At 38.7% G+C, this 144,179-nt stretch overlaps 1 protein-coding gene across 3 annotated transcripts; it reads left to right on the top strand.

The window, feature by feature from the left end:
* The first annotated feature begins 52,381 nt into the window (after positions 1-52,381).
* On the top strand, positions 52,382-142,142 carry GLRA3 (glycine receptor alpha 3). Of its 3 annotated transcripts, none has more exons than XM_033060542.1 (10): positions 52,382-52,572; positions 73,697-73,824; positions 81,008-81,018; positions 99,369-99,592; positions 102,675-102,757; positions 115,896-116,033; positions 129,157-129,371; positions 130,771-130,917; positions 135,302-135,421; positions 139,111-142,142. In XM_033060542.1, the coding sequence occupies exons 1-10, from the start codon at positions 52,454-52,456 to the stop codon at positions 139,378-139,380; spliced, it is 1,455 nt and encodes a 484-aa protein (XP_032916433.1). In that variant the 5' UTR covers positions 52,382-52,453; the 3' UTR covers positions 139,381-142,142. The 3 variants fall into 3 exon arrangements, with proteins under 3 accessions (XP_032916433.1, XP_032916432.1, XP_032916434.1); XM_033060541.1 differs by having other exon boundaries at positions 80,951-81,018; XM_033060543.1 differs by lacking the exon at positions 135,302-135,421 and having other exon boundaries at positions 80,951-81,018.
* The last annotated feature ends 2,037 nt before the right edge of the window (positions 142,143-144,179 follow it).

The raw sequence follows: 144,179 nt of genomic DNA, 5'->3' as shown, positions 1-144,179 counted from the left end.
TTGCTGGAATGCTCTTCCTAATGCACCCCAGGTCACCACTGGCCTCTTGGCCACAAGGTCAAACTGCTGGCTCATGGACAGCTTGGTGTCCACCAGGATCTCCATGTCCTTCTCCACAAGCTGCTTCCCAACCTCTGGGGTAGCATGGGATTACTACTCCCAGGTGCAGAGTGCTGCATTTGCCTTTGTTGAGCTTGTGCTATAGATTTATTTGAAGAAGCCCTTTTACTTGTCCTCGACATCTTTGGCCAGTTTTATTTCTGGGCCTTAGCCCTCGTCTCATTTCTATTTTGAAAACCTCCCTATATTTACTCCAGCTGGCCTGAGCCTTCTTCCATCTCCTGTGTATTTCCTGTTTACATGTATATTACATGTGCTTCCAAATAGAGATTAAGCAAAAAATACAGTTTTGGGTTCCGATCAGTTTATTTTTATTTACACAGTAGACAAAGGAAGAAGGTGGATTAGAAAACACAAAATACATAATATGTATTAGTAGTACTCAACAAAGTAACTTCAACCATATTAAGCTCCAATCATATATTCCAATCTACCCCTTTGAAACTTGAACAAAATTAGCAAGGAGACAGGGTTTTACAAATTTAGTGGATACTGCAGCATGCAGCAATATACATTTTAAATATTTTTGTAACAGGTATTTAACTTATGTGAGTTATTTTAGACAAGGATAACAAACAGAAATTATTCCACAGAATAGCATTTAGAATAGAATTTTCTTATTTTGTGCAATTGATGACAATTTAAAATTATAAAATAGTTATAAAGTAATTAGCTTATTATAATGATAAGAAATTGTTACAGGATTTCAATTTACTGATTTAGCAATTTTCCCCCTCATATTGGGAATTAGTATAACTTAAGATTAAAATTATTCTACTTGAAATAGCATTTCAAGAATCTGGAGCTGATTCTGCTTTTCTGTAGAGGTTATTTTGTTACTACTACTGCTTAGGAGATTTAAGAAGGTGAGAATAGAGGGCTCATACTTTTACAAATAGCTACTCTTTAAAAAACTAAACACGAATTTATTTATTTCTGTCCAAATGTAATTCTTTGTCACTTACGAGTCTTAGCACTGTTAGTTTATCATCTCCAGCTGGGGAGAAAAAATGAAAAGACATCTCCATGGCATTCCGAATTTTTGTAAACAGTGGGCATGGTATTTGACCTTGCTTCCAATGTCTTTGATATTCAGATATGGAGTAAATGGGTATTTTTACAGAAAAGCAATGAAGAAAAGAACCTACTTGTAAAAAAAAATGGCTAATAGGCACACTTTAGTTTCTGGAACCTGAAATTTAAACTTTTGCCCCAAAAACATTGCAGTTTGCTTTCTGAGAAAAACATTTTAAAAAGAAGTATAATTTTCAATTTAGGTGTACACACCCACCCACTCCTCTCCACACCACTTTTTTTATTTAAAATATGGCATTGAGGAACAAGATGACTTCTTCCTTCAAATGAGACCTCCAGAGGCCTTTTATGAGATTCACATTTTTCATGGTAGTCAGACTTTCAAACACTAGACAGTAAAGTTGTCACTTTAAAGCCTGGAACAAAAAGTCCCAGTGATGCCTTGAGAGGCCACCTGGAACACAGGCTGGGCAGTGTTAAAGGAATAAAGTAGGTATTTATTAAAAGGCCTTCAAAGGATACACCTTGGGCAGTACAAGAGCCCAGCCATGGCTGTACCCAAGATGGACCCAAGGTGGACCCTAGAGGGATGACAAGTCACGGGTTTTCACCCTTTTATAAATTGTGGTCCATTTACATATTGGTGCTAATTGTCCAATTACAGCTTCAGGTTATGAAGTCCCATCCTCCCAGATTGCTTTCCTCAATTTGCTGTTGTTTAAACATTTTGGGCCCAAAGCTACAATGGTGTCCTTGGTTCTCAGGCGGAAAAAGCATTGTTTTGTGTGACTAAACTGTGAAAAGAACGTTCTAACACTTTAAACTAAGCTCAGATTTATATAATAATGCAGTACAGAATCTGGAAAATATGAAAGCTAAAACATAAGGCATCACCAGAACCTCATTTGTTGGAGTCACAAGGTCCAGAAGGAACTATCAGGTTGTTTCCCAGACTTTGTTTCAGAGACATCAGCACTGGGAGTGATGACAGAGGACAAGAGTGAACTAGCTGAAATGAATAAAAGAGAAAGTGCTTGTGAATTGGGAGAAACATTTGTTAAATTAAAAATTGGTTTGAAGGGTCACTGACATCTACAATATCACAATGGAATTTTTGAGAAAAGTAAAAGTGCTAGGTTATAGTCATTTTAAAGCTGCAAGAAAAATTTGACTTTACATTTGTGATGTGTTACCAAGTTTATATTAATGCTATTTAATTAATAAACTTCAGATTTATACTTGCACTCAATAAAATGAGTCCTATAGATTACAATACTTTTAAATTATTAAGTACAGTAAGATCAAGGTCTTTGAGAGTAAACAGTGAGATATTTTCATCTGATAGCAATATAGAAGGCATTAAATTGTCCTAATTGTCTGACTATTATGCATATTTTTAACTTGTAGAACTATATTTTCTCCCCTTTAACACTTTTTATCTCTTGGGGCCATTATAATTTGGAGTTCAAATCTACGTAATTGGATGCTACAAACATCTTCAGTGGTGCAACTTCATCAGCAGGAGTTGCTATAGGAACACAGCCTGATCTCAAAAACCACTTGTTAAATGATGGGTTGAAAAGCATCTTATCCATATTTGAGAGTGCTCTTTTGGTTCATTCATACACCATGAAAAAGCCACTTAAGCTGCACTGACATGTATGATTCCTACTTTATATGGATTTTGAAACATTAATAGACTGACAAGGTATTTTACCACAGACTCTGTTTTTGACTCTTCAAACTTCTTGTTTTCACAAAATGTTTCCACTAGCACTACACATTGGGCAGAATGTCCATATTGTACATTACTCCTGCTGAGGCCAGAAATATTCTGTGTTGTGTTTAAAAGAGAGAGGGCTGCCAACAGGCTTTGTTGAATCAAGGCAGTAAATGAAGGCTCAAGAGAGCAGCAACAAGCTCTTCACTAAAAACAACAACAATATTTTTAAACTGAACACCTCCATTTAGTTAAATGGAAATATGGAAAGAACTTTGGGTGTCCTAGCTCCTGGAAGAAGTTATTGCAATCAGGGACTAAATGTAGATATTTTATTATAGGAAAATGCTTTCGCTGTTTCCTTAGTAACAATAAAAATATTTTAACTCAAAGTTTCATGTCACCTTTCTGGCTGCACAGACAATTTTACTGCTTTATTAATTATGAAGAAAAAATCATAGAGAATTAGGTGAAGTAATTTTTTCATATAAAAGGCAACAAGACCTCCCACAAAAAAATCAATATTTGGCCACAGCTGTAGTTCAGTCAACCAGTGTATGTTTTGAAATAATCACTGAACTGTGAAATTAACAATTGAAGCAATAAATTGGACTTTTTATCTTCTTAGTTTCAAGAATTTTTTATAAAGCTCTATCAATAGGACAATCCAAAAAGCAAAGTGTAAAAGGAAACCGAGATTCCTATGACAACATTCAAAAGCAATATTTACCAAGGAAAATAAATTATGTTAGATTTCATTTAACCTATCAGCAATTGGATTCTGCAGAATTGCTGAGCAAATTTTTCTTTGTTAAAAAAAAGCCTTTCTAGTGATATTAGCTCTTCTGCTAAGACCCCTTTAAAATAAATACTGTGAATTTATGGGCTACATAAAGGAGAGACACAAGAGTGAAAAAAATCATTAACACTGTTCTTTTGCAGGTTTTTAAGAAAGAGTAAACTGACTAGTGCTGCTAGGTGCATTGTACACCTATTTTGATTAGGGGATCAATCTTTTTAGCATGATAGTAAGCATGTTCAGAGATGGTAAACTTCCATTAAAAAAAACAAACAAAACACTACTTCCCACCAAACTCAATGCCACAGCTCTTATCTGTCAAAGCTATTCTCCTCTCCTAAGGATAAATTGCAAACCTCTTAACTACCACAAACCTCTTCAACTGAAGATTCCAATATAACTAAAGCTATGATTTTAATCTTTGCCCAAATATAGAGACTGCTTTTGTACTTGATTAAAAAAACAAAAGTCAAAATCTAATCCGCCCAGATAGGAGGTGGCAACTATCTGAAAATTGACCAGTAAGGCATCAGCATCACCAGTTAAAAATCTCCACTTCTTTGTAAACTGCAGCCTTACCAATTTTGCAACATACAAAAACCCACTGCATAACCCCATTCCCACCTGAGTCACATGCCTTTCTGGGAATGGGGACCTATGCACCAGGAATTGAAGGGGATAAAAAAGTGATTATCTCCTTCAAACACTGCAATATTTATTAGACTCTTGTGCCTGTAAGCTATTGTTCATCCAGCCACATTAGGAATTGCAAACACATGATTCAAAACACAGCAGGCCTTGCCTTGACTATCTGTTAGACTGTGATTGCTCTGTTTGTATCTACGACCCATCATTATCCTTCTCATTTAACCCCTTGCCAGTGGTCCTGATGCAAAAAAAAAGGTCCTCTTTTTAATTTCATTTCCAGATTATCAAAACAGAAGCCAAGTTGAATTCCTTCTAACTGATATTGTAATAGAGCTCTCTTTGGTAACACTTAAGATTTTAATCTTTTCCTTGTAGTAGGCAGTAAAAATTAGCAGTTCCTACTTTGTAAAGAGCAACCGGGACGAGGCAGGGCTTTTAATCTGACCTCTTCTGAATACAAGTGAGAGATCTCATTATCAGACATCAAGTCAGGACTATTAATGTCACGGTCACCTCACCTTAACCAAGATCTTTGTGGGATTGTCAGAGCAATATCTTGTTGGTGCTTGACTGGCCTACTTCATTAAAAGACTCAGTGGCATATGTGTTAGGCAACAACATGTTCTTTTAATAGCTGCTGTCACACAACAGAAAATGCTCTTTTTATCGCATCCACCTATTTTAAGGCATTATTTCCACTTGAAATGCTCTTGAGAAAGACTATTCTAGCCTAAGGTAATACAAACGTATTATCTCCCAGTAATAGGAAGATAAATGTATGACACTACAGAGCAATACTTCTTTGCAACTAGATCACATGAACAAGAGCTGTGAGCTAATTTCTTTCAAAAGCCTAGGAGCTGTTGTGGTCTAGGAGAAATAGTGTGTGGAAAATCCTAGCAGAGAGCTAAATATATTTGGTTTGAGGTGGAAGAAGACAGGAAGGCAGAGGGAAGAAAGGTGTATACAAATAATAAGTTCTTTACAGAGGGTAAAGCTCAGTAAATCCTGAGTAAAGACAAGTGTTCATGAATTAATACTGTATAGAAAATCTGTTTATATTTTCTTATATAAAATATAAGACTGCTACCAAATTGAAGACCACAAGCAGAGATTATTTCTCTCAGGACCCTCTCAATTTCTCACAGGTGTGTTGACTTTAGGAAGACAGCTACTTGCACTGTAAAAGCAAAAGTAACATTTTGCCATCAGACCTGAATGCAATAAACACAGGGGGAATGAAATCGTGACCTGTGTATGCAGTAAGTACCACTGGTAGTGAATTACTTGAGCTCTGAAATTGCCTAGAGAGCCCAGGCTCCTCTCTCAAACCTTTGCAGTGTTCATGACTTTCCTGGTCAGCAGAGCAGGAGTCCTTTTACCGCTGCACTGAGGCTCTGAGTGCTCATGCAAATTCTAGAGATCTTTGCCTTTTTGCCAGGTCATGTTACGCCACCAGCTTGTCAGGATCACACTGCTCTGCATTCACACCGGTTCTGACCAGCTGCAGACCTAAATAATTTTCTCACAAATATTCTTCTGAAACTTCCCCTACATTCTGAAGCTCCCCATAGCATTTTGGCCAGCAACATTTTCCTTCTTTTTGTCCTTTATGAAAGCAACTAATTTATTTCTCAGAGCTTTCTGTGATATTAAAGAATAAAATATCAATTTGTCTCATCCTTGATAGCAAAAACCCATTTGTTCTGGATCATGGATGAGAGTACTCCTTCAATACGGCTGGAAAAATATTTTATTTAAATGTTCTTTAGTTTTATTTAAAGAGAACACAATTATAAATTTATTTTTCCTTTTTTGAACAAATATAAGAAGGAAAGACTGTCTTCTGAGCTACTGAATAAGGGGTAGAGGTCCCAGGTCAAAACTCGAAAGTCCAGAGTCTAAGGGTACTCTTTCCTGCAAGCAACTCAAAATGTCAAAGCCTAGAACTTCATCCTCTCTTCACAGTTTTCCAATTTTAAAGAATTCACTGAAAGGCTAGAATGTACTGAAAGCTAGCGCAGAATCCCAGACAAAACAAACAAACAAACAAACAAACAAACAAACAATATTGGAAGAGATTAATCTTGGAAGGCCTGACAGCCTGATAATTATGACAATTCCTTATAAAACTGGACAAAGTTTTAAACCTATAGGCTGTTTCAACATACATCCAAGAGTAAAGTGTTTGAATGCATGCTGAAAGCATAATAGCTGCAATCGAGTTTAACAAAAAAATCTGGTCAACATTTAAATGTCTTATTTTTGATCTTCACATGATACAGTTCTAGGGGAAAGAAAGAATTGTTTTACTTCCCAAAAAAATCTGGTACGGGGCTAGAGTTTTTATTTGGTTTAGATTCAATATCTACTTGTAGATTCATAGGACAATTTTTCTTGGAAAGGACCTTGAGGATCATGTAGTTCCAACACTCCTGCCAGGAACAGAGACATCTTCTAGGCTCAAAGTCCTGTCAAAACTGACCTCCAACACTTCCAGAGATGGAACACAGTCTTTTTGTCACACTAAATTCCTTAACCGTGATTTTATTTAAAAGAGATATGTCATGGATAAGGACTATCCAATCTACAACTCTTATTGCTTTCCAAAACTTAAAACATTCAGTGAAAGATGCTAAAACACGTGCACTTATCTTGAAAAAAAATAAAATTTAAAAAATCAAGACATAGAAAACAGAAGAATATTTATATCAATGTCTCATTTACCCTCTAGCCCCTAAGAAATACATTATCAGTGAAAATAATGCAAGTAGCTATCTTGACTCTAATATGTGCTTGAGGCATTTTGTACTGCTGTAAGAGATCCTCCATTCCAGACTTTTAAATCCATGTACAGCTCTGAAATGGGACTTTCAACATACATCAAATAAATTAAAATTCCTCAGAAAATATGGAATTATATCATTCCTAATAGAAATATCAGCAATTTTCACTCCAAACCAACAATGCTGGTAATACAACCAAATCATTGCTGGATATAAAAAATTTCTTTTTTTTTTTTTTAAGATGATCCATAAAGTTTTCTAGTTTTAATTTGGTTTGCAGATCAGATCAATGACTAGAATTCCTGTTCTGGGAGAACCAATTTTTGCATGTATTTGGGTGCAGTCTCGTAATTTGTGGCTGTAATCAAACCACAGCTTTAATAAATCATATGTCTGTAACAGAAGAAATAAAACTTATATTGTGTCTGGTAGCATTTTATCTTGTTATTTATATAAACTGAAATTTTGTTTTGGCCATGTCCATTAATTAAAATATCAGAGTAGTAGTCAATTGGAAAGTTCTTGCCCAAGAATTTTCTAAAATATTAGCTTACTGAAATAAGAAAATTTGATTTTAACAAACTTTTGATTAAATTGACAGGTTTCCATTATAAGTAGCCTAATTGTTTCCTGTCCAAGAGCCTGGGAAAGAACCAGAAAATCAAAGCAACAGAAGTTCACCACTGCCCACTGGTGGAAAGCAGGAATCTCTTCCAGCTCATGTACTTAATTTTAAAATAACAGCTAACAGATATGAGGACATGCAAGTATAGGACTTCCACAGAGGATATATGCTATCACTTGCAGAAATCTTCAATTAGCCAAAGCAGAGACAAAAATTCATTAAACACTGCACTGTTTACACTGAAAATTCAAATATGTTAATTTAGCACTTCAAATGGTCACCTCACCACTGCAGGAAGGAAGACAATTCTTTCTTGGGCAGAAATATCAAGATGTTGAAAATGAAGGCTGGGGAACAGCTATGATCCTGCTCAAGTCATCTTTATTTGCATACACCATGGATCCAGTTTAAGACTGTATTTGAATGCAGGTCAGACAAAACCTACAGGAATTCTGAGGTACAAATAAATAGATTATCAGAGGTCATAATAAAATATTTAAATTGACCTAGCAATATAAATTCACTTCTAAAGTACTTACAAAAGGGGACTAAAACCATTTGAAGTGCATTAAAGCAGCTTTTGAACACTAACTTATTTTAAAAAGTAGAAAAACCACCAAAAAATTCACAGCAAAATATGCAGTGTCAGCTGCAGATTTTTCTTTTATATTCAATAGCAGAGATTTAAAATCTATGTTTCATATAATCTTGGCAAGGTCTCTGTTCTTACATTTAAATGTCACACAAAACAACAGGAAAAAAGAACATTTCCATTTGCCAAAAGAAAATCCTCTAAGCACTTAAAATACAAGGCTGGTTCGTGATCTTCTAATGGGTTAGCCCTGGATGGACACCAGGTGCCCAGCAAAACCATTCTGTCACTCCCCTCCTTTCATGAACATAAGAAAATAAAACGAACCCTTGAGTTAAGGGTAGGAACATACCACTCAAACAAAACAGGCTCAACTTTGGAAAAAATTACAGTAATTTCACGACTATAAGGTGCACCGGATTATAAGGCGCACTTCTGAGTGTCAGCAAACTTCCGAACTTTGTCCATATATAAGGTGCACCGGACTATAAGGCGCCCTTTTTTTTTGCAGCGAGGATCCGGGTGCAACAAAGCAATGAATTAGTAATGGAATCCCATGATCACGGGGTTTACTGGTAGGTGCTCAATTTGCAAACATTTTTCACAGATTGGCGTAGCCTTTAAATGCAGCCCCAGGCGCCCTCCCCGTATGTTGGCCCTGGCACTCTCGCCTGCACTGGTGCTGGCTCTTGCAGCTGGCACGGCTGCCACAGCTCGCACTTCCGGGTTGGCAAATTTCCGAACTTTGTCCATATATAATGCCCATCGGATTATAAGGCTCACTTCCGGGTTTTGATCAAAATTTTAGTCAAAAGGGTGCACCTCATAGTTGTAAAATTACTGTAATTTATTACCAATCAAATCAAAGTAGGATCATGAGAAATAAAAACCAAGTCTTAAGAGCACCTTCCCTCTCCTTCTCCCTCCTTCCCAGGCTCTACTTCACTCCCAATTTTCTGTACCATCGTCCCAGGAGTACATGGGGGCATGGAGTGAGGGTTACCATCAGTTCATCATATGTTGTTTCTGCCAGTTCTTTCTCCTCAGCAGAAAGACTCTTCACACTCCTCCTCTGCTGCAGTGTGGAGTCCCTCTCATGTGAGTCTTTCACTAACTTCTCTAAAGTGACTCCTTCCCTCTGGCTGGTGTTCTTCACAAACTGCTGCTCCGGCGTGGGTCCCCACAAGTCCTGCCAGCAAAGCTGCTGCAGCATAGGTTTTTCTCTCTTCATGTGCCCACTGGTCCTGCCAAGAGCCTTCTCCACTACCAGCTTCCCGCAGGGTCACACACCTCCTCTGAGTATCCACCTGCTGCAGCATGGAGTATTTAGGGGCTGCAGGTGGATCTCTGCTCCACTGTGCACCTCCATGGGCTGCAGGGGGAGAGCTGCCTCGCCATCATCTTCAGGTGAAGGGGAATCTCTGCTCCAGTGCCTGGGACATTTGGCACCTCCTCCCTCTCCTTCATTGACCCTGGTGTCTAAGAAGTAGTTGCTCTCACATTCTCAGTCCCCTCTCCGGTTGCAATTGCACAGATTAGTTTGGTTGGTTTTTTTTTTTCCTCCTCTTATATTTGTTATCCCAGAGATGTCACCACCACTGATAATGGATTTGACCTTAGCCAGCAGCAGGTCTTCAATATTGATTTCCTATCTGACCTACCTGCCCCAGAACATATTTGCCACCACAAGAGAGACTTGAGAGCAAAACTACATTCTTTGTTACTTTACAAGAGTCTATACAATGCTCTATTACCTTAAACTATGGCAACAGAAAAAGTTCACACATGTGCTATGCCCCTCCTTTCCTTCATGACTAAGAACTTGCATTGCTTGCATCTGTATTGCAGTACAGGGCCCAAGACTGACATGTAGAATCGTTTCTAGGCTCATGAAATGCGACTGTACAAGAGAAAAACTGTGTAGAAAAAAGTATAGGACATTTCTAAGGATAACAGATTCCCTGTTTGTGAAAGTCAGTAAGTTAACGTGCAAAATTTATCTCCTCAGTAAAATATCAGATGTTACCTACACTACATTATTTGATTGCTGTACAATTGGAGTAATGTAATAACTATTACTTGACATTTTTTAGCTGAGTTTTGTGGGTTTTGCCATTAGGAAGCATTCCAGAATTAGAGATAGTTGATTTCCACTGAATCAAGACAATGTTTTGATTTCTGAAATATGTTCATCACCCACTGATTTTGTTTTGTTTAAAAATATTTTAAAATTTAAAAATCAAGTTGCAGCTATTCAGGTTTGAATTTTCAGATCTAGATAACTAAATGACTTGGACGTAAATTAGTTCTCTTTCCCTTGAGAACATAATTTTTCGACACTAATTGGTTAAGGCAGAATTGTGAACTAGCAGTGAAGTGTGGCACTTCTACTAAAGTAATGTGCAAAAAGGGCAAAATCAGTCTTGTATTTCACTATGACAATATTTGCACTATAACAATATTTATCTCCCATTTGGAGGCACGAAAATTCATGTCTGAATAATCCAGCAATTAAGAATAAATGCACATTTACTTTGCAGAATATAAGAATACACTAGGCAATAAAGTTTATGAAGTATTTATTCTGTTACTGACAATTGAAGAGAAACACCTTAAGCAAACTCTCATTTTATGCAAGTGTGGTGTCAATAGGAATTTTTATATTCAAACATTCTCTTCCAGATTTTTCAATTAAAACACTGACATTGAAAAAAATAGTTATGAAATAAAGATAAATCAAAATAATTTAGGAGAAAAGGAGGAAGTGATATGTCTGCATGTGTCTTGGATGTTGCAACTAAATGAAGACAGCATTCAATTCTGGTAAAATCTGCATATTTGAGTAAGCTTGGATTGAAACTCATCTTTAAGAGTACAAGAGCCAGAAGTTTGGCTTTATGAGATGGATGTATAATGGGGGTATAATCCCCTTTATATCTAATAATTCTGAGCATACTTTACATTTATGATGATATGTCAGTGTCTTATTATCAAAATGCTGCAGAAAACAAAGAGCCATTGTTTAATTTCACATCCTTGTAAATAGTCATACATTTATTTCTCTTAGAAAATAATGTGACAGAATTCTTGTCCATTTTACAGAATACATATTTTATGTTCAAAATTTCTGAAAGTATACTGAAGAAAATCTATTTACAAATCCGTAATAGGCTTTGAGGACCTGTTACAAAAACGTCAATAATATCTCTGCCAACAAAATTCAGCAGAATTTAGGTTCTCAAATATTTCAGAGACACAAGGGAAAAAAGACTTTGGTTTTAGTTTTGCACTGTAGGACCCAGTCTCACAACCAGAGCAGCTGACAGCAAGGCAAGGAATGCTGGGCTGCCTTTGCTCCAGGCATGTTCCAGATAGGGCAAGGCAGTGTTGCTTGCAAAAATTCTACAGCTCTTTCACCTTCAAAACCACAAAAATAAATTAGGCTAGGAAGGGAGAGAATCAAATCCTTACCCTTAAATGATGCTTTAATTTTTATTTAGGATTTGTGTAGGCAGGATTTATGAAATAAACAGTCGGTTAAGAAGTAAAACCAAAAGGTCATCCATCCAAAAGTCAAAGAGTACTGATCATCTGTTTTTTTAATACAGACCATGGATATTCATTGTATCACATGCATAACTGAAGCCTTTTAAACTTTTACTTTGCTTTCACTTATACCTCAGATTATTTTGTCTCATGTTTTACTGAGAGAGAGTATGACAACTGAAGCCTCAAACCAGTGGGAAAGGAAAACAAGTGAAAGAATACTATAGCTGAAGTCAGGCAACTGAAAACCTAGAGTGAGCAAGATAAAAGCCCAAGATGGGGCAGGAAGCAAATTTTTTTTTTTGAGCAGTCAAAAAATATATATAGTTGCAAAGTTCAGAATCTCTTTCTAGAGTCTATGGTATCACATTCAGTACAGGTAAGTAAAGTTAAAGATGGAAGGCTAATAAAAAAAAAAATTAAGACATTCTTCTATTTACAAATAGGTAGACCTGAAGATCATTGTCCAAGAAGATCTAGAGGGAAAAAAATTAATTTTTTACAGAAATAGGAGAATGGAAACATTAATCTTAAGATGTCAGATCATTCAAAGCCTTCTAGAAGAATCTTAGCTAGTGCACACTGCCATGACACTAATCTTTTGATCTCACCATCAGTTCAAAAGACTCTGAGCTCAAGTTATTTCACAATTACAGTAATTTTATGAATACAAGCCGCACCATTTTGACTAAGATTTTTCTCCCAAACTGGAAATGTGGTTAATACTCAGGAGCGGCTAATATGTGAATAATTTTCTGATATTTACAACCTCAGAAGTGCCAGCCAGGGTGCCGAGCCGAGCACCTGCAAAGCCGGCATTTCACGATTGTTACAAATTGTTACTCTGTTGCGCCGCGGGTGGAGCCTGGCTCCCTGCAGGCAGCAAGGGGGGCAGAGAGAGGAGGGAGAGCTCTCTCCTTCCCTCCTCTGCCGCAGGCCGGGGGAGAGATGGGGGGGCCCCGTGCCGCCATTGCCGTGGCTCAGGGAGGAGGCGGGGACCCTGCGCTGCCATTGCTGCAACTCGGGGAGGAGGCGGGGGCCCCACGCCGCCACTGACGTGGTTCGAGGAGGCAGCGGGGTGCTCCGTCCCCGCCCACCGCCGGGGGAGCGAGGGGGGCTCCGTCCCTGCCTGCCACCACAGGGCAGCGCCGGGCCATGGTGACCGAGACCAGTGGCAGCGGCGGCTGGCCCCCAGCGGCCCTGCCAAGCGGCAGCGCCGGGCTGGGCCACCTGGCCCCCTCGGCAGCCCCGAGCGGGCCGAGCCTGCACAGCCCGAGCCGAGCCAGTAAACCCCGCCCTGCCGCGGTTCTGTTACTAATCGGTAACTTTGTTGCACACAGGTCCTTGCTGCGAACGACAGAGTGGCTTATACTCGGGTGCGGCTTATTTATGGACAAAAAACAAAATATTTGCCAACACCCAGAGATGCGGTTTATACTCAGCGCGGCTTGCATTAGTGAATTTACTGTATAAGCTGCACCATTTTGACTAAAATTTTACTCCCACCCCGGAAATCCGGCTTACACTCGGGAGCGGCTAACGTGTGAAAAAATTTCTGAAATTTCCAACCCCGGAAGTGCAGCCGAGGTGCTGAGCTGAGCACCTGCCAGTAAAACCCAGGATTGCACAATTATTACAAATTGGTTACTCTGTTGCGCAGCGGGTGGAGGTGGGCTCTGTGCTGGCAGCGTGGCAGGATGGAGGGAGGCGGGAGGCTCCCTCCTTCAGGCAGCACAGCCTGGGGGAGAGGCGGGGGGCTCCATGCTGTCATACCCGCAGCTCGAGGGGGAAGCAAGGGCTCCCTCCTGCCGACCCCGTGGCTCAGGGTGGAGGCTGGGGGCTCCCGCCCCCGCCTGCCGCAGCAGGAGCAGGAGTGAGGGGGCTCCTTCCCCTCCTGCCGCCACCGCTGGGGGTGCCGGTGGGCTCCGTGCCCGCCTGCCACCACAGGGCAGCGCTGGGCCGGGGTGAATGAGCCCGGCGGCAGCGTGGCCGGCTCTCAGTGGCCCCACCAAGCAGCAGCGCCGAGTGGGGTCACCTGGTCCCGTTGGCAGCCCCGAGCGGGCCAAGCCTGCACGGCTCGAGCTGAGCCAGTAAACCCCGCCATCCCGCAATTCTGTTACTAATTGGCAACTTTGTTGCACGCGAGTCCTCGCTGCGAATGACAGAGTGGCTTATACTCAGGTGCGGCTTATGTATGGACAAAGAACAAAATGTTGCTGACACCTGGAGATGCAGCTTATAGTCAGTGCGGCTTGTAATCGTGATATTACTGTAACTGGAAATCAGATCAAGTTTCCAAGTAAACACATAGAGGTACTTAAAAATAGCAACAACAACAAAAATCTAGGGAATTCAGTTAAGCTAGAGCGAAATTTTGGGGTTTAGTATTACCTGTGAGGAAAGGTTCAAGTTCTAACTCTGTAGCACTGTCTGCAAGCATTGGAGCATGCAGCCCTTAATACTGCATCAGCCTTCACATGCTGCCAGGATGCAGAACCTCTCATAAGTGTTATTTCAGGTTCTTCATATTGCTGTCACATACAGTCATTTCATCCTAAAATAATCCCTCTCACAGCGTGTAAGCACAAAAGGGTACACTCCATAGTAGAAAAGGTGTATAGAGAAAAGACATAGTAAAAATAAACACCATAAACCTGTACCTGAGACAATGCATAACACCCTGCCATGCAAGTCCCAAACTGTCAGAGAGAAGAAATTTCAGAAAAGCTTACAAGGAATTCTTGCCAGGTAAAAATATTGGCAAGAGCAAAAATACACCCCCTATTTACCCATACAGATTCCTTTTCCTCTGCTGTTTCACATATATATAGATTTTTAGATATGATACACACATGCATCCTTTTCATCAGATATTAAATACACATTTGTTCTGCATTGTAAGATTTTTCTTGGAGATATCTTTTTTGTTAATTTTATATTAGGAAATTAGGCCTAATTTCTTTCAAACACCACTCCCAAGAACAAGATTAAAAATAAGTCATATTGAAATCTCAAAGTGCTCATGCTGAAACCTACTCCACAAGTCAAAACTGAAACAATATATTTTATTTTGGTTGCAGAGTAGTTTTCATTAACTAAGAACCAAATTACATGGAGTTATCTGCTTCTAGCCGTCTTGAAAAATGGAATGAAAAAACAAGAGTAGACTTCATTGCATGAAAAAGATGTAGTAAGCCTTCACACAAATTTTAAGCTCTTTAGTTACTGTAATAGACTATGCATTTTCCAAATTACTACATTTTCAGCCTTAAAACTAGTATAAAGTCAATCAAATTTTATCTGCTTCTCTTTCCTCTTAGTAACTAATAAAATAACAGAATAAAACTTAGGTAGTATCAATAAGCTTTGTATTTCCTTCTGGTTTCACTTCAACACTATTACTCAATGCATACATAGTTACACTTAACAGAAAACACATCAGTTTTGAATTTTTTTTTTTGACACATGATGTCAAACTTCTGCATTATTCCATAACAAATAACACATTACATTGTTACATACCAGTTTTGCCTTGAAAGACTCTTACAACTAACACAATCACCCATAATGCAAGTCTCTACTACATGCAAATGCTTTAGATAAATTGATGCTAGGAATATGAAGTTTACTTAATACTTATATCTTCCCTTTTGAAAAACATGTTTTTACAAGACTATGTTGGTAGCTTTGTATTGTAAAATATTTTTCTGTACTTAAAAGTAACACAGATTTTTTTTTAAACCTAGAAACACATCCATACATGTCACATACAAATTCTTGTGTTCTGGTGGTTTTTGTTTTCCATTGCCAATGCAAGCCACTCAAAAAATTCCTTTTGTATCCTCCCTTCATCACCCAACATCTAAAACATCATTTTCTGAGTAACTTTATTTCATGCAATAAATAGTAAGTCAAGAGCTTGGGAGAGAGAGAAGCATCAGAAGATTCCTCCACATTCCACAGTAGTAATATTCCAGTTTCTAGTTGTCACCTGTGTCTGCAACCAGAAAGTCAACCAGGCAGAAATTATTAAGAAATCCTGGCTTCCTCATGTGCATCTGAAAATCTAATGTTTCCCTTACTGCTGTCATACTAGTTTCCAGTAGTCTCATTCAAAATGAAGTAAATGTTGACACAAACAAATATAATAAGGTAGAATTAAAGTCAATTTCCTGTATAGCAAGTGGTGTTTGTAATCTCTGGACAAAGACTTAGGTGGAGGAAACTCCTATCACTAAAATCCAAAGAAACCTCAAACAAACAAACAGAAATTCCAAAAAATCCACAACATGCTGCTTATCCCAGCAGAGATTAAGCATTTCTGGGTATTTTTAGAAAACCATAGGATAATTTTATTGATCGATGCAACATCACCAGGTGAATTTTTCAAGTCAAAACTTGACCTGAAGGAACTTCAGACCCTAAATCCTTTCTGGATCTCATCTGTTATACTCTCAACATACTGAAAGTAGACATCATCCCACAATCCCAACAGAGTATTGGAAAGTTTAACATTAAACTCTTTAAGTTTATTGTGTTTGGTGAAAAACAGCAAAAATTTTATAAAGAGTTTCAACTTCTTAGGTTAGAAACACAGAGATAAATTCACAAACAATACAGAGTATCATATTCATTTCAATTACATTTAATACCACTCAGGAGAACAGTGAATAAACCTGAATCACACTGAATTATTGTAGCACAAGTAGCAATAAAATATGACAGACTCTACAACTGCATTGTAAAAGGCAGTAATACTGCAAGACAAAGCTCTGAAGTGATTGCATTAAAATCTTTCAAGCACAGTTAAATTCAAGATTTTTATATCTCAATAGAAACTAGACACAATTTGCATATACCTATAAGTGCAAATTTCAGTGTGTGAATTCTAGTAACATAAAAGAGTGGCTAATGATTTATCAGTGTTTACAATTCTAGGTGAGATTAACTGGAAAACAGTGAAAGATTTTATAATCAACTGCATACTAAGAAAAAAGGCAGAGTATAACAAATCAAAGAAATCTTTATACATCTGAACTTATGAATTTTTATAACAAGTTACCTGGGTCTTGAAAGGAATCTGAGAAAATATTTCCAGAAATGTGTTTTCCCCCTTTCTCATCAGTTCCTTAAGGTTTAGGCTCAGAATCTTGTAGTGGGAAGAAAGAAATCTCACTTAAGGAAGGAGAGAGAGAACCAGGTATATAAGTCAAAGTATGTGATTGATTGCTCATATAAATTCCAGTCTTCAACACCAAAGAATGCCAAATCTATCATCTATCTTCATCTATCCATGTTATCACAAATTCTTATCATTGTACTCAGCATTAAGTAATAACAATATAAGTAATTTTTCTTTGACTACTTCGAGAAAAGGAGGCTTTTCTTGTTTGTTTCCAGGCTTAATTTGAGCTATTTTTAATGAACCATAATTTCTAGATAATAACATTGTTAGAAATATTAGCCTGGAAACTATTTCTTCCCTGTTCATAAAGTCTATACACAGAAATTGTTTGTCTTGTCTATTTTTAAGCCACTCATGAGTCATCTGCCTTAAAAGGCTCACACTTCCAACTGATAGCTCAATGCTGATTGAGAACGCTGGTTTGAGAATCAAAACTGATTCTGAAATCCTTCACTAGTCACTGAACATTGAGAAGACTGAGCAAGGATGGATTGTGCAAACATAAAAGTGCATTAAAACTTCATTCTACTAGAGATTTTTTATTATTTTTCACAATAAAGTTTTGAAATTTGAGAGCACTAAGTGCCAATGAATAGAAAATCAGTCATTAATATGTGGGTAAATCGTGACTGCTTATAACAATAAATGTGTCTTATCCATGCACACATTTATTGTTGAGTCTAACTTTTAGAATAGTGGACTCTACTGGAAGCAGAAAACTGAAAAGCAGTCAATTGTTTTGTGCATGTTTTACACTTCTGCACTGCAACATCCAGGACAGGGCCACAACTAGGTAAATAAAAATTAACATAATCCAGCATTTATTTCAAAATGTACTAGATGATAACCAAAATTCAATAAAAGCAAATATAGGCCAAACTATTAGCTAGAATGTTTAATTCTCCCTTGCATACAAAACACTTCAAAAATTCTGCACAATAATGCCTTTCGAAAACAGAAGTTTAAAATCCTAATTACTTGCAGGACAGTGTTGCTCAGCACAAAGCTTTACAGTGCTGTAGAACTGCCTACATAATATTGATATTCAGGCCTTAAACCCAGAAATACCATGGTGCAACCCATCTATCTGAAAATTGTCAGGAGCAAGATCAAGCTTGCGAACTCCTCTTCAACAAGTGTAGTTTAGAGGCCACATGTAGTTTCCCGAAGTGCAACAGAGTAGGAAAAAGGAATCTTCTGGTGTTTTTCATGGAAAATGTGAATAATTTAGTAAAAGTTTATCTCTTAGTAAGAGATTTGGCCTAACCTTGTAACAAATCAAGTCAGAGACAACACAGAACATGAAAATCTCAGACTGGCATGCATATTACCCACACCACAGAAGTTCTTTGGGCTGTTGTCAGTCATTCTAGGTTATTTTGACAAATATGGATAAAATTAATACAAATAAAGTCATAGCTCTCCCCCTTTCTGTAATGCATAATTTTCTTGTTTTATAAATAGATCCAGGGCCAGTAATTGGCAAAATGGGTGATGACGTTTCTAGCCAGAAACTTGTTCCCACAAGGAGTTACTGTTACCCTGAAACCATAACCTGTAACAGTGAGGAAAAAACCTCCCAGTTGTTTTTATAGTATTTGCAGTTCTTAAATAGTATACCTGAAGGTTCTATTGAGATAAACAGTTATTAATAAGTACTTTGAAGGTACTTTGAAGGCTCTATTTATATTTAATAGGAGAAAATATGTGATTAACTGTATTTCTGTATTTTATTTTTCTGATGTAGTTCAATATCTACTACTGCATTGCAATAAATAACATTTACTTGGGAGAAGAAACTCAAACAAAACACACAGGACAACGAAAAAGCACTCATCAAAAGGTCAGACTGCAGTTGGCAAGACAATGCTCTCTCAGCCTTACTAATATTGAATATGGTAGCCACAAGAGTTAGTCTTGCATGATCACTGTTGCAGGCAATGACAGCCTGAGGGGTTTCAGCATGAATAAAGTTGCCTGTATATGTTCACTGGTTTCAAGAACAAATATCCCTGAACATTCCCATTAATTTGTTTAGAAATATATTCTGTTTAATCAAAGTAATAGATCTTCTATCCCAGTTACAAAATAGGTATTATTCTCTTTTCAACACTTTTTGGTTCCATTCATTATGTTAAAGCACCTTGAAAGTTTAAATGTTCTATAAACTTTTCTGTCTACAGGCTCATTTTATGATTCACTTCCTGGCTACTTCCACAGTACCTTCATCTTTGACTCTCTTTGGGACATCTCATTGACTCAGCTGTAAGGCTACCCTTGACAAGCTCTTGATCCCATGGGGACAGCACACATCATCACCTCACAAACCCATGAAATCACAAGTAAAATCTCCATTTAAGTTTAGCAGAATTCAAAAAAGTGTCTAAATTATCTTTTATATATATATTTTTTTAATAAAAGGCATTTTATTCTAAGGTGAAGTCCGGGTGTCGGTAACTGTCTTGGGTTACAATACAGAGTGTGACAAAAGGTATCTATTCTATCACCATCTGTTGAGGATGAGGGCAGTGATCCTTATCTCCGTGGTAGATGTTCTGCTAATGGGCCATCCATTGAAACCAGGCAGGGCATTGTTCTTTATCTTTTCACAACCCATCCTTCCTCCAGCGAGTCATTTTCTGCTAATGGCCCATTGAGTCCCACTGTGCGACTGATAAAATTACTTCATCCCATTGGAAGTTGCTCCAGCCAGGGGGAAGAGCCCAACATTTCTTCCCAAGATAAAAACAGAGGTTTTGGGACACTAAGGTAGCCCCTTCTCCACTGGACTCCAGAGGAAAACCAGATTTCTCCACATCACCACTGGACCTCCAGAGGGAAACTGCACCTTCTGCAGGAGCACTGCTCCAACTGAATCACATCTGTCACTGGAACAGGACTGCAACCACCATTTAATGGGACTGCTACCAACATCCTGCCTGACGGGGTGTCAGGCTGTACTCCGACTTTGTCAGGATTTGGAGTTTGTTTCTTTGTAGTACTGTAGTTCTATTTTCATTTCCCTAGAAAAGAACTGTTATTCCTAATTCCCTTATCTTTGCCTGAGAGCCGCTTGATTTCAAAATTATAATAATTTGGAGGGAGGGGCTTTACATTCTCCATTTCAAAGAGAAGCTCCTGCCTTTCTTAGTAGACACCTGTCTTCCAAACTAAAACAGCAACTTTTTGTTCTGCCACACCTGATTATAAGCCGCACTTCCTGGTTTGGACCAAAATTTTAGTCAAAATTTTGCAGCTTATGATTGTGAAATTACTGTAAATTACTGGAGTCTTGGCAACAAGCATACAAGAATTTCATTGTACAGCTGACAGAATTCTGTACCGAATTAATGGTACAAACAAACAAACATCTAATTTACACTAAGATATTGATTTCATATATTCAGTTGTAGTGGAGGTGTTTTGTCTAAAAAAAAAGTGTCTGATTGCATATATCCATGTATGCTCCCTTCTGCATAAGCACCAATCCCATCAGTACCTTATCCAAACTACTTGGTCACAATAAACCTCCTCTGATGGACAAAAAAATTCACTGTTTCCCAAAGCATGTATTCAAATTACTCTGACAGTGGAAATATTTCTATTTCATTCAGCAATACTGATACATTTACTTTGTAATGTCTGGATTCAGTTTTGGAAATTTGTCTTGGCAAATCACTCTCTGGCAGAGCTACATTTCACCAGGATTATCTTGGGAAAAGAAGATAACATAGAGAAGTACTCTAAGTATACTAAGTTCACATTTATATAACAGCACAAATAGAATAGAATCTATGTGGAAGTCTGCCAGGAGGAGCAACTTAAGGAAATCAGTACATGCAGCTTTCTCCTATTTCAAAGTGTCCCCTAAAGAAAATATTTCTATTTTAGCAAGACAACTCAAGGCCATAAAAAGACAGTGAAAATGAAGTTGTCTTTCCTCTAGCAAAATAAAGGGGGGAGAAGAAAAGGAAGATTTTCCCCTTGTCATTGTATTCCTTCCAATTATTTCTAGCACTTTTGTTTGAGACAAGAATTGTCATCAATATAGGAACAAACTTTAGAAATTTATTCATTATGACACAACCACTTAGCTATTCACAAATCCAAAGACACTTGTATCATTTATAACAGCCAGGATGGTTATTTGTAGAAACAAGTTTGATGATTCAAAAAATCAGTGTTTCAAATAAGTTCAAGAATGTTCCATGTTGTGCTCCTTGTAGGTCCACTTGCTGTTCTAACTCTGTTGAATACCAACATAACTAAATATCCCAAAACAGTAATAGGTTTGTAAGATCTTATCTCTGTCTAGACCTGTTATCGAATTATATAAATTACAGTAATTTCACAACTATAAGGCGCACCGGACTATAAGGCGCACCCCCCCGGATTCGGCAAAATTTGCAACTTTGTAGATCAGATAAGGCGCACCGGTCTATAAGGCGCACTTTTTTTTTGCAGTGAGGCCCCGCCCCCAGCTCACCCCGTGGGGTTGCTGGCCGAGGCCCCGCCTCAACCCGGCAGCCATTGGCCCCCGGGCCCGCCTCCACCCGGTAGGGGCGGTGCCGCGAGCCACCGAGCCACCCTGGACCCGGCAGCCATGGGCCCCCGGGACTGCTTCCACCTGGGAAGGGGGGTGCCGCGGCCCCCCTAGCCCACATTCACACGGCAGCCATGGCTCCCCGGGACTGCCTGGACCCAGGAGCAGGGGTGCCGTGGCCCTCCTAGCCCACATTCACGCGGCAGCCATGGCTCCCCGGGACTGCCTGGACCCAGGAGCGGGGTTGCTGCCGGCCCCCTAGCCTGCCTTCATCCGGCAGCCATGGCTCCCCGGGACTGCCTGGAGCCAGGAGTGGGGTTGCCATGGCCCTCCTAGCCCACATTCACGCGGCAGCCATGGGCTCCCGCGGCTGCCTGGAGCCAGGAGCGGGGTTGCCGTGGCCCTCCTAGCCCACATTCACGCGGCAGCCATGGCTCCCCGGGACTGCCTGGACCCAGGAGCAGGGGTGCCGTGGCCCTCCTAGCCCACATTCACGCGGCAGCCATGGCTCCCCGGGACTGCCTGGACCCAGGAGCAGGGGTGCCGCGGCCCCCCTAGCCCGCATTCACGCAGCAGCCATGGCTCCCCGGGACTGCCTGGACCCAGGAGCAGGGGTTGCTGCCGGCCCCCTAGCCTGCCTTCATCCGGCAGCCATGGCCCCCCGGGACTGCCTGGACCCAGGAGCAGGGGTGCCGTGGCCCTTCTAGCCCACATTCACGCAGCAGCCATGGCTCCCCGGGACTGCCTGGACCCAGGAGCGGGGTTGCTGCCAGCCCCCCTAGCCCACATTCACGCGGCAGCCATGGCTCCCCGGGAATGCCTGGACCCAGGAGCGGGAGTACCGCGGACCCCCTAGCCCACATTCACGCGGCAGCCATGGCTCCCCGGGACTGCCTGGACCCAGGAGCAGGGGTGCCGCGGGGCCCCTAGCCCACCTTCATCTGGCAGCCGTGGGCTCCCGGGACTACTTCCACCCGGGAAGGGGGGTGCCGCGGCCCCCCTTGCCCACATTCACCCGGCAGCCATGGGCTCCCGGGACTGCCTGGACCCGGGAAGGCGGGTGCCGCGGCCCCCCTTGCCCACATTCACCCGGCAGCCATGGGCTCCTGGGACTGCTTCCACCCGGGAAGGGGGGTGCCGCGGTCCCCCTAGCCCACATTCACCTGGCAGCCATGGGCTCCCGGGACTGCCTGGACCCGGGAAGGCGGGTGCCGCGGCCCCCCTTGCCCACATTCACCTGGCAGCCATGGGCTCCCGGGACTGCCTGGACCTGGGAAGGCGGGTGCCGCGGCCTCCCTAGCCCACATTCACCCGGCAGCCATGAGGCCCCAGGACTGCCTGGACCGGAGAGGGGCGGTGCCTCGGGCCCCCTGGCCCGCCTCCACCCGGCAGGGGCAGTGCTGCGGGCCTCCGGGCCCGCCCCCAGCCGGCTGCTGTGGCACTTCCGGCTCCCCCCCTTGGCTCTCAGCTCACACTTCCGGTTTGGCAAATTTCGCCGCTTTGTACATCAGATAAGGCGCACCGGACTATAAGGTGCACTTCCGGGTTCGAGGGAAAATTTTAGTCAAAAGGGTGCGCCTTATAGTCGTGAAATTACTGTAAGTAAATTGACCACTGTCTAATTTTTAGTGTGTGAACTCCTGAAGACAAGTTAGATATTAAAATCCTTAGCTGGATTTTTTTTTGTTATCCAGTTGTTGATTTTGTAACCTTTCTTACCAAAACCAAATGTTCACACCTACCAGCAGTAGAAATACCCACAAATATTGACAAATAAGGCTATCAATGACTACCTATAAGTGTGCAGATTAACATGCAAATGAGAAATTACTCCAATGTGAAACATGCAGAATAAGGTGAATATTTGCTGAGGAACATTAACCGAGTACCAAATTCAGTATAAAAGGATTCTCCAGAGACCTCTTACAGAGTAATAAAAACATAATTCATACAAACATCTGCACAAAAACTTAACAACTCAGTAAGTTCTTATATACAGTAGTTTCACGAATACAAGCCGCACGGATTATAAGCCACACCCCCGGTGCCTCGACAATGTTGCTGTCTTTGTCAATAGATAAGCCGCACCCCGAATATTAGCCGCACTTTCGTTCGTCGCGAGAATCCGTGCGCAGCTTTCACAAATTGGCCAATTAGTAACAGGATCGCGGCATAGCGGGCTTTACTGGCTCGGGGCGGGGCCAGGCAGGCTCGGCCCGCTCATGGTTGCTGACGGGGCCGGGTGGCCCAGCTCAGCGCCACGGCTCGGCGGGGCTGGCTGGGTGGTGCTGCCGCCGCCGCCGGGCTCGCTGGCCCCCCTCTCCCGTCAGCACCGCCCTGCTGCCGCGTTCGCTCGCCCGGCCGGCAGGGCTGCCGCCGCCGCTGGGCTCGCCGCTCGCCCCGCGCTGCGTTCGCCCTGCGCCGCGCCGCGTTCGCCCCGCGCCGCTTTCGCTCGCGCCGCTTTCGCTCGCGCCACGTTCGCTCGTGCCGCTTTCGCTTGCCCCGCGCCGCTTTCGCTCGCGCTGCTTTCGCGAGCGCCGCTTTCGCTCGCGCTGCGCCTCGCTCGCCCCGCGCCTCGCTCGCCCCGCGCCGCGTTCGCTCGCGCCGCTTTCGCTCGCGCCGCTTTCGCTCGCCCCGCGCCGCTTTCGCTCGCGCCACTTTCGCTCACGCCGCGTTCGCTCGCGCCGCGTTCGCTCGCCCCGCCGGCGGGCTGCCGCCGCCGCCGCCGGGCTCGCCGGCCGCCCCCTCCCGTCTGCACCGCCGCCGCGTTTCCTCGCCCTGGCCGGCACTGCAGGCCCCCACACCGCCGGGCTCCCCCACGCTGCTGGCCCCGATTCTGCTGGGCTTCCCCCGCTGCCAGGCAGCCCCACCCGCCGGCCTTCCTGCTTCTGCCATGCTCCCCTGCACTGCTAGCCCCAGTTCTCCCAGGCTCCCCCGCCCTGCTGGCCCGGGCTCTGCCGCCCCCCCCTGCCCCGCCCTGCTGGCTCAGGCTCAGCCGCCCGCCCCCGACACTGCTGGCCCCGCCTCTGCCAGGCTTTCCCACCTCTGCCGGGGCTGGCCGGGCTCCAGCTTGGCTTGGGGCTGCCGCGGGCTCTCACTTCCGTGTTGGCAGCTTTTAGAATTTTGTTAATGTATTAGCCGCCCCGGAATATTGGCCGCACTTCCGGGTTTCCACCAAAATTTTGGTCAAATTGGTGCGGCTTGTATTCGTGAAATTACTGTACTTGAATAGGTAAGTCATTTTTCACGTACTGACAATTCTCAAGAGCCTGGAAAAGAAATACAGAAGTAATACAAACAATTTCAGCTACCTGGAAATAAGTGTTGCAAAGCTGAACCACTAATGACATGTAATACTTTGCTGCTGCCACCACAGAAGGGGTCCAACTTTCAAACAAGGAGCATAAATTGCATTATATTTAAGCTCCACCAGACGGAACACAGATTGTATTGAACAAATGGATTTCTGAAACTCTGCGTGTTTTGGAATCATATTACTTTTACAAGTATATTTTCCATCACTGAATTTTTCTTAAAAGTGCATTCCTAGCTCTCTCACCTCCCCTCCTCCCCAGTCATTCCTTATACAAAGGGCACTTGAGCCATAATCTTGTAACTGGTACTAGGATTCACTCACAAATATACTACATCAGAGCTTTATGCCTGAATTAAACCAGGAAAATATTAATAGCCCCTGACAAAGTGAGTCTATTGGACTATTTCCCCCTGCTAAACCAGCACAAATTCCACTGACATTGGAAGCCTAGAATGTTAGTTCACTTAATATGAGCCTCTTATGTTTGATATGCCAGCAAGAAAAAAGGGGGTTTTGCATCTTTCTCTTTGTATGCACGGGTAACTACAGTCACAATAAAAATATTTGTACTTTTTGACAAATGAGTCAATTCAGATGCCTAAAAGAACAGAGGAGAATCACCTTCCTTGAACATGACTGTTGTGTCACGGGATGTGACACCCAGGATGTGGTTGGCTTTCTGGACTGCGAGTGCACATTGCCTAATCATACTGAATTTTTCATAAAAAAAACCATGCCCCAAGTCTTTCTCCCCAAGGCTAGTCTTGATTCATTCTCTGCCCAGCCTGTACTTGTGCTTGGGATTGCCCTGACCCAAATGCAGCATCTTGTACTTGGCCTTGTTGAACTTCATGAGGTTCACACAGACCCTCACCTCTTGAACCCCTCTGGGTCCCTCTGCGTGCTATCCCTTTCCTCCAACATTCTGATGGCACCATGTGGCTGAGTGTCATCAGCAAATGTGCTAAGAGCACAACTGAGAAAATAACTCTATCCCACTGTCCATGTCACCAATAAAGATGTTAAACAACACCCATCTGTTGTGAGGAAAGGGTTAAAACTGGAAGAGTGGAGAGGAGGACAGTAAATTCGCTCAAGCAACCTTGTAGCTGGGAATGTTGAGGCCTGGAGAATAATAGTGTGGGAAACCTCATGCATAAGCCAAATGCCTACTACTTGTTATGCTCTGTGTTTTGAGAAACGGAATCTCTGTCTAGAGATAACATAGGTGCTTACAGAGACCTGGAGGCGCTGTCAGACATGCTTGAGTTCTCTGCCTTTGGAGAGAGACCAAAGTTCATAGCTCATAAAAAGGACAGGGAGATCACAGCATGGGGATGTGTGTGGACCCTCAATAAACGGGTGCAGAGAGCAGCCCTGTCATGTGCTGGGATGGGCTGAGCCTCACAGGGCCTCTGCTTGTGTGTCTCCATTTGGGTGTTACTCCAGGATCCTATGGGTAGTGAGGTAATGAAATACATTTACTCTTGGCATTTTGGCTGTGGTTTGGGGGTTGTTTTTGTTGCCTGCCTGTGTTGGCTCACACAATATCTCTGAGCAATGCCACTTGTCATTGCTTTTCACTTGGACATTGAGCTGTTGACTGCAAGTCTGAGCACAACCCTCCAGCAGATTCCTTATCCACTGAGGGGTCTGTTCATCAAATCCACGTCTTCCCAGTTTAGACAAGGATGGCATGTGAGACAGTGTCAAATACTTTGCACAAGTCCAGATATAGGACATCTGCTGCCCTTCCCTTGTCCACCACTGCTATAATTCCATGATAGAATGCTACCAGATTTGTCAGGCAAGATTTTCCCTTAGAGAAACCATCCTGGCTCTCACCAATCACCTCCTTATTTCTCCTAAGCCTTAGCATACTTTCTAGGAGAATCCACTTCCTGATCTTGACAGACACTGAGATGAGACCTGAATTTTCCTGGGTCTTCCCTATTTCTCTTTCTAAAAATGAGATTTCTGCTTTCCCTTTTCCAGTCAGTAAGAACTTTACCAGACTGCCATGACTTCACAAATATGATGGATAATGGTTAAGCTACTTCTGCTGCCAGCCCTCTCAGGACCTACGGATGTATGTATCCCATCTGGTCCCATGGACATGTGTAACTTCACATTTTTCAGATAGTCTCAAACTACATCTTCTACAGTGAGCAGTACTTCATCCTCTCAATCCCTTCTTTCATCTTCTGCAACTTGGATGCTATGGCTTGAACACTTGCTGGTGGAGACCAAGGCAAAAGAACTAATTCACTTCCTTGACCTCCTCCATATCCTGGTGACCAGTACTTCTGCATCCCTCCTGAGAGAACTTTTATTTTTCCCTAGTATTTCTTTTATAGTTGGTGTAGCTGAAGAAGCTTTTTTTTTGTACCTTGGATGCCCTTGGCCAGATTTATTTCTGTCAGTACTTTAGCCTTGCTAACAAGATCCCTGGCTGTTTGGACAATTTCTCTGTATTCCTGCCAGGCTACCTTCCACTGGTTCCACTCTCTAAGATACCTGTTTGTGTTTAAATGTATGCAGGATCTCCTTGTTCATTGATGCAGGCCTCCTGATGTTCTTCACTGATTTACCCTTTGTAGGGATGCATTTTTCTTGAGTCTGGAGGACACAATCCTGGAGTATTATCCAGGAGTATCATCCAGTTCTCTTGGGCCCTCCTTTGCTTGTCCTTCCTAAAGATCCTGTATCCTTTCATTCCAGCACTCCAGTCATAGGAGCCATTCCACAGAGTTTCAATGATGCCAATAAGCTTTCAGTCCTGCAGGCATGGGCACATCTCATTTCTCCTCTTTACTTCCCATGCAGTATGTGATAGCATAGAGGTATTTCAGCTGGAACACCAGTGAAGTTGGCTTTCTGACTGAAGTGACTGGCACTCCTTGGTGCAGTCCTACTGACCTGTGTAGCCTCAAAGAGCTCTGGGCATCTCTTGCTGGCTCTGTCATCTAAAACATGAAATTAATTGTATGCCCTACTACTTGATTACTCTTATCTGAAGTACATGGTCCCTGACTACATATAATCCTCAGTGTTAGTGTTAAGATTACATCGCTCATCTTGCTTCAGGAAAATTGTGCTACCGCTGCTCCAGTCTGCTGCATTTTACTATTTACCTCCTTGATACAATATCAAATGAGATAAAAGGAGGCCATGAGGTGAGACAGCTTATCCAGGTTTATGGGTTGCTGTTATTCTTTGTTCCTGAAATTTGTTGTTGCTTTGGGATATTTTTTTTTCTTATTTATATTTTTATTTTTATTTTTATTTTTTTATTTTTGTTTCTAAATAGTTAGGTCAGTATTCAAGAGAAAGGTGTCTCCATAAAGAAGAGTAAGTTTTTCCAAAGTTTGAACTAATGCAGATAGTGTAGGTACTATTGTCTCCCTGTTCCCCTTTCCAAACCAAAGGGACACATCAGCACCACTTAGCCTTGGAGCAGTCCAAGCTGAGGAGAAGGACATCTCATGTTCCTCTTCCAATACTGCAGCTACAACAGAGAAAAGCATCGATAAAATTCTGACGGCATATCAAATTCCCCTTCATGGCAAGGAAGCACAGGAAGCAGCATTACTGCACTGAACCGCACAGGGAAAAAAATAATACATCCTATACTTAAAACTTGTACATATTGAACTACTTTCCTTAATACAGATCAGACCTTCCTGAGGCACATTTTCCACAATCCTGATCCACCTCTTCAATATCACCTATTTTTCAGCCTTTTTGAAAATGTAGTTTCAGCTCCTTAGTGCCCTGTCTTTTTGTCACAAGTAACAAATAGCAGGGAAAAACTGAGAAAAGAAGTCTGACACAAGACAGAATTCAGTTCAGTATGTTTGGTATTACAAACCTCTCCCTTTACATGGATTGTAAAACAGAGAAATTTAAACATCTCACAACATCCTTCTGAGAAATTACTATTGTTTCATGACTTCTCATAATTATTTACAAAGGCCAGGTCCAGCAAGCAAGACACCATAGTTGTGATCCAGTACCATTTAAAATATTTGCATGTTAAGCAAGTGTGTGAGGAGGATAAAAAAAATTAGTACAGTAATTTCACGATTATAAGCCGCACCTGATTATAAGGTGAAGTCCGGGTGTCGGCGACTGTCTTGGGTTACAATACATAGTGTGATAAATGGTATCTATTCTATCACCATCTGTTGAGGATGGGGGCAGTGATCCTTATCTCCGTGGTAGATGTTCTGCTAATGGGCCATCCATTGAAACCAGGCAGGGCATTGTTCTTTATCTTTTCACAACCCATCCTTCCTCCAGCGAGTCATTTTCTGCTAATGGCCCATTGAGTCCCACTGTGTGACTGATAAAATTACTTCATCCCAATGGAAGTTGCTGCAGCCAGGGGGAAGGGCCCAACCTTTCCTACCAAGATAAAAACAGAGGTTTTGGGACACTAAGGTAGCCCCTTCTCCACTGGACTCCAGAGGAAAACCAGATTTCTCCACATCACCACTGGACCTCTGGAGGGAAACTGCACCTTCTACAGAACCACTGCTTCAAATGAATCACATCTGTCACTGCAAGAGGACTGCAGCCAACACCCTGCCTGACAGGGTGTCAGGTTGTACTCTGACTTTGTCAGGGTTTGGAGTTTGTTTCTTTGTATTACTGTAGTTCTATTTTAATTTCCCTAGGAAAGATCTGTTCTTCCTAATTCCTGTATTTTTGCCTGAAAGCCCCTTGATTTCAAAATCATAATAATTTGGAGGGAGGGGCTTTACATTCTCCATTTCAAAGAGAAGCTCCTGCCTTTCTCAGCAGACACCTGTCCTCCAAACTAAAATAGCAACTTGTTGTTCTTTGTCCATATGTAAGCCTCACCTGATTATAAGCCGCACTTCTGGGTTTGGACCAAAATTTTAGTCAAAATGGTGCGGCTTATAATCGTGAAATTACAATGTTCAACTAAGACGAAAAATCTGTTTTCCATTGTGCTGTTCACATAATTTTGTGCGTGGCCAAGAGGGAGTGATAGTCATTACAGTCTAAAATCAGCAATAGATTGAATACTAGTAGGCAATATCATCTGTGAACCTGTCTGTGACTGAATTGCCTCACTTCAGCAATGGGCAACCTCAGTTTAAGGTCTCTTGCAAAGAATGGTAGAGAGTTTTGTGCATAAAGGCTGTCTGTGTCTTAAAAAGCCCAAACAAACCAATCCTTAAACCATACATAGTATCATAAGTTCTGCATAGTAGATGTACTAAAATTAAATACAGTAACTTCACGACCATAAGGTGCACCGAACTATAAGGCGCACCCCCCAGGAGTCGGCCATTGGCCCCCGGGCCCGCCTCCACTCGGCAGGGGTGGTGCCTCGAGCCACCCGGGCCGCCTTCACCCGGCAGCCATGGGCCCCTGGGACAGCCTGGACCCGGCTGGGGCGGTGCCGCGGGCCTCCGGGCCTGCCTCCAGCAGGCTGCCATGGCACTTCCGGCTTCCCCCACGGCTCACAGCTCACACTTCCGGTTTGGCAAATTTCACAACTTTGTACATCAGATAAGGCACACTGGACTATAAGGCGCACTTCCGGGTTTGGGAAAAAATTTTAGTCAAAAGGGTGAGCCTTATAGTCGTGAAATTACTGTAATTTCCCTTTATCCATCCCCACAGTCCTTGTTTTGGGTAAGAACTGGTTGCATTTATTGCTCCAAAAATGCCATCGGTTGCAAGGAAGTCAATATTAGGCAAAGAGGTAGCAGGTTCTGTTGTCAAAGCAAATGGAAAGAAAAAATCCAACATCAACCCTCTCTTGCGTACACACTTCTTCCCTTATTTACTATGGACTCAAACTAACTCTTCTTTCTTCTGAGTCTTTTTTAAATATCTGTGATTGTTAGCCAATGTTAAGATGACTCAAATGTGTGTGGGAGTTTGTCTTTTTTAATTAAATAAGCCTTGCAGTTAACAAGCAGCAAAACTCCTGCGGAAAAAGAAAAGAACGTTGCAGCAAAACCTTTTTCAGTCCTAGTACCAGAAAGAACAAAATAATAATAATAAAAAATAATCCATGCATCTTTCAGTAAGATTCTAAAATGCTCTTCCATTAATCTCATTACTATCCTTGCAAGTAAAATACTCAGCTAATTTGCTAGAGCAGTATCACTCAGGGATAAAAAAAGCTTTAAAGAAGCATGAAAACAAAAGGAAAACAAAAACATAGTCACAAGATGCATTTTCACTGGCTGTGAAAGACACTCCAAAATGATCTGTCTGGTCACGGAATGAAATTTCCTTTTTGAAATTCATTAAGTCAGACACTATCAGCCCAGTCCTGCAATTCTGATTCAGGCAAAACTGTCATTGACATCCGTGAAAGCTTTGCCTCTATGAAAAAGCAAGAACGGATTTCAGGACTGGAACCCAGTTGTGTTTCATTTTATTACCATCTTATTTCACAAACAAAAACCCCATTAAAATCAGAACGATATTCTAATTTAAAGGAAAAACTGCATATCCACAGAAAACAAACCAAGCATGGTATGAATTGCAGTGAAATTTTATTGTGGTCTGTATTTTAACTTTCCGTTAGATGTCAGGACTCTGCAAAAATCAACATATATTTTCTTTATGAGTGTTGGCTTCTCTCAAAGTGATTTATGAAAACAGATCTGCTGCTAGAAGTGCTGTAGGGTAGACAGAAGGTTGTAGGGAAAATGCCAGCACACTAAAGAGACTAAAGAAAAACAGGCAAGAACAAAGCATAAAACAAAGCAGTATAGGAATATTCAAGTATTTAGTATTTTCTTAAGATATTACAAACACTGAAGAAGCTATCCCATTTACGCTTAAATAAAAAATAAAATTAGAAAAACAAACATCTATTGCATTAGAGGGACTTTCAGAACTCTGCAAAATTTGGGAATACAGACCTTTTTTTTTCTTGCTTTTTATTTATCTTGCATATGCAATCAAACTAGCAGCTCAGCCTGATTATTGTAAAATTAGCATAGATGATAAACAGAGATGTGAAAGCATACTCTGTGATACTCTAAAAGAGTTTTGCTTAAAAGATTTTTTTAAACAAACTGGTCAAAGACAAATATCAATAACTTAATTTTTAAACCTAAGAGTTCAAATATTGAACTATATGAAATATATTTATCTTCAAGAAACTTTTGGACACTTGAATTGCTGTCTTACAACTGTTAAATCCTCTCTCAATTTTAATTTACCAGAGCACCTCTCTTGTTAAGAACAAATAGGAAAATTTTAATATTACAGTTCTAAAGTAGACCACATACAAGACTAGAATTATAAATCCCCAAATTTGCCCGATAATTGCCTGATCAGGAACAGCCACATCTTCCATTCATAAATTTATAGATTACCTCAAGTTGGGAGGGACTCATAAACATAATCAAGTCCAACTCCCTCCTCCTCACATTTGGTGACACTTAGGTAATATTATAACAAATCATGGTCCAAAACCTAAAAAAATAGTGGCATAATCGACACTAATTTAAGGATTCACAAATTCTTGCAAATAAAAGGATCAAGCACATTTACATTTCCTACAACTCTGTGATTGTATCAACCCTAGGGAAGCAACCTACCTCAGAGTTGAATACATGGGTGCACACAAGGGGGCTGACATGCTCCTATAGTGCAAATTCAATGTTGTGCTTACTAAGTCAGTTGAACCCATACAGTGAATTATATCCAGAATCTGCAGAGCTAGGCAGATGTCACTTTATTGCCATCTAGAGAACCTGATCGTTTACTGGAAAAGTAGTCAATTCATTCTTCCTCCTTGCATGTTCCTCAGACAGAAGCTTTCACAGATATTGTCATGCTGCATTTAAGTGTTTGTTTTACTATTAAAAGAATATAAGCAATTACTTGAAGACAGAAAATTCACATTCACTTTTCCTAATTGAATTGTTCCCAAATCAGTACAACGTGCAATACCGTTGGGATACTTAATAACACTTGCAGAGTAAGCTTTAAAATGGTTGTGGTTGTATTTCAGACCTCCCATGTCTGAAAGCAATCAGTATATATCCCTCATTTTTTGTTTAAGCTTTGCTTCCAATAACATTCTCCTAGCCATAAAGCTGTAAATGTCAGAAAAGCCACCAGTACTGCAAATGAACTTCAATCAGAATGGGGAGTCATAAGAAAATCCTACAAATGTATCTGCCCCAACAATCTTACCACACAGAATCTTAGAGTTGTTTAGACTGGAAAAGATCTCTAAGGTCAGCAAGCACAATCATAGTAGTTGACAGTCTGTCTACTTCCACAGGATGTCAAGCATTCACAGCTGAGGTTGTTATTTTATAACCCAGAGTCACACACTAACACACAAGTATGGTCATCAACTCAATAATTTTGCTCTAAAATTAAACTTACTATGCCTAGATCTGCAAGATCTAGTCAAGCATTGGGAAAACTATATAGGCATTGGAATGACGCCTGAAAAAAACATGTATTTTTCATTCTATTAAAAGTCAAGGTAACACAAGAAGACAGAGACTGTTGCTTGCAACTACAAGAGTCATTAGAGCTCATTATTATGGAATATCTCAGTAGCATATATTTAAGGTTCATGTCACTTTACTGAATGCGCAAGACAGTTTAAAAAACGAATTCAACAAAATATACAATGCATATTAAAAATATATAAATCTAAAGAAAATCTCTGCACGTGTGTCTTAGTTATTTTATATGAAAAAAAAAGAAACAGTTTTCCAAGATGAATCTGAAAAGAAACTATAAAACAGAAAAAAGTCTGAGGGGATACAATAAACTTTAAAAGTTAGCAAGTAACTTTGTGTTAAATATGTCTATTTGGAAATCTGCTCACTACAACAGAAAACTTCATTAATTTAAAGAAACATTCACTTGGTAACTTCAGGAAAAAAGAATATATTTGAATTATCCCTTGGATACTTGGGAGTTCTCTTTGGACAATCTTCTAAGTAAACATTTCAGTCCTTAGTATTGTTTGATATTAAATTTTAATTTCTTTTAATTTTTCTATTTTTAATTTTTTTATTTTTAGTATATCTGTTTTCACCATGTATTTTTATTTGCTTTAGGAGGGGGAAGAAAAAGGGTAAGAGCAATCTGATATTTTCGGCAGCTATCCCATCATGTATATGTGGATTACATTAAGATTCAGTACATGAAAACCAAATAATGATTTTTAATTTTTTTTTTATTGAAAGGTAAATTGAGGCAGTTTGCATTTTGGAGGTACAGTTTTCTCTCTTTTGTTTCATTTCTCAGATATGCTATGCAGACAATTCTTCTAAAATACACTGTAAAGCAGACTCATGTTAAGGAAATAGCATTGGAGAAATGAAAAATCCTGACTTCTCTCAATTCTAAGCAAAATTGTTACTGGGCAAATAGAACCTCCAATAAAATGTTTTTCTATGCAACCCACAGAAGTCATCTCCATGTGGAGCGGTGTGCCTTTCAGCCCGTTCTTTCAAGGAGTACAGTAATTTCACGATTACAAGCCGCACCATTTTGACCAAAGTTTTGGTGGAAACCCGGAAGTGCGGCCAGTACTCTGGGGTAGCTAATATATTAACAAAAATGTGATATCTGCCCTTACCTGGTACCGTGCCGGTCTTGTCCTGAGCAAAACTGGTTTGAAATCCATGGTTTCCTGTTGTTCCGACAACGAACCAATCAGAGAACAGCTTATTGCCTGCCTGTGGATGATAGTTTTACTGAGGGGCGGGGGGTGTTATCAGGGTGAGTTACCTCGGCGAGTTACCTTGGCAGTTTGATAAAAGTGTGGGATATTTCTCTGTACTTTTTAAAGTGTTTTCAGTCTTGTGGGGCTGTGTGGCTGGCTGTCCTTGTGTGGCTGCACAGCTGGCCGTGCTCGTGCGGATGGGGGGGTGGTTGGGCAGGCGCGGATCAGGGGAGGGGCTGGGCCGGGCCATGCTCGCACGGATGGGAGGGGGTGGCTGTGCCGGCACGGAGATGCAGCTCCGCTCGGAGTTCAGCTACCTGCCTGCGTGGCTGAGTGGCTATTTAAAGGCAATGCAGATCCGTTGGGAACGCTTGCAAAATGACCACACTATTGTTCGTGTCTTTTTTGGCTTGTAAATAAAACTTGCAGGGTACGCTGCCGCAGCCATTGTCTGTGTCTTTTTTCACTTGGAAATAATGTTTCCAAGGTCAGCACCTGCCAGTAAGCCCCGGTGATCCCGTGATTCTGTTACTAAATGATGATTTTGTGAAAGTTCGCTGAGAACGAAAGTGCAGCTAATAATTGTGTGTGGCTTGTTTATTGAGAAAGACATGAACTTTGCCGACACACCAGAAAGGCGGCTTATACTCCGTGCGGTTTGTAATCGTGAAATTACTGTACCTAAAAGGTATTTGTTTGCTACACGTGTAGCTGTGCTTCTGCCTATGGGCAAGTCAGCTGGACCCAGATGATCTGGCCAGTCCAAATCATTCTATGACTGCCTGAACTGTGTGACCAACATGATAGTATTAATTCTTGAAGTAGTGGTCAGCCAGTTTCTGTCTGGCCTCTTCAGCCAAATTAAAACCTATCTTTGTGTATAATACTAAAAAGTGCAAAGAAATTTCTTCTTATGAGAAGCATAAACACAGGAAATCAAAGGACATTGTTACAAATCAATCCAATATTTCACTGTACAGTTTACTGTTACAATTAGATCAAATAATGCTGAATCCCACTAACTTATTTTCAATAAACTTCACAGCCCTGGGAATAAGCTGTGTTTTGCCAAGGCTGCAGTGCAGTACTCTTATATTCTGGAAGCAAGAAGGCAGAGATTCCTGCCACCCAGATAAGAACTTGCTTTGTCACTTTTCAGTCTCAGAATCGGGAACTGCAGTACAACCTGCAGCAGGTGAAAATCTGCCACTCTTGGTCATTTTGTGAATCTGACACCATTTGTCTGTCAGTGATAAACAATTACTTCATCCAGATGTAGTGCTACAAAGCTTCTGTTTCTACTCAGACAGCTTAGATGCTGCTCAACCAACGCCCTTGACCAGGTATCCTAATCAACACATCGGAGAAGTCACTTAACACCCTATCTTTTTAAAAGGATTTTACAAATTCATAGCACATTAACAGTTTTCCCTTTTACATCCTACTTGGAAATTGGCAGTTAGGCAAGACAGCGTCAGTAATCTCAAGTGCAACACCATATGTCAGATCTGCTAGGATTAGCAGTAACAACAGATAAACATTTACAATCTCCAACATGCACACGCTCCTGAGCACACAGGGAGTCAGTACACATTATTTTTTACAAGCTGTGAAGAAGACTCTACAAGACCTTGGTGAAATAATACATTAAAACTCCTTTATAGTATCCATGAAAACAAAGTAAAGAGCATTTAGCATTGCTTGCATTTACCTCCTTCTATCCCTCCACTGAAAATCCAATGTAACTGGGAACTCTCTTCATAAGATCTTACGAGCCATGAAAAATTGCAGCTTTGTTTCCTCCTTGGGTAAAAAATTCTGTGAAACTGGTAGATGTTTTTTTGTTACATTGACAAATTTCAGTAGTAAGAGAGCATCAACAAAGAAGAGAACTTAGTCCATTAAAGAACAGTTTTCCCAGATCAAAAAAAAAAAGAACTTCCAGCAGCTTTCAGTTGCTGTTCAGCTTTTCCATTAAATTTTTTCTGTTATTTAACTTGAGCCTAGGTTGAGCCAAGAAGTGACCTGGCCTACATTTATGCAAAGCCCAGTCGCATCTCTTCTTTGTGAACATTTAATTAGAAACATATACAAATAGTAATGTTTCTTCAACAGACTAGGTGGTACTATGTTCATGTTTAACAGAAACATAAAAATAATATATATATATATATTATAAAAAAAAATATATATATAAAATATATATATACCCCCTGTAAAACAGGAAGTTGAAAAGAAGTCATTATGCATTCAGCTTCTGGTTTCCACTAGAGAAAATCATCTTAGATGAGAAAAAACTACAGAAAAAGCAAGATATTTCCTGGTCTGTTCACAGTGCCAATGCAGTGACAATTGTTATGTGTCTATTTAGTTTCCTTCAGAGTTTGGTGAAAGGTATCTGGAAAAATATCTGGAAAATTATCTGGTACTGAAGGTTAAACTGAGTCCATGCTTAAATATTTTCTTAATTTCACAAGCTGTTTTTGTATGCCACTTTCAGGCTTTTTTCTTTATGCATTTCAAATCAAGACAAGTTTATTAAAATCTCAGTTATTTTTATGATCTGGCAAGGTTTAGACAACATTATCTTGACAGGATAGCCCTGTCTTGGAGCTAATCAGTTAAGGGTAACAGTAAAAGCTTTTCCATAAACAAATAGCTCCAACTCATAATGGGTAGTTTGTTGTTTGTTTCACTATCTAGAAAGCAAATGATCTCAGATAAGGCATATCAATCACTACTGGTCATAAATTACAGTTGACTCTGACAACTTGTCAGTGAAAAAAGAAAAAGTCATATTTCAAAATTGTTATCTTAGACAAAGAAAAACTCCTTCCCCCAGCAGTAAATACAAACTCTTCAGAAGTCTCTGACAAGCCCTGACACCTGAAAATGGTCAGCATGAGACCCAGTCCAATACAAATCTTGTAAAAGCTATCTATTCCATAGGAATAAGAACAACTCGGGTTGGAAGGGAACTTGACAGATCATCTGGTCCAGCATTCCATGGAAAAGGGAACCTAGATGAGATTATTTAGCAATGTCCAATTACATCCTGAAAATTTTCAGTTATGAGGACAGATGAGGACCACAGCATTGAGGAGGCTGCTCCCAGTACCCCAGCATTTTATGAGATATTTACAGCATTCTGAAACTCCTCCCATTTGCCTTCATTCAATAAATAAGAGATTTTAAAAAGACATTCACAGTTTGTAACCCATTTGCACAAAATAATTGTATCTTGAAAATTTTTTTAAATGCTATGCTGAAAGAGGAAACCTGGGGTACACTAAGCCATCTTCCTTACTGCATTCTAGTATCTATTGAGATAAGCTCCTTGCACGTATCTCGTTTCCAGGGAAAATGTTTCAAAGAACTGAATTTTGCCTTCCTTGTAGCTGGAAAGAGATTCTGGTTCACTGTAATGCCAGGCTCCAAATGTCTCATGGTTGCCCAGGGAAATTTGTTTCCGGCCCACTGGCTTTCCAAGATGCCTGCACTGTATTTAACTTCAGAAATTCATTTATATGTGCAACCTTACTATAAAACGATATTATGCCTCTCTACTGCCAATAGGCATGAAGTAGCTTTGTTATTAACTCTGGTAGCTCAACAATTTTTCCATTTTACATTTGTTTCACCTAATGGCCTTCACTTATACAGAGTGAGTCCCACAGGTATGCAGGTACGCATAATAACGAAAAAACATCCTTCTGAAGCAATAGACCATAATATACTACCTTTAAGAAAGAGCACTGTGTAAGAAGGGTCATGCTGGTTATATTGAAGTTTTTTTCAAAGCATACTCCTTAATCTCAGTTTTAAATACAACCATTTAAATCAAACATAATTGCAAAACATAACTGCCAAGTCTAAATACATTTCTAAACCCTTCCTCCTCATGCTGTATGGACTAAAATATCATATTAAAAATATTGTGTCTCATTTTAATATTGAAAGAAAAATAAACACCATAGTTGAAGTCTGGATTGTTGATAAACACTGCTCAGATAATTGAAACACAATGTTTTATCTTCTTTTTCACTGACATCAGAGTTCACTCCATTCACTGCTAATCTTTGTGAGATACTGAAACAGATTGTGAAACAAGTAAACAATTACTATTGCCTGAGGAAGAAAAGAATTGAGATGCATTCAAGAATCAATATGAATTAGCTTGGATTTGCTTTATACACATTTTGTATTACCACTTTTTTAAGAATTCAGGAAATAGCTTGGTTTTTTAGTACAAACAGAGTCTCTGAACTATGTCAATTTTTTTCTGCTACTACTGCTTCTGAATCTCATCAAAATAAGTGGAGTTAGCAGTCATCTTTTTCCTAGATGTCTTTTGTTTTGTTGCTTTATCTGCTGACAAGGATGTCATAAAAGCTTCAACCCTTCCATATTTATTAAAACCTTTTGATGAATGAGATATTTTTGTGAAGAGGTTTTTATACAGCAAAAATATTTTGGACCTCTAACATTTCCAACATACCAGGTCTGCTTGAAAATCCTATATATTAGTAATATCTCAGACATGGGATTTCTTCTTTGCCTCCACCCTCAGGGTGGTACTCAACAAGTTGGATGAATCTCACAATTACATTCAGCTATGCCAGAAAGCAGATTAAGAAATAATTTTTACTCTCATTTTAGAGTTTGGAAAGAAAAAAGAAATAGCAATACTATAGAACAGATTTTGAAAATAACTATACACATTCTCAAGGTCAGACAATGTTACAATCTCCAAATCATCTGGAGACTCTTCAGTTTGTCAGAGAACTAAAAACACAGTTTTGTTTTTCCTAAAAATGGTATGAAGCAGTGCCATAGAGACAAGAACAGAACTGTTGACAGCATCAGTTTCTCTCTGTATTCCTGCAGACTGCATCCTAACCCCACTGAGGCCCTGAAAATGCATGGCAGCTCAATTTTCTTTTTGCCATCACTGCATTCCTGCTCCCTTGGTAATAGGCCACATATCGTTAGATATCCTAATTGCTGAACTGGAATGCTACATTTTTAATGTAAGGTTATTTACATTTGTAATGCAGTTTTTCATCCAACTTCCTTTATTCCAAGGAAGAGGTCACAAAAATCCACTGTAGGATTACTCATCAGCCAGACTATTTGAGTTCTGCACATTTATGTCTCCAGATTGAAAGAATGAATCACTCTTTAACATCATTTCTGCACATAGACCACAGCTCCTTATCAGGAAAAATGAATGAATTTGAATTAGATCCACCAGGGCCTCATCTGTTCTAGAATCTCACACTCAATACAACTGCCATATTTTTCATCTGTGTCTCTCATCTCCTTAGCTGACATACAGAACCATTTCTTTTAAAAAAAGCCCAAAACATAGTTTGATGATAATTTCAGCAAGAAGCACCCTTGTTGAGAATTAAGAATGAAAAATAACATTTATATACAATTGAGACAGTGATGATAAATTGACCTTGTTAATTCTTCCAGTATCTCTGAAGTTGTTCATGGTTCAAACTGAAACTTCAGTATTAAATATATACTAAAAGTACATACCCCTTCCACCACAGTTTTATGATCTCAGTTGAATCTGAATATTCTTGTCTACATCTGTGACTGAAATAGGCTTACTTCAAGTTCTGGTTCCCCTCAGGAAAAAAATTAGGGTGCAAAATCTACAAGAAACATCATTCAGAAGGAAGAAACTTGATAGTCCAGGTGTGATTGCAATTAACATACAAGCAGAGCCAAGATATTTTCCAATGAAAGAAGTTTTGTAATTCAGCAAAACCCCTTCTTCATTAATGGACAGAGGACTCAAAGGAACACTAAGCAAGTTTACTGATAATACAAAACTGGGAGGGAGGAATTGTCAATTTCCCCAAAGGCAGGGACGCCCTGCAAAGAGACCTCAAAAGATTAGAGGGCTGGATAATCTCCAACCATATGAAATTTAACAAGGAAAATTGCCGGATTCTGCACCTGGGATGGGGCAGTCCTGGATATACAGACAGACTGGGGAATGAGAGGCTGGAGAGCAGCACCAGGGAAAGGGACCTGGGGATCCTGGTTGATGGAAAGTTGAACCTGAGCCAGCAGTGCCTTGGCAGCCAGGAGGGACACCGGTGGGCTGGGGTACATCAGGTACAGCATGGCCAGCCAGCCAAGGGAGGGGATTGTCCTGTTCTGCTCTGAGCTGGGGCAGCCTCACCTCTAATACTGTGTGCAGTTTTGAGCACCACAATTATAAGAAAGATATGAAGCTTTTAGAGAGCATCCAGAGTAGGGCAGCAAGGATGGTGAAGGGTCTTGAAGGGAAACTTTCTGAGGAGCAGCTGAGGTCACTTAGTCTGTTCAGTCTGGAGGAGTCTGAGGGGACACCTCATTGCAGTCTTTTAACAGGGAAAATAGAGGGGCAGGCACTGGTCTCTTCACTCTCATGACCAGTGACAGGATGAGCAACCTGAAGTTGTGTCAGGAGAGGTTTAGGTTGGGTATTAGAAAAAGATTCTTCACACAGAGAGTGGTTAGGCACTGGAACAGGCTCCCAGGGAAGTGCTCCAGCCTGACAGAGTTTAAGAAGGGTTTGGTTAAGGCTCTCAAGCACATAGTGTGACATCTCCTGTGCAGGTGCAGGAGCTGGACTGGATGACCCTGACGGGTCCTTTCCAACACAGAATATTCTATGATTCTGTGATTTCCAGTCTTTAATAAGGCCAAAACTATGAAATGCATGGGAACTTGCCATCCCACCAACACAGGTAGAACTCCCCTTCCCTTGTTCCGTTTTGTGGATGTAGAAAGGCTTTTCCCTCTGAAGTAACTAGGCTTTTCGACACTACAATTACTGCAATATGAGCATGTGAATCTATAAATTTCCGTTTCCTTTGATCTCCTTTTCTTCATGTCTCAAAGAATCCTCAAGGATATTGTCATTCAGAAATTTACAAAAATTAGAAACTTTTGGAAACTAGTTTCCAATCCATTAGCTAAAATCACTAAAGCTACAGTAAAATGTTGCCTGTGGAGTCTCACTGATGTACCTGTGACATGTAAAAACATGCTCTTAAGGATGTTCAGAAAGAACACATGTTTGCTTATAGAGCAGGACACATTTTCCTCTCCATGGGCCAGGACCACAGGGTCCTTCATGTGCCTGTGCTTTACAAGCACCCACTTAAGGGCAAAGCGGATGATTTCTGAATGCATGGTAGCATGCTTGTTAGCACACATGCATGATCTAAGTGAATGGGAGTCTCTGACTACAGCACCTCCTCCATTTCCCAGCTGCTATCCTCTCCAAGTGCTTACATTAAGTCCCAAAAATAGTTTTATCTACTAATGCAAAATCGGTATGAGGGCAATGTCCTTCTTTACATTAAGAAAACATTTGTTTAAGTAAAGCCTTGAAATAAAAATCACATTTCTGCTGTGATTTTATACTGCTTAATAAATTTACTACAAGTGAAGAAAGAAATGCAGTTCTATAAATTTTGCATGCAGTTCCTGCTCTTTTCTGAAATTATTTATCTTATTTTATATTTCAATTTTCTTTATTGATCAATGAAATAAAGCCTTAAGTTCTATATCAACTTTATATCTACACCTGAAGTAAAATTCATGGTGTATTGAACTAAAAATGCAGTCACATTTAATATGTGAAACATACATATCACTCAAATACAATGTTCTTATGATTCATTATTACTTAATACTTACCAAGAGTCTTTCAATTTATGTTGTAGTTATGTCAAAAAAGGGACTCAAACTTTTGTACAAAAACTTTGTATCCACTCAATGATAACATAACAGAGATAATACAAAATAAGTATTTGAAATTAAGGTACAATTAATGTATAAACATTTTCAATCATTAATTCAAGATGAGGCTTTAATATTTATTTTGAACCATATTTAAGACAAAACTTAATGCTATAACATATTTAAGCATATGCTGTAGTGTATTTGCTCATGTGCACGCAAGTCACAAATACACATCTGATTCAGGCCATGTAATAGTTAATAAAACAGCAAAGAAACAGAACACTATCTACAGCTAAGTAGTACAAGCCATCTGTCCCATTTGTCCCCAACTCGACAATAACCAGAGCAGGACAGTCACTTCAGCCTCCTTTAAGTGTCTGGCCATCACTCTAACCTCCCACTGTTGAAGCATCTAGGAGGGCAGAGTTCAGAATTTCTGTAATTGGATCATCCAGGAACAAAACAATTGCCATGTTGGACCAGAAAGCTGACAAAAATAATCCAAAATAAAAACCAGCTTGCTGTTTGGGGCTTTTATTGTTCACCTAAATAATGCTACAAGTCAGTTCAAGGAGATTGATTGTTATAGATGCTTTAAAGGCAAGATGCATCATGTGAATGATCAGCACATACATGTATGAAATACCGACTGTTGAACAGGGATTTTAGAACAAAATTTACTAGATATAGATTTGCATTTACTTCATAAAAATGAAGAATACACTGGAAACTCAGTGAGTAGCTTTGAGGCAAAACCGTTTGATTACAGCACATTTGGAGGTGAGAAACTGTTTCTCCGACATTTTATATTCCACCATGTACAAGTTACAGAAGCAGCAGTTAACATTTAAATCTGAGATTTTTTGAGATAAATAAAAACCAAAAAATTATCTTTAATAGTGTTGTTTGTTAACAGCCTAACCTGTAAGAGCTAAAACTCCTACCAGAAAGAATATGTATGAACTCACATCTTAAGGGATGAAACAACAAAGCACTACTTTGCAGTCAATATCTGATAGAGAGCTATTAATTAAATAACTTCTTCACCATGACACTAACATATTCTACCTTAAAAAAATCCACCTTCAGAAATATGTATGCTGTTCTCTACAACACTCAACAGTAATGTGCTGAATGCACTAGTCCAATAGTTTTCCTTTGGCCTTCCCCTTAATTATAACGCAGTGTATATCTGATGAAACCAAAGATGAGTTATGGGATATGGGTACTTGAAGGCAGCATTGCACAGATACCGAATTCACAGACCAGGTCAGGATAGTCCTCTTCACAGCTCTATGTAGACAGTTGTTGATGTTGAATCTATCCTGCTATACAGTTTCTCGTCAGTAGACAAGAGGATTTTGAATGTGTTTCCACCACTTCCCTGAGCATCCTGTTCCAATGCTTGACAGCCCTTTCAGAGATGTAATTTTTCCCAATATCCAAGCTAAAACTCCCCTAACACAATTTGAAGCCATTTCCTCTTGTCCTATCACTTGTAGCTTGGGTGAAGAAACTGACCTCCACCTTGCCACTGGTGGGATAGTTAGAGACAGAGAAGGTTCCCCTGAATCTCCTTTTCCCCAGACTAAACACCTTCATCTCTTTCAGTTAGTCCTCATTAGACCTGTGCTCTGGACCTTCACCATCTTTGCTGCCCTTTTGTGGACAGCACCTCCATGTCTTTATGGTAGTGAGGGGCCCAGAACTGAACACAGGATTGGAGCTGAACACAGGTGATGCAACACCAGTGCTGCATGCAGGGGGACAATCACTGCCCTGCCATGCTATCTAGTGCAATCTAGTGTATAATGTTCTCAAAATTATGCATATACACATATATGGACACCTATATGCATTTCTCTCCAAAGCACACATGCCGAAGAACTGCCCTGCAGGCTGCACATGCCATTCCTAGAGAAGTGAGCCTAAAAAGGCAGAAAAACTTGTCCTAAAACATAAGTTAAACAGGGAACCTTGAAAAGTCGATGAATTTAATTTGTTCCCATTTTCTAATATTGAAGATCTCTCTGGCCGCAAAGTGCCTGGTCCAGCTTTATCATTACTGAAAGTTTATGCTTTTCAAGACAAGACTTACATGATATTTTCAAACTATATCCCTTTAAGTTATGCATACATGATTGATTCACCCCTTCCTCTGTTCCAGAAGAATGAGGCTAAGAAAAAAACTCATTAAAAGGATGGCCAAATAGTTGCATTAAGTGAATCAACAAAGCAGGAGTAACTGCTTAGAATTACATCTTTCAAAGCTTTCCTAGAGCCTCTCCTCATATAAAGCTATTTGCCACACAGATAAAAGCTGGACAGTCGAGAGTAGCATACCTTCAAAAAATCCCCAGTGGTGAATTATTGAAACCATCTTCTCCCACTGTCAAGCTACTGTTGGCAAAAAATTACAGCACATCTCTACACAGTCCACAGCTTTAGATGTACAGTTGAATTTCAGAGGACACTACGAGTGCTCATGGAAAAGTTTTTGCGCTTGGCTTAGAGCTAGAGTTATCTAAATAGTTTTCATTTAGACTAAAATCAGAAAGAAAGACAATGCCAAACAGCTCCTTGAAATAATTTCAAAATATGGCACAAACTCAAACCCAATACTTACTTAGGAAATGCTATACTAACACTAACTAATAGTCATGTTACATGTTACATCTTTCTCATACGTGCTTCCTCTCACATCTGTGTTTCAGTGATGAACAGCACCAGTTAGAGATGTAAAAGTAGGAAACCAGATAAGAGCAAAACCAAAGACAACCAGTTTATTTCAGGAGAAAAACATCAAATAATTAAACACAATCTTTTCCAAAGGTGTGACAGATACTGCAAACATGAAATAAGGAACAAGACAGTAAAAGTTTATGTTAGGAGGCAGATTGATTTGAGAATTAATAGAATGCAATGAAACAAATAGCAAAGTAATAATGACACGGGAAGTCCAATAAAACAAAATGCCTTTTTCCTAATTCCACCTCAATGCAAATGATCCAATCATCCAAGCTCTTATAAACAAGTCAAAATATGTTATCAAGCACTCATTCCATATAAAATTAATGAATATAAACCCAATTTAATGTAATTGATTATCACAAAAATATTGATTAATTGATTATCACAAAAATAATACATTTTACATTTTACTATCATTCAGTAAAAAATGAGCAGAAATAGGTAAATAGATGGAAAAATGTGTTTAGGAAAAGATACTGACGAAAAAGTGGGAAAAAACAATTTGGCTTTCATTCACAACTCCGAGAATCAGTTTTGAGTAACAATGTTTATAAAGAAACAACCAGCTACCAAACTAAGCTTGCCCACGTCTTACATTTTGGAATCACTTTCCAGATCATTATAAAGGATCCCCTGCAACCTATTGAAGTCATACAAGAAAATTCAAAGGGTTATTGAACATTTATACAGCACATGATGTCCTTGCTAGATTTATGTCCTTTCTCTTTCCTTATGTACATATATTGTGTACAGTCAGTAGAAGCAGAGTTGAACACAAACCACAGCAAGAGAGAGAAAAATCAGTGGAGATTTTCCACTACTCTGTCTTTAGCATTTACTCTCTCCCTCAATTCATACTTGTGTTTCTTAGCTCCCAGGATATACTGCAAAATCTTTATATTCTCAAGATGAACAAGAAAAATGCTGTAAAGAAAGGCAGGATAAGAAAACCTAGGTGTCCAGTTTTATTCTCTTTTTTTACGTATACCTACTGTCACTATGACTTTGCTGAATCTGCTCATGGTCACTGAGAAGTGCTTTTAGAAAGTATTTTGGTTTGGGGATTTGGTAGGTTTTTTTACATTTTAATGTAAATAGAAATGTTAATAGAAACAGAGATAGTCCAGCCCCATCAGATTTCAGAAATGTCTATCTAAACCCCTTCTTTAAGCACAAAAAACAACACAGCCTAAAATATAAAGCATTGATATGTCCTCATAATAAGTCTGCTCACCACAAGACCACAGATTTTCAACTATATTAAAAAATGGTCTCAACTCACAGTATGTTTTACACATGCAAGCAGTCATATTTCTACCATTAAAATCCATAGGATTTGCACAAGTACAATAAGCTTATCTGTTACTTTTTCTGCATGCAAAACTATCCCATGGGTGAATTAAAAAAATAACACTCAAGCAAACAGAAGAAATGAAAGTTTCACACTGGGAAAATGGTAGGCTGCTCTGGATATCTAATTGTTCTGATATGATGACATGGAGTAATTAAATAAAAACAAGGAACACTCACTAACTAGCAGGAATGGAGTCCCTTGAGGTTTGAGCCAGCAGAACAGTCACAGGGCCGCTGACTCCAGCAGAACAGCTGACTTGCTTTGAGCTAGGCAGAGTTAAATGGATCAAACCCTCAATTAATTAATGGAGCTAACAACAAAGTATGAAATTAGCTTAGAAATCTTTCTGCTTTTGATTGAACTGTGCACACAATGGTTCATAGGCATTTCTACCCTCTTTATAGACTGTTCTGATTTTATTTTTTGTAAAAGAGAGAGAAAATACTAAGTTCCCATTGATTCTTATTTTCTAACAGAAATTATAACACATAAAGAGAAGATCAGATCTTGTTCCAAGGCAGTCAAGACACCACAGAGAACAGATCAGTGCACCTCAGAACTTCTTTTCAGTGATGACTACTTTTGGAGTACCAACTTATACTATATTTACATCCTTGCTTAGTTGTCTTCCTAGAAAGTGAATACATACAGACACTTTTGGTAACCATAATGAATAATATTTAACAATAATTTTATATTTCAATATCAGATAGCTTGGTGGTATTTTTATGCATATACCTTTTATTTACAAGATGGTGAGCGTTTTCATGTGCTATATTATTACTCTGAAATAAAATGTACATATTACACTGAAATAACTCAACATTGACTGAGATCTTACACCAAGAACAAAATATAGACCATTTATCTTCATTTTAATTTCTGTTACTACCATAATGCATCTCTCCAGATATTGGTGTCTCATGTAGATTAGCACAGATCTAAAGGTCGTGATGGATAAAACTGTTGCCACTGGAACTCAGGAACTCCATCAGACTTATGAGAATTAAAGTTTAAGGTAGCATGTGTTTGAGAAGAAAAAAATATCTGAAGAAAAATACATGTGGTCTGGTGTTTCACAGCTTGTTAAAAGACTGGAAGTTTAATTACCCATTAACTAGAAACAATTTCTTTGTATGCACCCCAAAATTAAATGGCCAACAATTCATCAAACCAAACTAAAAAGTCTATTTATTTACTATCTGTTGTATTACTATTTATTTTAGTTATCCCAAGTCTTGCTTTAGATGTAATACTTTTTCAGAATGTTATGTTTCAGCCTTGTGGCGAACACATATATTTTAGAAAAAACTGTCTGGCAAATGATTTCATAAAGACTCCACTTTGTTTTCAGAGACTGAAATACATTTCTAAGCCTTTTCTTGCTTGTTGAGATATAATGAACAACTACATTTTTCTTTTTTGTAAAGTTACTCTCATGTTTTAAAAATGGCCTTTCTATTTTAGGACTGTGTTTATAGAAAAACATTTATTCTATTTGTAGTTTTGTGTTTAGTAATAGGTCAAAGCCTCTGGGGTTTCACACTTGAATGAATTACATCCTGGGGAATCCTGTGTACTGAGAAAGCCAGACTAATTAACATAATCAAACATGTCTCAGTAAAACCAGTATCTAAAACTACAGTGATGTCATATCCCATCACAACACCCTCTGAAAATGCTAGAATGTACAAACTGGCAATACAAGTGTGGTAAGCACTACATTCATGAGGTCTTTATTCTTCACCACCACGATACACGTAGTTTTCAACTGTCAGTTTGGAAGCCAATCTTATAAGAAAGTAAATAACTCTGTAGCTGAATATATCATTACAAAACATTTTGGGTTTTTAGATTCATACCTTTTAACACTGGAGCCATGGCTGATTTGAACTGAATCTCAAAGATCATCAGATTTTGCCCAGTGGTTTCTGGATCAAATCCAAAACATACAACTGACCAAGACCTAAATTCTTTAAAGGTGATCAGTTTTGCTCCCTCTTTTGGTATTTCACTCATTTAATTGCTTCAAAGCAAGATTATTCTTCTTCTGTTCTGAATTCATCTTTTATCGGGTTCCAGTCTTGCCAATTCACTACCTCTCTAATCATCTTAAACTTTAAAATTGTTACCTTGACTTCACAGTTGCTTGTATTTCATGCAGGTATCTAAAGACCTATCAGTTTTTTACAAGATGAAGTTTAATCTTATATTAAAAAAGTATTCCAAGCTGCAACATTCTTGTAGTTCTTTTCAGAAACCTTTCAAATTTGTCAGCTGCCTTTTTACAGAATGATTAAACATATTGAACCATAATGTGATTGAGTAATCATGTGATGACTAAAATCATAATAATAAATTTTCATGACTACAATCATGATTAGTTTGTCTTAATATTCCAGAACAATGCTATCACACCAAAAAGCACATTAGTTAATCCTTCCATCCATATATTACTTTGGTCCCTCTGTGTGAATAACTTGAAATAGCTACATTATCTTGCATTCAATTGTATAAATTGTGTGTTAATAAACTGAATTAATCTACAATACTGACCTATCTTATCTCTTGCTGTTCTAATATACAAATTTTTTCAATTATCCCCATATTTGGAACAAAAAAAAAAAATACTGTAATGATTTGCATTATGAGTATCTTCTTCCAGTAACCTTAAAGCATTTTTGCCTCACAGGCTACTCCTGGTGAACATTTCTCAAGCTCATAAATACAAGTGATTTACTTTCATACACACCTAAATCATGGTTAAAACAGAGATGTAGTAGATATCCAGCCTGTTGGTTATAAGGAAAATTAAAGATTGACATTAGAATATTTTGGTGAAAACTTTTTTTCAACATACTGATGTTTTCTATTTGTAAAGAATGTACTTCAATTAACCTCCAATACTACTGAAAATAAATGATGCAGCTCAGTTTTGTATGCATATGGCACATATTTACCAGTATCATGTTTTGAATTCTGAGCAATATTATTTGATTTTTCATCCAGGTATGTGAGTCATATATACATAAACAACATTAATATTTGAGAGAGAAACTCTGTAAATTGTGGTTTTAAAATAGATGTTCAAACAAGTCTCACCTTTCAATCTACTGAAACTGTCAGAAGTATCAAAAGATACCATAGAGATCTTCTAAATATGGGACATAATCATTGGTTTGGTTTTATATAATAAGCAGGTACATCTGTCAGTAATGATATGGAAAGACTAAGAAGATGGTAATTAAAACACTAGTGAATTAAACACTTATAACAATTAAGAAATATTTTGTCAAAGTTTAAGGTCAACAGTATATGCTCGAGTTTTTTGTTGAATTGGAACTTTTTATAAATCAAGCAGAAAATTTTCAGAAGTTCAAAAACAAAATAAAATAATGCAAAAGTAAACTGGCTACTTAAAGCACAAGCAAGCATATATTTTTCCCACAAGGATTTTGAGAAGCTTGAACTCTGCATATTTAAAGTATAGCCTGCATTTATAATTAACAGAACTGTTCCTATTGGAGACATGGAGAGTTTGTGACAGTAGTTTCAACTAACAGCACCATAAGAAAAATGCATTTGCCTCAGTACAAATAAATTAAATTAGACCAATTCACTGTTGAAGTACATAGTCCACAAAAATAAATAGGTCCTGGAGAAGCAGCCTCACTGCATACTCATTTTAAGGAGAAAGATAGGAATCAATTCTTCCAAATATACAAAGAAAGTACTCCATTGATTCTGCAGAGTACCTGCACCGACAGACTGTCCCTGAGCAAATAGAGGGATTCAATAGTTTGTTTGTTTGTTATTGTGTTTTCATTAGAGAGTTTTAACAAGTTTCTTTCATGATCATTGTTGACATTCAAGGCAAAAAACAAAAAGGATCAACTTTTTGCAGAGTGGACCTAGAAACTTAGAGCATTCCCTCCTTTATGTAACCACTACTAATTAAAAAAGTTCAGGCAACAGAGGAAAATTTCTAGTGATATTCTGGTGCATTCTTTGCCATACACTTGATAGTTGTCCACAAAAAAATCCCAACTGGCTTTAAAATGTGTGGTAGACATAAACTAGTGATATCTGCTGGGAACAGCCTTGAAGAAGAACTAAAAAAAAAAATAGGGACGTTGTGCAAATGGACAATGTAACTTCAGAACTGTGGTGAAAACCACGTGTGGGGTATTTTTTGACATTAAAAAGAAAAAGAAAAGACAATATACCTGCAGGTGGAACATGCGACTACTTTCAAGGTTTCGAATGAAATATCTTATTTCTAACTCACACCTATCTTTGGTTATAAGGAATGTATAAAATCCCTGTTTCTTATTTCTTTCCTGTATCTCATCTACTTGGTGATCTTTTAATCAGAATTTTTTCTGTGTTAAAAGTTATTCCATATTCCACTCTCACTCTTTCCATCTTCCTTTTCTGTCATGAGTTGATTATACTTCCCTCAAATTACAGTTTCTTTTTCTTTGCTTCATATGCCTTATCTTGCTGAACCTTTTCATTTTCCCACATCTGCTCCTGTCTTTGGCACTTAAGTTCTCTACAGTTTTGTAGTAGTTTTAATCAGAGTCTGGCATGAGGTAATTACATGGGCTGTGCAACTATTGGGGCTGCCATCTAACACAGGATAGTGGCTACAGGGAAAAAAAAGCAGGCAGATCATACTGAAGCAGTCAAGGAGTGGGAGACAGGCCCAGTCAGATGCTGCTCACAAGTGCAGAGCTCTGCCCTGAGCTGGTCCTCCTAGGTTTCTCTTTCCACTGGCTCTCCCAGACAGTGATATGGGTGTTCAAAGGCCATTGTCTTTTAGGTTCACAGAGCAGCCCTACTTTACAATCTCATACATATTACCCCCTTCTGCTCTTCTCCAGGTGTAGCCCTTCCTGACAAATCCTTAATTTTACTTTGTGCACAAATCATACAGATTCCCACAAGAATTTCTCAATAAATATTTCTCAATATCAACTCATAAAGCCTTACCCTTGCTAAGGAAAGCAGCACCTGGTTTGCCTGAAATGTTAGGTTTCTCTGACAATAAATGTAATCATGTCACTGTCCTACTGCCACCTGTACCTGTAGCCTTGTTCTCTGTCCGCCCCTCCGCATTCTCATGAGTAACTTTCTGATTTCCTTCTTAAGATGTTCCTTCCCTTGTTCCTTCTCATAATCCCTTCCACTCTCCTTCCCAGTCGAACTTTGAGACTCTTTGGGCTCCCCTATTAGCCCAATCTATGGCTCCAGATCATCTTTCTTCTCTGAAAAAAACCAAATAGAACAGGATATGCTTTTTCTGTGTCAATCAGCTCTGTACTTTCAAAGAAGAGACTGAAAGAGAGATGTGTTTCTCACCTCTCCTTACCTATCTCCTAAGAAAAAGTCCTACCACCAGACCCACAGGCAAAGCAAAAGCGCCCCTCTTTCCCCAGTCTCTTCCGAGACCCGGGGTTCGGTGAGTTCACCCGACCTCTCTGGCGGTCGCTGCCCCGTGCAGGCACCGATCCCGCCGTCCCTCTCCCCGCGGGAGGGAAGGCGCTCCGTTCCGAGCACGGACGTCCCCCGCCAGCCCCAGCAGGGGGGCAGCCCCTCCAGGGCTCCCCCTCCTCCGCTGCACCCGGTCCCGCCCCGCGCTCTCCGCGGCGGCCGCGCTCTCCGGGGGCGGCCCGGCCCAGCCTCCCGCCCGCCCCGAGCCCGCCATGCGTCCGGCGGCGGAGCGCGGGCTGCAGCCAGGAGCCGGGGGCAGGCGGGCGGGCAGGGGGGCTCCCGCCGCCGCCGCGGCTCCGCGCCGCCGCCGCGGCTGGGATTAGGCTGCCATGCGGAGCGGCGGGGAGGGCGTGGCGGGGCCCAGCGAGAGGGCGCCGGGGGCCGCCAGGCGCTGAGGCGGGCGGCGGGCGAGGAGCCGCCGGTGCTCTCCGCGGTGCTGGGTGCTGCCCCCCGACCGCGGAGCCGCGCCCCGAGCCCCTCCGATGTCTCCGACTCCGCCGCTCCCGGGCTCCGCCGCGTCTCCGAGCGGCATGGCCAGGATTAGGTACCTCCGCGCGGCTGTCTCGGGGTTTTATCTGTGGGAAGCTGCGGTACTGCTCAGGTGAGTTGCTTTCTTTGGGGAACTAGAGATGTCCCCTTCCCGGGTTTCGGGCAGCTGGAATGCCCGGGACGGGTGCGGACAGCCGCCGCTGTCACCGCCTTTCCTCACCACGAGCGCCCTTCGGCAGCCAGGCTGTGCGCACGGAAACTAAACGCGTGAGCTCCACGCTTCCTGAACGGCTTCATAACATTGCTCTGTCCCGAGTCTCGTCTTGCATTTTAGAAGCACTTGCTCGCAGATAGAGTTTTCCTTTAAGATCTATGAATTTTGTCACTGTTTTTAGCAGGAATTGTAGCATCAGTGATCTTGAAAATTCTTAAGGTGCAAAGTGTCTATATGTAAAAGTTACAGAAGATTATCTGAGTTGGGAATATACAGACTTCTTTATTACTGTCAGTTCTTTTCAGCAAAAGGAAAATCACAGATTTCGTTAGGTCAGAAGTCTTTTGCACAAACAGAAAAACACTAAATAGGTGAAGAGAGGATATGGTCTGCAGAAGTTCCCTACAGAAAAGGGAAAGCATTTGCTGTACTACCAACAGTCTGGGATTTGCATTATGAAAGATGGCAACATATCCATAAATTATGACCTGAGAAGAATACTGAGGTTCATACGGCTTTCTCTGCCCAGCACACTCTTTCTAGGCAAACTGATGTCATTATATCAATGTAAGCATTCTTTTAACACATAGCCCTGGAAGTATGGTGATACCAGGCTAAACTGAACTTGAGTCCTCCATGAGGGAAAAGTTTAAAAGAAAAATCACACATGTTAAGAAAAAGATTTCAGTCTCATAATATATTCACTGCTAATGAAGTTAGCCCTGCTTGTTATCAACAAACATTCTAGCTCTGTATCACAATAAACAAACTATGGCATATAGCATGACAGTGCCAGACTATTTTAAGAATCACATTGTTATTTAACAAAGACTAAAAAAGGAAACTTAAATTTGAAATGAGAGTTTAGGGATTATACATGTAAAGGATTTATAACTGTGAAGTTAAGTCAGCAGCATGTAGTGCCTCACAATGATGACACACTTCACAAGTGCACACAGGTTTATAGCAAATCTTTCCTTTTTGAAGTTAATTTAATGATATGCTTTGTACCAGCCTATGTAACATAAATAGTTTGTACTGTGATTTTATTGTAATTGTGCCAAAAGAAAGAGATTTTAAGAAACTTGGTGACATGGTATGAGATTGACATTGCGAGGAAAGAGTCAATGCATGTATATTACACTTTAAATTTTGCAGTGAGTGTCTAGTGTTCAGTGTAGGTGACCAAACACTTGTGTAGTGTAGGCAATACAATCAGTACTATGCTATTATTATTCTATTTCAATGTATTTATGGAACTTATTTTTCCTCTGCATGTTATTCCATGCAAATGCCATCCTACTGTTCAATTGTTCCTCCTTTATCTTAACGATATAAAAGCATTTATTCCAAGGGGGGGGGAAAAGCTATAAAGTCAGTTATGAAAAGCAAACAGGTATTTTGCATCGCATAAATCTGGATTATTACTGAATTGTTTCCAAATGTATACAGATATCTTATTTAGCATAAATTCAAACTATTCTCTTCAATGTCCAGATAACTGTGGTGTTGTAATAGCCTTTTGCTAATCAGTAGTCACTTTATGATAATGAACATTATCATTTTACTGTGCACAAGGACTATATGGTTGGGGAAAGTGTGCAGAAAACTGCTCAGAATCCGTGTTTATCTTCCATATCAAGCTCAAGATAGAGACTGCTGATGACTTTAGGTCTAAAAATAATACATGATAAACCTGAGTCAGTTCAAAACACATAGGAGTCTTCTCCATGCTTTAAAAATGGAAAAAAAAGAAAAAAAAATAAAATATTGAAGCTGTAAAATTCTCAATTCTCCTGGAGCCATTAATTCTATTTCTTTTCCAACTTAAGCCTTGTGAAATTATTTCCATTGGAGCAAAGGGAGCAGGGAATACTAGAAGGCTGTTTCCACTCTCTGTTAGACACAGACACTTAGCATCTATATAATACTTGATGAGAAGATGGATGCACTATGGTTTTCTAGGAACAGTCAAACCTTATGTGGTTTACTTGCTCACACATTTTGGAAGAAATTATGTTATCTTTTCTTACATCGTGCAACTTTGAAATTTTTCTGCTCTTCATTATGAAACTGAAGGCTGTGTGAGAAAACTGAATGAAACTAACAGGAAAAGCCTTCATTACTTGTCCAACAGCCCTGAGGCTATTTAAAATTAATGTTTAAATTATATGCCTGTGAAGATAGAAAAAAGGATATTTTTCAGTGTAAATTTAGACTTGCTACTTTAATGAGCGAAGTCTGGAGATGCATGCTTAACAAGAAGAAACTTCACCTGATTTTTTTTTTAAATAACTTATTTTTCATTCCACATCAAAAGATCCTTCAGATTGCAATGGCTGAAACAAGATGTATATTGGTCATTATAGGATATAATTATTAATTTGATCTCCAAAAGATACTATAAAAAAAAAAAATTAGAAGAGCAATGGAGGTGGGAATGGGTCTGGACCGCAAGTCTTGTGAACACCGTCTTGTGGGGTGGGGGTGTTTAATCTGGAGAAAAGGGGGCTCAGGGGAGACCGGAGACCTTACTACTCTCTACAGCTGCCTGAAAAGAGGCTGTAGCCAGGTGGGGATCGGCCTGTTCTCCCAGGCAACCAGTAACAGGACAAGGGGAAACAGCCTCAAGGTGTGCCAAGGAAGATTCACATTGGATATCAGGAAGAATTTCTTGATGGAAAGGGTGGTCAAGCATTGGAATAGGCTCCCCAGGGGGTTGGTGGAGTCACCATGCCTGCAAGTGTTCAAGTAGTGGACATGGCGCCTAGGGCTGTGGTCAAGGTGAGAAGGTGGTGTTCAGTCAAAGATTGCACTTCATGATCTTGGGATCTCTTCCAACCTTAATGATTGTGTGATTATCCTTAGTCTTTCATAATATTGTGCATGTTTGTGCTGTTGTGTCATAGATTAATACATGTATTGAGAATGTATTAATAGATTTTAAACATGAAAAACAATGGTTAAAGCACATAGCAGTTTGGTTTATGCAGTATGTTTGAGGATAGAGAGAAAATCTATTATCAGACCAAAATAAAAAAAAAAAAAGTATTAATATTACTGCTAGTTCAAGCCTGAGTGTGATACTAAGAGGGTCCAGGTGGAAAAAGAGGATAAAGCTAGGGAAAATTTAATGTAGCCTTAAAACAACTGTAATTCACTACCAAAGAAAGAAAAAAACTTCTGAGATATCGATTGAAGTTATAATAATGTCTAAGACTGAGTGTTCTTCTGAGTTGTCAATAAAGTAGTAGTGTTAACAAAAAATCCTCTGGATTTCCCTGAATTCCAAGAGGTCTTGATAAAAGCAAGATCATATTTGTAGAATACATGTGAAGATCAGATTTGTGAGTCAAAAACAGTTTCATAACAGCTCAGGAGCTTTCATGGACACCAGCACTGATCTATTAGAATTACACTGTCTGGGACTTGACAAGGATTTGCTTTTTCCTTGAAGGGTGTAGTGCATCTATTTTATATGTAGACCTGTGTATGGGTAAAGAACAGGATGAAAGGGTAGGTTACACTGGGGAGATGCAAAATAGATTCACCCTGGTTTTTCTTTATTTATCCATATTAACATAGACCAAGAATCACGCTGTGATTAGGGTATTGCCTCTTTCCTTGATCTTTTCACTACTTCATTGGACTTACATTGAAGGAAACAGTATCACAGACACAGATAATTGCTCTTAAAGACTAAATTTTTGTGGGAAAAACCTCCATGCAACCTAACTTTGGGGCATATCTGAGTTTAAGGTTAACTGATTTTGAAATTGTTCCTGCATTTTATTGCAAATTGATTTTAGGTGAATAGCTGTAAGGAGCAGAAGTCATTTTCCTTTAGGCCAGTGTTAGTTCCTTCTTATAATGAAAGTGGAAAAATAAAACAGCTGAAAACTATTAAATCTGACATAGCATCACAAACATCTTTGAAATAAAGATTTTCAGGTGTTCTAATGATGCTTCAGTAGCTTATTAATATGTTAATAATTAGAGCTACAATGCTACCCAAGAAATAAAAGTGTCTGTCCAAATCAAGATGTGAATAAAAGCATGTAAAGAAAATCTACTAATGCAAGATGACAGCACTGAGGCACAATATCTTTCCCAGACTTCGTTTGAAAGAGAGTTTCTGTGGAATAAATCAGCTGACAGACTCCAGATCCGATGAGAAGCACTTAGCACATCTTAGGGAGTAGCAAAGGAAGGGTAGGCAAGCTGGAAGTTCAGAAACACAGCAAGGCAGGAAGGAACAGGATTCTGCCGTAAAAGTTTGCAGTCCTACAGCACTTGTGCGGGAGAAGAGCAGTTCAGAAATTTACATTGATGGGCACAGGGGGTAATGAAGAGGGATACCCAAGGTCAAAGCCAAAGGGGCAGGTCAGCTGGTCAGACTCATGATCAAAATTGTCGAGGTACAAGACTGGGTGAAAGTATGCTTGCACACTAGCTCATGCAGAGGCCAAGAGAATCTCCCCAGCACTTCTGAGGGTGAAAAAAAAATAAAAAAGGAAGAACAAACATGATTTAAAGAAACAAAAACAAGCCCTCAGGAAAGAGAGGTGAACCCCTGCTGAGGGTTTTACAAAACAAATACAAACTGCTCTGTTTCAAAGCTGAGCTACCAGAGCTCACACTGAGCCCAATCAGTCAAACTCCTGTGATGAAGGGTCCTTCTAAAAGTCTAGGAGGAGAGCATCAGTACCTTTAGGGAAGCATTGTGCTTTCCAAAACTCAGACAAAAGTGACAAAAGGGAGTTTTGTAATTCAAATTCTCTTGTATTTCAACTATATCACTGGAGACACTGAAATCCTTTTGTACCAAATAGAGTTTCTTCATGAGTACAAATTTGATAAGGGCTTTAGGTTTAGCTATCCCTTCTTTATTTCCATAAATACTTGGTTGTTTTTCTAAGTGATTACCATCTTTATAATTTCAGGCAATGATTATATATTTGTATGTATATATATATATATATATTTGTATTTATGTACTATAACCTTTAAGAAAATTAAATAACACAGAAATTTCAATTAAAACCATGAATCTTTCAATTCTTACAGTGCTAGTGACATTTTCTTTGTTTTCAACTTCTCTTAATTCATTCCTGGCCAATTGATAACAACAACTGAAAGCAAGTAATACTGTGAGATAAGTGCTGTGCTTCTGTATGATGATAAATGTAATAGCTCCTCTATCAGATTAGTTTTGTCTGGGCAACCTAGAAATCATGAAAATCAGAGAAAATGAAATTTTTTACAAGATTAAAGCTTCTTATTTTAACAGATTCAGAATACAGGGCTTCAAATGACCTAACTGGGTATTGTGTAATAATACCTATAGGGAATTATTCCTGCAAATCAGCTTTTCTCAAGTAATGAATGATGAAGAGCCCTTGTGTATGGTGTTGCTTCTTGTCCTCTTTACTTCTTTTTCTACTAAACTTCATGATTTTTAGTGAAAGAATCAGTGAAGGGAAATAGGAAATAGAAGATACCACTTTCACTGATATATAGGCATCATGAATAGGTCAAGTAAAAGGCACCTTTTTGAGATATTAACTATCAGCAAAAAGGGAACATCTCAGAGAGAAGGAAAATACAAAGTAAAATACTGTGTTTAACAAGAATGCAAGACTGAAACAGAAGAACGAGAAGAGCATCAGAAAGCAGAGGAGTTTGCAGAGTAAAGTTAAGAGAAAGGGGTGAGAATCTTGAGGCAATATTATCCTTTCTGGCTGATGCATTTATATGGTGTGGCATTGGAAGTGTAAGTAGGGACAATAAAAAGAAAGAATGAGAAAAAAAGTTTAAAAAAATAGATGGTGTATATTTATAAAAGAATAAAAGAATACATTTAATGATTACATTTCCAGTCAGATTTCCAGAATGAATTGTCCAGTACACATTATTGAATATGACAGCAAACAGGGTAGTAACACCTGGTCTACACTTAACTGGACTTTCCACATAATGAACAGAATCACAAAAACAATTAAGTTGGAAAAGATTTCTAAGATCATCAAGTCCAACCTATGAATGAACACCCCAATGCCAGCTAGACCATGGCACTATCTTCCATGTCCAATCTTTAAACATCTGTAGGGACAGTGACTCCACACTCCAAATTTTTTATACCATTTTTCTAAATCACATACCACCCTGTTACTTCTCTGGGCTTACCACTGACGTACAAAATGAGTGGGAACAACAGGGAGAGTCAGGGCTATTTCTAGGTAGGAACTTCCCTAAGGAAGATCAGTCCTCTTCGACATTGTTATTACTGAAGTTTCTTTCTGGTGGTATGAAACATTAGCAAAATGCAGTTTCCAAGGGAAACAGTTTGAGACCACAAAAAAGGTGGAAAATTTCAAGAACACTCTGGTCTGACATGATCATGGTCACTGATGGGGCTGTTGAAATAGTGGAGCTGTCTGACTAGTGTGGCTACTGACTAATAGAAATCAATGCGAAAAGCAAGGCAGCAGATTATCCTAAGGCTCTTTTAGTGAAAAAAGAGAGTAGAACACAGGAGTACTGAATTTTGTCAAACTGGTGCTTAGGTTATTTGCCATTAACTTGTGTAGGATTATTGCTGTTAAAACTAATTTAGGGAAATTACAGGCAAAATCAATACACCTACGAAATTTAAAAAAGCAATCTCATTTTTTTCCTCTAATAAAATTCAAGCTGTAGTTATAACTGCATCACCTACTGTCTTAATATTTTGATCTTTGTTGCATTCCCTCTTTGTATGATAGATAGATAGATAGATAGATAGATAGATAGATAGATAGATAGATAGATAGATAGATAGATAGACAGACACATTTAATCTAAAAAAAGTATTGGCTTACACCACCCATCATATGGTTGCTCAAGGCTTTATATACTATGTACAGTTTATGTTCAGACTCCACTATGTCTAGAGTTTATCTCCAGCTCCTTATAAAATACATTCTGAATACATCTTCCCTTTCTGGATTCTGAAAGTTAAAATATGAACCTAATGTAATCCTAGCATCTCTGAGAATCCAAAAGTACCAGAATATGCAATTTCACAGATGACGTTCTACAAAATAGGCTGTTTACGATTTTGTATGATTTTTACCAACACTTAACTTTAATTAATTTTAATTTCACAAGTAACTACTCAACAGAAATAGCTAGCTAATATAGTTATGCCATCATGGTTCTCAAAGGTTTCTTTTCTTTTCTTTTCTTTTCTTTTCTTTTCTTTTCTTTTCTTTTCTTTTCTTTTCTTTTCTTTTCTTTTCTTTTCTTTTCTTTTCTTTTCTTTTCTTTTCTTTTCTTTTCTTTTCTTTTCTTTTTTCTTTTCTTTTCTTTTCTTTTCTTTTCCTTTTCTTTTTCCTTTCTTTTCTTTTTCCTTTCTTTACTTTTTTTTTTAGGAGTAGATTTATCAGTTTGCTTAAGCTCCTAATTTTCAAGACTTAAAGTAGAATAAAATATGTTGTAGTTTCCCTCAGTTCTTGTGCACTAAAAATGATAGTCAGTTGTTTTGAACATAATATTGCAAGTTTTTACTGCACAAAAGGAATATAAATGTTCCCACTTGAGACAGTAATCTGTGATTACAAAAAGTACAATACAGTGGGCAACTGGATTTAAAAATACTATTTGGAAGTTTCTCCATATACGTGTTAAAATTTTCCCCTTTATCTTCAATACTTATCCCCAAATTCTGACACTCGGCACATGAGCTCTCAGAATATCTCTCTCTCTTTACCTGTTCTGTTGCTTCTCTATACCTCTTCGGATCCAAGAGTATTCAGATTTTCATCTGTAATTAAAATGTGAGCACAAAAGCACTTGTTCAGATCCCTGAATAATGCTTAACAGAATGCTCTTTTTCCTCCTTTTCAACAGGGATGATTCCTTCAGGAGAAAACAGGTCTTGCACATAACAAAGCCTTTAACACTGTTTGGGAAGGGGAGAGTGTCCTCAATGCTTTCATGGTGATCCAGGGAAGGGGAGAGGGTGCTCTAGCTGGACGCCTTGCTCATGTGGTGGAGGATTTGTGAGGGCAGTGGGGAATCAGCTCAGATCATGACCCTTCCTTCCCTCAGCTTTTTTGGAGTGCTTTACAGAAAGTTCATAACACTGGGATGATAATTAAAGGGGATGCTGCCATAATGAAGACAAGAAAAGCAAAGACTAAATATGTATCTGAGAGGAAGTTTAAACACCACTTTCTGCGTGTGAAAGAGAATGTGTGTAGTGGACCAGGATAATTTTGGAGGAAGCACGAAAGGCTAGCAGCACTGTTTTTTTAACCTTCACATTATTTTCTCTGACTTATTCCGTAAGGAATATGCTTCAGTGCATGCATTAGGAATACTGGGTTCTGTCATTATGTGGCATGAATTCTGTCACTCTTATCATCACCCTGAAACTCAACTCTGTTTTTGTTAAAGAAAGTCTTATACTGATTCATTACAGTGTTGATCCTGGATAGAATTAATAAAAAAGAAAAAATTACTTAATCCACATATCTCATGTAAATTAACACGGCTGGTTGAACATCACCATTCTGGTCTCACAAAATTTCCAAAGCTCTGAAAAGATTTTCTTACTTTTCAATGCATAAAAAGCAATTTAAGTTGCAGAAAGCAAGAAAAATCTCTGCTAATTCTGTGGGAAAGATGTTCAGAGCCTTCTAGAATTAGAACCTGAGACTGCAACTTCAGTTTCCATTGACGTTGGAAAACCGATTGTTACTGACGAAGTAGAAAGGAAACTGAACATTACAACCAAGCCTGCCAGCATTTTATAAAACTGCATTGAAACATATTTGTTTCCTTAAAATTCCATTTCATGAAAACAGTATTTTTTAACTAGAAATATTTTGTCTTCATTGAAAACTCTAAACTATTAGTAATAACACAGATCTACACTATAATTAGCTGGCTAATCAAAATAACAATTTCATGAGTAGCATTTTAGAAAAAATACTTTATATAGTTACAGTAATTTCACGATTATAACCGCACTGAGTATAAGCCACACTTCCGGGTGCCAGTAACTTTCCATTCTTTGTCCATACATAAGCCGCACCTGATTATAAGCCGCACATTACAATACAGAGTGTGATAAAAGGTATCTATTCTATCACCATCTGTTGAGGGTGGGGGCAGTGATCCTTATCTCAACGGCAGATATTCTGTTAATGGGCCATCCGTTGAAACCAGGCAGAGCATTGTTCTTTATCTTTTCACAACCCATCCTTCCTCCATAAGTAATTTTCTGCTAATGGCCCACTGAGTCCCACTTCATCCCATTGGAAGTTGCTCCAGCCAGGGGGAAGAGCCCAACATTTCTTACCAAGATAAAAACAGAGGTTTTGGGACACTAAGGGAGCCCCTTTCTCCACTGGACTCCAGAAGAAAACCAGATTTCTCCACATCACCACTGGACCTCCAGAGGGAAACAGCACCTTCTGCAGGAGCACTGCTTCAACTGAATCACATCTGTCACTGCAAGAGGACTGCAGCCACCATTTAATAGAACTGTTACCAACACCGTCCCTGACAGGGTGTCAGGTTGTACTCTGACTTTGTCATGGTTTAGAGTTTGTTTCTTTTTAGTACTGTATTTCTATTTTAACTTCCCTAGAAAAGAACTGTTATTCCTAATTCCCATATTTTTGCCTGAAAGCCCCTTGATTTCAAAATTATAATAATTTGAAGGGAGGAGGTTTACATTTTCCATTTCAAAGAGAAGTTCCTGCCTTTCTCAGCAGACACCTGTCCTCCAAACTAAAACAGCAACTTTTTGTTCCTTGTCCGTATATAAGCCGCACCTGATTATAAGGCGCACTTTGGGTTCGGACCAAAATTTTAGTCAAAATGGTGCGGCTTATAATCGTGAAATTACTGTACTTTTCCGGATATATTCAGCTTTTCTCTAACAGAACTTTTATCAAACTTATTTTAGAGAAAAAGTCAAATCTTCTAAACAGTCATCTCACATGCGGTTGTGTAAAGCATTGTGCTTATGTATATATGTATCAAGTGACAAACAAAAAAATTATATAAATTTAACATTATCTTGAGTATATTATGCTGGAATGGTGATCATGACAGAGTGACTTAATCAGAAGACTTCAAATTGTATTATTCTGTTTTTTCCTCACTGTCAAGAAGAGTTGAAACATTCCATAGCAATCCAAAGTTTTTCGGAACAATAATCCATAACTTATGTACTTTATGTTAACATGTATTAAACATGAGTTTACTTTAACAAGCTATTTTACTTCCATGACAAATATGACTAGAGGAAGATTATAGAGCTGAAGGAATTCTCAACTGTATTAATAAATGTGAAAAAAAAATGACATGATAAAGGTATCAGAAATATTAAAGAAATGCTTGTAACCATTGCCTAAGCTACAAGAACACTAAAATTTAATGTTAATCCTATTGCTGAAACAGAAAAATTATTAAAATCAGAAAAAAAATACTTTTCTAATAGTTGCATTGAAATGCAACTATTATTTATGTATATAAATATATATAGTTATATATATTGATATATATTTATATATATTTAATGTTGCTTTCATTTATAACCACTAAAATAATAAAGAATAGATAGTTAGTTAACTTAAAATGGAAAGGTGTTTTTTTTTGTTGCACATAAGTATTGTTACTTTGGCTGCAAATGTGTCCTTATGTCCTGATGCAACTCTTATCTCTGCAGCATTATATTGAAAAATTATTCTGACTATTTGCACTTAGTCAAAATAAGAGGATAGGAGGGCAACTAGAAAAATGTAAAACTATGAAAAATCAGTAGAAAATGTAAATTTTGCACAAAAAATAAATTTTAATTAAAATTTAAATTTTAAAAATTTTTAAATTAAAATTTTCTTCAGGGTTTTTCTTAGAAAATACTTTTTTAAAGTCTTGGTGTTACAATGCTTCTGCTCTTAGTTGATATGACACTCTGGCAAGCATGAGTTAAGAATGTTGTGTTTGTTCTGATAAAACTATTATTATCTAAAACATTGCAGTATATGAAAATCTACATTTTCTTTGCGCTAGGAACTGTCAATTTTATGACCTATAACAAGTAAAAGAGATTGCATCTTTAATTAGCAAGAAACGCATTATTGTCAGTTTTAGCAGAAATAAAATGAAAAGCACTTGCAATCTCAGTCTTTGTTAACACATTGCAAACTTAATTTTTTCTCCGTCATTTACTATCTTTGGCTTTATTACATGCCACCTTCCTCCACTATTCTTTCACCATTGGAAACTTTCTTTTTGTCCCCCAAAATGAAACTAATTAATTTATTCACCAATTAATCATTATTCAAATAAGAGTTATTTTCATAATGGAATACAGAGGAGTTGGAAGAAAATTGTCTCCTTGTACTAATCTTGGAATGGTAGAAGGGAACGTTTTCTAGTTCAGGCATCTGAACTAGGAGATCACTTACCCTGAATTCACAATATAGATAATGTAAAGAGATTGTCTTCCAAGGATAATTCAGAGAAGGAGATGAATTTTGTGTTTTGTTTCTCAGAAGAAAGTATCTCTGTGTGAGCTAGAATGGAACAGCAGTGACAGATGATGTTGTATGTCACTTTCAGTACTGGATCCATGCAGCTGTGACCCCCTGACATAGCTCCTGGCTTTCCAGAATGGCCTTGGATTTTCATAAATAAGTATTGCTGATGAATAGCCTCCAATCAGAAAAGCCTGACTTTTATTTTCTATGAAGCATTTTCAGTAAAGAGATTGGTTTTAAATTTTATTGACATTTTTAAAAATACTTGCTTAAAAAGAATTTATCCTGTCTTCTGAACTCCTACTCCACTATATTTGCTAACCTTCAAGGTTTCCAAATTAAAATTCTTTATCACAGTAAAACACAGAGACTTGTATGTCTCTTCTGATGTAGCTATTTCAATTAGTCAGTTTAAACATATCACACCTCAAAGAATATCAGTGTCATGCCACTTAACTGAACAAATACATTTCAGTGATAAACTGTGCAAAAATTTGGAAAAACGTTAGCCTTATCTCCAAAAATCAAAGAAAATAGTATTGTTTATTCTTTACATTAATGTATTATACTTTTTCGTGTAAAATTAAAGGCAGTTTTTGTTTTGCTAAAAAGAACAGGATTAATTTTTGTAAAAACAAGGAAAACACTAATTTGCATGGGCTTGAGGCCTTCAGTAGTCATTCTTGTATTTCTTGGTTTTTATTTTAAGCTATCACATGCTAGAACATTCTACTCTCAAAAAAGGTATTTTTGTTCAGGTTTATGTAAGTCTTGACTAATGCATGCAAATTCTGCTTACTGTAAACTGATCTTGTTAGTCCTTTACCTACTTAATTAGTAGATCAGATAGTTAATTTTAAAAAAAGCCATCCTGTGCTTCTGACCTCATCAAATTAAAAGCTTGCTTTCCCCATTAATTCTACCAAATGTATTTGGTGGTCTATATCGCTCAGAAGAGGCTTTGAATGCTTTCTTCATATCACAGAATCTTATTGTTAAAATTTTCAAAATGTAAGATACCATCAGATGATCCAATACCACCAATTAGAGGATCATTTACTTGCAAGCAGACCTCTTTAATTACATGGTTACACTGAATAATTTTTATTTTAAGAGCTGATGAATTCTATCACCATTGCTTACAGCTATGGGAGACTAGTCATAAGATTAATTCACCTAACCATTGCTGGTGAATCAGTGAATAAGTACCACTAGACTAATTTACTGTTTTGTGTAGTAATGTATGGGAGATGAAATTAAATGCATATTATCTGCAGTTTTTGCTTTCCTTCTAAAGGTGTAATTAATTTCTTTGAGCTTCTCTGGGGAGTATTTTAATATGAAGTGCATTAAAAATATTCAAACATCAGCTGGAGAGAATGGACCACAAACAGAACATCCAATTGCTCCAGGGGCTTGGCCACACTTGCTGTCTGAGAGAATATCTTAAATAATGAAATGAAAGATCTACTGGACCATCACAATGCGTGTAGCAGCACTGTAGTATGCATTGTAAGATGAAATGCAAACCTTCTACCTGTCTGAATGACTAAAATGGATTGAGCCAAAATTAGTAATTTATGATCAGATGAAAAGAATCCCCAAGACAAATGTAACAGCACCTTGGTGTTAATGTAAGATTTTCAAGAAAAAATGCATCAGTAGTTTACCTACGGAAGGAAGAAAATATAATTCAAAGATAGTTTGTATCAATTGTGTTCAAAAGTAAGTCTGTGAGACTCTGGAGACTACTCTCAAGCTAATTTGGATAAATAAACAGACTGTCCTAAATTGGACTTGGAAACATCTCTCTAGGAAGTTTCCAGTGCAAGGTAGAATTATAGTGCACCATATTCTTTCTTTATCTCTGTCTCTCCCTGTAGCAGCAACAAAACGAGATGACTCAGCAAATGGTACAAGATGTAATTTCTTCCTTCCCTTTTGTCTATACTGTTCTCATTAAACCCTTCTGGAATGATACAAGCTTTTTTGAAATGCTGGTGATAGTCCATTACTTTTTTCCTTCAATATTTTCACACACATATATATGTATATTTAAGGCTGAAACCACACACTGAAAGGAATTTTTAATAACACACCTTGAAGATGAATGTTTAAATGAGGAAAATCAGTAAAAACTAGCACTTTGTGTAGTACAAACATAAGTCTGAATGGTAGTGGGCCTGAAATTACCTTTGAAAATACACCTTTTAAAATAAAGCTTATATAAAGTACTTTCATATATAAAGTTTCTTTCCTCTGTTTGTGTTTAGTAAAAATGTGCAGAAGACAACTTACAGGTAGAAAACAGTAATTCCTCATGAAAAAAAAGACATGGGAAAGAAATCTGATTTTTGGAGACTTAAATGTTTTAAAGAAGGATACATTAGTGGGGATTGTAAATGCCCTTTAAAGAGTTTTTCCCAATAATTTTGTTCTGGAGGAAGGGAAGAGAAAGATGCTCTCTCACAAATATACCTGTTTTAAATAGACATTTCAGGAGCACAGATTCATGACCCATGCTTTATCTTGGTAACTAAATTGCCAGCTGATAGATGAGATCTCCCATTTTAAAAATGTTGGGTTTTGTCCTCTGCCTGTATAGCTGTGTCAACTATATTTTTTTCAGACTTGTGTAGCAGAAATTATTTTTTAAACATAAAAGAATCGATAATAATGTAAACATATTCTCAGCAGAGGATTAAAAAAGAACTGAATCTTGCAATCACAGTCATACATGTCACAGCATCCTAAGGCCTACCTCCATCTTGAAACACACAGGGCTATCTATGTCAGCTCAGAGTTTTAAACTATTCCATAACTGAAATGTTTCAGTGCTTGAAAGTCTTCTAATTTTGATCTAAATTTATTCCTGGCTATTTCACATCCATTGCTTTCATATAACGATGTTATAGTTTAGCTTACAATTCTTTGTTCTTTGCAGGAGCATGTCATCGACAGAATATTTACCTCTCTTTTTCCTAATTGAGGTCAGCCCCTTGTTTTTTGTGCTGCTTCTGGTTTATGGGCAGCTCAAGTGCACTTTCCATTCTGGAGCTTATGTCCCTACTGTGCAAGAAGCTGATGCTCATGCAACTGCTTAGCAAGTCAAATACTCAGCTGTGAAAGGGATTGAGCAGGATCAGCCAACATTGCAGCTGTAACTTGCAAACTACATCACAGCAACTGCAAGCCTTCTACCCCTGTGTAGAAGGACCCTGAGAAGACATCATTTCGCACTGGGAACTATGCCCATTGCTTCCCTTCCTTAAGCTCTTCAAAAAATCAAGTGCCTTTTGACAGTCGGAGGATTTTTGCATGAGAATTGTAATGTTTAATCTGAATTTAGCCTGCTTTTCTATATATCAGAACTGATAGCTAGCCATATATGAAGAACAATACCTTATATTTAGTTAAATTGTTTATTCCAGAAAGCTGTATTGTCTTGGTTGGTACAGTTTGATCTTCTGTTAATTTATTACTAAATTGTGTGTCCAAATTCCCATTTGAATTTGTTTATATCTTATTGAGTTTTCTTCTCCCTTTCTTCTTTAGATAAATGTCCAGCATTTTCTGCTGCCTTGAGACATTTATACACTTCAATCAAGCTATTTTTTTCACTTTTCTTTTTTGATAAACTAAGCAGATTAAGCTCCTGAAGTCTCTTACTTGAAGCAAATTTCCCTAACTCTCAGGTCATGGTTTAGTGGCTTTGTTCAGTATCTTTCCAAATGCTTTAATGTCCTTTTAAAACTCGGACATGGAATTTGATGCAACATCTCAGAACTGGTCTCATTAATATCATATAAAATAATAAGTGACCTTCATGCTTCTACTCACTCTTTCAATCTTTCTGCACCACTGGGTAACAGAGAAGCACAGCGAGAACTTTACCACAACAGTGCTGAATTGTTTGAGGAATTCTGAGTCCTTCTCCACTGCTTTCTCCAGACAGTCTATACATCTTTTAATATCCCTCCTCTAGTTGTTTCAAACTCTTCAACTTAAATGGGCTGACTTTAGGAAAGAGGTGGTTTCACATCATCAGAATTTATGTCTCTGTCAATTCTTTTTTGCATTTCTTAGTTTTAAACCATCAATTGCTTTGCATTTTCTTTCCAGATTATTGATGGCATTGATAAACATCATTTTTACAAGTAGCTTTCTTTCTCAAATTTAGGATGTGGTGGCTGGTCTAGAGAAGCCTTATCTTGTCTGTGTCACACTGTTTCTTACTCTCAAACATCTATGTTCCACTTGAAATATCTTCAGCTTGACCTAACAGTTTCTGGTTCAAATACCACTTTTTGTAGGTAAAGCACCTGTGATTTAGGATAGTTTCCTATCTCAGTGATTGAAATTCCAACTTGACAGGCTTCAAGGCAGTGATGCTAAGCTCATTTATCCTCAGATTTTCAGTAAAAAAATAAGTTAATGGACAGAATAGAATAGAGACAGAACTGATTATAGTTCATGTGATTCTGATTTTCTGATCCAGTCTGGGTTTGTGTGACAGCTTATTTGAAACAAAAATTCTCACCTTAAGATTTGATGGTGTAAATTTGTCTAGTGACAAACCACTTTTGAATGCACCTTTTGACATTTTCAATTTTTTTTTCTTGATTCTTGTCCACAACTTCAGTTATCAAATTTATTTTCAATTGTTCTTGAAGGCTTAATTTACATTTTTAAGATGTTTGGGATACATCCAGGAAATTGAAGTCAAGTACTGTTCTAAGTCTGAAATTGGAAAGTGATATAAATCCTTATAACTGTTAGTAATATTTGCCAGTAGCTCACAGGAGCAACTCAGAATCACTACCAGGAAGAACATTCTTGTTGGTAACTTTTCCTCATAAAATATGAACAGACCAGAAGACTGTGAGATAATTTATAATCTCTCTCCAATAAAAGACTTCAGCAATGGGAAGCTTCCACTTCTGAAAAAAGTGTACAGTTTATTTTCTCAGTAAAGTCGTATGATGACTTTATGCTAAACACAAGTCCATCGTACCTTGCTGATATTAAATTCCTATAATTCTGCCTGTTAGAAAATGCATGTACAAATTCTTTAAAGAACTGTGACAGATCAGAATGAATTCCCTCTGGAGGCACGCAAAGCCATTCCTGGACTTATGCAATAGTTGTGTATCAAGGACGAAGCTATGTGCCTTATTAACACTAAAAGAAGCTCAATTCTTAGTTCATGGAAAGAGCATACCCTCCTCTAACCCCTTAGCCAGAGACTGATCTTTCAGAGGCAGTGTGTGATAAAACTGAAGAACCCTTAACACACAGATTAAATTTTTATATTAATCTGGAAACAGAAAATCCCTTCTTAAAATCCACTGCTTCACTCAGATTTTACTACATTTCCAAGTCTAGTTCCTTTATGAGTAGACGAGTATTCCACATGTCAGCTTTGATTGATGAAAGTTTTATTTGTCCAACATTATTCTTGAAATACATATTTTCAATAAAATTTAAATCAAAAGGGCAGAATTCTGCAGAACTCAACTAGCTTTTACTCATTACATCCCAAGCTTAGTAAAAGGGAAAGTATTCCTTGAAGAAATATTTAGTTACAACTTACAGCTGAATTTTGAGATAAAACTTGTTTATACAAAAGATATTAATTATGCTGAATGTATTATTTTCATAAGTAGGCATTAAATTATTCAAGATAGTATGAGACTTAAAATTGACTGATGAAAGCCAATGTTAATGATGCCGTCATATAAAAAAGGTAAATGTCACTTTGAGAAAATCCATAGTTGCAGCAATTGCTATTTTTTCCTGTCAGCATTAGTTACCTTAATTTCAAAATACTTTATTCCATGGCAAAGCAAGAACTACAGGCCTAACTAGGAAAGATTTACAAAAGGTTCAGTGAAGTTAAAAAGAACAAAGAAACAAATTCTTCCTTTCCAACAAATGATATTTAAGCTAACAATGGCCTTTCTATATTTGTGTTCTGGATAATTTATGTATATTAAGAATAAAAATATAGGATTGTAAATTCTGTAGTATAGAAATTTGATATATACCTACAGAATAGAAATATAAATTCCTTATAGAAGACTACTAGAATGAAATCTAAGTGTTTAAATGTATATACTGAGTGTATACACACAGTAACTTGAGTCTCCTGCCTTCCAAGTAGATAATACCAACAAAGGGTAATCTGCCTCTTGTATTTATTTGCTTTATAGGCGTTAGTGATGTTTTACAGAAACATTAATCACTACAAGTTGTGATAATGTGATGAATCAGATCCATTCACAATGATTGATAATGAAAATTATGGCAATAGGATAATTTGAAACTGAACTATAAAAAGAATATGTTGAATACTTACTTTCTCAGAAATGGAAATATGTTCTGCAGCTACAGGCAGAAATAAAGAACTATGTTAGCTATTGAAGGAGAGTAAAGAAACATTTTTTACTGAAAGAAATACCAAAATATTCAAAACAATTTAGAAATATCCAACAATTTAGCAATTTATGAACTATTTAAGAATATATGAATCAGCTTGCACATAGAATATTATAAACACTAGCTAAGGATCTAAACTCAAGAGTAAAATTTAACTTTCTGATTTAATACAACAACTAAAAGATCTGATTTCAATTTTTAATTAAAATATGAGCAAACCATAGCATTCTAGAGGTTTCTATGTTCATATTCTATGTGTGCCCAAATTTGTAACTCTCAAGGACTAATATGAAATCTTTTTTTATTTAAGATAATAAATCCAAATTTCAAACTTGAAGACAAAAATTTTAGCTGACCTTCTAAGCGGAAGTTTCTATAAAACTGTAACTTTCAATGTCCTGAGTAAAAGAGTCTTGAAAAGAAAGAAAACACATTCTCAGTCTGCGGTCCACATGGCTTCTGCATACATATGTACCTGTATTGAATTTTTCTATTTTTATCCATTACTAAGAAACAACGTTTAGCATGGGTTTTTTATGAGTCAGAAAATCCCTAAAGGCTTTACATTATTCCTTGTGTTTACATCTAAACAAAAGCATATTTAACTAGTTCTAAAAGAGTGAATTATATGGACACAATGAATTGGGTAAGTAAAAGAGATTTAAGTCCTTCTGTAACAGATTTTTTTAACTTGAATTCCACATAAATGTGCAAAGCTCTTTATCTGTTTTGAGACTCCAAAAGCCACGAATGGTTTCAATTGCACCCTGTATCACAATGTTACTCTAAATTTATGTATTTTCTGATTGTTCTGTTTTTCCACTGTATTAGACAGCACTCAAGTAAGATTTGTTCCACAAAACAGAGGCTTTTCCTTTGGGTCCTATGGTTGATCACAGTGCCATTAGTCTGCTCTCTTAGCATGTGCAGAACACACTTTAGAATGCCAGTGGGAGTTCTGTGTGCTTATGAAGAGGAAGCTATAGGAGATGGCATTTGTCATGTGGCTTTGAGAAGAAAAGTTTGTCCTCAAATAGTTTATTCAGTAAGTTGTTAGGGTTTTGGGGTTTTTTTGTTTGCTTTTTTACACACTATAGGAGCCACTTTTGTTTTAACAGAAAATGAAAATCTAAGACAACGTTAAGAATACCACCTACCAAGAGCCTGATCTGTTTTATTGTGGTTAATAATAAACAACATAAAACAAAAATTGGTGATAGTAGTACTACAGTAGTTTCACGAATACAAGCCGCACGGATTATAAGCCGCACTTCCGGTGCCTCGACAATGTTGCTGTCTTTGTCAATAGATAAGCCGCACCCCGAATATTAGCCGCACTTTCGTTCGTCGCGAGAATCCGTGCGCAGCTTTCACAAATTGGCCAATTAGTAACAGGATCGCGGCATAGCGGGCTTTACTGGCTTGGGGCGGGGCCAGGAAGGCTCGGCCCGCTCATGGTTGCCGACGGGGCCGGGTGGCCCAACTCAGCGCCACAGCTCGGCGGGGCTGGCCGGGTGGTGCTGCTGCCGCCGCCGGGCTCGCTGGCCCCCCTCTCCCGTCAGCACCGTCCCGCTGCCGCGTTTGCTCGCCCTGCCGGCGGGCTGCCGCCGCCGCCGCCCGGTTCGCCGGCCGCGCCGCGCCGCGTTCCCTAGCCCTGCCGGCGGGCTGCCGCCGCCGCCGCCCGGCTCGCCGGCCGCGCCGCGCCGCATTCCCTAGCCCTGCCGGCGGGCTGCCGCTGTCGCCGCCTGGCTCGCCGGCCGCGCCGCGTTCCCTAGCCCTGCCGGCGGGCTGCCGCCGCCCGGCTCGCCAGCCGCGCCGCACCGCGTTCCCTAGCCCTGCCGGCGGGCTGCCGCCGTCGCCGCCCGGCTCGCCGGCCGCGCCGCACCGCGTTCCGTAGCCCTACCGGCGGGCTGCCGCCGCCGCCGCCCGGCTCGCCGGCCGCGCCGCGCCGCGTTCCCTAGCCCTGCCGGCGGCCTGCCGCCGCCGCCGCCCGGCTCGCCGGCCGCGCCGCGCCGCGTTCCCTAGCCCTGCCGGCGGGCTACCGCCGCCGCCGCCCGGCTCGCCAGCCGCGCCGCGTTCCCTAGCCCTGCCGGCGGGCTGCCACCGCCGCCGCCGGGCTCGCCGGCCACCCCCTCCCGTCTGCACCGCCGCCGCGTTTCCTCGCCCTGGCCGGCACTGCAGGCCCCCGCACCGCCGGGCTCCCCCACGCTGCTGGCCCCGATTCTGCTGGGCTTCCCCCGCTGCCAGGCAGCCCCACCCGCCGGCCTTCCTGCTTCTGCCATGCTCCCCTGCACTGCTAGCCCCAGTTCTCCCAGGTTCCCCCGCCCTACTGACCCGGCTCTGCCACCCCCCTGCCCCGCCCTGCTGGCTCAGGCTCTGCCGCCCGCCCCCCACACTGCTGGCCCCGCCTCTGCCAGGCTTTCCCACCTCTGCCGGGGCCGGCCGGGCTCCAGCTTGGCTTGGGGCTGCCGCGGGCTCTCACTTCCGTGTTGGCAGCTTTTAGAATTTTGTTAATGTATTAGCCACCCCGGAATATTGGCCGCACTTCCGGGTTTCCACCAAAATTTTGGTCAAATTGGTGCAGCTTGTATTCGTGAAATTACTGTATTCTAATCAAGATACTTATAAATTTTTTCTGATCCAGGCTTCTATCACAGCACACCCAGTTAAAATAGATCAGTCTCAGAATAGACTCCAAAATATGAGATTCCACATACACAGCTACTTCTGTATTTAACTCTGTGATAATGGTATTGATTACTGCTGATGGAAAGTGTTATTAATCTTCAGAAGTTCTGAGGAAGGAGTAACCTACAACTGCATAGCAGAATAAAATTTATGTATTAAATGACAGCTGTAGAAAGAACTTATTTCAATTTCTTTGCTACTACTATTTTTGAAGCATTAACTAGCTAGAAAGACTGTCTTAGCTTTCCTGTTTTCCTGTTCCTACAAAAATGAGCTATGATTGACCAAATAAAATAAATGTTTTGCTAACAAAAGTTCTAACAAATTTTGTTTGTTTGTTTGTTTTTCCTTGCTGTTAGCTTGGTAGCCACAAAGGAAACAGACAGTGCAAGATCTCGTAGCATGCCAATGTCACCATCCGATTTCCTGGATAAGCTGATGGGTAGGATGTCAGGCTATGATGCAAGGATCAGACCAAATTTCAAAGGTAATTTCTAAACTAAACTTTCAGGTTTTCAATATGTCAGTATTGCTGCTCACACAAATATGAAAAGCTACGATGTGCATTCACTGGGGAGAAAAAGAAGTGCCTTCTTTTGCCTTTCTTTTGTTTGTGTGGCAGTTCTTTTCAGTAGCAGTACACCCTACACCTGCCACTTTCACAGCTGCCCCATTGCATGCCTTTCGTTAATGTACGTTGTCCTTAGATTTGAGTTGTCTAATATGGTTTGTTAGTTTCTTTTCTTTCCTGAAATGCTTACTGATGGATTCAGATTCCCACCTTGGATTGCCATAGCATGAAACACTATGGAAAGCAAGTTCTGTGAAAGATTGGCCACATCTTCATATCTGTCTGGCTCCAAAGAGTGTGTTAGTGACATTGACCATCAAACTCAAGACAGCTTATCTTAATTACCATTCTACCACCAACTTATATTTTTCACTCCTGGGCCCCATTGGTGCCTTGAAAAGCCAAAAGGACCATATTTCCTCTTGTTCTTTTCCCTGCTCCCAGTTCTCCACTGAAATTGCAAGTTCTCAACACATGTAATTTTGTCTTGGCATGTGCCTTTTATGCACTTTTCACAAAGGAGATTCAATTAAAACAAAGCAGATTCAATGACTGTAACAGCAAAGTTTGCAAATGGAATGACTGTGTCTCCTGAGGGTCTTAGCATATTATTCAGACTCAGGCACGTTAGAGTATTTAATGAAGGATTACACAAACCATATTTTTATATGGATATGCAAAGCATCATACAGACAATCACCATCCATTCTGACTTTCATAGTCTGGGAAGTTTAGGTAAATTTGACTATTTTTTTAGAAAACAAGGAGTTCCAATGTTGCAGTGGAATATTTAACTCTATTACTGAATCTTTAAACGAGGTATCAGACTTTAAATTACCCAGAATATAAATAACGTTTTGAAAGAATAAACCTGTTGTTACTTTGCCTTACTTTGCCTTAGATGCCTTCTCCTAAGCCTATCTTCTTGAGTCCAAGAGGTTCTCTTAGCTCTAACATTTCACTATAAGACTTTACTCCATGTTTACTACAACAATTTTCCTTCAAGCTGCCAGTGTTTTCTCCTCTAAGTCATCTGTCACCGCCTTTCAATCTTAATTCTTATTCAACAAGAAATGCTATAATTTTTTGACATCTCCAAGTTCCAGAAACTTAAGTGGTTTTGACTCTAAAGCCACTGCTATGTGCTGGTTTTACCAGAATTTGCCTAGTCTGATTCATAAGGACCATGTAAGAGATTTTCAGATTACTTCCTCATCAGCAAACCATAAACAGTTGGTTGTGTATATGCAAACTTATTACCCAGGATTTACTGCAGCTGGAAATGCTTTGCTCTTTCTAAGTTGATGATGCTGGTTTTTCTCAGGAAGCTATAAACATGCACTGGAATTTCAAACACATCTCTATATGATTTGGGGATTGAACTTTATAGCTTGTCATGGGCAGTATCCAGTCACAATCTGCTGATGAGGCAACAGTGAAGAATAGGCAGATGGTTTAGAGATTACAAAATTAAATACAGTAATTCTTGAAAGCATAATTCAAAGGATTTAGAACCTTGTTTTGTAACTATTGAAACTTAAAGAGACAAAACCTAATTTGACATTGTTCCTTTTCAAAAAGTGCACATTCCAAATTTTCTGGACAGCTATGTAGTTCGAACAGATCTGCCGACAGTGATTCAGACCTACCTTACAAGTATCTCCTTAAGTGACTTTGACACTTTTTGTTTAGTTTTATTACTCCTACAACAAATGCTGGGGTTTAATGCCATTTTGAGATTTTCGACTGGTGATAGTTTTAAAGAAAGAGAATAAGTTCTAATAAGATAACTCAGACATTAATTTTAAATCCCTTATTGTTCCAGTGAAATTTCTATGCAGATAAGATTTTTAATTATCAATTTTATTAATAATTAATTTTGGTCAAGAAGAAAAAAATTTGTATATTTCTATTTGTATATGTGCTCTGCTTTTGGATATGGAATACTACATATCAGTTCTTCTACAAAAGATATAATACACAAGACATGGTATTTATTCAGCTATGGAATAGAACAGGAAATTGATAATAATTTAAAAGCTTTGTTCCAGTTGCAATTTTTTTTTTTAATTTTACATCAAACCTATAGCAAGGTGCTTGTCTTGCTCAACATGCACATTGCCAACAATATCAATTTCTTCAAATATGGAAAATACTTCATTGCTTTTCAAATTTGAACAAAATTATGTAACCTAGGTGTAAAAAATTTAAATATTAAAGTAAAAATGGGGGCATTTACGTAGGAAAATGCAGAGTGTTACTTGCCCTGCTAATGGCAAACATTTTTCAACAGGCATTAGTTTAGAAGCTTTGAAAGCCAAAACTTAATTGAAAAAAAAAAGAATAATTTAATGACATATGTTCTCCTGATCCCTTCTGGAAGCTGTTTATATATTTGGCCTTTTCATTATTTTCTGGCTATAAAACCTTTGTGGAAAAGTATTACAGTAATTTCACGATTATAAGCCGCACCATTTTGACTAAAATTTTGGTCCGAACCCAAAGTGCGGCTTATAATCAGGTGCGGCTTATATACGGACAAAGAACAAAAAGTTGCTGTTTTAGTTTGGAGGACAGGTGTCTGCTGAGAAAGGCAGGAACTTCTCTTTGAAATGGAGAATGTAAAGCCCCTCCCTCCAAATTATTACAATTTTGAAATCAAGGGGCTTTCAGGCAAAAATATGGGAATTAGGAATAACAGTTCTTTTCTAGGGAAGTTAAAATAGAAATACAGTACTACAAAGAAACAAACTCCAAACCCTGGCAAAGTCAGAGTACAACCTGACACCCTGTCAGGCAGGGTGTTGGTAGCAGTCCCATTAAATGGTGGTTGCATCCTCCTGCAGTGACAGACGTGGTTCAGTTGAAGCAGTGGTCCTATAGAAGGTGCAGTTTCCCTCTGGAGGTCCAGTGGTGATGTGGAGAAATCTGGTTTTCCTCTGGAGTCCAGTGGAGAAAGGGGCTACCTTAGTGTCCCAAAACCTCTGTTTTTATCTTGGGAAGAAATGTTGGGCTCTTCCCCCTGGCTGGAGCAACTTCCAATGGGATGCAGTAATTTTATAAGTCACACAGTGGGACTCAATGGGCCATTAGCAGAAAATGACTCGCTGGAGGAAGGACGGGTTGTGAAAAGATAAAGAACAATGCCCTGCCTGGTTTCAATGGATGGCCCATTAGCAGAATGTCTCCCACAGAGATAAGGATCACTGTCCCCACCCTCAACAGATGGTGATAGAATAGATACCTTTTATCACACTCTGTATTGTAACGTGCGGCTTATAATCAGGTGCGGCTTATGTATGGACAAAGAACAAAAAGTTGCTGGCACTTGGAAGTGCAGCTTATACTCAGTGCGGCTTATAATCATGAAATTTCCTTTTTATCTTTACAAATCTGTGTATTTGCAGATTACTGCCTACTGTATACCTTTTCAGTGTGAAGGGCCCTCTTCTGCTTAAGCTCATTTTGTGTGGCAGCTTTTCATAGAATTTTTGGTCCTTTTTGACATCTTTCTTGCAAATATATAAACATAATAATCTATGTAATGTATTTATATATATAATATTAATCTGTGTCTTGTAATCATAAAAGTTTTCATTATTTTTACCAGTTTGGCTAGTACAGAGGTAAGATTTGCAGGGACAAAGTTCATTTCCTCCACCATCATACCTGAAATCTGTTTTTTTTTTAATTCAAGTTATACTTGCTGCACGTGGTACGCATTTCCACGGATGAGACAATTGACAGAGGTGATAGCTGACAGTGAATTGTATTTCCACAATCCTGCAAAGATTTTTGTAATGTCTGGGTTTATGTCACCTCAACTGATCAGTTTATTCCTGTTCACTTGGTCTGAAATGTCTTCTATAGTCCTCATACAAAATTCCAGCAGAATGGCTCTAGTATTTGACACAGCCAGCAATCGGAGACAAATGCTGCTACAAAGACTTCATTTGCTTTTTCTGCTCTGACCTTCTTCACTTCCATGGATACTTTTGTACCTTAATCATTTCTTTCAGCTTTCAGGTCTTGGCAGCATTCTATTTTTAACACCTTGTGGATAGCGATCATTGTTAGCTTTTCTGTCTCTAGTGAGTTTTAGCTCTATTTCTTTTCTGCCTCTCTTTAATCTGTGTTCACTTGCCTGAATTCCTGTGTTTGAACATGACTTCCAGCTTTTACAGCTTCTCATTCGTGGTTCTTTTTGACAATGTTTTGGGACATTCAGTTTTACTCTGAGCACAGTGTTTTTGAGTTAATTCTAAAACATTTGCAGGCTACTTTTAGCTTCTATTTCTGTGCTCCTTTTAACTAGCTATTAACTGTTTTATTGTAATTCGAATTTAAATCAATGTAGTGATTTAGAGCTTTTTCTTAAAAACAGCAACTATATTGATAAAGCAAACTTACATTTTAAAGTATTTTAAACAAGATCGGATCACATCAAATTTGAAAGGATGGCAGGTACTACAGCACGGAATTGTTTGAAAGAAAAGCTGCATTGTAAACAAATTACTAACATGGGCAAGAAGTACAGTTTTCTCCCTGACAGCTTTTAGTGACTCTGCTTTCATTCATTGTCCCTGCTTTTCTTTTTTCCTTTGATCTTTTTCAGGAGTTGAGCATGTAAAGCATTTACTGAATTCTCAGAAATACTGGATATACTCAACAACTCTAAATAATTAACTGCATATAAAAGTGACTGCAAGTGCAAGTGCTACCTCCTTAACTGAGAGTTCTGGTCCATAGGTGTAGTCTTGTGTGTTGCAAAGACTAAAGTACAGTAAATTCACGAATACAAGCCGCACTGAGTATAAGCCGCATCTCTGGGTGTTGGCAAATATTTCGGTTTTTGTCCATAGATAAGCCGCACACGAATATAAGCCGCTCTGTCGTTCGCAGCGAGGACCCGCGTGCAATTAGTAACAGAACCGCGGGAGGGCGGGGTTTACTGGCTGAGCTAAGGCTGTGCAGGCTCGGCCCGCTAGGGGCCGCTGACGGGGCCAGGTGGCCCAGCCCGGTGCTGCTGCTCGGGGCCGGCCGCCGCTGCCCCTGGGCTCGGTCACCCCGGGTCGGCGCTGCCCCGCGGTGGCAGGCAGGGACGGAGCTTCCCCCGCTCCTACGGCAGCGGCGGCGGGCGGGGACGGAGCTTTCCTGCGCCCGTGGCGCCGGCGGCGGGCGCGGACAAAGCACCCCGCCTCCTCCCCGAGCCGCGGCAATGGCGGCGCGCGCTTCCCGCCCCCCCCCGAGCCGCGGCAATGGCGGCGCGGGGCTCCCGTCGGCTCCCCAAGACGCGGCAATGGCGGCGCGCGCTTCCCCCCACCTCCCCGGGCCGCGGCAATGGCTGCGCAGGGCTCCCGTCGGCTCCCGGAGCCGCGGCAATGGCGGCGCCCCCCCCCCCCCGTCGGCTCCCTGAGCCGCAGCAATGGCGGCGCCCCCCCCCGTCGGCTCCCGGGGCCGCGGCAATGGCGGCGCCCCCCCCCCCCCCGTCGGCTCCCGGGGCCGCGGCAATGGCGGCGCCCCCCGCCCCCCCCCCCCCCCCCACCTCTCCTCCCCGAACCGCGGCAATGGCGGCGCCCCCCCCCCTCCTGCCCTTGGGCTGCAGCAGAGGAGGAAAGAGAGCTCTCCCGCCTCTCTCCCCGCCCCCCGTGCTGCCTGCAGGGAGCCAGGGCAACACGGTAACACTGTAACAATTGCGAAATGCCGGCTTTTACTGGCCGGTGCTTGGCTCGGCACTCTGGCTGGCACGTCTGGGGTTGTAAATGTCAGAAAATTATTAATATATTAGCCGCACCCGACTATTAGCCGCACTTTCGGGTTTCCACCAAAATTTTTGTCAAATTGCTGCGGCTTGTATTCGTGAAATTACTGTACTAAAGTGCAGAAATATTTTGTTAGAATTGCTGTACAGCACTTCAAAACCATTTTTGCTGTCAGGAATGAAAGCTGGATGTTCTAAGTTCTGTCATATTGGTAGAATTTTTAATGGACATTCTGATTCTTTGAGTATTTAATGTGAAGTTTACTGGTCATGCCAGATTTTGCTAGTCGCAAACCACCAGTAATGACATAGCAGTTTCTTTCTTCAGTGACAGTAAAAAAGAGATATTGCATAAAGGTTTATAAGACCAGTCTTCATATTCCAGATACAGATCTCTCATTGTTAGACTGCTTACAACTACAAAAGGAATCCAGGTTCTCCAGTGCTGAACTGGTTTATTGATATCAGAATATTGAGCTGCAGGAAGAGAACAAAAAAAATTATCTGGAAAAAGCTTGTTTCTATTGGATACAGTCTGAAATTGATAAGGAAAGTTAGCATGCTTTTCCACAATGACATTTTTAAAGAGACTTCAGAAAATAATTTAAACCCTTTTCCATGAAGAGGCAATTCATTGTTCAGTTATCATGACTGCTCTACCACTATTGATACTTCAAAATACAAGATAAGAAAAAACAACAGGTGATTGAGGACCCATAGTAACAAAGAATTCAGTTATAAATGGACTCTCAAACATGTTGTGAATTTAAGAGAAGTGGGAATAGAATCTAAATTACTTTCCTGTAAGCAGTAGAGATAAGAGCGGTAATAATGCATTTCTTTTAACAGTGGTGACAGATAACATTGAAGGTAGAAGCTGCCTTGAGTGAGGAAAGTCACTTTTCCCCCAGTTGTTGTGAGAAATCACATGCATTCTCACTGAAATACACATAAAATATTTTTACTATATATTTCAAAAAGAATGTTGGGTTTTTTTTCTTTTTTGTATAGAAGCATGTCTGCAGGTTTATGCCGAACTTTGTTGCTGTGGATTTTTTTAATTGTGAAACCTGGCCAAATAAGTAGTGTGCCTTTGAGAAAAATCAAAAGGAAAATTATTAGAAACCATTCTATTTAATCATGCATTAAATTAATTGTGAATGTAGCATTATTTCTTACAAAGTCAGTAAGTATTGTTCCTGAATGGTTTATATTTAATAATCAGTCAATAAGCAAATAATTCTGGAACAGGGACTGGTGGGTTTTTTTTCTCTTTTTCAGGTCCTCCAGTTAATGTCACATGCAACATATTTATAAACAGCTTTGGATCCATTGCAGAGACGACCATGGTAAGATATTTTAACTCAGTCAATGTTTGAAGTTCAAGTTAAGTATGTTCCATGGGCTCTAAAGCTATCTAGGGCTTCTCTTCATCTGGAACTTAGCAAAGAAGAAAATCCACTTCTGAGAATGAAAAGTGATAATTCCTAATTTGGCAATTGACTTTTTATAACAAAAATTTCATCATTATACCATCACACACAAGTAGAAGTAAAGCCAGGGGTAGAAGGTTTGGGTTTTTTAAAATTATTATTTCTCCCTTTTATTTAACAGTTACAATGAAATAATTATTAGAATAAATATTAGTTCCCATAATGTTTCACCCTTCTAACCTCAAAAGTGCTAACTCATTAAGCCACTTTGTTAATCATATTTTTTAATTTCATCATATACAGTGCATACAGAGATGCATACTTTATTTTAAAGGTCCTTCTTCCACAGAGTCATTGCACTGAAATAACAGACTAAAACTTTGAACTGGTATATAAAATTTGGAATAAAAAGAAGTGGATTGTATGCTTTTGTACATACACTTTAAATTTGTCTACTAAAGAAAGACAGGTGATACTGTACAAAAAGATGAGATTTTAGCAAAATGAGGAGAAGAGGTCAGAGTGTAAAGGTAGCAAAGCTAGATATTGAACTGTGAATTGACAAACCCCCAGGATAACCTCTCTAAAAGCTAAAATACAGAGAGATGACAGGACAACTGTGGGAGTTTGTAAGATCCAAATATAGAAAATACTCTGAAATATTTTAGGGGTCAGAATATGTACTTGAAATGATAGAACTGAATTGAAATAGTAACAAAAAACCAAAAACCCAACCAAAACAAACAAAAACCTACCAAAAACCCCTAACATAACCAAGGACCTGTAGTTAGGAAAACAATAAGAAAAATTCATATAGTCAAGTCAAATATTTATGCCCGCTATCTCCAAGTGGTGTTAACAACTGCCTGTTCTTTACCTACCCTGGAACATAGTAGTAGATGTTACTGAGAGAGGTAGATGATTTTTTTTCACATAGAAAACTGCTTTAATTTGTATTCGGGGGCCTTTCCAGATTGCAAATCCCAAACAGATTGACAGGGTATCCAGAGAGATTTATTCAGGTTCAATCAGAGGATTAAGCAATACCCACATCATTAGAACAGTGTTCCACAATTACTTCCTAATGTCTGGATGAATGAATCTGGTCCAAAAGAGGAGACAGACCACAAGGTCAGTAAAGTGCAAAGACCTAGCTACTTGATTACTATATAAAGGACATATACAATAATAGAGTTGTTAACATACAAAAATTGTCCTGAGTTTGGGAAGAGGACAACCAAGTTCACATCTCAAGTGTATTTTCTCTCCAAAATCAGAGAATTATAAACATTTCCTTTCAGTACAACATAGTTAAGTTAGTATGATATTTACTATTTTGTAATTATACTCCTCTGTGTTACTTTGAAAGCAAATTCAGTCAAGGTAGACAATGACCTGGTCTGTAACAAATAGTTCTAGGTAATGTAATATGGTACAGAAAATGCCAAACCTGGCCAGAACCAAAAGGTTTATCATTCTCTTGTTTTTATGCATTCAAAAATTGGACTTTTAAGCACAACCTTGACCTTCATGATGCTTGTTTTGTGTTAATAATGTATTCACTGATGCAGCTCAAAACAGATTTCTACATATTGTGAGCCGCTGATGACCTCTCAGAGACTCAAGTCTTTCTTTGCAGATCAACAAATGCTTTTGTCTAGATAGGACTTTCAGTTGTGTGGTTTATTAGCTTTTCTTCTCCCTAACACTGACAGTGAGCTTCTAAAAAACATGAAAATCTTTCTACCTTTAAATGGCAATGAAATCATACATTATTTCACAAACTGAATTTCTGCACGGTTTAACAAAAGTAAATTCACTACAGTTCAGTATGTCTTCAATTTTCACTATTTGATCGGTTGGATTTACTGTATTCCTTAAAATTCAGGTATCTTTCTCTTAGATCATTAGAACAAATTTTTAGACTCAAAAAGGACTTTTAAATTCTTGATAAATACGTATTTTTCTAAACTGCAAACAGAATAGGAAATGCAATATAAAACCTGTCACTGATACCTTGTATTTAAAACTACCAGCTGACACTGGGACATGCATATAATCTACCATCTTTAAAGAAGTCCAAACACCTCGAGCCCTGTCCTTCAGTGTCCCTGCAAGTGCCCTGGCAGTGTCTGTTTCTGTCCTGGGGTCCCTTGCTGATGACCAAAATCTTTGAGCTCCCTCTGCTGCCTCGGCTGTGCATAACAGAGTAAACATCAGAAAAACAAGGGGTTAAAAAAACCTGCCTCACTTACAAAGCAGCCCGGTGCCAATTTCGCACTGCTGGGCTGAATTGCTCTCAGTGAGGACGAGGAGTAGTGGCGGTGTGCAATGGGAAGGGCAGCGCGTGTCTTTAGGTCAAGCACATTCTCCTTAGCTCATCTACTCCTACTCCAACAGCTCAGGAGACATACCAAAACGTAGCATAATATGGCTTACTACTTGTCAACTCTGTAAACTGTCACTTTTGCTTCCTTCCTTCCTTCCTTGATTCCTTCATTCCTTCCTTCCTTCCTTCCTGCATTCATTACTTCCTTGATTCCTTCCTTCCTTCCTTCCTTCCTTCCTAGTTATTTCATATTCTCTTCCTTTTTATGAAGATACAAATCAGATGATTCACAGCAGGCAAAAGAATATTACCTCTTAGTAGGAAGCTGTGATTCTAGTTGAACCTAAGTGATTTTAAGCGATCATGTGAGCAACTTCATTTATGTAATTTACCCTCTGAGGAGGCAGGCAAAAAAGTCAACTACATAATTGAAAGCTCCCTTAAACAAACTTTTATTGTTGGCACCACTTAGGATCCAGCCTCACCAATTTTTCTGTGTTACCAAACTGAATGGTAGCAATAGGTTTGTGCATGTCTCAGCAATATTCACAAAGAATTTCACACTCATCCTCTAGACAAGTAAAACTCTTATTGCTTCACACATACAAAGGAAAACCTAGGACCAGTGTTTCATATTTTGCAAGTTGCTGCTACTTTGGGCTTTTACACATAATAATTTAGAAATCTGGAAGAATAAAAAATTTTGAAAGCCCAGAATAAAGTTACTGTTTTATTATAATGCAATTGACATAATATATTTAATACAAATTGACATGGGAAGTTTTTCATTTGAGATAAATAGTAATGTACCTAAGGACACATAACCTTAAAAATCTGACAAATTAGTTGGATTACTAGGTCATGTAAATTAAATACATATTGGCGATATTGGAACCATATCCTACAGAAAAGAAAATACAGTAAATTCACGAATACAAGCCGCACTGAGTATAAGCCGCATCTCTGGGTGTTGGCAAATATTTCGGTTTTTGTCCATAGATAAGCCGCACACGAATATAAGCCGCTCTGTCGTTCGCAGCGAGGACCCGCGTGCAATTAGTAACAGAACCGCGGGAGGGCGGGGTTTACTGGCTGAGCTAAGGCTGTGCAGGCTCGGCCCGCTAGGGGCCGCTGACGGGGCCAGGTGGCCCAGCCCGGTGCTGCTGCTCGGGGCCGGCCGCCGCTGCCCCTGGGCTCGGTCACCCCGGGTCGGCGCTGCCCCGCGGTGGCAGGCAGGGACGGAGCTTCCCCCGCTCCTACGGCAGCGGCGGCGGGCGGGGACGGAGCTTTCCCGCGCCCGTGGCGCCGGCGGCGGGCGCGGACAAAGCACCCCGCCTCCTCCCCGAGCCGCGGCAATGGCGGCGCGCACTTCCCCCCCCCTCCCCGGGCCGCGGCAATGGCTGCACAGGGCTCCCGTCGGCTCCCGGAGCCGCGGCAATGGCGGCGCCCCCCCCCCCCCGTCGGCTCCCCGGGCCGCGGCAATGGCGGCGCCCCCCCCCCCCCCCTCCTCCCCTGGGCTGCAGCAGAGGAGGAAAGAGAGCTCTCCCGCCTCTCTCCCCGCCCCCCGTGCTGCCTGCAGGGAGCCAGGGCAACACGGTAACACTATAACAATTGCGAAATGCCGGCTTTTACTGGCCGGTGCTTGGCTCGGCACTCTGGCTGGCACGTCTGGGGTTGTAAATATCAGAAAATTATTAATATATTAGCCGCACCCGACTATTAGCCGCACTTCCGGGTTTCCACCAAAATTTTTGTCAAATTGCTGCGGCTTGTATTCGTGAAATTACTGTACTTCTCTTACGGGTGCAGTGGAACGTAGACTTCAGCTTTTATCACAATACCCTGAAAAGTTCTTTAGAGAGTTTTTGTAGCTCAGGATGTGCTCAACTTGTTGTATTCACACTGCACCTCCTAAGACAAAAAGATTTCGTGATCATTAAGAGCAGCGTCATATATATGATTGGCAATTATAAAAAAAAAAAAAGAAGAGATTATTCAATCATACAGGTACAGAATAATATCAGTGCCAACATTTTCAGCTGCAAGTGTTAAGAGTCAGAATACTGAATAAATAAAACAATTATAGTCTATTGGGTACGTAGTAGGCCATACCAAAATGTCTGCTTTTATTCTAGGAAGTGTGACTGATAAACTTGCTCAGGGTTTTCTGAGTTTTAAAGGTCAGGTACAACACTGACCTTAATAGAGATTTACAGCAATTTTTACTCAGTGTGTTAATACGCTTAGCATAATGCATGTGCTCAAAGTGCATTGGAGGGGATGCACATGGAGAGATGTGATGGCAAATAATAGTGCAGAAAATTAACACTGAATTAATTAATGTAATTTTAATTTAACACTTTTAATTAATCTTAATTAATAATTGAAAGTCATATGTTTCTTATTTGGCCTTACCGTGTTTTTGCTAAGGGGTATTTCTTGATTCAGTCTGAAAAGAGTTGAATGTTGATAAAAAGCATGTTATAGATCTTTCTGTCCTCCCCCACTAATGAAATTATCTTGCATTTACAAATAAAATGTGCTTTTAAACCACACCAAACGATTTTTAAGCCACCATAATTACTGTCCTTTCATAAGCCACAGCTCTTTAATTTCTTTAGCTTCATCTTTCTTCAATAAGCATTTCTGATTTTGTTCTATTGTACTAATTCTAGGTTGTCTTTCAATAGATTGCTTGGAAGAAGTGTTACCTTGTACACATTACAAACAAACAGTTGTCATACTGCTCTCAGCTTGAAGTATTTGTTCTGGTTTATCTAACATAGGTAAATATTTACCAGGACGGGTGTTATAATCAGCTCATCCAGAAACACAGAAGGATCCTTCTTTCTGGTCCATTTTAACCAGCATTCTTAAAGAATTTGCAAAACACTTTACAATACAGAAAGCTGAACAGCTCAGTTTATAGACACAAAGCTTTCTACTTCACCACAGCACTTACTACAGTTATTAGCTGCAGAAGACCTGAAGTGACCTCCTAGATCATCAGCTCAAGCCCTTGCTACTGCATACTGTGCTGCTTTAAATATTCATCATCACCTGTTCTAGTGCTTCCTAAAACCCAAATGGTTTCTTTACAAACTTACCAAAGGTTCTTTCAAAATCTTTATCTTCTCATTCCAAGGGACAGTTAGTCTTTAGTTAAATTTTTATATACAGTAATTTCACGATTATAAGCCACACCATTTTGACTAAAATTTTGCTCCCGAACCGAAAGTGCGGCTTACATTCAGGAGCGGCTTATATATGAACAAATTTTGGAAATTTCCCAACCTGGAAGTCCGAGCCAGCAGCAGCCCCAAGCCAAGGCAGAGCCTGCCTGGCCCCGGGGGGCGGGACATTGACAGCACAGCAGCAGCGCTACCCAGCCCGGGGGGTGCGGCGGCGGCACCGGCTGAGCACGCCGTCCTCCCTCTTCCCAGCGGCACTGGTTGGGCAAACCCCTCTCCCTCCTCCCGGCAGCAGCGGTGAGCGGGGTTGGGGCTGCTCCCTGGCGGCTGCCCCGAGCAGGGCCAAGCAAGTAAGCCCCGTGATCCCGTGATTCTGTTAATTGGCAACTTTGTGAAAGTTGCACATGGATCCTCGCTGCGAACAAAAGTGCGGCTTACTATTCGGTGCGGCTTATTTATGGAGGAAAAACAAAACATTGCTGACACTCCCGAAGTGCGGCTTATAATCAGTGTGGCTTGTAATGGTGAAATTACTGTACTTTGTTTACCTAAAGTCTAATGTTCTAGCAAAGCTGGGAAACAGTTCACACCTCTTATTTTCCCTTATCTATGTTTGTTTACATTGATTCCTCTTCCTCTTATTGCTCTTTTTCACTTAAAGGGAAAACCATTACTTGTACAGCACTGCACTATGAAATCATGTGGCATCACTCCCACTGCTTCCAGTATCTTCTTATTTACTTCCACATTATTATATTAGTCTTTTCAATCTGCTTGAAGGCTGCTATCAGGTAAGCTGTTCCTAAAAATCTGCATCCTGGTATAGCAATTGTAGCATTATCCAGAAAAAGCCATGAAAATACCCAATTTGCAAACTGAGTTCTACTCAGTCACTATTGTAGGGAATCTTAGTATCTCTGAAAATAAGATTGTGGCATTGCTACATAGCTCTGTTCACATCCTATGAGGTATGCTCTTTATGAAGTTTCTTATTTTGTTGCGATCATGAAAGATGAACTCCCTTGGGGTTATAATTATGTAATGTGATGTTTCCTAAAATCATAACACAGATACCAGTGTAAAAACATAATTAAAAAAAAGTTAAGTCAGAGGACTAGGTCAAAAGTAATAGCTTTAAAATATCTTTAATGTAGCTGCTTCGTGATACATATTTAAGCAATGGAAATTCATCTCATCATGATATATATGGATTTTGTCCTTAACTCCCATTAATGCCAATAGGAGTTAAGTCCATAAATCCCCATCTATCACTGTAAGATTATAGCCTATCTCTCTCAGTTTTGCATGAACCTGCAATTTCATAACTCTCTTTCCAGTAACAAAAGCTACAGTGGACTTCAGAATAGTTGTTGAATGAACCTGAATTAAGAAAACAAAGGATTTTCAGACTGTCACCTTTGTTCCTAATTTCTGTTCTTAAGCCTAGTAAATATGACCTAGAAAAGTTCCCAGTTCAAACATTCTATATGACCTTGAAATTGTTCATTTGAATAAGTTTCAGAGCATCATTTTAGCATAACTTAAAAACTGCGTTCTCCCATCATGTCTTCATTCTATTCTGAATGATGCTTGGCACTTCCTGCGCTCTGGGTGTGCATACGCTGGGTGTGAATTTTTAATTACAGTAGCCAGAGTAATCAGTCAGCATGAAAGAGCTGTATGCTCAGACTTTTATACATCATACCCATAGTGTAAAGATATGTTGTAAATCATATATTGAAAAATGCATTTTATAATACTTTAAAATTAAACAATATAATTATGCAATTTATCAAAAGTGCTTGTATGAATCTGGTTTTTATATAGTGTTTTTCTTTTTCTATAGACAAAACACAGCATGCTATCAATTATGACCAATAAAAGCTAGCAGAACAGTAACTATTGTGAATCTGTGAATCAGGCTTTAATTTTCTTTAAAAGTCAGTATGATCACAGCAAGGTGTGGTCTTATATGAATTTTTTACTGACATGACATTCCCTATGTCATTACTGCCATTATACCAATAGTGTTAGACCTCTTTTTTTTCCCCCCACCTAAATCCTTTTACATCCTAATACCAATTTACAAAGTAAAAAAACTCACCATCTCTCAGATAGTTTGATTTCTTTTTGCACAAAATAACCCTTATGATTTAAGAATCTCAGACATATTATACGGACCTCAGCATGCTCCTTCAGCACAGAAATTGGGTTCTGTCTTCTCTCACTCCTAAAGCACTTCCATTGACCCTTTTTCTAATTAACCATCTTGCCCAGGAAGTGCTGCTCTGCTGTTTAGATTCATCAGACAGGTGTTTCTAGACAGAGATCTACAGATTGACACCTTCCTCCTCTCTCTAAATTGCAGGTAATCCCAACTCACAGGCTTCTCTGCTTTTCTGCCTCTAGTGCTCCAGCTTGCAGAGGCTTTGAATTTCTCAGCGATTTCATCCAAGGATGAAAAGCACTGCAAAGCCAACAAAAATCCCTCTTGCCATGATTTAACCCCAGTCAGCAAACCAGTACTGCACAGCTGCTCACTCATTCCTCCACCTGTGGGATCAGGGAGAGAATTAATTGGAAGGGTAAAAAGTCAGAGAACTTGTAGGCTGGAAGAAAGACAGTTTAATTGGGCAAGCAAAAGCTGTGCACACAAGGAAAGCAAAACAAGGAATTAATTCACTGCATCCCGTGGGCAGGCAGGTGTTCAACCATTCCCAGGAAAGCAGGGCCCCATCACACATAACAGTTACTTGGGAAGAGAAACACCATCACTCCAAATGTGCTTCTCCTCCTTCTTGCCTCCGTACCCTTTTCTCTCCCCCAATATATACTGATCATGATTCCATGTGGTATGATATATCACCTCTGCCAGCTGTGTCTCTTCCCAGTGCACCCCTAGTCTCTTCACCAGCGCAGCAGTTGGAAAAGCAAAAAATGCTTTGGCTCTGTTAAAGCATTGCTCAACAATAACTGAAGAACACCTCCATGTTATCAACCTTGTGTTCAGCACAAGTCAAAACATAGCCCTGTACCAGCCACTGTTTCCCAGAGGAAAAAAAAAAAGAAACTGTTAGTCACCTCCTCAAGGCATTTCTCATTGGAAACTGAGGCAGTGTGAATAGGTACTGATAGATACTTTATTACAACCATGAATATAATGAAGGTGAATTAAAAATAAATGTATTGAACACACATAACTGAGAAAAAGTAGGTATTCATTATTTCTTGTTTACCTGGTTTTGATGATAAAACAATAATCTTCAAAAGCAAGGAGAATCTGAATTATTCCCTTGTTTTAAAAATAAGCAGTCTTTACATTGCCTGATTTTTCAGTGACTAGGTTTCTTTTTCAGTCAATGGATTTTCAAAACATAAATGTATAGGAATATATGCAAGCTAATTTATTGGCATAACAGGATTAGTTAAAGAAGATTTCTAGTCTGCTTTCCATCTACAAATACTGTAAGCTACAATATGCGTGATCTCTCGCAATCTTCTTTTTAGTTCCTCTATCTTACTTTAAAAGATTTAAATTGAATAAAGGTTTAGCTACTTAACTCCTGGTAGGATTGAAGGGATAGAATACTGAAAATTTGATGTTTCTAGTCAGCCGTTATTAGGTCCCTTGTTTGCAATATATTCTTCCTTATTTTTGTGAATGTGGCTGTTCAACAGTTTCGGAACAGCAACTATATTAAATACACAATTTGCATGTCTTGTTAAAGTATATCATATATGAATATAAAAATGCATACCACATACAAATATAAGAACAGTTTTCAATTAATATATTTTACACTAATTAATTATTTCATTAATTTTGGATAGTTTTACTTCAATTTTTAAATATTTATACTAGACCGTACAAGGTAACAAGGCTGTTTCCCAACTTAGCAAAATGTAGGGAAAATGTTTTAGATTTGTGCCTGTGACTACTCTTCTGGTATTACCATAGTATTGCAAATTACATTATTTTATATATTTTAAAATAAGGATTCAGTTTTTAATAAGTAACCTTTACTTCTAACCCTTTCATCATAGACCTAGTGGAAGGCCATAAAATTGACATTTCTTCTTTCTCCCACGTGTACTTGTTCAAAAAGTTAATTTCCTCATGAAAGGAACGGGTTAAAAATTGATACTGAATGGAGTTTGTGTCTGGTAAAGTTTTATTTAGTTGCCCAAGTGCATTTAGTGTGGCCTTAATAATCCCTAAGACTCCCTGAGTTATCTGGAAAGGTGAACATATCACAGGATTGCAGGAGACGTGCATCTCTTTGAACCAACACACAAAAGGCAAAATAGCTTAGGGCTTTTCAAATGCCACTATCATGTCTTTGGGTAGACAAATTGCTCCCTTTCTCATCTGTACTGGTACAGTTCAAATGCACATAAAATTTTATGTGTTCCCAAGGTATCACTGTAAAACCACTAAAACAACATGATTTTCCTAGTAGACCTCTTGGTGCATTTCATGCATATCAATAAATTTAAGGCAAACTCATATCTGATCAAGTTTGTTTAATGTTAGAAATATATTCCTTCTCATAGCCCAGTTTAGCAGGTGTTTAGACTAGAGAAGTTAGCAGGCCCTGCTTCTGGGCTTGACCTAGTTTAGGTTTATCTTTTATTTTACCTTATTTACCCTATTCTAGACAATATATTTGTCTACCAATACAAGGAAGTCATCAGGGAAATTTAATATGGAATTCCCAAAATTGTGTTCAATCTAATTTGGTTATATTTCTCTAAAGAGACAAAACACAGGATGATTTCAAATATGTTTTCAATAAAGATTTGTAAAATTAGCCCATTCATTTACTCATTGAAACCAGTCATATTCAAAGGGCTAACATAAACAATAACAAAATGGAATATATAGCACCAAAAATTCATGTGAACAAATGAATGATCTCAGAAAAACTTAACTTTTCACTTAGCAAGAAGTACCTTCTGCTTTTAGAGCAAAAACTTCTTCAGGGATACATCATTTGCTTGCAGGAAAAAAACAGAATCTTTTGTCAGCTTAGAACATGGCAAGGACCAAATGAAGACAGAGGCTTAGTGTATGTTGTTTGTTCATGTAATTGTCATGTCCTTTTTCATCTAATCCTTTATGCTACTTCTTGAATGTGCAAACATTTTAAAATCCCCTGAGCTAAAGCTTAAAAAAGCAATTATATGAACACGTTTCAAAATGTGATTTTAGTGTAATGCATTAGACTTGCGAACACACAGCTTCCATTAAATATGGGAGTAGTATATTCAATCTTTAATTAATAAGTATTCTAGGACACGCAGTAGGAGCTATGACAAACATTATTATACAGTATGTCAGTACTATAATTAATCTTTTTAAGAATAAGCATCCTAGACATTAACTGCCTTTGACTTCTGATGATTATATGTCAACACTGAATCTGAAACCCAGTATTGCTACTGATAATAAACTCAACAAAATGACTCAAAGCTAAGATAAACTAAACCCATCCATTTGCAATGTTTTAGCCCTAAAAGGTATGGAAAGTAGATATTGTAGCACATTGTTGAATTCAACTGCTTTTGAATGTTTTGTGAAAAAAGACAAGGGAGTAAGGCAAAAATCAAGGAGCTGTCTCAGGAACTACTGACTATATTCTTTATTTAGTTATGGGTTGAATGATGGAGTCTCATAGCTCTGTACTCGTAAACATCCTGTAAATTACCCAATACTTTATCTAAGGCAAAAACAGAACTGTAATAGGTTGCAGTAGGTTCTCATCCTTCATAATTTGTTGTGGCGGCAAATAAGGTATTACTTATCTCAGCAGAAAATACAGCAAGAAGCGTTCATCTGTGCCAACCAGAGTGCTAACAGAAGCCATACCGCTTCAGAATCCAAGGGTATGAAAGCAGGTGGCACATGTAGGGAGAGCACTTGGTGCAGATTTAGTGTGTAAATTTATTTGCTGAACTCTGAATTTTAATTTTATAAGGAAGTCTGAGAGGTCAGACGTTACACGTAGCCATGTTGAAGTACTTCTTTTAGCCAGCTCTTTGCTAAGTGAGTTCTAGTTCTATTGGCTTCAATATGAGTATTGATGGATAGTTACTGGAGTCAAACTCTGAAAGGAATTAAGCAAAATTAAAATAAACTTTTAACCAAACCATTCATAGGACAGCCATCAGAATATGTACTAGTTTTGAAATGTATGAGAAACAAAACCAAATGAAAATCCCAAAAATTACCTTAATAAAACTAATCCCAAAACCCTAGAAATATTAAAAACGTGAATACACACCTTAAAATCTACTGCTCAGAGAAGCTGTTCATCCAAATTTATCAACAGTCTTTTCTGAATAGCTCAAATAAATTTTAAATCTTCCTGAGATCAGAGGCTAGTTAGTCCTCACCTAAACTTTCCATCCATCTGGGCTGTCCTACTTAATGGAGGGAGCAGGAGCACCCACAATTTTCCATGTAAACTAGGATTAGAGCTTTTATCCAGGAACTGAATAGGTCTTCGAGGGCTGAAATCTAGACATCCTAATCACCCACAAAGTGTTTGGCCAACTAACTTCAGGCAGGACCAGACAAAGTTTTCCATGTGTTTGTGTGTGGAACTGAATTCTTTTACTTGCACAATAGAATCGCAAGAGTGGGAGGATTAGAAACAAAAATTGCAAGAAGTCATTTTCTTAAGGCACATTCAAGGAGATGTTACTGTCCAAGGGAGGAATCATGTGGTTCTAGAAAATTCACAAAGTTGCTTCATGTTAAGGGAGTGGTACAGTACTACAGTTGCTCTCAGCCTCTCTACGGGTTCTGTGATTCCAGAATCAGAACAATAAGGACATCCTTCGTTTCAGACACCAATTGCCAAAATCAGTTCTGGAAACAGCAATTCCACCTATGGAAATATCCAGGAACAGATCACCAAGAAGGATTGTCTGTGCCATAGACAAACTCTTTATCATAATTAACAATGCATCTGCATTGCTTCTTGTAATGAATGCCCTACAGCTCTTCTGTACAGATAAGCATGTTCTCAGGGATGTTGGACATTAGTCAGATATTGGTACTCTGACACACATTTAATGTGTCAATTAAAACTAAGTACTTAGCAATTGAATTAAATCACAATTAATTTCTCTTTAGTTTCTATGGTAAATCTTTGACAGATTAATGAGTTACAGTTAATGGTGCAGCATGGAGCTTTTTGCAATTGGTTTTCATTCATTAATTGAAATACCAAACAGCATAGATATATGCACTATCCTTACTGCAGTTCAGCCCTGTAATCACAGAATCACAGAATGTTAACGGATTGGAATGGACCTTAAAGATCATGTAGTCCCAAGCCCCTTGCCATGGACAGGGACACCTCCCACTAGACCACATTGCTCAAAGCCTTATCCAACCTGCCCTTGAATGCTGTTGCAGCATCCAGAATCTTCCTGTTCCAGTGCCTCATCACTCTGACAGTAAAGAATTTCTTCACTTAACCTTCTCTTCTCCAGGCTGAACAGCCCCAACTTTCTCACCCCATCTTTGTAGCAGAGGTTTTCCTGTGCTCTTATCAGCTTTGGGGCCCTCCTCTGGACTCAAACAGTTCCCTTCTTAAAATGGGAAAATGGGAACTTTAAACAGTACTCCAGTAATAGTGCAAAGATATAATAAAATTAAAAATCCCCTTATTTACTATAATAAATAAGATCAATGCAAATATCACCAATGTCTGTTAGAGTAAGAAAATGGATGAACCACTTCAGTTCAGTCTAAATTCATTGAAAGTTAAGGATGGATATTTTTGTCTTTAGATTCAACATGTTTTTTCCCACCCCTTTGATATACAGTAATTTCACGACTATAAGGTGCACCGGATTATAAGGTACACTTTTTTTTTGCAGTGAGGATCCGCACACAACAAAGTAACAAATTAGTAATGGAATCGCGCAATCGCGGAGTTTACTGGCAGGTGCTCAATTTGCAAACATTTTTCACAGATTGGCGTAGCCTTTAAAAGCAGCCCCAGGTGCCCTCCCCGTGCCGCAGGCCCTGGCACTCCTGCCTGTCCCCAGCACCGGCGGGCATAGCCGCGAGGCGCCCACCGTACCTTGCAGCTCGGCTCACAGCTCACACTTCCAGGTTGGCAAATTTCCGAACTTTGTCCATATATAAGGTGCACTGGATTATAAGGCACACTTCTGGGTTTTGATCAAAATTTTAGTCAAAAGGGTGCGTCTTATGGTTGTGAAATTACTGTACTTACAGAAAGCAATCAAGTAATAAATTCAGTCATTAAACAAGTCCTTTGCATTATCAATGTAAAGAAATCCAACTTTTCATGTCTACTCTCACAGAACTGACAACCCTGCCCAGTCTTGTATCATCCTTCCCTGCACTTTCTTTTACATATTCTTTTGAACAGATAAGGCTGCACTATAAGTAATCTCAGTAATGACGGGATTTCAGCTACTAAGCATGACGAAATACAAGGCAATCCTTCAGAATACAAAAACTATATTTGCATTTTTCAAATGTGAGTGTGAATTGCAAGGTTATTCTCCTACTTTGATTTTGCAATGGCATCGGTAGCCTGTATGGAAAATGACTTGACAATTTGAATGGCTAACTTCAATTTAAATATTTGAGCTTCTGTACTAGAAAAGTTTTGTAAAGGCAAATTGAAGTTTTTAGCTAAAAAACTTTTGTCCCAGTCTGAAATTTTCAGCTATGTAAAGGAAAACTAGAAAATTCCATCAATTTGGACAAAGTAATTAGTTACCTAATGTGAAGCCACAGTGCTTAAAAACACTGAATAAATTTAAAATGGAAAGATGTTATTACCACAAAGTACTGTTATGCCACAGGCCATCCTGTCTAATTATACCAATCAAGGCAGCAATAAAAAGCATGTCAAGTTGCATGTTTTTCAGACACCAAGACAGTAACTTTGGAAAATCTCAGCAGTAAAAATTAAAACTAGTTATGTGTTCTGCAACATATAACCTTTTCTTGTACAGCAGTGCAAATGAGCTTTCATAACAAGTGCCATAGCTAACATATGAAGAAAAAAATTTTCCACAAGAACAATATTTGTTATAGTGTCTTATGTTTACTTTTAGCAGTGTTCTTTCAAAGTTTGTAAGATGTCCACATTAAAATTTTACAGTAAGTTAAAACAAGTGAAGGAAGAATAATTTGACTGCATTATACAAAAGACAAGTCTAGATTTCACTTAGAAGTATATATTAAGCAAAATTATCATAATGATATTTGGAATGGCAATAGTGAGAGTTCTGTAATTTATGCATTAAATTCTGAAGACTTGGTTCAAATAATAGCATACAAAAGTTATGAGAGCAGGTGATATTCAGTGTTCAAATGAGGGGCATATTTTGGAATCTCTCAGATCTAGAAGGTTTCCACATGCAGTGCATATGAAAAATGCATTAAAAATAGCGAGAATTAGTAAATTAGTATATTGAGGATTTGTGCAAAAATCTCCATAAAGCTAAATTCTGTATGTTACGGTACTATAGCTCTGTCTGTACAAATATAATGAAATAGAAATCAAAATATTCTGTAAGTATTTCAGATTTTACCATGTGCTGGTAATTACTAATCAAAATGTTAGTACTGAGGACCGTAGTGACCCGAGCTTTTGCATGGACAGAAAAGAGCAATTACCTGATGTCCAATTTTTATTTTATTGAGGCTTATGAAGAGATGGAAAGTATCCTGACCCTCTAAGAAGGTTCACCTTGTGGTTAAGGTTTTGAAGTATGGTGAAGCAAGTGCAGACCCGTGTCTCACTCTCTTTCTGTCGAACCAGGGTGCAGCAGCTGTTCGGACAATGGCCTTGAGGTTACAGATGAGGCTGTGGAAGTCACAACAACTGAAATGATGATTTCTCCCTCCCCTTGAGGAACATTTCTGTCATAGTTATTTGAATTAGCAGTCATCCTTTCAGGCATATAACACATGAGAATACAGAGCCTCCTGTAGGATAACCAATCAATTCAGGCAATTTGATTCTGGTGTCTGTGTTTGCATCAAGCCCTACTTGTTTAAAGCAGTTAGGCCTTGTGCTCATAATGTGTAATGATAAACTGAGATTATGAATACTTGTCTTTCATAAAGTAGCAGTTAAACATATCTCTTTCCTTTTGATAGATTAGGATTTTTTTTTTTTTGTGAATATTGAGTGGCAGTTTAAGTCAGAGTTTTCAATGGAGAGAACAATGAAAAATAGCTCCAGTTGCTTCAGTGAGAAGTTTAATCAGGACTTTTTTTCATCTTAAAAGCTGGAAACAATTTAAACCAATAAACTTTACTCATACTGACATGCAGAATATATAGTCTTGAAAGGATTCCATCATTTGTCATTCTCCATTTTCCTTTTTTGTTTGGCTTTCTTGCTATGCATTTTTCACCTGTTGTCTCACACGTGAGAAGATCTTTAGTCTACAACTAAACCTGTCCATAATGTCTTCATATTCTACTGAGAAATTAAAGTAAACAGACATATGTCAGGTTATATAATTTAAAATATAAAGCTTGGGTTGGGCTGAAATGCAAAGTCTGAGAGCTGGAGTGCTCCCACCCCAGTGGCCCGGGTTTAGAGCTAATGTTTCCTTCAGTGCAAGGATTGCCCATACTGGGAAAGGCAGTGGAGCCATCCTTACTCCCACATTCTTCTTCTTCCTGTCCTTTTGATTTTATACATCAGTTTGGAATGGAAACTACTACTGCATGTCATGCAAAGAAACAAGCATGTTTCAGGGGTTATTATTCCGTCTTTCTAGAAGGCACCAAAAAATATTTTTCTGTGAGCACTGAGGCACAAGCTTGTCTAAGAATTTTCACTTACTTTAGAAACACACAGAAAACACAGGCTTGTTTCTACATCTGTAAAGTACAAATCCCTAGCTCTGGTTTTATCACATCATGGTACTAATTATAAAAAATACCAACAGGTTCTCGTAAGAACTTTTTGTGGCTTTTGAGGCTGTCACTACCCATGATGAAAAAGAAAATATCTTTCAGTCCTTTCCTTAAAGGGGTTGGGGTGTGTTCGTGCATGTGTGTTTAACAAATTAATTAACAGTTTATTTCTTTAAATAAAACAGTTGTTTAATAATTCTTATGCATTTAATGCTTCTATTTGGTCAGAGAAACTTTTTTCTCTCTGCTGGAAGCAGTAATCTGAATTAATTTCATTCTTCAGGTTTAGTTTTCTACTTACTTTCTTTGTCCTAAAATTTTTTAAGGTTATGTGAACATAAAATTCTTTACTGTGGCTTTCTCTACATGATTTGCAATATTTTTGAATGGCAGTACTTGGTAAGCATATTTTTAGCATATTTGGCTACCCTTAATCAAGTTGAGTAATTAAATTGACCAAAAGAGCAGGATGTTGAATATATGAAAAACTGTTTCTCATGAATAAATGTTGCATATTGAGGTTCCTGTTGTCCTTTATAATGTCTGTTGGTGTGGTTCTTCCTACTACATGGCTGCATGGTGCAAGTTTCCTAAGAGAAATATTGATAAAATGCTGGATTTTTAATGAACAATTTCTACACCAATGGAGTTTTAACTAGTTAGTCTAACCTTTAATAACTAGTAACCATAGCTTTTGGCTAAATTGTATTTTTCAGCCCTATACACTTAATTTCCCATTTCACTCAAAAAGTTTTCTTGTTAAAATAAATTTTCATCATCTTTTTTAACCATAAACAAGCGATTTTTTAAACTTTTGTTATATTTAGAGGTATCATGTAAGGTCTGACAATGACTTGCCATTTTCCCCCTGCAGCTAACCTATTTTTTTCTTTATTTTATTTTTATATTTTTCATTAATGCAGTTCAAATAGTGAGAAAATTCTTATTATGACCAATAAAAGTTCCTATGCCTTTATGTTCAGTCTCAGTTCTAAATGTAATGTAATGAGAAGCTATTATTCACCTTTATTTAAAACTAAGTATTTTTGGAGTGGTAGTGTTTTAAGGAAGTGTGGAACCATAAATACATTTCTGACAGGATGTATGTGTAGCTCCAAAATGACTTCCAGAAGTTTGAAGCACTCACTCATCTTTTCTATAACAGCACTCTTGATAAAGACAGGACTGTCTGTAGAAATTAAGGTGACCACACTTGTAGCTAATCTAATTTATCATAAACATTTATGTGGTCTCTCTACCTTGTTTGAAGAGAGGAGGAACATGTGTCCTCCCCACACTGCTGTATGGAAGTTACTGCTCACACAATGTTCAATAGGGAACTGAGGCATGGAAAGCCTGTGTGATGGGTCTAAAACAAGTAAGGATGAGATGGAGAGAAAAAAAATTAATTTAACTTCCCTTACAGTTGGACAGATTCTCACTGACAGAAAGAGGGAAGTGGGAATGCCCCTATCGGGGTTTGAGCAGAAAAAGGTGATACCATAAAACTCTTTTTATGCTTCTCGTTTCAAATTCAAGAGAAATTTGTGATAGGGGTAGGGTTATGTGGAATTATATGAGCTATACATGGAGGCTGGATTTCCTTATCTTTGGATTTTTTTCAATTGCCTTGAAATGCATCTTTGTTCTTATCCATTGTGTCCCCACTAATATAAATAGGTATCATTCTGGCATTCAGCTGAGTAATTCTTTTGTCATCCACAGATGGACAGGGGATTACATGGCTAAGAAATGAAATAAAAGCTAAATCCCTATGCTTGATAAAGCTTTGCTTGTTTTCTCTTTTATTCAGGATTACCGAGTGAACATCTTTCTCCGTCAGAATTGGAATGATCCTCGCCTTGCATACAGTGAATATCCAGATGACTCTTTAGATTTAGATCCATCCATGCTGGATTCAATTTGGAAACCTGATTTGTTCTTTGCTAATGAAAAAGGTGCCAACTTTCATGAAGTTACAACAGATAATAAGTTGTTGCGGATTTTCAAAAATGGAAATGTACTTTATTCCATCAGGTGAGTCTCTAATCTAATGAATTTTTTCAGATAGAAGTTCAAATGTACAATTAGGAATTGCTAAAACATATATTCAGTTGTTGGTCATGCAGAACTATTCTGTGTGTTTTGAATGCAGAATTTGATCAACATTCATTGTTAATATTAAAATAGAAAACAATGGCTCATTAGGCATGCATATAGTAAGAGTAATAAGAAAAGTATCTTTCCCATTTTAAAGTACAGGTACTGAGCCTAGAGGGACTAGGGCTCTGCACACAACAAACAATCTTGTAGTAATAAAATCTGGGCTGGCCTATGTACGAGTTTCAGAGTCTGTAGTCTTCTCCAATTTCATGACAATCCAATGTTACTTCTTTTCCCCCTTTCTGGATATTGCAGTTGCACTTCAACATGAAAACATGGCCTGTTTGAGGAAGTATAACATTTAAAGATAAGTCATTTCTGATGGATATGGAGAGAAAACTGGAAAGTAAATTTTTGAAAAAGTTTTAAGCTGAAAGCAGCAATCATAAGTATTGACAAAATTTAATTATCCCACTTTTCTTCCCACCACTTTCCTTTTAATTCAGACATCAGTAGGCATTTTACCACTGTCTTCAAAAACCTGATCTAATGAGAAACACATCAGTATGAGTATGCTAATGCCCCACTAGATTTGGTATTGAAGCAGTGACTCACTTGTGCAAACTGTTACTCTTTTCAAAGTAAATATACTATTGTCTACTCAGTGTTTTGCTTTGCATGCTTTTATGACACTGAATTAATCATAATTAGACTCTTTGAAGAGAACATCAGGAACCTGTAAACAGTTTCTGTACTGGAGAAAAAGAAAACTTTATGACTTGCATGCATGTGTCAGTGGCAAGAGAGTCTCCTTCCTCCTTCCTTTGCTATTAGGCAGCACTTTTTCAAGCTTACATGTGAAAAAAGGGCTAGGTTAAAATTCTTATGAGGATTTCATATCCAAAACGGGGTTAGTCTGCCACTCTGGGAACATAATCAGCCTTCAGTGTCATGACATGTACTCTGTCACTAGAAACAGATTCAAAGTAGATTAAAAGGATTCCTTCTCTGGATTCAAGTAGAAATTAAATCTAAATCAATTATCTGCAGACTTTCTGAGTCACCCCAAGAGGCACTGGCTGTTGTTCCACTCTAATCAAATAACTTTCTGCCTTACCCTACTCCTTCCAAATACATAGAGCACAGAGTATAGATCCCACCACTCAGCTGAAGCAAGTTTGGATTGTAACTTCAATACAATTCAGGCCAAGTTCATGGCCACATGAAATTGGGTGAAAAACCCCAAATGTGAGAAATGTTAAATTATAAAGGCAAACATCAACTGTGCTGAAACCAGATACCAGAGAGCTCCTCTGTTTCTAATGAAGCCAGAAAGTTTATGTTGCCTTGATTTAATTAACTATACAGTTTCTAAAACAGATTTAAAATCATATCATTGGCATCTAATTTAGTTATGTGCATTTGACTGAGTTAACCTGCTGATAAGGCAAGATATGCTATTTGTTAGTGTGCTGATATTAAAAGGGAAAAAAAAAGAAATTCTAAATTTGCATCTTTCATTCTCTAATTTCTCCTCATCCCTAATTGCATTGAAACAATTCAGACAAGAAAATAGTGGAAGGTAACAGTTCCTGATTCCATGAATACTTAATATTAAATACTAAAATATTTACTGAAGTAAAAGTAAAGTCTGAAATGACTTGTTGTGTTACCAGCCTACTAGTCAGAATTTGCCTTTGGAACTTTTTTAACAGTGTGGGAGTAGGGAAAGGATCTGACTTCCCTTCTCAGGTTCTCCTCATGCAACTCTGTCACAGTCTGGCTAAGCAGAACTTATAGCAACAATGAATCAAGATGGTTTGGTCAGAAAAAAAAAAATAGGCAAAAGAAATATACTGCTATACTTTCCAGCTACTTCCCACTTCCCTTTAGCCCCAGTGCCAAAAACAGGGGAATGAGTTCCAGAGAGGGGGATTAGAGCACTGCCATGCTAGAAGAGTTTTATGTGTAAGGAATGGAACTGAAGCTCCTCAAGTTTTTGTAGCATATTCTATCAACTGAACTGATTAATGAAGGTAAAGTCATGGCCCTGAGTGATGAATGGATACCTAGTCGTGGCTGGGGAGGGAAAACATGTGACTTTCTGATTCCTCTGAGAAGTTCTACTCAAAAGATAATTTATTGCATTTATTTGAATTTAAAACACTTTTGCCTATAATTTGCAAATTTACATGAAGTATTAGGACTAACACTGATGCACACCTACAGTTCAAAATTACAGCCACGTTCTGGTCTACCATCAATATCATAAAATGTTTCTTTAAACCTTTGTGTTGACATTTTAAACAGCTTCTTTTAGGACAATAACATTACAGAAATTTCACGAGTATAAGCTGCACCTCATTATAAGCCGCACTTTCGTTCACAGCGAGGATCCGCGTGTAACTTTCACAAAGTTGCCAATTAGTAACAGAATCACAGGATCACGGGGTTTACTGGCTCAGCTCGGGACCGTGTGGGCTCGCACTTCTGGGTTCGCAAATTTCTGAACTCCGTCCATGTATTGGCCGCTCAGGAGTATAAGCCGCACTTCCGGGTTCGGACCAAAATTTTAGCCAAAAGGGTTCGGCTTATACTCGTGAATTTACTATATTGCACCATGATTTGCAGCTGAAATATGTTATGAAATTCTTGTAAATTTGGGTAAGTTTTATGCCAAGGATTTGAAATACAGGAACAGTCCAATAATTCTGCTGTAGCACAGAAAGGCACACTGTTGCTGCATTCCTTTAGACTTCCCGTTAAGTTAGGCAATCCTACTGAAAAATTTATTTTTCTGAAAGTCTGTAAAATTTTTTTCCACATTTTCATACTAGGCTGAGTTAGATGGGTTCAGCTAATAGAGATCTTTTTTGAGAGTTTCCTGTTGATTTATGTATTCTATTTCTAATTGCTTCCGTTGTATTCATGCATCCTTCCTGCACAGTTCTATAGCTTTTTTTTTCTTTCTTTTGGGGGAGGGTATATTTTTAATGAGTTTTTTATGTTCTTTCAGATTGACTTTAATACTTTCCTGTCCGATGGATCTCAAAAATTTTCCAATGGATGTGCAAACATGTATAATGCAGCTGGAAAGCTGTAAGTTTGCGTAATGTATTATCCTATACATACTTTTGCAGGAATTACAGCAGCTATACAGGAGGTAGGAAAACCCCTTGCAGTGGTACAAGAACAAATTTTCAAAATTAATCTAATATTTTATCAATAGAATCTGTGAAATAATCATGATTTTAAGAGGAAGAGATTCTTTCATACCTATTTAAACTGAAAATCAAGAGATTTGTGTAAATCTGAAGTTACCATTAAACTTAATTACCCAGTGATGGTTTATCTTTATACAGAATTTCTGCGTATAAGCTTTCACCATAAGTCTTTCTGTGTTCACACATACAGGAGGTGAATAATATGGGAGAGCATAAAGGAAATATAAGAATAACTTAAAGTAGTGATTTATGGGATTTTATGTGAAATAAAATCATTATATTTTAACATATCATATACTTTACTTGTCATCTACCTTGATATCTTTTTACTTAAAGGAGGATGGAAAGTGCAAAGCAGCTATGCCATTTCAAGGCACAAACACACTCACAAAAGCAGAAATCAGCTATTCTGTCTGATGCATTATATTCTCATTTTCCTTGTAATATGAAGTACTTGGGAATTGTTCTTTTCCTTAAAATGAGAGGACTTCAAAAGAGAGTTGTAGCAGAGAAATCCTCCTAATGATGCAAAAAACTAAAATAAAGTAAAGCATTCTTTGAAAGCTTCCAGCAATCCAGAGTTTGTGAAAATAAATGACAGGGGCAAGACACATTAGGAATTATTCATCTACAAGATCTAGATTTACAGTTGTAGTGCCAATAAGTAAAATATTTTAAAAATAAAATAATTGTGCATATAGAATTAACATACTGGATTATTTGAAATATATCATAGATCAGAAACACAACACACATAATTTTATTAACATATTTTTTGAGGTTTTTTTCTTCTTTAACTGGAGCAAAGTAGCACCCAAGGGAAGTGGAGGTAATTATCTATCAGTCAGTATGTCAGAACTGTTTCTTGTATGGTATGCTTTTATAGAATATTGCAGGGTGAGTATAAAAGCCACATCTATCTTTTATTACAATGGACAGATGGTAACATTATGAAGCAGCCTTTCAATATGAGGACAACAACTGAATCTGACAGCAGAAATTTTCTTGATTGAAATGGAGAGATCGTTATTTGCTGCAAATGTCAAGGAATTTAGGACAATATTATATATCCACGATTTGAGCAAAATTCCACAGTCAACCAGAGCAGACAATCCTACTGATAACCTGTGTCACTGTAAAATTAATGTGACTAAACAAAAGGTTAGCAGGATGCAGTTGCATCAGAGTATATGCAGATGGCAGGTGTACTCACTAAATGCAATTATGCCTCAAAGAGAAAGTATCATAATGTTTGACTGAACAAGCAAAATGTATCCTTAAAATATGTTTTAAAAAGTTACGAAATTTTTGCTTTAACAGCTTCATAAAACTCTGCTGCATTTTTCCTCTCAACTGTTGTGAGGACAGGTCAGACAACAACTGAGCTTTCTTGGACAAACAGGCATCTGGTTTGCTTTAGTGAAACCTTGCAGGAGCCCACAATTCCCACAAACTACACCACAGGGAACCAACTTTTATTAGTTTAATAGCACTGTAGATGTTCTACTGTATTTTCCAGCAGAACATTTTTCACTGAAATCTTGTTTTTAATCATCGAGTTCAGTGGGAGTAAATTCCCAGCTGCACATTCACATGGTAAAGAGAGGCAGTTCTCACAAAAGATGAGCTGAAGAAAACACAGATGAGTGCTTCAGATTCTTTATTTACAGAGATCCGATTGGATTTCATAAGGAAGTTACAAGAAATAAAACCTTTCCCGTGTTGCCTTGTCTAATTCTATTTTACTTGTAACTTCAGGATCAAAAAACTGACTATGGGAAAAGATGATGGCCTGAGGCAGAAATTTTGCTGCATGTGGGAACTGTGGATATTCTTGCATGTCTGATAGCGGAATAACCAGATATGTTTGCAAGAACAAGGTAGCAGTTCCCTGAGATTATTTTGGGACAGATGATCCAAAGTAGATATGTGCAGTGACCTAAGTTGCGAGATCCTAGACCTTTGAGAGCAGGAATTCACCTGTCCATAGCCAGTTTCTCTGGAAGGACAGGAAGAGAAATAGACAACTTGGAAGTGTTACAAAAAATATCTACATGCCAGGAAGAAGACTAACCAGGTGTAAAAAAACCCAAAAAAAACCAAAAAAAAAGCCACCCAAACATTTATGTGAGCATGAACTCTATTCAATTTCCAAAACTTAGGAAAGGATGAGCAGAAACATTCAAATTTCAGACTCTCTGGCTAAGAAAAGGCATCCAGATCTATTTAAAATTATAGAAGATAAAAAGAAGGATGGGTGCATTTGGCATTTTCCCAGGCTTCACATCAAATCTCCCGAGGTAAGAACTGACATAACCCTGGGAGCCTGAATCCATCCAAGCATCTCTTAATTCTAGGCCACGGTGTCATACTCTGCTCTGGTTGTCTGCCTTGCATTTTTGGTGTACAGTGAGACAATGTAAACGGAGGGATCAAAGCACTAACCCTAGTGGTTAATGCCTTGTCTGGGGAGGTGGAAGACATTTGGGTTCAAAACAGAAAACACATCCCCTCATGTCCTGAGTGAATGTTCTGACCACCAGGCTGTGTTATGAAAACCAAAGTGTTTGCAGGAGCAAAACAACAGTAGCCATGGTTCCAGATGTTTCTTTTTGAAGCGGTGATCATTGCTGTTTTTTCCACTGAGTGCCAAGTTGTGTAGGACATTGTACATTATGAATTTACAAGACCCATTTGTCTCACAGTTTCTGTAAACTGTGTCTGATCTTGCAAGCCTTGCTCCTGCATGTGTCACTTATCAAATGAGAATAAGTCACTCACTTTTTTACTCATCTTACCGCTGGGTTACAAAGACTGACAGTTATAAGAGACAGATCATAGCCTTTAAGTAGTAATTTCTTTTAGTACTAAACACTTTCCTTAAATATTGATACTTTTGCTGAATCATAGCAAGGTCTACAAGAAAAAATCACATATAGCTTTTCCCCCCAAATAATGTCTTTATTTTTAGCTGGGTCATGTAATGTTTTTTTCCAAGGTCAGTATAAGCAGCTTTTGGTAAAAGTACTTCATTATATCATGAAGTGTCTAAAAAATATTTAAGTGGAAATGGCTTCTATTTTTAAAGGATTTATTTTACCAAATGATTTCTTAGCAGCTAGAATGAGCTACTTTTTATCTTAGAAAGGGAACAAATGAAAATGCGCATATGAAATAATCCTTTCTACAGTTCTATGCCTTACACCAGGGCAGCCTATAGGCATGTGGGATAATTTTAGTTTTATTCTGCTTGAATAAGATACAAAGAAATGTCAGCTAGATACATATTTATTTCTGTGGCCTGTCTCCCAGGAAGGAAATGTTTTTCTTTCATATGCTAGAGCTTGTTGTCTTTCTTTTTTAAGTTTCACTTTTACCTCACAGCATCCCTTTATTCATAAATTAGAATTATAACTTGATGTGACATTTAATATTCCTGAATTTACAAAGAGTATTCAAAAGACGAAGTTACAAAAGAAAAACTATACTATGAAAAGCAATATAGGTGAGGTACAAAACACTTTCTTACCTCTTAATTTTAACTTTATGTTTATTTTTAAATTAGACAGTGGCCCTTTTTTCCCCTTTTTTATTCATGGAGCTTTTTTGTCTTTCTAAGCAATCATACTCTTGTTTTCTGGATTGTTAAAGAAAATTCCCTCTGTACTACATGATGCTTATTTGCACAATTTCTTTCCCCCCAGTCTCTAATTTTGAGATTGTACAAGTGGAAAGATGGGCATGCAGTCTGCAGCAGTACAACCTAATGCATTACAGAAAATTATGTGCACATTTGTCCTTTTTCCACAACAGCACAAAGACAGCATAAGAAAGATAAAATAACTGGAATGTATTTCTCATCTGCGAGCAAATCCTCAGGTCTCTACCTGAAAGACAGAAATTATGGACACACTAGGTCAATGCCTGTCTGTACCAGAAGGTGTAGAAACCATACTGGTTCTCACCTTTCCATTTCAGTAGCACAAAAATTATCCACTGCTCAGGCTGTGGTTTTTATTCTGCAGTTGGGTGACTCAAGCTATTGTTTCTATCTGTGAGATACGACACACAGCGACAAAGATCAGGATACTTGTAGTCTTCAGCTCCTAGTTTCCATAGAAACTAGAACAAAAGTGATAGCTGAACACCTATGGGCTTCAGCAAGGAATAATATGTTTGGGAGATGTGCTAGAGTGCAGAGATAAAATGTTCTTCTTTTCCAAAATTCAGGCTGAGAAGAATAAACCCATAACTCCCCAGGGAGATTCTTCAGAACAACTTAGAGGGCAGTGCAAGGTGCAGAGACTTTGCAAAGCAACTCAGAAGTACAGTAGTTTCACGAATACAAGCCGCACGGATTATAAGACGCACCCCCGGTGCCTCGACAATGTTGCTGTCTTTGTCAATAGATAAGCCGCACCCCGAATATTAGCTGCACTTTCGTTCGTCGCGAGAATCCGTGCGCAGCTTTCACAAATTGGCCAATTAGTAACAGGATCGCGGCATAGCGGGCTTTACTGGCTCGGGGCGGGGCCAGGCAGGCTCAGCCCGCTCATGGTTGTTGACGGGGCCGGCCGGGTGGTGCTGCAGCCGCCGCCGGGCTCACTGGCCCCCCTCTCCCGTCAGCACCGCCCCGCCGCTGCGTTTACGTACTCGCCCTGCCGGCGGGCCAGCCACTGCCGCCGCTGGCAGGCATGCCGGCCGCCTCGCCGCTGCGTTTACGTACTCGCCCTGCCAGCGGGCCAGCCACTGCCGCCGCTGGCAGGCATGCCGGCCGCGTCGCCGCTGCGTTCACTATACTCGCCCTGCCGGCGGGCCAGCCACTGCCGCCGCTGGCAGGCATGCCGGCCGCGTCGCCGCTGCGTTCACGTACTCGCCCTGCCGGCGGGCCAGCCACTGCCGCCGCTGGCAGGCATGCCGGCCGCGTCGCCGCTGCGTTCACGTACTCGCCCTGCCGGCGGGCCAGCCACTGCCGCCGCTGCCAGGCTCGCCGGCCGCCACTGGCTCGGGGCGGAGCCAGGAAGGCTCGGCCTGCTCATGGTTGCCGACGGGGCCGGGTAGCCCAGCTCAGCGCCACGGCTCGGCGGGGCTGGCCGGGTGGTGCTGCCGCTGCCGCCGGGCTCGCTGGCCCCCCTCTCCCGTCAGCACCGCCCCGCTGCCGCGTTCCCTAGCCCTGCCGGCGGGCTGCCGCCGCCCGGTTCGCCGGCCACGCCGCGTTCCCTAGCCCTGCCCGCCGCCGCCCGGCTTGCCGGCCGCGCCGCGCCGCGTTCCCTAGCCCTGCGGGCGGGCTGCCGCTGCCGCCACCCGGCTCGCCGGCCGCGCCGCGTTCCCTAGCCCTGCCGGCGGGCTGCCGCTGCCCGGCTCGCCGGCCGCGCCGCGCCGCATTCCCTAGCCCTGCCCGCCGCCGCCCGGCTCGCCGGCCGCGCCGCGCCACGTTCCCTAGCCCTGCCGGCGGGCTGCCGCTGCCGCTGCCCGGCTCGCCGGCCGCGCCGCGTTCCCTAGCCCTGCCGGCGGGCTGCCACCGCCCGGCTCGCCAGCCGCGCCGCGCCGCGTTCCCTAGCCCTGCCGGCGGGCTGCCGCCGCCACCGCCGGGCTCGCCGGCCGCCCCCTCCCGTCTGCACCGCCGCCGCGTTTCCTCGCCCTGGCCGGCACTGCAGGCCCCCGCACCGCCGGGCTCCCCCATGCTGCTGGCCCCGATTCTGCTGGGCTTCCCCCGCTGCCAGGCAGCCCCACCCGCCGGCCTTCCTGCTTCTGCCATGCTCCCCTGCACTGCTAGCCCCAGTTCTCCCACGCTCCCCTGCCCTACTGACCCGGCTCTGCCACCCCCCTGCCCCGCCCTGCTGGCTCAGGCTCTGCCGCCCGCCCCCACACTGCTGGCCCCACCTCTGCCAGGCTTTCCCACCTCTGCCGGGGCCGGCCGGGCTCCAGCTTGGCTTGGGGCTGCCGCGGGCTCTCACTTCCGTGTTGGCAGCTTTTAGAATTTTGTTAATGTATTAGCCACCCCGGAATATTGGCCGCACTTCCGGGTTTCCACCAAAATTTTGGTCAAATTGGTGCGGCTTGTATTCGTGAAATTACTGTACATTGAATAAAATCCTGGTTTCTTAGAGTTCCAGCACAAGCTTAACCTTGAAATGAATCACTTTCTGAAGCCAATATATTTAGTGTGCAACGTAGAAGAATTTGTTCTATCCTCAAGCCAACACCAGATTCGTTAACTCTGTAGTATCTTCCCCCTGCTCTGTCACTGGGAGTTTAGGGCACAATTCAAATGTCTGGCATGTTCTTAGGAGCAGTAATGTTCAGGCAGTCTGTCCTGGAGGCAAACTGGTGGGATACCTAACAGAAAAGTACAATAACCCTAGTCATGACTGCAGTTCTTGCTTCAACTGGAGACCTAAAGAATTGATGGGTTTGCTGACTAAATCTAGTGTTAGTTTTGGAGCTGCACCTTACTGAAAATTGAAGAAATGTGAATGGAATTTAGATAAATCACTGGGATTAGAAAATAAAAAATAAGTTCTGTAGCTGAACTAAACCCTTTTACAAAAAAAACGGATACTCTGCTCAGTTGTTTCATGGTGAACATGTGTCTGTTTATTGAACATGACAAAAAAAGTTGGGCTTTAATATACCTACAGGTATTTTAAAATGACAAAAGGGAATCACAGTCTTCCTGTAATAAAACAGAATGAGTAGAAAGTTTACAGGATATATTGATATTCAGCTGGATCACAAGTTTGCTCATGGCTTGGAAAGGTACGCTAAAGGTGGACAGATAAAGCAGATAAAACAGTGTCAGCAGATGTGATAAAGGAATTACGCTGGAATTGCCAAGACAGTGATGGTTCAAAGGTGCAGAGTCTCTAATAGTACAGGGGAGCTGCTTGCCTTGTGTTTCTGTAATCTTGAAGTCCTTGGAGAAGCAGGAGAAGAGATGTTAGACACTTCAGCAATTCTTCAAGACAAACTTATTGGATGTTCACTGTCTTGTCTATGAGAAAATGGGCTTTTAATGCCTAGCACTGATACTGAATTAGTTCAAATAAAATCTTCCTACTCTTAGCATGTAACTAATATAAATATCTTGGTTCCAGTAAGTTCTGTAGAGTAATGTGGGCTAATGTGGTTTGAATGGGACTGTATTTAAGGCAGACTTTAGTCCTATACTTTCAAAATTGGATGAATGAAAAGTTGATATTTATTATTAATGATAGTATAAAAAAATAGACAAAGATACAGTCTAATTCTTTCTTTTAGGACCCTCATATGAGTGTTGATAACAACTTGTCAACACCATTATTGAAAAGATAATTTTTTCTGGGAAGGATGAGCCAGATCAAGGGAAAAGTTTGTTTTTTCTTTCAAGACACTGTAAATGCCCTTGATACTTAGAAGTATTTCAGCAGGATCACATTCTTTTTTCCTAAATTTTTTCCTGGAGCTTCTAATTGAAAATGCTGTAAATTTTCACTCTAGCTAAACAATTTTCAGTGCTGTCTAAAAACTAGAGTTGCTATGTCTGTCTTGTCCATCATCTTCCAGAGTTTTGTATAGATTACATCAAATAAATAAAATACCACTACAATTTAATTTTATTTGATGTCCAGTTATTCAAAACCCTCTATCAACAATTCCGGGCACAAGTGCTGAGAACTACTTTTCATCAATGCCTTATCTCTTCTACCTTCTCCCCTCTGTTAGTGTAGAAGAGTTTTATTTTGTCCCACTTACCACCAACTCTGTTGCACATTGTTTTTTAAAATAATATTTCTACAGAAAGTTTCCCAATTGTTTCACACCCTCTTCCCTTCTAGAAAATTCTGAATTCTACTTACCTCCCTAGTCATCATATTCATCTCAGGCAGAGCTCTCAGTCTGCCAGTATATGCTTCATTAGCTAATTACCTGGAATGAATTCAGGCTCCTGAAATTTACTTGTCTCTTTAAGAGAACTGTTTGCCCAGAGGCTACAGTGCCATGCATTCACACAGTTCTTGAGTTTTCCTGAGAAATACTCCTCCTGGAAACGTTGTCCTCCTGGCATGATGTCTTTGTCATATAATTACCAACAATTTACCACCTGGTTTTGCATTTTAGATGTGCAAGACCTCAGATTTTGGGTCAGTAGAGTGAGTATTAGCGTAACCTACCCAGCCCTGTAACTCCTGAGGATCACTGTTCCAACATAACAAAGTTGTTTTTCCTATCCTTTCCTTAGAGTTCTATAATGATACCACTTAGATTTTGTATAATTAGTAATATCTTTATAGAATCAAGTAAGAGCGAGTACTGCACAGTAACCAAAAAGAAAGAAATACAGTAAATTCACGAATACAAGCCGCACTGAGTATAAGCCGCATCTCCGGGTGTTGGCAAATATTTCGTTTTTTGTCCATAAATAAGCCGCACCTGAATATAAGCCACTCTGTCTTGCAGCAAGGACCTGCGTGCAACAAAGTTGCCAAATACTAACAGAACGGCGGCAGGGCAGGGTTTACTGGCTGAGCTAAGGCAGTGCAGACTCGGCCCGCTAGGGGCTGCTGACGGGGCCAGGTAGCCCAGCCCAGCGCTGCCGCTCGACGGGGCCACTGGGGGCCAACCGCTGCTCCCACTGGGCTCGGTCACCACGGCCCGGCGCTGCCCTGTGGTGGCAGGCAGGGACGGAGCCCCCCGCCGCCTCCCCGAGCCGCGGCAGGGGCGGCCCGGGTCCCCCCTCTCCTCCCCGAGCCGCGGCAATGGCGGCGTGGGGCCCCCCCATCTCTCCCCCGGGCTGTGGTAGAGGAGGGAAGGAGGGAGCTCTCCCGCCTCTCTCCCCGCCCCCCGTGCTGCCTGCAGGCAGCCAGGCTCCACCCGCGGTGCAACAGAGTAGCGATTTGTAACAATCGCAAAATGCCGACTTTGCAGAAGCTCGGCTGGGCACTCTGGCTGGCACTTCTGAGGTTGTAAATGTCAGAAAATTATTCACATATTAGCCGCTCCTGAGTATTAGCTGCATTTCCGGTTTAGGAGTAAAATCTTAGTCAAATTGGTGCGGCTTGTATTCGTGAAATTACTGTACATTGTTAACTACCCTCTTCTTCAGCCTCAGAGGTGGGTGTTTTTTCCATAAAACACAATTTAACAGTGATACTTCCTTTCCCAACTGTCATTCATACGTGCCCTGCAAACCCAAACCCTAGCACACGGCATTTCAGTGACAGAAGTCTTTACTAATGCGCTTGATTTAGTTTAGGTTGGCTTGGTCCTGAAGGCCATGCTAGATTATAGCCTCCATTGCTTTCAGCTATTTATGTAGAATAAAAGATTCACTTTTTGCACCAGTGAGCTGCACCTCATATACTACCTAGGCTAGTGACTGAATATCCTTTTTTCAACAATAAAATGTATCTGCTAGGAATTCCCTACTGATTCACCAAAATACGAGTATTGGTGTAATACTGATACTCAACTGTGATGGACAAAAGCCTCTCTAAAAATTTAAAGTTAGAAAGTGTTTATTCAGTGCTGGGCAGGAACATGGGGTAGCCCTCTAATACGCACTGCGAAATTACAGGTGGTCACAGAGTCTACTTATTGACAAAAGGTTCAAACAAATACATATTCATAATACCAGCCCCTCCCATCCCCTGTTTCCTATGGTAATTAGCTTGAATAGCTATTAAGCATGCGTGGTTGGCTTCTTGGGGTCGTTTTTGTGGGGAGGGGTCTTAAAAGGAGGAAGTAAGGCAAGTCTTCCTCGCCCTGAACTCTCTACCTTTTCTATTAATGACAATGACAGTTGGGGCAGCTCCAGTTTTGCAACGAATGAGTTTCTGGTTGCAATTGTTTGTGTTCTTTGGACCCAACCACTAGTTTCATCCTTTCCCATTGCAAGCACGGCTGAGCAAACATAAATTGACTGGTAATCAATTATTTAAGTTTCAGGTAACTATCTCAAGCCCAGTTTCTTCTAACTTTTCGCTAAAATCCTAATTTCTTTAAGATTAGTGTTTCACTACATAACACTGTCCTTCTCAGCCACTACTAATAAAAATACTTGATAGCAATTTATAATAGTCACCAACACCACCTCATAGTCCTAAAAGAAAATCTTCTTATTTAATGGGAGGCTAAATATCATGTTGGATTGCAGTTAATCCCTTACAGGCCCTAAAGGATATGCCTTGTTCTTTATAACTGCTACATATTTCAGTGCCGTTCTTACAAGTTGCATTATATGTCTAATGATATAACTAACACATAGAGCACAGGTTTGTTCGGGTATCACACATCTATTCAGAACAAAGCTTTCACATTGCAAGACTACACTTTACTGCTCCATTTGTACAGTGATAACCATAAAATGGAATGAAAATTCTCAGATTTTTTTGTCTCATGGGCCATTTGGAAAATACACACAGTGTATTTCTAATCTTCAAAAGCATACCAATATCATCAACAGGCATTTAGACCTTTAGTTAAATTTGTGTAACTGAATGACATTTTTTAAAATTGCTTTAAAGATAATGCACATTTGTTAGTCAGGTAGCAAGTAGCCAAGAATCAAAAGGTAGGTGGACTTCAGGTTTAGTATTTTTAGAACAGGACAGGGACAATTACTACAATTAATCAGCAGAGGTCTGAAAATTAGTGTACCAGGGGACTGTATTTTAGGCTCATTGCATATATAACACTGCATATATAAACTTCTATAGTATAAATACTACAGTATGATAACTACTGATTGTTGTAAAGAGTGATTTCTGTGGAAATGTCTTTTTCCCCTAAAGCACTATGCACACAGTACCATGAGCATTCTGAGTGTTAAGCACTGTGCCCACTGTGCTATTCAGCAGGTCCTCTTCATAAAATTAATTGAAAAAAGATATTTTCTTTTTATTTCATTCAAGCTGATTTAATTTAACATACTCATGGGAACATTTTACTATTTTAAATTTATTTGGTGTAACATAAACTCATATCTCCATTAAATTCTCTATATTTTAAGACACTTTTAGTTTATGACTATGACCTTGACTTACAAAACTGAAGTTACAATTTTGAATGCTAACGCTATATTTGAGCATTTAAAAATGTAAACATGATAAAAATTAATTAATGCAGAAGCATTTCGAATATGCCGCTACTATTTGTACTGTATTGCATTATAGAAGAATTAGTGGGCAGAGTAGAAAATCAAAATTAAAAGCATGCATTAGAAATGAATGAACCTTATTTAGTGAAATACATTTTGACACAGCAGTTGTTTGTTGCCAGTTCAATGAGTTTTACTCAGGGAATATCACTTCTGGCCATAATCTACATGCTTCAAGTGGTAATCTGCTTTACACACAACTGCTTTTTGTCAGAATTCATGCAAAGTTTGATAAGATATAGATTTCTGATTTTTCACAGTTTATGGCATTTAATAATGAATTTTAACTGTGTTTATGGAATATCATACAATCCATAAGAAAAGCAAGTGTTTTCTTGCACATTTGATGTATGCTTGTAGTGGCTTGATCAATGTCTGATCTTAATTACTTATTTAAAAGGATACAGAAGTCTCATTTTTATCATATTCATTAAGCCTCAAAAATACTGCCAAGTAAATCAACAATCAGCTTGAGTTCCTGTGAATACACTGTATAAAGGTACTCCCTGAAAGAATCTTCAAGAATTTAGAAGGAAGAAGTGTTGAAAACATTTTTACTTTTATAACCACAAATTCTTAGTTCCTAGATTCATTCAACATAGATCAGAAAAGATGAAGTGCATCTCAGTTTTCAGGTCAGCAGATCAGGTCATGAATGCCATTTATAGATGTATTAAAAGAATAATGAAGTCACTGAATATAATGGGGTAATATTTATGCCCACACAGCAGAGAGATTGCTTTTGTTACTGAAATTCAAAATGTCAGTAATTTTGGGTAGACAGCTACTCCTAGAAGGTTCTGAAAAATATACTTTAAACAGTAATTTGTTAGTGAAATGTTAAAAGAATTTCTGGTTCTCAGTATGTTATTTTCAACAGCTTATTAGTATTGGACTAAAGCAGAAAGGAAATATTGCAAAGAAGATGAAAGCTACATAAATTAGATGAAAAAATTCTCCTTTTATCTTCTGGTTCCTTCTAGTATATGTGGCTCAAACTTTAATGAGACTATGAAGCCCTTTTTTTCCCCAGTTAAGCAACCAGATAAAATTTATTTAGAAATAAAATTGGAATGAAATGCCTGGGAAAGTTAACACATCACATATTCAGAAGAAAGGGATATTTTCCCCAATGATATCACATGCAAATATTTATCTGAGAGAGAGAAATGGAAGGAAAAAGTACTTGTCCTTAGCAAAGTCTGGGCCTTGATTAGTATGCCTTTTGCTGTTATATCTAATCTTATACACACTCATAAGGTATGGAAAAGTGCAGGAGTCTTAAAGCTGAGTGCTTCTTAATATCATTATATGTCACAATCAGTTAATATGAGAATATTATAATCAGTTGTTTTCCCATATGTTATTCCATTTTCAGAGAAAAGCATTTTTTCAATTCAACTAATACTACTTTAGAATTTTTAATTCATTTTTGTCTTTGAACAATTTGTGCTTAAGCATTCAAATTGACATAAATCCATAAACATAACTTAGAAAATCCACATTTCACCTCAAGTAAAAGGAGGAAGAGATCCAAGTGTGAAGGGCCTATTTTATCTTTCATGGGCTGGGGAAAGATGTTCCCTAGCACCCAAGGGATTTGGATGTTTAGCTAATTTAAATGCTTTTGTTGAATCCTTTAATGACCATCTAATTTTTAAGGTTTAAAAGAGTTTCATAAGACAACCCTTTTGTCTCTTCCAATTCAGTAGGGTGTAGAATGACAGAAAAAAACTTGTGATTAAGAGGTGTAAGTAGACTCTCTGTACTATGTCCTTTTCATAACATTTACTTGAAACATTGTAATTTCATATATTACTGCTTTTCAAAGTTTGCAGCTGACTTAGAGTTTATTTGGGTTTTTTCTTTGTTTTAGTTGGCTACACAATGAATGATCTCATTTTTGAGTGGCAAGAAAAGGGAGCAGTTCAAGTTGCAGAAGGTCTCACTCTGCCGCAGTTTCTCTTGAAAGAAGAAAAGGATTTGTGCTACTGCACCAAGCATTACAATACAGGTAGGAAAGTGATTACAACTGAAAAGATATTTAACATTTATTGTTATAGTAAATGTCACTGTTGGGATATTTTTTAAATGTTCTCACTGAATTCAGGAGAGGGTTAGAACATACAGGTGCAAGGTAATACAGTCTTAAATAACTGGCAAACAAACCAAAACTACCTGAAGACTGAACAAACTTCAATTTTAGAAATGTTTATATTTAAGAAAATATAGAGTTGATATAATTCAGAAACTGTTCAGTCAAGGGGTTTACTTATTCAGTAGGTGCCAGGACCATATTTACAATGTGGGATCTGAAGCACTACTGAAATCCAGAGGTCTGCATGTTGTGTGTGCCCTAATCATAGCCTGGCTAAGTCAGGAAAAAGGAACATAGTGTTGCCAAGTCATCCCTGACCTAGTTCACACAGCAAGGGGGCAATTCAGTGAGCTGAAAGGATTCTGAGGTGCAATGACCAGGTGTGCAAACTAGACAGGAGCATGCATGAATGACATGGTGAATGGATTCAAACTAAAAGAGGGGAGGTGTAGATATCAGGAAGAAATTATTTTTTCTGAGAGTGGTGAGGCACTGGAACAGGCTGTCCAGAGAAGCTGTGGATGTCCCACCCCTGGAAATGTTCAAGGCCAGGCTGGATGGGGCTTTGAGCTACAGGGTCTAGTGGAAGGTGTCCCTGCCCATGGAAGGGGGGTTGGAACTGGAGATCTTTAGGGTCTCTCAATGCAAACCACTCCATAATTCTCTAATTCTGTGATTCTATGATATTGAATTGAAGCCTCTGTTAAACTAAGATATTTAGCTCATCTCTGGGATTACTTAAAAAAGGAGAGGATTAACATTAACAATATAGTTATTATATTTTTTTATTTTTATTTGTGAAAAACTATATTAATAACTGAACAATCAAAAGCACAATAACCCTGAAAAACAAAGCCTGTAAATGCATGGTTTAATATATTCTCTTGAGAAAAAAAAAAGCTAAAACTCTTCCATTCTATTCCATATATCTTTTAATTTTTTCTCTCCAGTATGATCATACATGTCTTAAAATTCAAGATTAGAATAATTCATTTGGATTCTGCTGAAATGTCAGGGAGAGAAAATTAAATAGGTGGTGTTCATAAGAAATGTCCTGCTACAATCAAAATTAAGGAGGAGTGCTTTTCAACACTGAGTTTTATCACAACTGCAGTGGTGCCCTAAGAGAAAGGAAGGTTCTCTCATAATTTCCATTTAGAGTAAGAAGATTCTGATAGAGATATTTTGAAGTTTTCCCTAAAATAAATTGGAAATACTTAACTCACACTTTTATTGTACAAATACTAATATCTGGATAATCCTTTAAAACCTTCAAAAATTTGTGATACATATCCTATAGCACGGTAATTTTTAACTCAGACATTTCTTTGTTAATGATAAGAAGAAATTCCTATGATTCCTTTTTCTCCTTTCTACCATAATCCTTATGACAAATAAGAAAATTTTTTTTTCATTATTTTCCACTATCTCCTTTGACATATACAAGCAACTTACCCTTTCTTTTTAGGACTCTCCTGCTTTTGTGACATTTTAATCAGTGTCTGTAATTGTATTCTATACCCTGTATATGATATTAACTAATGAGAAATCATGGTATAGAGTACTCTTCTCTCTTTTCTAAGGTTCATTTGCATAACATGTTGCATCAAAAATCTCTGAGAAATTAAGACATGTGATGCTTAACCTGATACTGAATGGAAACCTGGTTTAAAATTTCAGAATTTCCAGTGTTTTCCAAACACTCTGCCCAAAGATGAGTTATAAGATGACTTACTTTGCTGAAATTTCACTCTGAGAAATTAGATTCAAATCATCAGAGTTTAAACCTCATGATTTTGACTAAAACCTCATTTTTTCAATATTTTGAAGGCACTACATTTTTCTTCACAACCTATTTTTCAAGCCTATTGAATTTGGTATTAATTTTTATCTAAGAAAAAATAGGAAAATATGCTATGCCTAGGCCCACCATACTAGATTATGTGGGGTCAATTTATATGTACTGTTTTTTCATTGTGGCCCTAACCTGAGTGGAGAATCAGAAAGCAACAGATATTATTAACTGCGTGTGAGGCCAATGGTTCTCAAGATGTGGCTTGTCTCTGTGCAATTCTGCCACATTTACGTGAGAGGGGGATTTACTGCAATAAGTTTAGAGGACAGTGTGGCCAATCAACAGCCTGTTGTATTCTGCATTGCTGCCAAACTGCATTTCTCTGGCCAAACACGCTCTAAGATGTGAGTTCAACCCACAGTCCTGGAAAGATGAAGCTCATGCCTGTACTGAAAAAGCAATTAAACCATTTAACTTGTCTACAAAAAAAACCATAGCATTTGATAACACAGAAATCTTGGAAACCTGGATGCTTCCAAGGATGGGAATGTTAAAAAAATATGTCAGAAAAAGATACAGCAATAGCACAGCTGTGGGACTTGCCTGTGATTGGCAGGGGGGAAACTGTGATGCTGAGCAGCAGGTGGAAGGATATACCCCCACCAGAGGAAGCAGCTGAGCAGCCTGCTCTGAGTTACAGCACCAAAATTACAAGTACAGAACTTTTTCAGGGCAAATCAGAAAGAAAATGTGGTTTTACCCATGAAGGACTACATGTATTGTGATGGTCTCCTGTTTGAAATAACAGCATTTTGTCCAAAGCATTTTTTTTCAAATTCAGATCTTCAGTATGAAGCAAATTTAATTTGATTAGAGGGGTTTGGTTTCTAGGAGAGTAAGAATTCCTTTTATTTCTTTGCTACAACCAGTATTGTTAATTATCATTTGTAGGCTAAAACCCTGTAAACAACAACTATTTTCACTTTGTCACTTGGATACATGATCAGTAATGTGCTTTCTTAAGGCTTCTGCAATGAGATACTGCAGGCAGATATGCCTTTAGGATACTCCACACAAACTAAAATTTACAAAAAGCAATTTTTAAAACATGATATGAAGTCTATTTCTCTGGCCTATTACAGATTAGATAAAATGAATTCTTAAAATAATGGTAAGTAGCTGGTATGCAGTAAGTGACAGAAGAATAATTTTCAAATTAAATTTTGTTACAACACAGGATGGCAAGCTCTTCTGAGACTTCCTGTAAAACAGAAAAAAATCCCAAAATTCTCCCTGTGAAGCAAATTAACATGAAGCTTCAGGACAGTATGTGGAAACTCATCGGTGCATGTCTCATCAGTGTTTCATTCCCAAATGAAAATTATTCAGTGTACCAGAGCTCAAAAAATAAACTCTGTCTAAATATAAAGCCGTAACAGTTTCAGCAACAGTACAGCAAAATGGCTCATCAAATCTTGTGTTCTAAAGTGACACAACATCATTTCTGATAATTTTCATGTTTTGCATCCACAGCATATTCTCAGTGACCAATTTGGAAAGTGAAGTAGAATCATAACAACCAGAAAAATCACATATGAACTATTGGCATTACAAGGACAGACTTGCTTTGATGCATTCCTGTGTGACATCAATTGCTTCCCTGGGCTGTTAGGGAATACCTAAATTTTATTTGTAGTGGTCCTGGAAACAGTGGAGCTGCGCTTGCTGCACTCACCACCAGAACTGATAGATTTTGAATGTGACCATTTCTGGTGATTGCAATCTTGATGAACAGCATATTTCCTTAGCTTCACAGTCCCCACCTGACTTCCTAATATGCACGTCCCGAACACAGCTTTTTCTCATTATCCCATTTGTTCCCCTATAGTCAAAAAAGTTGCTTAACAACCTGTAGTTTGTGGCCCTTCTAGGTCTCACCTTCAACCAACCTTATATTCAGCCATTTTGCTGTCAGCTTGATGACAGTGATTAAAGGAGATATAATGTTAATGTCTTACTCTGACAACAATTCAAACCCTTACTTGTGTTGAAAAACACCTAAACCACTATTTTTGAGACTATAGGAGTGATTTTTAAGACTTGACTTTTTAACTCCCTCAGGTTTTTTTTCATAGACCATTTCTGCAAAAAGGAGGTTTGTACTTTTTACCCAGGAGATAGTCTATGGGTGTGAAATCTCTGAAGCTGCTCATTTCTTTGCTGAAAAAGCAGAAATTAAAAACACTTTGGAAAGCAGTCTATGTCAGGCTGAGGATGTGACCATTCCTAGATGCATAAAATGGCACTGACTTCAACAAGGCATTTTTCTGAAGGGCAAAGAGGCCACAGTTGTCTGCACTGATCAAAATTTTGCATTCGACTTTAAGAATCATTGAACAAAAATTCATCATCTGTCCTGGAAGTGGAAACGTTACATCTAGATGTCTCTTTGGTTTATACTTCTCCCCTGTCTGCCCCTGCCAACACAGTGCAGCACATGACAAGTCTCATATTGTGGCTTTTCTTTTTTGGTCCCTGGTGGTATTTACCAAGACCAGAGAGTGCTAACATTTAGCAGTCTCTCAGAAAGCTCAAATTTAGCCAGCAGATAAAGACCAGAGGCCTTACTTGACAAGTTCCACAAGAGTCTTTATTTCATGCAAAAGGTGGTCAAGTAGGGATCTCCCCGAACAAAGGGCAGACAGCTATATTTATAGGTTCAGGGAGGATTCAAACTATAACCAATAAAAGTTTATACAAAGAATCTAGGTGAGAAGTTCTAAAGGTAAACTGACCAATTACACAGACTAATTTCTAACCAATTGTCTTCCAAAGCGTTAGGAGAGTGACCAAATTCTTAAGGAATTTGGCTCAACCTTGATATCTAGGATACCTTATCTATTATAGCAAGTTCCAGGGGCCAGGGGAAGATGGCTTTGGAGGAATTGTATCATCCACATCATATCACAAGACTTCTGTCCAACTTGATATCTCTCAGGCTCCCAAGCCTGGGAGACCTGCTACCTACCCAGTCCATCATCAGCCTGTACCAGGGCAGGGAGCTGCTCCATTCCCATCACAGATCTGTGCATTTGTCTTTGCCATGGTGTTCTGCTGGGTTCTCCAGCCTGCTAAGGTCCTGCTCAATGCAGCTCGGTTCTCCATTCTGAGGGACATGAAAAACACGAGTGCAAATTTATCAAGCTGAAAAATAAATAATTTCCCTTTTCTGTATTTATTTTCAACTATCTTTTACTGAACTCATTATCAGTCTTACACCAATGTCAAATTTACCACTTGCCTCAGTAGTTTTTTCCAAAAAATGCTATGTAAAGATACTTCCTTCCTGTCCAGGAATTTATGTAGTCAAAGACAGGTGACAGCCTCAGCAGTGATTTTTCCCAATATACTGCTGAAATCCACAGACTGTGACTTGAAATGAATACTGAATGGTAGCACATTCCTAGAGTCCTTCAGTGAATCTTGGGTTTAGATACATAGACACGTACCATGTAAATGAAAATTTGTCTAGTTCTATATGTTAGACACTGGAAAATCATAATTTCTCTTCAGGCTGTATGAAGATAGATGTGGTGTTTTATTTATTTTATGATGTGGAACAAACTAGTACTTTTATAAGCAACTTTTATCAGCAAAATACACTTAAATTACAATATATATTAAAGTGCAAATTGGAAAGTTTCTAGAGACTGCACTTGCCAAGTGCTTTTTATTATCCTGACTTCTTCTTAGAAAGGCATGAAAATTTTTTCAGTTAAATTTACTTATATGCAATCAGCTTTATACATACAATCTCTTGAAATAATGAGCTTTGCATACACATTATTAATTATTTTAACAATTTTAAACAATTTATGAATTTTTAAAAAAATTTTATCACTGGAAGGCAAAGAAACAGCATTTAGCTGTATTTTAGTAATAAGTAAAGCAGAGCTCCTCTCAAACAAAAATGTCACATTCTTGGAAGAATAAAAAGGAAATTTCTTTATGGAACAAGGTAAAATCAAGTGGACTGCTTTTCTTGTAGTTATTCTGATAATGACTCAAACAGGGGAGAAAGTAAAGGGGACAGTATTGCCTCATGGAAAAGTCAGTTTATATATTTCGTTCTCCTTCACCTCTCTATGAAACTCATCTGCTATTCTGACTGCAGTGTTATACACAACATGCTGTTGCCAAGAGATGTTAATTACAATCTTATTTTAGTGGATGCGGAGAGAAAAGAAAGCACACAACAAAAAGGCAAAAGGAAAGTGCTGGTGGTCTATGTGATCCCTCTTACGGCAATACAGTTTTATTTCCTTCTGAGACAGTCTATTTTCAGCTAAGACATTTTTTCAGTTAGGAGATAAAATTGTCCTCAGAAAATTTCCTTTCAAGATTAATAACTTCAAACATCAAAAGCATGCTTTTTGTGGTTTTGTTTTGTTGGGTTTTTTTTTTTAGTGCGGGGACTGTTTTTCTTCTTTTCCCCAATCCATTTTGTCTGAAGACAGTTGGAACCAATAGCCACACTCTCACTAAGGGCATTGACCTTTGCCAGGGTAATTCCATCCTGTGTAGTGGTGAAGACGTTAGGGTTTATATGTGCAGGGCCTTTAATAAAAGCTTTGATGAATGATGAATGATTTTGTCTCAGGACAATACTGATCGAACTTCATCTGTCTGGGGCTTTAAGACACAGTTATTTAAGGACTAGCTTTCTACTACCTAGCACACTGAAATTCCCCAACTCAGTAGGAGACAAGTGCCAGAACCATCATTAAAGGAGGGCTGGAGAAATACAGCAAAGGGAAGGTCTGTGATGGCCTGCAGTAAGATCACATTTGCAATATATATTCTATGTCATGAACTATCCTCAGTGTGGGTTTTCCTGCAATAGATAGTTGTTTTGAGTTAATATTTTTCCTTGTACTGAGAGTAGATAGGAATACCCAAAGCATTGCAGTGACAACCATTTAGTAAGAATCTATGAAACCAAGATATTAAACTTTAGAAAGCAGTCAAAGGCATAAAATTCAATAGCCGTATTAAATCAATCTATATAAAATCTGTTTCTTGAGTCCACCTATTGTGTCATTTTGGAAGAAGAGTCTTTAACTTTTGTCTTGAGAAGAAAGAACCATCATTACTTTTATCTCTATAAAGAAAAGAGTGTCTGCTGGCTTTTGCAATATGTTATCTTTTCCACATAAGATGACAAATTCTGGTTTTTACATGTCTAAAAATGTTAAACACAGCAGAGCTTTAGAATAACACCAAAAGGCAAATCCTCTGTCTAACGCAATTTTAAAGCTCATTTTGAACTTAATGTCTCTGTCAGGATATGGGAAGTAGAGGAATTGAGGTGCCTAAGAAATGACTTGCCTAAGAAATAGCTTTTTTTAAGTGGGAGAAGCGCTCTATTGTATTAAAATATCTAAATCTAAGTCAGCCATTTTAGGTTGAGCATATCTTAGCCACAGACGTAGTCTCACTCTCCCTTTCTCCTTTCCTCATTTTTTTTTATAATTTCATGCTAAGCCTTTGTCTCTAGCTGTTTTTCAATAGGAAAAATGAAGTCTTGTTGCAGAGGAACATCATCACAGTCCAATTGCCCCAGGATTCTGTCAGCAAATCTCCATAGCTAGCAATATTTTGAATGCTAGACTGGTTGCTTGTTGGCTATCAGTCACTGGTAAAGTCAGAATTGTGTTGTTTATATCCATACTTACAGATGTGTTGGAATCAGAATATGAAATATTTGCTTCCCAGATCCAAGACACATATTCTGCAGAGCACCACAAAGATTTATTAAGATTTGCTTAACTTAGTTCAATTTTGCTAAGCTGTAAATCATCTCTATTCAGCAAACATACGATTCTTATTTTAAGTAAATAGATTCATGTAATTTCATTAAGCTGTATAGTCTTTTAGCCACAGTCCTCTCTATATCCAGAAGATATTTCACAGTAAATAATTTATTAGCATTATCAATGACTTATTAGGTCAGGCTACCATTTATTACTATCTAAAGTAGTATCAAGAACCTTCAGCAGGTAACTCTCAATTCTGCATGGTTGGCAGCTGAATTCTGCATGCTTAGTTCTTTACCCATTTGTTTACACTTACTAATTTTATATTTTATTATGCTATTAATTTTTAATTTCATAGTAGTTTAATAGTTGTTACTCCTTTCTTAATTATTTCTCAGGCACACTATTTCCTTGACTCAGAATCCTGAAGTAATTCTCCCTTATTAAAAATTTCTGTATAGCTTCAGAAATAGCTACTCAGCCTTCCTAGGAACCATAACATGTTTATAACATTGTAGGGGTACAAAACTTTTCCCAAAAGATACCTTAAGAGCTGCTAAATGGAGGCAAATACTTTTACTTCCTACCAACTCTTACCTCTGGGACAGTTTGAGACAGATGAAACTATAAAGACGGACTCTTTATGCCCTGAATTTACAACTTATGCTTGATTTGTTTTGCACATCCCACATTATTGACAGTACCTTTTAATGAGACAAGCATGCTGCTGCCTGCAGCAGTAGCCCATTTTTTAGCAGCATATGCCACAATCAGATGAGGCTGTGTAGTGTGAAGATGATCCGAACTAGAAAAATGCTCTTCTTGCGTTGCTCACAGTTGGCCATGGAAGAAACAAAAATAAGAAAAGTATGTGATCTAGATACTGACTCCAAAGAAAAGCAATTTATGCTTTCTGGGGAAAAGTCATATAGACTGACTACAACTTTATTTTTTCACTACACTAATAGTTTCAGCGTGGGCATTGCATGGAAATCTTTCCAGTCCAGCAGCTTTAACACTGTTGCTACCAAAGAATATGAGTAAGAGAAAAAAATAAACCATAGCATGCATATACACCAGTGCATTCACTTCACACGCATAGGTACAGCTCTCATCACTTTTGGGGTTTTTCATGCACTTAAATTCCTGGTTAGACTAGATTTACAAACACAAAAAGTGTAACCTCAATTCAGGAATAAAGTACAGTAATTTCACAAATACAAGCCGCACGGACTATAAGCCGCATCTCCGGGTGTTGGCAAACATTTCGTTCTTTGTCCATAAATAAGCCGCACCCAATTATAAGCTGCTCTGTCATTCACAGCGAGGACCCGCGTGCAACAAAGTTGCCAAATAGTAACAGATTGGGGGTGGGGGTTTACTGACTCGGCTCAGGCTGTGAGGGCTTGGGGCAGGGCCAGGTGGCCCAGCTCGGCGCTGCCGCTCAGGGGGGCCGCTCGGGGACGGCCGCCGCCTCTGGGCTCGCTTGCCCTGGCCCGGCGTTGCCCTGTGGTGGCAGGGGGGGCATGGAGCCCACCGGCACCGATGGCAGCAGCGGCAGGAGGGGAAGGAACACCCCCGTTCCCGTGGCGGCAGGCAGGAGGGAGCCCCCTGCCTCCCTCCCGAGCCGCGGGGATGGCAGCATGGAGCCCCTGCCTCTCCCAGGCTACAGGAGAGGAGGGAAGGAGGGAGCTCCCCTGCCTCCCTCCCCGTCCTGCGCTGCCAGCAGGGATCCTGATTCCACCCGCTGCACAACAGAGTAACCAATTTGTAACAACCGCATAAACCTGGGTTTTACTGGCTGGTGCTCGGCTCAGCACCTCGGTTTGCTCTTCTGGGGTTGGATATGTCAGAAAATTATTCATATATTAGCCGCCCCTGAGTATAAGCCACATTTCCGGTGTGGGAGCAAAATTTTAGTCAAAATGGTGCGGCTTGTAATCGTGAAATTACTGTATTTCTTTTGGGAAGTCCTGCATAGTTTTTCTTTATTTTGCTTTACAAAAATCCAATTTATGGGTTTTGTGCATGCTTATATTTAGCTTTAGTGTGAAACTACCATCAGGTCTTTGTTACTCAGCCTCAGCAAAGCCACAATACCATAAGGGATTCCTGTCCTCCTGCTAGGCACTCTCTGTGGCATTCACAGTGAATATCAAAATGAGCTAGATCTTACCTTTTATGTACTGCAAATGAATTATTAGAGCAAAGCTCTTAGTTGCTTGTACATCTCATTCCCCAGCTGAGATGTCTTTATGGGTGTGTCTCTTCTTATCCATTCAAGCATCCAGTCAAATAGATTAAACCACAGCTTACCTAGCTTTGAATTTGAAATTAAATAAAGGAAGAGAGAAAGAAGGTGCACAACTGGATGCTGCTTCAGGTGGGAAAATACAGCAGTGCTGCTGCTGGCTGGAGCTCACATCTGCTAGTGCAGGTGTTTTTCCACTCAGCTTCAGTAGCCAGGTTTATGCAGGTGGTTCTGATTCCAGTCAGGAAGGGAAAAAGCTAACATCGACTCTTTCACACTTAGACCAGCAACTGCTGCAACTACAATGCTGAGACTGATTTCCATCCTCAGCCTTTCCCCAGTATTGGTAGTGGAAGAGTATCTACTGGATAGCCATCAGTCTTCCCGAGGAGATGCTATTTATTAATTTTTCAGTGCTGTACTGGAAGAGAGGGACACAGTAGTCTTGACTAGGAAGCACTGGAAGTATGCCTGGCAAGTCCATAAACTCTCTGGGTCTAAGAAAAAGGCAGGTCTCTAAGTCAGACATGTTGTGGAGCTAAGCAAAGGTACTTTTCTACTTGGAGAACACATTCAACTTTATTTTTTTTCCTTTTTCAATTTTTTGTTTGATCTTGGTGTTATAGGTTTTGAGATTTTTTTTTTCCTTGACCAAGATATTTACAAAAATACTAAATCAAGCAAAAAATGTTCTGTATAATTCCTCTGATACATCATTCAGTCCTAGTTCTGGCCTCTTCATTATCTGTACTTTTTTCTTTCCTTCCCTGTGGTTACAGTATATTCCATTTGCATTTCTTTCATTTAGGATCGCTTTAATTTTTTTAGGATTCTGATGCTTAAAACTATTCTTCTCTTCCTCCTTAATTCAATTAGATCTGTCAAATTTGCAACTACATAAAATAATCCATATCAGAGCTACTATATTATTTACTGTTCACTGTTTAGGACCACAAAATTTTTTTTGCTGAGTGGTCTGTAACCGATCAAGTCCACTGGAGTCCTCAGGCAGGAAACTCAAATCTCTTATCCCACATTTCTCTGAATGGAAAAATAGCCAACATAAAAATAGCTGATGTTTATTGACACTTCATATATGCATATGCATATATTATGTAGTCTGATGCTCCTTAGTTTTATTTCCTAATTTGTTTTGAAAGGAGAATATAGGACCCTATAAGAAGAAAATGTTGCATGCTGAACGATTCTTACTGATACAATGCCAAATAAAGTGGCTTTGCTTAGACCTAGATTGGGCTGATGCATTTCTGTCACTCCTTACCACCACGATTTACTGTGATGTATGAGACAGAGACTGCTGCTGTCCAAGGCTGCTGAATTAACAGAATGAATGTCAGAAAAAAAGAAATCTTCAGGTTAAGAACTAGTTTGAATTAAGATTAGGATTCCAACAAAGACCAGTCAGTGTAGAACTTCTAGTTACGTGGGGAGAATTGCTAAGTGAAAGTCTAAATTGCATAGGTATCCTTTTCAAGACCATGGAACAGAAACGTAGGGGAATATCCTGACCTTTCCTGAAGTAAACACCAGAATTCCCATTCACTTTTTTAAACTAAGATTTCATTCCGTGACTGAGGCAGAAATCAGTCTTGAAGTTAAGGTAGCAGATGGTTGAGCCAGGATCTGGGACACAGGTTTCAGGAGTGTAGATAGGATTCAGAAAACACTGGCAGTTAGGAATGGAACTAATAATTGAGCTTGCAGATGTAAAACTCCTGAGATACAGAATGTGACTTTAAAATTAAAGATCATAACAAATGTCTTTCTAAATTTTTTTCTAGTGACTCAACAGAATAAAATTGTCATAAAATTCCATTCATTATGGCATCACAGAAAAACTAGTGTCGTGTTAAAAGAACTGTTATGAAAATAATGAAGTCCAGAAGCACTTAATGTCCTTAGAATAAAAGTATTTGTTTGACTTTATCTGAAGTTCATTTCTGCGTGCCTAACAGTATTGTCACAGCATAAAACACATATTAGTATAGGATAAGCTTATAAATCCATTACATAATTTTTTTAATCTGGTAAGTGTCAAATCTCTATTAATGTGGAAAAAATTTCTATAAAACAGCATTTTGGCAAATCGATATTGATTAGGAAAATATCTATCAAAAATGAGTGGAAAACATAACCAAAGATCTTCAAAAAACTTAAGAAACAGATAACAGTATAGCCTTCCTTGTTAAATTTAGAATTATGAAATGTTTTCACTCAAAATAAAGAAGAAAACTGAGTTATATGTATTTGTTGCTGTGAGAAACTGTTTTATATATACACTACTTACAGTAACAGCACTGTTTTCAGCACCATTATGTGACTGATATGGCCATTGGGCAGAATTTAAAAGTCATATGCAACCGGGTCAAGGTCTGAAATAATCTGCAGCTTGCAGGGTGGAAAAAAAAGCCCAAACCCACAACAATCTGGATAATATAATAGTATGGGTTTATGAAATTTTTATGAGCTACCAATAGATTTTTTTTTGTTGTTTTTCTGGTTTGAACAAGTCAGTAGAAGTTGTTTTTTTCAGTACCTAGATAAAACTAGGTAATTTAATTACCTTTCTAAAGTTTCCTAATCTCTGGTCTTTCTAGTCTTCAATCAGTGTTTGAAACTTGATCATTTCTCTTATGAGCTGGAACCGTTTGAATGGGGACACAGGGAGGGATTCTCCTATTGATTCTCCTAACCTAATACCATTACTGATATCACTATATTTTTCCCAATTTTTAGTTTAATAAATATAAAATTGAACTTAAAATTGAACCAAATATAAAGGAGATATTATACAATGGAGAAGCAAGCATTTTCCTTGCACACAGAAGTATTTCCAAACCATAAGTTGCAAAAAAGTGTGATCTCACAGAGGAAATTTCCTATTGATATAATGAATTGTGGGAGTTTTAATAAGAAAATAAGAATTTAAGTAAGACCTTATCAAATTCTTAATTCTTCAGATTTACTTTTTCAAGAAGATACTCCTGTTACAATGGGGACTGTCTTTATTACAAGTCACTGTAGAGAATTCAAAACATAAATAATTTTCTGGTGAACAACTATATTTGACATAACATACATTCTTTAGGAGTGTGCACTATGTTGACAGTAAAGCCATTCTATTTATCTTGAATATTTCTTCTTTGTTGTAAAAAGGAAAGTTCACATGCATTGAAGTCCGATTTCACCTTGAGAGGCAGATGGGTTACTATCTCATCCAGATGTACATACCAAGCCTCCTGATCGTCATTCTCTCCTGGGTGTCATTTTGGATCAATATGGATGCAGCTCCAGCCAGAGTGGCTTTAGGCATAACAACTGTACTGACCATGACAACTCAAAGCTCAGGTTCACGAGCATCTCTTCCAAAGGTAGGCTAAATCTCCTTTGTTTGTACAATATTAATCATAATGTTATGTAACGAACACTTTCAGTCAACCTTATGTTTTTAATTATTAGCATTCAATCATTTTCTAAACTAGATAAATAACTTTGAAATATTTAAGGGTGTTTTGATTCTCCAAATATATTCTATTTTTCCCCTGTCTCAGCTATGTAGCCAATGACATATCTAGTTAATTCCATAAACCTTAACAAGTAGTGGAAGTACTTGTTTTACTTGTTGTAAAGTTCTAGTTGTTTCACAAGTAGTGAAAGTACTTGTAATAGTACTTGTTGAAGTAGTAGTACATAAACCCTGCTTAACAATTTGACTGGCTCATGCTTTTTCACATCCCAGTATCTGATGACATGCTAGCAGATATGACTGAAATTCTAAAGGCCATAGATTGTTACCATAGATTGTCAATTATATTCCTTTCTCAAAACTGCCTAAATTATGAATTAACTCACTGGTTGCAAACATATTTACATTAAAATGTAGAAAAATGTGAACCTTAACCGCTCCAAACAATTGCATAAAAGAGAATCTCAACAAAATGGAAATCACTTAAAGTTTATTTCTATGATTAACTATTTCGTTTTTCTGAGTTGTAATTGCTTTAAATATTTTCCGTTTCATTTTAAGGCTTATTCCTTGACCATCTTCATATTCCTTTGAAGCTAGTAGAAATAAAATCTATAGAATAAAAATATAAAAAGTTCAATTCTGAATTAGTTTGAACGTGATACTTTTAGATTGTGTAATTAATTTTTTTTAAATAAAACAGATGGCTCTAACAGATTTGAGCATTCTTTGTGTGCTAAATATATGGAACTGAATGCATCCGAAGTTGGCATCAACAGATAAAATGGAATGCTCTAAAAACTAATTTGAAACAATACATTTGATTTACTGTGCCTATATTAGCACAGAATGAACACATCAGACTTCTCCACTATCTCATTTCTTCAACCTAATTTTTATTCCAGGAACTTTCAGGCACATCCATTTTAATATAGGAATTTCCACTGGTCCCACTACAAGCTGTTTTCTGCTTCCTTAGTGTCATTCACAGATCTCAGTGGGACAAGTGAAGGAAGACCATCTGTTTTTTGAGTATTATTTGGTTTCTGATTTAATACACAGTACACTATAAGGAACTGTTAATGATTAAAACAGGTTCTGTAAAAGAATACCTTTTTTTAACAAAGTTAACATTTATAGATTGAATTTGTTGTTCTTATTATTGTCTAACTTTCACAAAAGGTTTTTTTTATAAAAGTATTGATGGGATGTGGAGATACTAATGCACTTCCTCCTGCCATGAAAAACTAAACTTCACATCTGTGGTTTTAACATACTCAGACTTCTCCTGCCTCCTTTCATAGGTGTCATACGTCAAAGCCATTGACATCTGGATGGCAGTGTGTCTGCTCTTTGTATTTTCTGCACTTCTGGAGTATGCAGCTGTAAACTTTGTGTCGAGGCAGCATAAAGAACTTCTGCGATTCCGACGCAAGAGGAAGAAGAGCAAGGTAAAAGTAATGGTGTTCACAGCTTTTAAAGGCTCTGCCTGATTTATGCTGGGATGCATAAACATACTGGTAAACATGCTGGAGTTTGGAGGGGCAATAGAAATAAAATGGCAGCACAGCATAACATTCACTATAGGCAGAGGGTCACTACGAGGACTATGAATTGCATAAATCCAACTTGAATTTTCACAGAGGGATTAAGAGGGATTTAAATGAGGCATGGGCCATGTGGGAGCCATCTGCACAAGCATGAATTTCAACTCTGTTAGAAGAGTTAGGTTATATTCAGTGCATGTTACTGGTATTTGTGGCAGTTATTACTGCATAGAGTTTCCACAAATGTTGTTTCCTGAGTTCATTATAATACTCAATTTAAAACCTTAACACCTGTGTGTCATGCAAATACATTTTAATACACAAAGTACTTATTCAAATAACATTATTGGTAGAAGAAAAAACATTTTGCTTTAAAAGGCTGGTAAGATTGGGTTTCTGTTCTTCTGTCCTGTAATTTTGTTCTAGTTGTTCATATTATTAGCAAGAAAATTATAGTAATGGTTATTAGTATTTATATTAGAGCTGGAACTACACAGACTATCAGTAAAATAACTCACTACCAGTGTGCAAAGCAAAACAACTAAGGCTACAAGTTTGAAGTCAGAAATCTGTAGTTAAATCAAGCAATAAGGAAAATTTCTTATAATTTCTTGTAATTCCTATTTCAGATTTGGCAAAGTGTAAATAGTTCTCCAGCCCACTTATTTAATGAATACCCCTCCAGCACCAAAGTCATGCAGAGCCTGTCACTATCAGTCACTATCTAGAATATTACTAGTGGATGAAAGTCTGACCATAGCAACATGATTCTGTTCAACCATCTTTCATTGCTGAAGACTTACTCTACTGCTTACATCACCAAGAAAATACTTTACAAGTTTCCTTCTTTCTTAGAAGATACTGAAGGTCTGCACTGCTGTAAAGCCTACCTAAGCAGTCTCTGTTAGTAAGTTGCTGTTAAAAGGCAGGCCAGACAGTCAGGTGAAAATGACATTTTCATACATTTGGCTGTTGCTGTCTGTTGAGTCCCAGACTTCTTCAGATGTCCAGAGAAACTCATGTACTGTAGACTAGAGGGTGATTCAGACTCCAAGTACCTGCATTCAGTGTTTGACCCTGTGAAAAATATGCTTCTTTCTTCCTGAGACAAGGTGCTTGTTCTTGGAATATGGCAGCTCTCTGAAAGCTGTCCTGAGGTTTGGGATGGGAAGAATGGTGTGGGGCAGACATGAATTACTGGACAGGGGGTAGGTAAGTGACAAGTGAATTGTGTATCAAACAACTGTGGAGGTGATATATTATGTCACTATACTTTTAGTCCATTCATCTTTCTCACTTTGTATTATTGTTTCTTCTGGATCTCAAGAAAAGCTACCACATTCAACTTAAGTGATATCTTTCTAAAATGCAGGTCAATTAATATGACCACAGGATTAGGAACTAGCAGGTAGCATCTTCCTTCCTCAGAATCAAACCAAATCTCTTTTCTGCTGCCTCTTAGCAAGACTTCAAATTCACCAAAGACACTCATTCAGCAATCACAATCAATTAAATTTCAGCTTAGAGGTATGTGAGAAAGGAGCCACAATATAAAAAGTACTTCTAAGAGAAGACCTTTTAAAGGAAAAGGTTTGTGCATAAATAACCACATTGACTTAAGTGCTTTTCTGGAGCATGATATTTTTGAATTCACACTTAACAGTCCTTATTCTAATTTTACACTTCATCAGACAGTCTTTAGCTTTAGGTAGATTGCCTAATAAATTCTCATACAATTACAGTATTAGAATTAGAGACTTTAGAGCGTACAATAAAGTATCAAGTACTTTGCTTTGATTCCGAAAGATGGAGACATGTATTTCAATGCTTTTCTTCATAAGGTACTTCAGGTGAGGGTATTAAATATATTCAGGGGTATAGGGCTTTCTGTTCTTCCTGTAGACCTATATGCTTCATCATGAGATAAACTTCTCAGTCTAAATTTACCACAAAATGCTTTGTTCCTATGCAAGGTTAGGATTTTAGAAAAATAGTAATTTTTCAGAAAATATTCATTTAATTAAATGTTTCTTAACTCACATTCCATGTAGAGCTAGAGCTCCTGTACAGAGTTAACCTCTGAGAATGAACCTTCTCACGCTCTAGAGACAGGTTAGCTGATTGCTCCTCTGTTTCTCAATGTTTTGTGCAACCTTTCCTTGCCCAACAAGTATACCAGACTTGAAACATTACAGCATGGAGATTTTCTCTCTCAAAAAGAAATTTGGATCACATCCTAAACCCTCTGGTATACAAATAATAAATGATGTTTTACAGATTAAAAGCGGCAGTTAATAACTTGCCTTCCTTACCACAAGTGTTATTGTTTATTCACCACAATTTATCACATGAAATGCAGGCCCTAGGACCATAACTCAAAGTAACTTGGTTTTACTTCTTCTTGTGTCTTTCTCAAAGTCAGTTACTATAATAGTTCATGATTATAAAATTCTGTATGTTTGTTATTCCTTTGGACTAGGTCAAACAGCCACTGGCTCTGAGGGATTAGATTGTATTGACTTTGAAAACTACCATATACTAAGAAATGTTCATTTGACCATAAAGTCAAGAGGTGAAAAGAAGTTATGTGAAAAGGCTGCATTTAAAATAAACTTCAGGGGCTTCCTTGAACAATAAATCTTTTTCCTTGGCAAAGGAAAAACCAATATTGTATTCAGTATTTATGTCCTACACTATTAGAGAAATAAAACAGATAGGATAACTTGTTTATTCTGCATGCTTGCCATCTTGGAACTTTTTAATAAGATCAGGTTGTCTTACAAGGTGAATTCTAATTGTTGAATACAGAATTTTTTTGCCACTGGCATTTTATCTACAAGGGTACAGCAAAACTTCTAGTGATTTGACATATTGCAAAAGTGCAAAAATAGATCAATTTGGAAATGTTTCATTTCAGGTATGTGTAGGGCAGCTGAAGAATTTCCAAAGCCTATATTCTTTGTAATTAGAAAGATAATGCTTGTTGCAATAAATATTTACTTTTATCAAGTAATCGAAGCAATAGTCCTATGATTGAATTTCAGTGTCTTTGGGAGGTAAGTAGATCAATTTTTCTGACTTAAGCAAAGATCACTCATACCTAATTCATCACAGACAAAATAATTCCACAAGCTCCCCTGAAATCTGTTCCAGTTGTTGTCTTGTTTTGGTTTGGTTTTTTTTCCAATGTGTTTTTTGGCCTGTTGTGGCTTGTCTAGAAAGGACACAGAAACCAGACTACTTCATTCCTTCATGTCACCATTTGCACATTTCCATTCAGTCTTTACTATAAATATTCCCAGTGGATACAGTCCTTGGTTTTGGTTTGCTTTAGGTTTTGTGGTTTTTGTTTTGTTTTGTTTTGTTTTGTTTTTTTCTCATTCACCGTCCCGGGAAATTCTCCTAATAAGTCCATATACATCCTCAAAACTATGTTTGCAACACGAACAACATAAAACCTATACAGTAACAGCTTAAAGCAGTTAAAGGATCAAGTGATGCAAAGTTTATCCAAACCAGTTTTCCTTTAAAACAACTTCGTGTTATTGACCCGTATCACGATCATGATCTTTTGTATCTTTCACAAATTTCTTTTCAGAGGCCCAACCCGGTTTTTACAGAACTAGCAAAATTTTTGAAGTGTCTGGGATTGTGTTATAAATTCATTTATAAATGAAAGCTCTTGTTGCAACATAATGTGCAGCCTACTCAATGCTGTCTTCCAACAGCATCACAGTAGGTATAGGAGATTGTTTCAAAGTCTAATGTCTTTATGATTACACAAATGGCACAATGAATCCTGAGAACAAGGGAATTTTGGTTCCCAGTTGGAGACTTTATTTAATACTCAGTGTATGAGCCACTTCTTTGACAAAAAAAGAAACCTGGCCAGTGAAAAAAACTATTCAGAAATATTCTGCTACCATTCCTTCAGAATGTTGGTTATTAATTTCCTTCCTAAAAGACAAAAGGGAAAAAAATGGCAGAATTAGAAGTCATACAGGGATATGGAAACATACCTATGATCATTGTTTTTTCTTAGTTGCATTTGCATTCTATGGGAAAAATATTAACTGTGTATATACTGAATAATAACAACTTGATTTTAGGTTAGCTGTTAACATATTTAGGTTTTGGGAATACTCAGTCTATAAGTTCTATTTTCAAAATCTAAAGATCACCATATCTTTAGAGAGGAAAATAGAAATGCAAACTAGATTGTCCTTAATGGTAATCACACCTTTTTTCTTTTGTTTTCTTTTTGGTCAACCATCCGTTTTGATGAAAGTATTTTGAGGGAGTTCTTGATGGAAATGAAATCAGTGAATCATTACAGCATAGCAATGGCTTGAGATGTGCAGGACGTATAGACGGGACTTTGCCTCAAATCTACAGTACAAATTTAAGGGTAAACTATGAAGAAGATGTCCCATTTGTCATAATGTGGTATCCAACCATTAACAGAGGCCCTGTCCTTTTGTCTACAATAGCATCTTCCCATGTGAACTTCATATACCTTCATTGCTACCTGTATGTGATGACGTGAGATGTTAGTAAAGGTCCTGTCTTGACAGTTTCATAATCCATTTTGATCTGTTTAAATCTGGATTAAAACATAATACTAAAATCTTGCACTTTTTGTAGTGCAAAACAACTCAATACCACTTTTTTTCTCAAAACTGAGCAATAAAAAAGATAATTATCAAATTACCAAAGTCAAGACTTCAAATAAGTTTTCAAGTTGTTAAAGCACCTTACAATCAAATGGTTATGGAGGTATTTTCAGCCCTTGTATACATGTTATTTCTCAAGATAATTGTATTACTAAGTACACAGACAGAAAACACCATAGTCACAAGACGACAAAATTCACAGTTTTCTATTAATTTATAGCTAAGTATTTTGTAGAACAATGCTGGTATAGAGGTAAATGAATTGAAATTATTTCCTTCAGACCACTAAAGAATTCTAACTTTCCTAATAAAACTGCTTACCTAATTTTTTTCCACTCCTTAATTACAGTAATTTTAATAGAAATTATAAAATATTTAAATGGAACTGCATGCAGAAAAACTTTTAAGTTGTTAATTCTAAAGCTGAATGGATGAAAAATGCATTCAAACCAAACTCTTATAAAAGTTCATTCATATTAATATTTCTAAAGTTTTATCAAAAATCTATAATAAATAGTTTTCTTTAGTGATGATACATTAAAAAGGACACAAAAGAAACAAAAGCTTCCTTATCACTTAAAAAAATAATTCTATTAATTCAGCCAATTTGCAGGACTTTTTAGGAAGAGTCACTGTAAAGGCTTTCAACTGGATCATACAGGGTATTGTCCTGCAGATGATTTCTACATCTGTAGACTCAAACACATGCATTCGGAGACATATTTCTAGTCAAAAAAGAGGGACTTTAGCCAAGTCAATCAACAGAAAAAAAGAAAAGGGATGTCACTGACATAAATGCCTTCAATAAAGCACTCAAAGCTAGTATTGATAATAAAAGGAACTGCATCTCCTGCTGTGCACAAGCACCTTCAGATATTAATCTGAGACCAACCTAGTGATTTTTCTGCATTATGAATCTGCTGGAAAACTTGCAGAACCACATTTTGAATATTGAAGCTGCTGCCCCTGAAAAGAACTCTGGCAGCTCTTGGTACTCTCCAGAAGATGTCCTTTCCTGTAGATCCACCAGCCCTAGCCCTTGGGTGTGACTTGGCTGGCTCCAGCCATCCTGCCTGCCCTCGTGGAGATACCATTTGACACACACTGGGCAGAAATGCTGGAATCCTACAAGGAGCTTCACATCAGTTCAGCAACAGAGAGCAGTTACAAGCAGTCTGCTTGCAGATGAAATACAGCATATCTGCAAGCACTAAAATAAGGAGAGAACTGGCCTTTGAAACATTCTAGGGGATCATTCCATTCAGGTAAACCTAAAACAGAGAGAGTAAAGTCCTGGCATACAGTGCCTGATCCTGAAAACATACACAGCTGAAGTCTGCTACTCAAAAGAATAATTTTATTATCTTTCTCAGCCTGTGCAATCATAATCATTATTTTCTGGAGGAGCATAAAAAGACAAAATCCTGAAATGTATATGTGAAGGTGTTTAAATGGCACACAATACACGCATTTCTAAAATAGTATTTCTCTTGACTGGAATACAAGTCTACAACTATTCTAGAATACAACTACATTAAAGAAGTTATTTCCCATTCTTATCTGACAGAAGAGGAACATTATTGCAGTAATTAAGTCTCTGTTCTATCACGTCATCAGATAATGATCCTATCATTTTGTATTTCTGTTTTTCATTTCCATAGTAAAGTCAGTCAGTAACTTTTCCTCATCCTTTTCTTTCATGTTAATTTTTCTTTATTTTTTAAAGGCAAATTCTAATACAGATTGGAGATACAGTAGTTTCAGTAAACTTTATCAGTCTCTATATTTACTGAATTTACATACATGAAGAAGTATTTCTGTTGAGTGATACCAACAGCTCTGCCAGATGGTCATGCTGATGGCCAAATAGTTCACTTCAAACTTAGTAATTTATCTGCATTCTTTTATAGCTAACATATTCACCTAATATTGATAATAAAATTCAGATTTATTTAAACAAAGTAATTAGCAATTATTTGATTGCAGCTTTAAATATGTTTAAAATTAATTATTCATTTAAAAGTTTTTTTCTAATTTTCAAAGTGTCACAGACATTTTCAAAGTGAAAAGTTTGTAGCTTTGGATTTAAGCTGTGTTCATTGAGAAATTGTATTTGTATAAAGTAATGATAGAGTAAAACAAAAAATGCTTCTAACTATTGAATTGAAACCATTATTATTTGACTTGCTTCGGAAAATACATATATTTTAGACTTATTTTAATTTAAGCTAGGAAGAACTTTAAAATATCAAAAATTCTCCTACAAAAGAAAAATTGACAGCTCCTCAATTCTTTTTATAAAACTTGCAAAAATAATTTTTCAAAATGCCTGTTTAAGAATTAATGTAATAATTTCTATATTTCATAGAAGTGTAAAATCCTAAAGCAATTAGGCTAAATTAGACACAAAAAATTGACATTCCTGAATTTAACATTAGTATTGAAAAAGTGATGAATGCCATCAAAATCACATAATTATTCTTGAGTAGTCTATGTAAAGAACAAGTACACTGGAACATATTTCAGAACCAAATTTAGCCCTGACTTAACAGAATATGTATAATTTATTTGTCTGCATAGGTGCCTTTTTTATTACTTGAGGATACCTATATAAAGAGAAGTTAAAAAGAAGCCTCCAGACACAAGATACATTTTTAAATCGTATGCCATGAAAATATGTGTATCTTCAGAGCATCTACTGTTTCTGTGCCATTTGATTAAGAATCACTTTCTTTTATAGTTCCCTGATCCTGAATGTCTTTGCAAGTTTTCCCCTGAACTGACAGAAGAGTCAGAAGAAAAATCTGGACTTTAGCTTCCATTTCTTTTATTTTAAACTAAGATATTGCATACTATTCTTTTTATCTGACGTATTCACACGGAACAGCAGAAATTAGGCATACAGATAAGATTCATTCAATATACAGAGACCAAATAGGCAGAATTCTCACTAATATAATGAATGTGTATGTCATTAGTGATTTTATGATCAGTATCTCTAGAGGCCAGGATCCTGGGTTGTAAGGCAATGTACAGACTTAATAGCTGTTTTCTGAAAGACCAATGTGAAGTTTGTTCATTTGAAGACTGCACATATTTACTGTAAATGGGGAAACCTAAACCAAATCAGAAGTTGTGTGTCCAATTACCACTAGTTTACTAGTCTTTCTCCCTTCTCTAAATAGATTACAAGATCTATAAACAAATAGAAAAATTCTGTGCTTGTTGACACTCTGTGCAATGTTAGCAATATCTTTGGCAGATTCTGTTAGGGATGAAATTTCAGCAAGTTGAGGCGTTCAAGAAGTCAAAGAGGTAATGGCACAACCGCTATTTAGCAGCAGGTAAGATTTCTGTAAACAATAATTTTAAAAAAAAAATCTTCTTGCTCTTTTTCTTTCTTTTCTTTTTTTTTCCCCAACAGGATGATGACACACGTGACAGTCAGTTTAGCATTACAGCATATGGAGTCGGCCCGTGTGTGCAAGCAAAAGACGGAATAACACAAAAGGGGCCAAATAATCCTGTTCAAGCTGTACCAAAAAGCCCTGATGAGATGAGAAAGGTGTTTATTGACCGGGCCAAGAAGATAGACACAATATCCAGAGCGTGTTTCCCATTAGCCTTTCTGATTTTCAACATTTTTTATTGGGTAATCTACAAAATCATCAGGCATGAGGACATTCACCAATAACAAGATTCAGGCTTGCAGTACTTAAAATCTGGCTGTCACTCAACAGGAGGCTTTTTGTTAGAAATGCACATCCGAGGAGTGATTAGAAGAGTTAAGAACAATGAGGGGGAGAAAAAGGATCCTGCATGGTCTGCAATGACCAGCTGAAGTGGGATGGAAGGATGACACCCAGAGAAGTCACATCTGCTGTTCCAAACTTACCTTGTCAAACTAATTATTAACAACTTTTTCATTGAAAATCACTCTCTACTGAAGCTTTATTGCCAAGTATTTATACATACTGTTACATAGTGGTATAATTGTACAGTACTCTTTGATGGTCCTTAAATTTTTTAAACTCTGGTGTATTTTTAATTTTAAAAATGTTTCCAGAATACCCTAGGTGAATCCCAAAGTATTACAGAACAGATTAGTGTTTGTGAGTTTTATTTTAATTTTACAATATAATGACAAGTTACTGATTGGAGAAAACAGTTTAAAGGACTTGATCTAGCCTTAAGGACAGTACTGGTGGTTTTACAATGAATAGGTTTAACATATTTAAGTCATATAATTTATTCAATGTACTTCACATTACTGTTCCCCTAGAAGGTGCATGTTGAAATAATCTCAGAAAGCACAAGGTAAGCAGCCTAATATGAGCCAAGGTATACAACCTAATGAGAAATATACAAAAATTTGTAAAGTATTGATTCCTGCAAAGGATTTTTTATTTTAATTACTTGTATTTTCATAATTGAAGCATATTCTTTATTCTTCTTTATATTTTTAATTTTTTTTCTCAATTCATAAAACTCATACCACTTGTATAGACAAATTACATCAAAATTTTGCAATGCTTCATTTTGATTCAATGCAAAGAGATCTTGGACCAAAACTGAAAGCAAAGAGTCAACTGTTTCACTGAAGCATTTGGAGGATGAATACAGTTATGTTTATGCACATTCATCTCCTATATATCACATAATTACAAGAAGTCTAATTTATTAATGTGTCAGATTTTCTGACTCATTCTTTGAAGTTTGTTAATATGACTTAGATCTTAGTTAAGAAGTGCTTCACAACTTTGGAAAAATGTGTAGCTCTTCTCAAACGTAAAAAAAAGACCTGTATGGTATTCTGCATTTACTGGATTTCACATTAATAAATAGGAGAACAACTATTAAAACTCTAAGAAAGATCTTTCCTGTTTAGGTTTAAATAAGCCATATTAGTTGCTTCTTTGAATTGTAACACCATAGATCACATTTATGGCACAGCGTCTAGGCAAGATTATTTACTTTTGTCAATCTATTGGCAAAACAAAACCATGCTATGATGTGGAAATATAGCATTTAGAATTATTAGATACTCTAAGTCCAGTAGGTGAGGCTGATTCTCACTGAAAATAATTTTGAACATATTTAAAATTTGTGCTTTGCTGATAATCAGAATGTGTATACAAAAGCAGAGTCGTCTGGAGGCAAACATCTGGTGCAGTGCCAAAGGCATGATGCATAAGAAGTAACAGAAGCAATGTAACTGTGCTGGGATTGTAACATAGCAACCTGGGCTTTGGTTTGGTTTGTTAGTATTTTCCTCCCAGGATTAGTTAGAGAGGTTTTATAATAATAGCTCTCACATTTTATTAAATTGTGTCAGAAAGAACATGTATAATCCATCTTTACTTTAAAACTAGTATTCTTTTATAGTTTTTCTTCATTTATAATCTGGTCAAATTAATTCAGTTCACTTTTTTGCTTTTTTGGGTTTTTTTCTGATACTTTGTCTGCTTTTTTATTTATTTCTTTATGTGCATGTTCCAAAAAATCTCATTCGCTTATGAAGGTATGAGAGGTTAACAAGAATTTATGGCTGATATTCATCTCTCTCAACGTTAGGGTTAGTTATATTGTATGGAAAGATATGTTAACATGTTTCTGTTATCAGCAAAATCAACTGTATTTTGTTTAAGGACTGTTTTCAGATGCATGCAAGATTTGGCACATGATTCTATTTTGATACAATGGAACCAAGATCTCTCTGGAGCTGATGGTTTTGTGGACTTTTTTAGTGGAACCATAACGTTTACCAAGGTAACAGAAGCCTCTTAGTCCACTAATAATGTGTTTTTCAAAAGAAATGATAACTTTAAATTTAAGTTTCATTTATATTATTCCTAAATTACTTAGTATAAAGTCACTTGGTAGAGAAAGAGAGAAATGTCATTTAAGATAAGAAACTTCAAGGCACAAATGCCTGCTATTCACCACTGAAAACAGGAATAGTCCAAAACTGCCAGCAGGCATGCCAGCCCTCTGTGCAAAGCTACTGGCATCAGCTAAGATTACTGTAAGAGATGATTTTTTTGCAACTGTATGATGAAGCAGCAGGAAATGGTGTTAAGATGCAAGAATTGAAAAGTACGCTGCGGTATTTACCAGACTGCAGTATTTATGTTGCACTCCCATCAAAGAGGCAGTGGAAATGCAGGAAAATAATCATCAAGGAGATAATGCTTAACCCTGCTACCTGGCAGGGTTCCTCCTGTGTATAAAAAAGATCCCATTCATTAGGCAGAAGTAATAACTACCTCAGTTCACTGTCACTGGACCTGAGCTCTGCAGAGGACAAGTCCTTGGCAAAGCCACACAAGAAGGCTTCTCATAAGCACAATCTCTGTGTGACAGGACATTGCAGCTTTGTCCCAAGTCATCATTCAACACAGGTGCAGACCCCATACTTCTTGGGTCCTGTTTCTGTGTTTTCTTTGGACCAGCCCTATACTTCAAAAATTAAATACCAGCACTAGGACATTGTAACACAATGAGAACAGAGGGAGGCACTGTAGGATCTGGAGGAATATCCCAGTAACAGAGCTACTGAGGAGCTGACACAGTCATCATAAAGGGGAAAAAAGGATTAGGCACCCTTAGTATTTTTCCCCATCCTGCCATGTCTCCATAGGTAGACTTGCTCAGGTGGAAGTGGTAACTACGGGGGGAAACAATTTATGTAATCTGCTGGAAGATTTATATTGTTTTGTGGCAATAGTTTCTGCCTGTGAAGATTGATTTCCACCTCGTCTTCTTTCTTGATGGAAAGAGAAGTGGAACAGGAAGGTGCAGGATGAAAAGTCGGGGCTTTGCATAGCAGAACAGGGGCCACAGGGTGAGAGAAAGCCCAAAGCAGACCCTAGAACCTCTTACATTACTGTCTTTTCATCCTGCACTAAAAAGAGATGTGTCTGAATTCATGTCACCCCTCATAAGGCAAAAAACTTCAGTACCTTGAGAGAGGAGAAGAAAAGCCACTTAAAGGTGCAGTAGAAATACTCAACTATCAGTCTACCAAACTCCTACTTAAATTCCAAACAGCAAACTTCATTTAATTTTTAAAACTATATTCATATGTCAAACACAATAGGCTTGCATGGTTAGATGGATGCCTTTTTTTCTCTATAGTGCTAATTAACTATGTGAAGATGAAAAGGAATAAAGAATACTAGTATTTTACTGTTTAGAATTCAGCTACTTTAACACCAAAATAAAGTACAGTAATTTCATTACTGTAAGGCGCACTGGACTATAAGGTGCACTCCCCAGGAGTCAGCAAAATTCGCAGCTTTGTAGATCAGATAAGGCGCACTGGACTATAAGGCGCACTTTTTTTTGCAGCGAGGCTCCGCCCCCAGCTCCCCCCCGCGGTTGCTGGCCGAGGCCCCGCCTCAACCCAGCAGCCATTGGCCCCCAGCACCGCCTCCACCCAGGAGGGGGGCTGCCGTGAGCACCCTGGCCCACCTTCACCTGGCAACCATGGGCCCCTGGGACCACCTGGACCCAGGAGGGGCGGTGCTGCGGGCCCCCGGGCCCGCCTCCACCCGGCTGCCACGACACTGCCGGCTTCCCCCACGGCTCATGGCTCACACTTCCGGGGTGGCAATTGTCGCAACTTCATACATCAGATAAGGCGCACCGGACTATAAGGCGCACTTCCAGGTTCGGGGAAAAATTTTAGTCAAAAGGGTGTGCCTTATAGTCGTGAAATTACTGTACATTTTGCTTTCAAGGACTTTTGACAGCAAGCATTATTATTTAAACTGGTTAGTATAATTCAGGAAGAAAAGAGTATTTACTTAAGATTTAGTTATTTTATTCAGCTCAATCATGCATTAGTTTTCTTTGGATTCTTTTTCTTATAGTTCATTCCATAATCTGCGTTATAAAGAATCATTTGTGATGTTTGATAGATTATTTTGTTTACTCACTAGAAAGGAATATTTAGGTGATTAAATGTGCACTTTAAGGAGAGAGGTATTGCTTCCACTTTTTGTATAATCCCTTACAGAACTGTAGGCTGATAATGTAGATAAAGATAGAATATAGTAAACTGTACAAAACCTTATATTTTTTTAACAGTAGGAAAAGATAAAAAGTCTTCCTGTACCTTAGAAAAAGAAAAAGTATTATTTTCAGCAATAATTTTATAGTAGAAGGAAATTAATTTATTTACACCATTCCCAGCCCAAGATGACACGATTTGTTGCAAAAGATACACTTTTTGTGCAACTTCTGCTCTTCTTTGAGCTATCATATAAATTAATCCAATCCAGCAGAATAGAATTTGGCCTTAAAATGTGAAACTGCTGAATGAGCTAATAATACATAGAATACCCCTGTGAGGTAGTAAAATAACTTTATCTGCATCTAACTGCACAATCATATGGTTATTTAGAAGAGTACAATATCAGTTTTCACAGCTTTTTTCCCTTATGAGACAACTAAGAACAAAAATACAAATCTCAAACCAGACTTCTTGTT

Source organism: Catharus ustulatus, chromosome 5, assembly GCF_009819885.2.
Source record: "Catharus ustulatus isolate bCatUst1 chromosome 5, bCatUst1.pri.v2, whole genome shotgun sequence".
Taxonomy (NCBI): Eukaryota; Metazoa; Chordata; class Aves; order Passeriformes; family Turdidae; genus Catharus; species Catharus ustulatus.
This window is presented reverse-complemented; position numbering and strand designations above follow the sequence as displayed.

What these genes read in the sequence shown, in the direction of transcription:
- GLRA3 (XM_033060541.1), top strand. Translation starts at nt 52,454, where the DNA reads ATGTCTCCGACTCCGCCGCTCCCGGGCTCCGCCGCGTCTCCGAGCGGC. An exon ending in CACGAGCATCTCTTCCAAAG is followed by an intron (nt 129,372 to 130,770) that starts GTAGGCTAAATC and finishes CTCCTTTCATAG; the next exon opens with GTGTCATACGTCAAAGCCAT. An exon ending in GCAAGAGGAAGAAGAGCAAG is followed by an intron (nt 130,918 to 135,301) that starts GTAAAAGTAATG and finishes TTTTGATGAAAG; the next exon opens with TATTTTGAGGGAGTTCTTGA.